A 143,686-nucleotide genomic window follows, 5' to 3' on the forward strand; every position below is an offset into this window, starting at 1 on the left:
ACCACATGCTCTCCCTGAGTGGCCATTTCTGCCTCTGTGAAAGGAGGCGAATGCTTCCAGCCCTGATGAGATGATGCCCGGGAAAGGGCCTTGTCAGCAGGGCAGCTCCGACAGTGTGCGGGAGGTGCCGTGCCAGATCCGCCACTGCCCGACGAGTCCTGGCACCTTTCCCGGCCTCAGTTTTCTCAAAGTGGAGCTGTAAGCCCTGACCTGATGATGCCATCACAGGCGAGATAAGAGTGGGAGGGGTTCTGATGGCTTAAGTTAGGGTTGGGTGCAAGGGAGCCGAGAACGTGCAAGGGACCCACGTTCTGCTATTAAGCGGGGGTGAGGGTCTCTTTGGCACTGTTCTGCCTTCAGACAGCCTTTTGCACGAAGAGGACAGTCTGGGCCCACCCAGGAGGAGCTGGCCGGGCCCCTGAGGAGTAGATGCCTGGTTGGGAAAATAACTTCCTATACCTGCACCCTAAAAGCGCAGGTGCCAGGGAGAGGCAGAGGGAGAGATGGGAGACTCCAAGTCGTGTGGATGTGCGGGGCTAATCTCCCAAAAAGGATTATATGAGTTACGTTTTATAAGGTGTCTGGGGCTTCCCTGGTGGTGCAGTGGTTAAGAATCCGCCTGCCAATGCAGAGGACACGGGTTCGAGCCCTGGTTTGGGAAGATCCCACATGCCGCGGAGCAACTAAGCCATGCGCCACAACTACTGAGCCTGCAATCCAGAGCCCACGAGCCACAACTACTGAGCTCACACACCACAGCTACCGAAGCCCGCGCGCCTAGAGCCCATGCTTCGCGACAAGAGAAGCCACCGCAATGAGAAGCCTGCGCACCACAACGAAGAGTAGCCCCCACTCACCGCAACTAGAGAAAGCCCGCGCTCACCAACGAAGAACCAACGCAGCCAAAACTAATTAAAAAGAAAGAAAGAAAGAAACCCACTGACCATTTCCCTTTATGTTGGGAGACTCATCTTCCCTCTTTCGCTTCCCAAGCCACACACCCGGAGGCCTGCAGGGGGCTGGAGTCTGGTGGGGCACTGCATCTCTGTTCACCTTCCTGGTGTCTGTGTATGGCTGGGATGTGGGGGTACCTGTACCTGCTGCAGCGCCTACAGGGTGGGGACGAGCCAGCTCTATAGGCTTCAAGCAGCTCATGCCCCATTCTGTCTTCGAAGCCCCTCACTGCCATGGGCATCAAAAGAAAGCACACACCCTTTGCCTTCCCCCTTCAAAGGCCTTCCTAGCTCATAGCTCATCTAGTCCCCCAGTACCCTTGGGAAGGCAGAGCAAGGATTAACGAGGGACCTGCCTGAGGCCACTCTGAATTCAGCATAAGCTGCGACTGGGATCCACGCTCCCTTGTCAAGCTCTGGTTTGCACAGGATGACTGCCTCCCTGTTGGTACAGCCACATCACTTGCCCTTCAAGAACTTAAGTCTGAGAGGACAAGCTAGTCCAGACTGAGAGGCACACACACACACACACACACACACACACCCCTTTACAAGATATGTAGCCACAGGAAAACCTAATAGGCCGGATGCTCGCTAGCATGATTGAGGATCCACAGAAAGGACCTTAGCGATCATCAGCTGCAACCCACTCACTGCAAATGGGGAAACTGAGGCTCAGAAAGGGACAGAGATTTGCTGCAGGTTACAGAGCTACATAGAGGCTAGAGCCCAGGTCTCTGGACTCCAGGTCCAGTACTCCTGCCACTGCCTGCACACCTAGCAAACAAGGCGAGGCAGGGAGAAGGAGCTCAGATAGCCTGGGGCCACAGGTGGGGTGCACCTCCACTTCAGTCTGGGAGTTTTATCCAAAGAGTGGACTTTCCTGAGTTCCTCTGGGAGGGGGAGGGGGGAAGGCAGGAAGTAGCTGCAACCTGTTCCTTCAGCACATGGGAGTAGCCACGGAGTCTGGGTGGCGGGGTCAGGGGGTGATGTTTTTTCTTTGCCCTCTGTGTGCCTTTGACTCTTATCACCGTGTCCTCTGAGTGGCAGAGGTCCAGGCCCAGCACCTTCCAGACCTGGGGAAAGGGTGAGGGTGGCAAGCACCCCCCTGCTGGGGCACTCCCGAGACAGCTGGGTGGAACTGATGACAGGGGCCCAGAGCAGCCAGGAGCCTCTCCCACGGGGGAGAGTTCATGGTCGGGTGGGGCTGCGGGCACCCAGTTGTTTTTTTCCCTGTGCTCCACCCCATGCATTCTTCCGAAGAGCAGGCTCAGTGGCCCTGCCCTCCAGGAGGCCTCGGGGCTCCCAGGTCTCTGCCCCTGAAAGTGGGGGTGGGCATGAAGGGCATGGAAGGTGCAGGGGAGAGGGGGCCTATGGACACCCCCGACTCCACCTGGGCGCCGGGCTTGCCTCGCACCGCAGGTTGGCGAGTGAGGGGGCGACCCTTTGGAGGTCACGGAGCCCGGCGTGGCTGGCACACTGTTAGGTGCAGGCCCCACGATGGGACCTGTGCCCTGCCTCGGCTCCTCCCCCGCCCGCCCCTCCCGGCCCCGCCCCGCGCGGGAGGGGTGGGCGGGGCCCGCGGGGAAGCGCGCCGACCTCCCAGCCAGGTGCAGCGCGGGCTGTCCCGTGGCGGACGCGGCCGGGAGGAGAGGTCGGGTCTCCTCCTGCCTGTGCTGCGTCCCTGCGCCTTCTCAGCCGGATGCCCGAGACACTCAGAACCCAGGTAACCGAGGGCGGGACACCGCTGCGGCACGCGTCCTCCCGCCTCCCTGTCCACGCGCACCCCGCCTCGGCGGCCGCCCCCCAGGCTCCCCGGAGCCCGCCGGCCGCTCCCCGGGCGGCTCTTGGAAAGTTTGCGCCCGGAATGCCGTGCACCGGACGGCGGCGAAATGCAGCCACTTTTGCCCTCGCGCCCTCCGCCCGGGAGCCAATGCGGTGGGGTGGCCGCTGCCGGTTCACGGGGTCTCCGCTGAGATCGGTTGGAAGTTTGCCTTCTCGCTTTTCCCATCCCTCACTCTTCTGAGCGTTTGCGTCCCTCCCCCGTGTCCCTCAGTTCCTTTAAAAATATGTATATATCCTTAGATGGGGACGGCAGAGTTGGCGATTTCTTAAGGGATGTTTACGTTTGTGCTTCCCGCCTCCTCCGGCCAACATGTACGATAGGAGACTGTACTGAGCCAGACAGGGTGCGGGTGAGGGGGCGGCCCTCTGCCGGGTGTGGGGTGGGGGCCGGGTGCCGTCTGGGCCCTGCTGAAGTGGGTGCCCAGCCACGGGGAGTTCTGGGCTTTTGTCTTGTCTCCCGCAGGTCACAGCCCAGCGGGGCATCCTCGGCTCCCCCCGCACTCCTCGAGATGAGCACTGGGGAGAGAGGGTAGGCAGAGGCAGGGATCTAGAGCGACCTCTATAACCCTTGACGATTTGAACAGAATGGGCTTCCTCTTGCCTTGGCTGCGAGGAGAGCTCAGCTGTGTGTGGGAAAGGGGATGAAAGATGGTCCTAACCACGCAGAAGCAGAGAGGACAGGTGGGGGAGATCAGAGCATCAGAGAAGAGCTAACAGCACTCACGTGGACACTTCCTTGATTTCATCCACACCCCCTCCCTAATTAACCGGTGAGGTAGTAGGTCTTAATCCATTGTCAGATGAGCAAAAAAGGAGGCTCCAAGAGGTTAAGTAACTTGCTGGAGAAAAGTGGTGGACCTGGACCACAAACCACAGTCAGATGGTTGGTTCTCCATTTTTCTGGGCCCCTGATCAGCAGGGGTTCATTTCTTCTCCCCCTCCCTTGAGTTTCTTCCCCTGAAAGGGGTAGGCCCAGAGAGTGCACCTCCAAGAAGAAATAAAATCTGGTCAGGAAGCTCCTCCAACAGAGGGCCGGCTCCTTGCTAAGCTAGGAGGTCTCCAGGAGGCGAGGACCTGTTTTGTTCACGGCTGTAACCATAGTACCTGGCACTCTCGGAAGGTGCCCCACAAGAATGGAATGAATTAACCTGAAATAGCAGAGCCTCTTTTCCAGCTGATGGATCTTTGCCCTTGGTGAACAGAAAGGGCATTCTGAAAAATCAGACCAGAAAGGTGCCCAATGCCATCACTGCGGGTCCTTGAAATCCTTACCCCACTTGGTTCTTTTAAGCCAGTGAGCACATCCATAATCCCATGTGCTTTTCCAGACAGCCAGGCTTTCACCTTACCCCCAATCTACTTCTTGTCAGGCTAGGAGAAGCAGCAGGAAGTGGGTTCCATGCCCAACTTGGCCCTGCTCTAGGTTGAAGGCAGAGGACCCTTGGCCCGTCTATACCAAAGTCTTACCCATCTCTCCAAGAAATCTTATTTGGAAACTCTAATCTTCATTGCCTCTTCCCTGATCCTTCCATGGGGCAACCATGGATTCAGGTTGGATCCATGGATTCAGGGAAGAGGACTTGCTTTTCTGAGCCTCAATTGCCTCATCTGTAAAATGGGGACAATAGAATCTGCATGGCTTTACATGAGAGTGTGTGGTCCAAAGCGCTCTACAAGCTGCAAAGCAGGCTGTGAGAGACGATTTTTCTTTCCTCACATGTTTGTTAGCCTGACCTCCCCAGGTGGGCTGTAAATTCCTTCTGGGAAGGGATCACACATCTTGGTATCCCTCTGAGAGCTCTCCTCATTGTGAGCACACAGTAGGTTCACAGGAATGGAAGAGGAATTGCTAAAATTGGTGAAAAATCCACCCCTGCCCCCATGTAAGGAGAGGGGATACTCTACATTACAGGGGAGGGTATAGGAGGGACGGGAGGGGTCTGAGATCCGGGACCAGGAACGAGGGGGAAGGCAGGGCGTAGCGGAGTTTCCATGGCAGTGCCCTGAAGACTTTTGAGACTCTGCCAGGAACCTTATAACCTTGGACTCCTTAGCAGATGTGGTGTCTGCTTTGGCCTGAGGACAGGCCAGGACACCCAGAGTTGACCAGTTCTGCTCCTTGGGGGAGACCACTGAGAACATAGCCGGGATTCAAGGCCCTGCACATCCCCACTCCCATCCCCCCGCCCACACACACACCACCTGTTCCTCCCCAGGGGTTTGTGCACACGTAGGGCCCACCCAGCTTCCTACTGCCTGTTCCAGGCTCTTAACAAGAACCCAGTGGAGTAAGACCTTCAGACACAGAATATCTCATCTGGAATAAGCCTTAGAGGTCATATCTCTACACCCCTTCCCTGCTTTACTTTCCATAGCACATGTCACCATCTAACATCCTGTTTATTAAGAATATTGAAGAATCTTGTTTCTTGGCTGTCTTCCCTGTTCGAGTATCAGCTCCATGAGGGCAGGGCTTTCGGTCTGTTTTATTGTGCTCTATTCCCAGGAGTCAGACCAGTGCCTGGTGTGCAGTGGGTGCTTAGTTAATATGCGTTGAGTAAATGAATACATCCAGGCCACACTTTCTCGTTGTACGGTTGGGGAGACTGAGGCCCAGAGACAGGAGTGACCTCTTGAAGACAGAGCTGGAGCTTTTCCTGATTGGACTTGAGTTAATTCTAAGCTGGGTCTCCCCCTGCACCAGGTTGCTAGGGGTGCTCAGGAGCTGCCTTGGAAAGAACCTTCAGACCAGGTGCCCCCAGTTGCTCAGAGGGGCAGCTCCTAGCTGAACAGATCACCATCCACATAGAGTGATTTGAGAGCGCAAAGGGGGGAGCGCTCCCGGTTAGACCCGCATCCCCAGAAGAAACCTCCTAATGCTGCTTTCCAAAGGTGGGTGGTGCCTCTATTAGTGGTGAAAACAGTGCCGTCTCCAGGCAGCCTTTTCAGATTCCCCAAGGGCACTGGACGACCCAGGCGGACAAGCCAAGTCCCTGGCAGCCCTGGGGAAAGAGGTGGAGCTTCAGATCTGCTGGGTCAAGGATAAAAACCAGTCTGAGAAGGCGCGACCAGATGTGTGGGCCAGGAAGAGCGAGGACATTATTCTGCCCAAGGCGTGGGAGAAGGTGGGGGGCTCTTAGGCCTCGCTTAGGAACCTGATGAGTGGTTGTCTGGAGGCCCCAAGAGCTTGAAATTCTGAGGCACTGTGTCAGGACAAGCAGGATGGAGAAGGTTGAGTGTGTATATGGGCGGGGGGATAGGGTAGAAGCTGGAACTATCTATGGGATAGAAAATATGGGAGACACATCCACGAACACCAAGCCGCTTCAGTCTCCCTCCCCACCCCATCATTCTGCTGGCCAGTGTTGTTTCTGTAAAGGACTTTTGTCTGTGTTCTAAGGGAGAACTCTAGGCCGTGTGGAATTGATTGGAGGAAAAGATACCTATGGCAAGAAGACCTCCCAAAGAGGCTATTGCAGGAACAAAGACAGGAGATGGGGTCCCTGGAGGTGTATTTCCTCCTGACACTCACTGGGAATGTAGACCCTTCCTAACTGCTTGGAGGAGCAGGGGTACATTTTTTTTTTAAATTTATGTATGTATGTATGGCTGCGTTGGGTCTTCGTTGCTGCGCGCGGGCTCTCTCTAGTTACGGCGAGCCGGGGCTGCTCTTTGTTGCTGTGTGCGGACTTCTCATCGCGGTGGCTTGTCTTTGTTGTGGAGCACGGGGTCTAGAGCGCAGGTTCAGTAGTTGTGGCGCACGGGCTTAGTTGCTCCACGGCATGTGGGATCTTCCCGGACCAGGGCTCAAACCCGTGTCCCCTGCATTGGCATGCGGATTCTTAACCACTGCACCACCAGGGAAGTCCCCTGAGTTACATTTTTAATAATAGTAATAAGCATGCAATAAATGCTAGTCGGATGCCAGGCACTGTTCTAAGCACTTTGCTTGTACTAGGTAGTCCTTACCACAGCCATGAGGTTGAAACCATATCATCTCCATTTTACAGATGAGGAAACTGAGCTTCAGAAAGGTGGCATAACTTTGCCCAAAATGACACTTGCAGGGAGAGGGGCACCAGAATTTGTCGGGCTCCAGACCCTGCAGCCTTAGCCTCCATGCTGTGCTGCCTCAGTCAGCCAAGTAGGCCACACAGACAGGACAAAGAGCCTGGAGGCCAGGGTGGTCGACACACACGTGGAGACAGGGGAAGCAGGTCCTGTGCAGGCCCCCACATTAGATGCATAGGGAACTTTGGCAATTTCCCTGCTATTGACCCCCAAATCTTCTCCCATTGGTATTGTGGTTTGCCAAATTAAGAGCTGAAATTGATGTTGGGAGAGAGACTCCAGAAGTTGGGCTTTGAAGGATGTGTAGGAGTTTTTACCAGCGTGTTGGGAAAACTGGGGAGGAAGGGAGGCAGGGCAGGTGGAGGGAACAATGATAATGCTTTGCCTGAAGAAATGAGTCCATAATAGTGACTCGTCCTGGGCTTCCCTGGTGGCGCAGTGGTTAAGAATCCACCTGCCAATGCAGGAGACATGGGTTCTATCTCTGGTCCGGGAAGATCCCACATGCCGCGGAGCAACCCAGCCTGTGCGCCACAACTACTGAGCCTGAGCTCTAGAGCCTGCGAGCCACAACTACTGAGCCTGCGTGCCACATCTATTGAAGCCTGCGTGCCTAGAGCCCGTGCTCCGCAACAAGAGAAGCCACCGCAATGAGAAGCCCACGCGCCACAACTAGAGAAAGCCCGCACGCAGCAACGAAGACCCAACACAGCCAAAAAAAAAAAAAAAAAGTGACTCGTCCTGTGTCTGAGGCCACTGTAGCTCCCCTCCCCCCATTCTTGTCCCCCAGCCACTCCTTATGGGCTCCCTTCCTGTGAAGAGGGGAGACCCTGACATGAGACATAGCTTATGCATTCCTGTCCCTTGCCTCCTTTATTACCACCATCACTACAAGTCTGGTGGCTTTCAGCGACAGTAGATGGAAAAGTACGCCTGTGGTGACATGACAGGAATCAGTCCTTCATAAATAATGGGGTTGCATTGTCAGTGCTAATGCCTGGACCTGTGCCCTAGTGTCTGGTCCACGGTGGGAGACATAGTGTTGGCTCCTGAGGGAAAAGGACAAGGGTGACTCTAGGTGTTATTCTGAAATTGTGCAGGATGTCAGCAAGGAGCCAACAGGTGTGAGAGATACAGTCATTTTTGGCAGCTAGGGAAAGACAGTGTTCCCCCAAAGCAGTGATCCTAGGTGTGATTTCTGCCTATGCTCTGTCCTCTCACCCAGGGTTTATCTTACAGAGTTGTCCTTTCTTCCGTCCTTGACACCAGGCTAGGATCACCCCCAGAGAGCTCTGTGGGGAACTTGCGTGATGAATTTTGCCTACGCCTCAAATGGGCGTCTTGCCGGGATACACTGGAGCCCCTTAAGACATTCTTCCTCTTTGATTATGTGGGAGCCCTGGGGTCAGGATGACTTTGGTGGGATGCATTTGGAGCCGGCCAGAGGCACAGAGCCCAGCCGTCACGGGGGTCTAGATCCCAGGGGCCTGAATTCGGCTACTCAGCCAGCTTGCCACTGGTCTTTGAGTCGGTCACTGGAGTCTGGGGAGCTGAAGGCCTGGGGTGGCAGGCGGGGAGCCCTGGATTCTAATTTTTTTTTATATATACATTTTTTTTTTTTTGTCGGCGCTGTGTGGCATTCGGGATCTTAGTTCCCCCACCAGGGATTGAATGCCGGCCCCCTGCAGCAGAAGCTCGGAGTCTTAACCACTGGACCGCCAGGGAAGTCCCCCTGGATTCTAATTCTGACACGATCTAACTCACAGTATGACTTTGGCCCTGTCCCTTCCTGGGCCCCAGTTTTCTCATCTGTAGAAGATCAGGACCAGATACTTCTTTGCTGCGGGGCTGTCCTGTGTTTTGTAGGACGTTCGGCAGCAGCCCTGGCCTCTACCCACTAGATGCCAGTAACACCACCTCTCACTTCTCTCGGCAAACAGCAGTGTCTCCAGACATTGCCCAACGACCGCGGTGGGCAGAACTGTCTCTGGTTGAGAACCACGGGGTTAGATGGTCTCTGAAGACCCTCCCACTGGTTACCCCCAGGACCAGGAAGACACTTTTCTCTTTCAGCCCCTGTTTTGGAGATGCTGACTGTGTGAGAACCAAGGAGCCTGTGCATGGGGTCTCCAAGGGCTTACGGGGTAGGATGTGAGCTATGAGAACAGGAAAGGCTCTGGGCCCACTGGGCCTCTTGCTGAGAGCCAAGGCCAAGGTCTTTTTGCCTCCCAGGCCTTGGGTTACATAAGAAGGTAGGGGGCGGGGGAAGCAGGCCTGTTGTTGGCCCAGGCGCTAAGGTCAGCAGCCTTCCAGCCAGTGACTAATCATCTCTACATGCCCTAAGGACTTAGCTGCTCCGTGGTCCCCTCTCCCACTGCCCTGGGAGGGGACACAGGAAGTGAATCAGCCCACCCACGGTGCAGAGGAAGGGGAAGGTGGAGCACAGCAGTGTTAGACCCAAGGGCCACACACTGTTACCCCAACCCATCCCTGGTTTTATTTGGTTTATTCCTCCCAAGTTAGTTGTTTATTAACCCGCCCGTGGAAGCCCCTTCTGACCTTGTTGCTTAATGGAAGGGTGAAGATTTATCTTCTCCAGGAATGGGAGGAGTTTGTCAATGAATCTTGGAAGTAAATCACTGTTCTGAGGACAACAGGCTCAGAAATTTGGGGAAGTGTTAACCCAAAATGATCGGTTTGGGTTATACTTTTTTTTTTTTTTTTTTTTTTTTTGCGGTACACGGGCCTCTCACTGCTGTGGCCTCTCCCGTTGCGGAGCACAGGCTCCGGACGCGCAGGCTCAGCGGCCATGGCTCACGGGCCCAGCCGCTCCGCGGCATGTGGGATCTTCCCGGACCGGGGCACGAACCCATGTCCCCTGCATCGGCAGGCGGACTCTCAACCACTGCGCCACCAGGGAAGTCCAACATGTGAGTTTTTGTGTCTGGCTTCTTTCACTTCACATGATGTTTCAAGGTTTATCAGTGTTGTGGTATACATCAGAATTTCCCTCCTTTTGAAGGCTGAATAATATTCCAGTTGTGGATAGCCCACATTTTGTTTATCCATCCATCTGTCGATGGACAAGGGTTGCTTCCACCTTTTGGCTGTTGTCAGTATTGCTGCTATGAACATGGCTGTACAAATGTCTGTTTGGGTCCCTGCTTTCAGTTCTTTGGGGTGTATTCCCAGAAGTGGAATTGCTGGATCCTATGGAAATTCTGTGTTTCATTTTTTGAGGAACCACCATACCGTTGAGGAATAGGTGTTGGAACTAGATCTGAAGGATGAACATGAGCTCTCCAGGCCTCTAGGTAGAGGAAGAGGGAGGAAAGGGGGAGGGGGAGGAGGGAGGGCAGGGGAGGAGAGAGCCTGGACTGCGGCAGGAGACAAGTGGCACAGTGGTGTTTGTGCTTGGGGCTGGAGATGGGGCCCTGGACGGGTAGAGTGCGAAGGGTCTTGGACCAGGCGAGGAACTTGGGCTCCATGCTGTAGGCAGAGAGAAGTACTGAAGGGGGTTTTAATCAGGAAGTGATACAGGCCTATTATCATCTTAGATGGACAGAGCTGGGAGTGATGTCACAGATGGTCTGGGAGGGAAAGAGGCTTAAGGCAAGAAGCAAGTGGGAGAAAACTGGGTAACACTGGAGCCTCGTGGTTGGGGCGGGTGGAGGGAGCAGGTCTGGAGGGTGGGTGCGCTGCACAGGGTGCCCAGGTTTGCGCTTTGGTGCTGGGTGAGTGGTGGTGAGGCTGCCGGTAAGCTTATAGGAGGAGCAGCCAGTTTGACAAGATGATGAGGGCATATCCACTGGCTTGAAGGGGCCGTGGAGCCACCCGGGTAGAGGCAGGATTTGAGGGCTGCGCAAAGCTGGGCGGAGCTAGGTGCTGTAGAATAGGGGGAGAAGCTGGTCCGGGGCAGGGAAAGGACCGCCATCGGATGACACAGAGGACCCAGCGGAGTTGGAGGCCAGGACACAGGGTGGCCTCTGCTCAGTACCGCTCGGTCCCTGCCTTGCGTATTTCATATCGATCCGCACATTTTCACTGCCAAGCTCGAGGCTCTGAGCTTGAGGCTGGGCACGGGAGGTGGAGATACAGAGATAAACCCAAGCCAGTGACTAATTCATTTATTCATCCCATAAAGCTTAGGAAATGGAACTTGGCCAATACCTTTGCACAGTTAAATATTGACACAATTGGGATAGGTGCTATGCAGGAGAAATGGAGCATGTTATGAAAGTGTGTCAGAGGACATGCTTAATCTAGGGCAGGGTTTCTCACATCGGCACTCTTGCCATTCTGCATCAGGTAACTCTTTGTCGTGGGGTCTGTCCTGTTTAGTAGCTTCCCTGGTCTCCACCCACGCGATGCCAGTAAGTAGCCACACACAACCCACCCCCAGTTGTCATCAACAAAAATGTCTCTAGACGTTGCCCAATGTCCCCTGGGGGGCAAAATCACCCTCAGTTGAGAGCCATTTGCCTGGGGGCCAGGAGAGACTTCTTTTTTTTTTTTTTTTTTTAGGAGAGACTTCTTGAGAGAATGATGGTAATCTGAGTTCTAGAATAAAGCAGGGGTGGGGAGTGGAGGGGCATATTCGGGACACAGGTAACTGTGTGCAGAGGTCCTGAGGTGGGAAGGAGTGAGGAGGCTGGGGGAGCCGATGAGGAAGGCTTCCATTAGGTGGGCACTGGTGGGGGCAGGGAAGAGCGGATGGATTCAGGGATACTCAGGAGGGAACACAGGCAAGGGAGCCTCCTGGGTATGGAGGATGAAAGTGGCTGGAAGCTGGCAAGTTACATCTTGGGCCTGTTGGGTGAGCGATACCTGGGGGTCCTCCAGGTGGGGCCCTGCGCTCAAAAGAGAGGTCCGGCTGGAGATGCACATTTGGGAATGACATGCGTGTAAATGATGAGCTTAGCCTTGGGTAGACCAGATGGCCCAGGGGGCGTGTGTGGACCAAGCAGAGAGGAGGGCCTAGAAGTGAGCTCCAGGGGTGCCAGCATTCAGAGACAGAGCGTTGGGAGGTGTCCCAGAGAGGGAGCAGGGAACCCGGGGAGCCCCGTGCTGGAGGAGCCCGAGGATGCTGAAGGATGGGGGCTGGCCCACGGTGAAGTCTCTGGAGCCTTCAGGTAAGAAGAGAACTGGGAAGTGGCCGCTGGATTTAGACTCCGGTGGCTGCCACGGGGGAGGTCAGCCTGGGGTCGCTGAGGAAGGGGCAGGAGGGGACGGAGGGGGCTGGTAGGCAGCTTTTCCAAACCTGTGTCAGCAGAAGGTGAGGAGAGAGCATGGAAATCAGAAGGGAAGTGAGTTAGGGAGGCTTTTGTTTTACTTGTTTAATCTTGCTTGTTTTGCCCCCACCCTCCTTTTTTTTTCTTAGAAAATAAAAGTACATGGTTCAGAATTCAAAAATTGTGAAGATTTCGCTGTGAAAAAGTCTCCACCCCCATCTCCCTTGGCCTCCCAGTGCCCTCCCCTCCTCAGAGGCAACTTTACCAGTTTCTTAACATATTCTTCCAGAGATATTTCATGCACAGATCAGTAAATGCATATGTGGTCTTTCGCTCCACATGGTAGCAACACTGTATGTATTCTTCTACCCCTGATTTGGTCTTTTTCCACTTAGCTCTCTTTTTTTTTTTAATTTATTTATTTTATTTATTATTTACTTTTGGCTGCGTTGGGTCCTCGTTGCAGGGCGTGAGCTTCTCATTGCGGTGGCTCCTCTTGTTGCACAGCATGGACTCTAGGCGCGCGGGCTTCAGTAGTTGCAGCACGAGGGCTCAGTAGTTGTGGCTCGCGGGCTCTAGAGCACAGGCTCAGCAGTTGTGGCGCACGGGCTTAGTTGCTCCGCGGCATATGTGGGGTCTTCCTGGACCAGGGCTCGAACCCGTGTCCCTTGCGTGGGCAGGCGGATTCTCAACCACTGCGCCACCAGGGAAGCCCCCACTTAGCTCTCTTGAGAAGCTTCCAGATCAGTACGTGGAGAGCTTCTTCATTCTCCTTTACAGCTATATGATGTTCCATGATATGGATGGCACATAATTTATTTAACAAATCCCCTGTTTGGGGACATCACAGTGTCTCACTGAATCTCCTTGTGCTTCAGTCATTTTGCAGTGTTGGTGGGTGCATGTGGGGAAACGTCTCAGAAATGGAATTGGTGAGTCGGATGGTTTGTATTTTGAAAGATATCAGCAGGTTGCTCTCCATAGAATTTATAAGAATGTACCCTCCTACCAGTAGTGTGCAAGGACGCTCATTTTTCTACACCCTCCGAAATAGAGTGTTACCAGCTTACTGATGTTTGCCAATCTGGAAGACAAAGATAGTTTTTTTGTTTTATTTATTTATTTATTTATTTATTTATTTATGGCTGCGTTGGGTCTTCGTTGCTGCGCGCAGGCTTTCTTTAGTTGCGGCGAGTGGGGGCTACTCCTGATTGCAGTGCACGGGCTTCTCATTGCAGTAGCTTCTCTTGTTGCGGAGCATGGGCTCTAGGCGTGCGGGCTTCAGTAGTTGCAGCACGAGGGCTCAGTAGTTGTGGCTCGTGGGCTCTAGAGCACAGGCTCAGTAGTTGCGGCGCACAGACCTAGTTGCTCCGTGGCATGTGGGATCTTCCCCAACCAGGAATCGAACCTGTGTCCCCTGCATCGGCAGGCGGATTCTTAACCACTGTGCCACCCAGGGAAGTCCCAAAGATAGTTTCTTGGTATAGTTTTAATTTGCATTTTTCTTGCTCTGAGTAAGGTTGAACATGTTTTCATAGATATAAGAGCCATGTGTATTTCCATTTCTGTGAAATGTCTATTCATATGTTTTGCCCATTTTCTATGAGGTTGTTGGCCCTTTTCTCATTGAATTAGAGGTGATCTTTGTGGATTAGGGGAAACTAGTCTTTTGTTGGGAATGTAATTTACAAGCATTCCCCCCCCCCCCCCCAGTTAATCAAGGAAGTTTCTTGTTTTGTTCTGTTTTTTTGCTGTTGCTGCTATGTTTTCAGAATTATGAACGCTGATGGGAGAGATTTGCTGGGGTGTGGGGGTCTCTGGCTCAGGGGTTCCTGAGGAAGCATTGGAGTGGGTTCCAGATTGAGACCAGGATGGGAAACACCTCTGCTGTGTAACAGGCAAGAAGGGCAGGTGGGAGGACGGTGCCGGTGCCAGGGCGTTGATGGCAGCGAGTTTCGAGAGCAAGGGCAGATAGCTGGGTTCGTCCAGGCATGGGATTGTGTTAACAAGTTATCAGAAATTTAGAGGGGAGGAGAACTACTGTATTAGCGAGAGAGTGATCAGATTAATGAACGCTGATACCAGAGCAAGATGAGGGGAAGTGAGTGGATGGGTGTTCTGTGTTTTCTTAGATAGGGTACTTGTCTGTTTGGCACGCAGTAATCACCAGGCCAGGCTAACGGCCAACGTGGTTACATTTCCCCTGAGATCAGACCCCATACTCTGAATCCCTTGCTTATCTCACTCTGTCACAAGCCAATATTTCCCCTGCCCTAAACCAATCCAGTGCCAGGTACCAGGCAACTAGGGACAGCCCCGATGCCTCAGAGGCCACTGGAACTGTTCAAACCAGCCAATCCCAAGCTGCTTTGCCATGCTTTTCCCATTGGAAACCCCAACAGAGGCTCTGGCCTTAGGCCTTCCCCTTGCTCCTGCTTCTGCCTCTTGACCAAAGCCTAGTGCTTTCCTTGTGGTCCCGTGTGCTGTGCTGTGTCCCCTTCTCTTGGGAAATGTAAGTAATACGTTCTTCTTTCAACGTCATTAGCCTCTCCATGTGCCATTCAGACACCTCCGTAAATTAAAATCCTATGGTACAGTTAAGACAAGAGAGACACTTGGACGGGACAGAGTGTGAGGGTGAGTAAACTGCGGGTCCCAGTGGGGCTCCAGAGCTGTCACCGTGTGAGTGGTTAAATAAGCAGGCTCTCAGGGTAGACTTCCTGGAGGAGGTGGCTGGAGATGAGGAGAGGCCTCGTGGTGGGAAGGGCAAGAGCACAGACTGGGAGGCGCAGGGAACTGTGTGTGGGGGGCCAGGGGGGCGGGCGGCCGGGGTGATCAGAATTGGGAGGCTGGAGGAAAATATACGTAGAGGAGGTGAACCTGACAGTGTACCGGGAAGGAGGGAGCCGTGGGGTCAGAGATGCAGGCTGGGTCCTGTGGGTGCTTCTTGAAGACAGTGTTTAAATTCCCAGTGTTAACTCCCTTTGTGAGTTCGGGGTGGGGCTGTGGAGCTGCAGATAATGAAGGACCTGGAAATGACATGGGTCTAACCCAGCTCTGGCTTTATTTATTTATTTTTTTTGCGGTATGCGGGCCTCTCACTGCTGTGGCCTCTCCCGTTGCGGAGCACAGGCTCCGGACGCGCAGGCTCAGCGGCCATGGCTCACGGGCCCAGCCGCTCCGCGGCATGTGGGATCTTCCCGGACTGGGGCACGAACCCATGTCCCCTGCATCGGCAGGCGGACGCTCAGCCACTGCGCCACCAGGGAAGCCCCCAGCTCTGGCTTTTTGATGTCACATTAAGGAAACCCTATCCCTGGATGAGCTCAGCTATCTGCCTTCACTCCCACAGCTTGCCCCCTCCCCACCCCCTGTCTGCCTGTGCCACCGCAGAGGTGTTCCCCTCCTGTCTCAAGTATCCCCACCATTTGGTGCTTTCTGCTCCCCCTGCCATGAAAGCTCCCTCCTCCCTCCGGGAGCCTCCCTCCTCCAGGATCAGATGCTCATCCCTGGCAGCTGGTTCTTCCAGTGGCATTGGATTTGAGAGAAGAATTCTTGAAGATCAAAAAGTCTTCAAAACATGGAGAATAGAGCAGTAATGGTAGAACGGTTGGTATTGGAGCTGGGGACCGTGGTCCACACTGCCTCAAATCACACAGAATCTGTGTGTGTGTGTGTATGTGTGTGTGTGTGTGTGTGTGTGTGTGTGTGCTGGGGGAGGATTTGACTATTCTAGTAATGCTGGTCTACCTCCCAGTCTTGTGTGCTCTAAGTCAATAAATCCACTGGAAATTCACAAACACGTGCACACTTGGCAATCACTCGTGCTACCTTGCGATTTTTCTTTTATTGTTGCCTCCGGAGTTGTTTACCTTTTTGAGAGTGGAATTTGTGGGGAAATAGCCTCACATTCAGCCAGTGTTTACCTAGTTCCCCTGAACTCTGAACTGGGCTGGGCGTTGTGGGTCTTGCAGGTTTGTTGCGTTTGTTCTGCTTCCCCGGCAAAGGCACGGTGTCCCCTTCTCCGATATGCTCTATCGCCCCAGATGCCAGTGCAGAGAATGAAGGGAAACCAGCTGGGCTGTGGTTGGCAGAGATGACTTCTAGAAGGAGGAAGAGCTCAAGCAGACAGTGGGTCTCCTCGAAGGGGAAGGAGGCAGCAGGAGCCCGGTGAGGCCAGGTGAGGCCAGGTGTCCCCGGGGAGGTTGAGCATCAGGCCCCCTGGGGTGCAGGAGGACGGGTGATGGCTGCCCTGAGGGCGACAGGTGAGCCCCTGGGAAGGGATGGGGCAGGAGACGGGACAGGAGACGGGACTGGGGGGGGGAGGAGGAGAGCCCCTTTGCGCTCTGTCAACAGTGTCGCCTCTCTGCCGGGAGGGGAGCCCTGGGGGGCTGCTGGCTGGCTGGAGTGTGACCTTGCACTTCTGTGAGGGGCAGTGAGGCTTTGAAAATGCTTCCAGCTGGGTGGTTGTTGTCCCCTCAAGCATTCTTCAGTGGCCCTCAGGGCAGGAAACAAGTGTTTCCCCAGATCAGGACCCAGTAATGCTTCTCGCTGGGGTCCTTTCTTGTGATGGGTGGAGCTGGGGAGCAGCCGCTTTGAGAAGGGTGCCAGCAGTGGGGGAGGGGGGGTGTCCAATTCTGAAATATGGGACGTCAGTGGTTTATTTCTTTGATGCTTTTGGTACACATCCTCTCTAGAACCTGACCGATGCTTTAAGAAAAGTTGTGATTTAAAAAAGCAATTGTGTGAAGGATGACGAAACATCTGGCTTAAGCAGGAGGCGGGGTGGGGCGGGGTGGGGCAGGGGGTGGGATTCGGAAGAAGGGAAAGTGGCTGTTGCCCTCCTGCCTCCCCACTCCTGGTCTGGTTTGGTTTAATCTTGACAGCCCTCCCAGGGACAGTTCCTCCAAGTCCAGCAGGCGCCCAGCTGCTAGAATGTTGCTTCTGCGTTATCCCTTAGCAAGGCTGGGGGCTTCTGGACTTACCCTAGGATCACCTTGCTGGGTGACCCTGAGCAGGCCTCCTAACATCTCTGGGCCCCGGTTTAACACCTGGCTTCTCTTTTGGAAGCATCAGTTTTGTCCTTTAGGTACCTTTTAGGCTCTTTCTAATGATCAAGTCTTTGCTTACCACCCTTCAGATTTCCATCAGGGCCTGAAGGAACATAAGGGGAGTCTGAGGAAGTGAAGTCCAGTGGTCAGGCTCTCACGGGCAGCAGGCCAAGGAGGGAGGGGAAGGGAAAGGGATGCAGCCTCTGCCCGGGCCTCCACCCCACCGACCTGGGTGTGCTGTGAATACCCCTCCTTGTTCGAAGGCCTCAGATTTGACTTTCAAAGGGAAAACACCTGTCCTGATAAAGTGGGCCTTGTTCCATGCAAGTCAGCTTTGTTTGGGCTCCCGGGGTCAGTTCGTGTGTCCCGCCGGTGTGAGGAGGACAGAGGCTGGGCACGGTCTCTGTGGGGCTAGATGATCCGTGCTTTGGGAGAGCCAAAGGGTTTCACACACTTGGTGGTGCCCAGCTGTGCCTTCACGCTGTTCCCCTAGCGCCTCCTGGTACTGGCAGGTATCACCACCTCCGCTTTCTCACACTGGGATGTGGAAACTGAGGCACAGAAGGTCATGCGGGGTCACCCGGGCCACCCAGGGCAGCTCAGTCAAACTTGACCAGGTCTTCTGACTCCTTGTCCAGTGCTCTCTTCCCACAAACTGTTTATGATGGACACTACACAGCTGGGTTCTCTGCCCCTTCGTTTCACCCCTCATGCTCGGATTTATCCCCCTGAAGTGCCAACTGCCACCAGTTAGCGTGGAAACGAATTCACTTTGTGCAGGAAGGAAGATCAGGGACTCGGCATGAAAAGTAAGAGGGAAAAAAATTCCTCCGATGAATTCCGCTACTCCCCATGACACCTCTCTTCTCCCCAAAGTATCAGCATGTTCCTCAGGCCCTTCCTTAAAGGGCCAAAGAAATGAATCTCTAATGGTAAAATTTCTAGCCTCACAGTATGGAGGTGGCCCTTGACTCAAACTGCAGAGGTGACCATTTTTCCACCTCCTCATGTAGATGCCAGTCCAGTCTGACATTCCTGGGCCAAGAAATAAAGGGACCTATCTCCAGGCGTGTTTCCACCTTCATGGTACTTCCTGCTTCCCAGTGCTCTGTGGGACACTGTGGGGACGTGATCGGGAGAGGTGTGGTTTTTTTGTGTTTTTTTTTTTGCGGTACGCTCAGCGGCCATGGCTCACGGGCGCAGCCGCTCCACGGCTTGTGGGATCTTCCCGGACCGGGGCACGAACCCATGTCCCCTGCATCGGCAGGCGGACTCTCAACCACTGCGCCACGAGGGAAGCCCGGAAGAGGTGTTTTAATCATGGAAATGATTTTTTCCTTTCTCACTTTTCATACAGAGGCCCAGCTTTCCATGCCTGGGCAGAGTGAATCACTGTCCACAGAAACCAGCGACAGTTGGGGCTTTGCGGGGCAGGAAGGGATGGCCAGGGATGGCTGCAGCCGGAGCCCGCACCCACTGTCGCCTGCTTGCTGATCCCACGCTGCTGCCTCTGCTGGGCCCTCTCGGGTTCTGGGCCGGCCTCCGGGCAGGGGTGCAAGCCAGCCTGGAGCCTCAGAGGTGGTCTGGCAGCAGAGGCTCAGGCAGGGCAGGGTTAACTGTTTACAGCTTCCCGAGCTCTGGCTGCTCCTTCTTGGGGGCTGATTTGAAGACACCTATTATTCCCGTTCTTCATGGGGTTTTGAATAATGCATTTTCCCTCAGCCCTTAAAAAAAAAAAGCCTGTGCTTAATAATACTAGAGTAATGACCTTGTGTCACACTTCAGCCACTGGGGCTCTTAATCCGCCGCTGCCTTTAAATATTGTGAATTGTGTTGCCTCTGACATTGGTGAGCATGAAGAATACCGTGCCGGCGAGGAGGAAGGAGGATCTGTTTTGCGGTCTGCCTTGTAGCCTGCGGCAGCCCAGCAAAAGAACATCCTCTGTCATAACAGTGTTGTACGGGCAGGTGACTTTCTGCGCGCCTGCTGTGCACCAGGGCCTTACACATGGGCTCTTGTTAATGCTTGAGACAGACCAATGGCGTAGTCACTCTGGGGATTATAAAAGCACCCACCTGGAGGCAGATTGTGGAAACTCAGTGGGGTGTAAAATGCCCATAAGGGTCTTGGAATAGACCAAGTGCTCAGAAAGAGGGATTTCCTATCAGTGCCATCGTCGCCATTTACAGAGGAGGGAAGTGAGGCCTAGAGAGGCCTCAGGACTCAAAGCCGGGTCCACCTGACTCCAGGGCCCAGACTCACTCATCACCGATGGGAATAATTCAGAGCTGCCCCCACCACCTGCCCTCGCGGCCCCCCCCATCTGAACTCCTCATTGGCTATGGGACCACTTGTAAGGTCATGTGGGCCCTGTGTCCTTCCCCTTCCCCCTCTGGGCCCCACGTCCTTCTCTGACCCCCAATATCCTCTAGTCTCCGCTGAAGGTCTGGGCACATGCCGGTCCCCTGCCAGGTCCATGTGACCTCCTTCCTCCTGCCAGTTCACACCTCCCTGGCTCCTTGGCTGCCCCGACCATCTCCCCCCCTTGCTTGTGGGGTGTGTTCTTTGGGTAATAATTACATGAAATGGCTCACTTGCCAGGTAGATCAGTAAATAACTCCCCCCAGTCCTAGTGGGTGAAGCTCAGAGTTAATGATTGCCAGGAAAGCTTCTCAGGATGCGGAGCATCTGAGGAGGTCACGCTGAGCTTGATGGCTGGGAGGAGGGGTGCACCCAGGGGCTCTTGTGCCCCCCTCCCTGTCCACTGCCATCCTCCCATCTCTTGTGTCTGAGTTCAGCACCAGCAGGCCTCCCTGTTCGCAGCCAGCCCACTTCCCCGCGCGGGGTCTTTGCTCTAAAGCTTGTCTCCTTTCCTCTCCTCTCTGCTGGAGCAAGTACTGCCCCTCATCTGGGGTCCACTCCTAGCGGTGCCTCCCCCCAGGGGCCTTCACTGACTGTCCTGACATCCTTGCTCTGGGCCCCTTCTCTGGGCTCCTCGGGGCCATCGGGCAGGTCTTTTCTGAGTGCTCTCCACCGTGTCAGGGGCAGTGATTGGTTCCGGGGACCCAGCAGCGGGCAAGGTGGGGTTGGACGTGCTCCTGGAGTACCCACACAGCTTGAGGGTGCGGCAGGGAGGCCCCGAGGACCTGGGGGCAGGGGGCAGGTGAGGGGCACTGGAGCCTGATGAAGTGGGGCTCGGGCAAGGATGAGGTGGAGCTTTCCAGGCAGACACGGAGTGAGGGCAAAGGCATCTCGAAGCCGAGGGAGCGGTGTGTACTAAGTACAAAGGCACGATCTGGTGGCTGGATGGCTGATGCTTCACCTGCGGATGTGTGGCGTTCCAGACACCTGGGAATCGCCCAGGTGGGTGTGTCCAGGAGGCTGGTGGTCCCTTGGAGAAGTCTGTTTCCCTCCCTCCTGTCGCTCCCTCATGGTTTCACTACTGGACATGTCTGGTTTCTCAGAAAGAAGGGATTCTCTGCACGGGTGGCCGTGCTTTCCTATACCCTGCTCACCAGGGACCTGGGGTTGCAGCACCTGCTTACCGAGCGATGTGGATTCGAACCTAAGCTCCTTCAGTGCACAGTGGATTCTGGGCCACGAGAAGGTGACCGATCCCAGGAGCTCAGGGCAGTTGCTTCCCCCCTGGGCCATGCACGGGAATCCCCACCGGCGCCTGATACTGGAGATGATTCCGGGGCTCTCGCACTGGGGATTCTGATTGAACAAGCACGAGGTGGACTCACTCAGTAGGTTCTGCGTTCACGGCCCCTGGGTTATTTGGATGCACAGTTGGGTTTGGGACTACTGCTACAGTGTTTTTCCAGGCTCCTGCCTCTATCCCTAACTTCACGCCGTCCCCAGAGTCAGCACCCCAGACCCCACCTGGACAGTTTCTGGGTGGGGAGCTCAGTGCCCATAGAGCAGCCCTTCCTCGTTGGGGGACAGTGTCTCTGTGGCTTGAGCTGACGCCTGCCTCCCAGAAGCTCCCATCTGGAGGGGCGGGGGTGTCTTGGTTCTGCATGGCCTCCTCCAGGCTTCCAGGGCTGCTTCCCCAGGATGTGGGAAGGCGTTCACCCTTGCCCGGGGCCCTCCCTGGGTCTCCCTGCCTTCCTTCCTCTGTGGTCTGGGCTCCTTCTCACAGGCTGACAGCCTTGTCTCAGACTTTAAGCTTCTGATCAGATTAGCAGCTTGGGAGGAGGAGGGTAGAGATAGGATCGTGCCTTCCCCAGCAGCCTGACATTTCCTGTTGGGGGGAGGGGAACGCCAACAGTCAGGGCCTGGTTCACCTTCCATCAACCTGGCAGGGACTCACCCTTTCCCAACCTTGGGGGAGGGAACTGCCTGCTGCACCCACCCTGGAGGCCAACAAGCTGTGTAGCCTGGGCACCCTGGTCCTGATTCTCCAGGGCTCAGTGGAGGACCAGCTCAGCTCTCGCCTTGGCCTAGAATCTTAGTGGCCTCACCCTGGCTGTGCTGTGGAGTCACCTGGGTCCTTAGCTCCCTGATCCTCAGAGGCCTCAGTTAACTGAGTAATGGGTCCAGGCATCCGTATGTTTTCAAACTCCCTAGGAAAATAGTACTTTATATTCTTTATCATATCACTTTTTGTAAGTGTTGAATATATTCCTGTTTAGTTTTCTATGTTGTTTTGTAGCCTTAGGAAGCGTTTCAAACCTATCTGAATGTATAAAATAAGAGTAAATGCCCTACATGGTGTGATGCTGCATTATATATAAAACTGTGTGCATATATTAAATTTTGTCTCTTGAAAAAAAACCCAAAAAACTCTCTGGGTAGTTTTAAGGGGCATCCAGAGCTGAGAACCACTGGGCTAGGTGCCCAGCACCCACCTGTCCAGCTCCTACAATGTGTGGAAATAGTTTCACTAGAGTAAAACAGCCAGGGCCGTCTTATTATGTATATCACCTAATACTAATGTACATCTTTGTATTTTTGTTGTTGTTGTTGTTGTTGGAAGATTTTTAATCACAGTTTCAATTTCATTACTTGTGATTGGTCTGTTCATGTTTTCTGTTTCTTCCTGGTTCAGTCTTGGAAGGTTATACCTTTCTTAGAATTTGTCCATTTCTTCCAGGTTGTCCATTTTATTGGCATAGAGTTGCTTGTAGTAGTCTCTTAGGATGCTTTGTATTTCTGCGGTTTCTGTTGTAACTTCTCCTTTTTCATTTCTAATTTTATTGATTTGAGTCCTCTCCCTCTTTTTCTTGATGAGTCTGGCTAGTGGTTTATCAATTTTGTTTATCTTCTTAAAGAACCAGCTTTTAGTTTTATTGATCTTTGCTATTGTTTTCTTTGTTTCTATTTCATTTATTTCTGCTCTGATCTTTATGATTTCTTTCCTTCTGCTAACTTTGGGTTTTGTTTGTTCTTTCTCTAGTTCCTTTAGGTGTAACGTTAGATTGTTTATTTGAGATTTTTCTTGTTTCTTGAGGTAGGCTTGTGTAGCTATAAACTTCCCTCTTAGAACTGCTTTTGCTGCATCCCATAGGTTTTGGATCGTCGTGTTTTCATTGTCATTTGTCTCTAGGTATTTTCTGATTTCCTCTTTGATTTCCTCAGTGATCTCTTGGTTATTTAGTAACGTATTGCTTAGCCTCCATGTGTTTGTGTTTTTTACGTTTTTTCCCCTGTAATTCATTTCTAATCTCGTAGCATTGTGGTCAGAAAAGATGCTTGATATGATTTCAGTTTTCTTAAATTTACTGAGGCTTGATTTGTGACCCAAGATGTGATCTATCCTGGAGAATGTTCCGTGCGCACTTGAGAAGAAAGTGTAATCTGCTGTTTTTGGATGGAATGTCCTATAAATATCAATTAAGTCCATCTCGTTTAATGTATCTTTTAAAGCTTGTATTTCCTTATTTATTTTCATTTTGGATGATCTGTCCATTGGTGTAAGTGAGGTGTTAAAGTCCCCCACTATTATTGTGTTACTGTCGATATCCTGTTTTATAGCTGTTAGTATTTGCCTTATGTATTGAGGTGCTCCTGTGTTGGGTGCATATATATTTATAATTGTTATATCTTCTTCTTGGATTGATCTCTTGATCATTATGTAGTGTCCTTCCTTGTCTCTTGTAACATTCTTTATTTTAAAGTCTCTTTTATCTGATATGAGTATTGCTACTCCAGCTTTCTTTTGATTGCCATTTGTATGGAATATCTTTTTCCATCCCCTCACTTTCAGTCTGTATGTGTCCCTAGGTCTGAAGTGGGTCTCTTGTTAACAGCATATATATGGGTCTTGTTTTTGTATCCATTCAGCAAGCCTGTGTCTTTTGGTTGGAGCATTTAATCCATTCACGTTTAAGGTAATTATTGATATATATGTTTCTATGACCATCTTCTTAATTGTTTTGGGTTTGTTTTTTTTTTGTTTTGTTTTTTTTGGTACGCGGGCCTCTCACTGTTGTGGCCTCTCCCGTTGTAGAGCACAGGCTCTGGGCGCGCAGGCTCAGCGGCCATGGCTCATGGGCCTAGCCGCTCTGCGGCATGTGGGATCTTCCCGGACCGGGGCACGATCCCGTGTCCCCTGCATTGGCAGGCAGATTCTCAACCACTGCGCCACCAGGGAAGCCCTTGAGTTTGTTTTTGTAGGTCCTTTTCTTCTCTTGTGTTTCCCACTTAGAGAAGTTCCTTTAGCATTTGTTGTAAAGCTGGTTTGGTGGTGCTGAATTCCCTTAGCTTTTGCTTGTCTGTAAAGCTTTTGATTTCTCCATCAAATCTGAATGAGATCCTTGCTGGGTAGAGTAATCTTGGTTGTAGGTTCTTCCCTTTCATCACTTTAGGTATATCATGCCACTCCCTTCTGGCTTGTAGAGTTTCTGTTGAGAAATCAGCTGTTAACCTTATGGGAGTTCCCTTGTATGTTATTTGTCATTTTTTCCTTGCTGCTTTCAATAATTTTTGTTTGTCTTTAATTTTTGCCAGTTTGATTACTACATGTCTCGGCGTGTTTCTCCTTGGGTTTATCCTGTATGGGACTCGCTGCTCGTCCTGGACTTGGGTGGCTATTTCCTTTCCCATGTTAGGGAAGTTTTTGACTATAATCTCTTGAAATATTTTCTTGGGTCCTTTCTCTCCTCTTCTCCTTCTGGGACCCCTATATTGTGAATGTTGTTGTGTTTAATGTTGTCCCAGAGGTCTCTTAGGCTGTCTTCATTTCTTTTCATTCTTTTTTCTATATTCTGTTCCGCAGCAGTGAATTCCACCATTCTGTCTTCCAGGTCACTTATCTGTTCTTCTGCCTCAGTTATTCTGCTATTGATTCCTTCTCGTGTAGTTTTCATTTCAGTTATTGTATTGTTCATCTCTGTTTGTTTGTTCTTTAATTCTTCCAGGTCTTTGTTAAACATTTCTTGCATCTTCCTGATCTTTGCCTCCATTCTTTTTCCGAGGTCCTGGATCATCTTCACTATCATTATTCTGAATTCTTTTTCTGGAAGGTTGCCTATCTCCACTTCATTTAGTTGTTTTTCTGGGGTTTTATCTTGTTCCTTCATCTGGTACATAGCCCTCTGCCTTTTCGTCTTGTCTGTTTTTCTGCGAATGTGGTTTTTGTTCCACAGGCTGCAGGATTGTAGTTCTTCTTGCTTCTGCTGTCTGCCCTCTGGTGGATGAGGCTCCGTCTTTGTATTTTATAAGAAGGTATTTAAAAATTTAAATCAGTAAAAGTAAGTATTTAATAATTTTAAAGACAAAAATTGTGTAACATTTTGGAACCTCAAGTAAATGTAAACTTATAAAAACAGACCTTGTAATTCTGGTCTATATTAGCAGATAAACAAAAATGAAGTATTCAAAACATTGAAATCTACACACTTCAAAAACATAAAATCTGGGGCTTCCCTGGTGGCGCAGTGGTTAAGAATCCGCCTGCCAGTGCAGGAGACATGGGTTCGAGCCCTGGTCTGGGAAGATCCCACATGCCGTGGAGCAACTAAGTCCGTGCACCACAACTACTGAGCCTGCGCTGTAGAGCCCCTGAGCCACAACTACTGAGCCCGTGTGCCTAGAGCCCGTGCTCCCAACAAGAGAAGCCACCACGATGGCTTGCACACCACAACGAAGAGTAGCCCCCACTCACCGCAACCAGAGAAAAGCCTGCGTGCAGCAATGGAGACCCAATGCAGCCAAAGATAAAAATAAATTTATAAAAAAAAAAGATCTTAAAAAAGGGTGGATATATGTATACGTATGACTGATTCACTTTGCTGTACAGCAAGAAACTAACACAACATTGTAAAGCAACTATACTCCAACTAACACAACATTGTAAAGCAACTATACTCCAACATAAAAACAAAACTAACCCCAAAGCATAAAATCTAGTCATGAAAAATGGAAGATGAATTATTTGATCCCTTTTAGAGGAGAATCTTAAAATCAAAGTTGGCAGTATGTCACAAGTATTTTTTCTCTGTAACATTTTCTAGAAAAATATTCCCCTGACGCTATCCTAGTTGGGGAATGGTAAGAAGATATATTTGTGAGATGTCTTCGAACATTTTCCACTGACAGGGCCTTTTGGCTTTTTTTTTCTGGGACTGCAGTCTTTTATTTATAAGGGGCCATAGTTTTTGTTTCTAAAGCATTTCTGGTTTGTCCTTAAGTTCTTTAGTTTTATCTTGTTCAGATGGAGATTCCGATGCAACACTTCCTGTGTCAGTTTCAAAACTGTCATGTTGATATTCCACAAGTTAGGAAAGTCTGTGAATAGAGTAATAGTTATTCTTGCAACAGCATTTTGCTTTGTCTACTGCTATGCAATGTCTGAAAAGGACTTAGAACATATTTCACATTTCAGCGTTTTTTTCTGGGTTTTTTTGGTTTTTTTTTTTTTTTACATTGTGATTGTCTTCTTTTAAGAACATACCAAAATTGAGAGATTAGTATAATCAATTTCCATGCCTGGCCTCAACAATTATCAACTCATGGCCAACCTTGTTTCACCTATACCCCTACCCATACACCCTGCTCCTGCCAGATTCTTTTGACGCCGATTCAAGACATCATCTCATCTCTTCTGTGACTGCTTCAGTATACATCTCTAACTGAAAAGGGCCCTTTAAAAAATGTAACCATTGGGGCTTCCCTGGTGGCGCAGTGGTTGAGAGTCCGCCTGCCGATGCAGGGGACACAGGTTCGTGCCCCGGTCTGGGAAGATCCCACATGCCACAGAGTGGCTGGGCCCGTGAGCCATGGCCGCTGAGCCTGCGCGTCCGGAGCCTGTGCTCCGCAACGGGAGAGGCCACAACAGTGAGAGGCCCACGTACTGCAAAAAAAAAAAAAACAAAAAAAGTGTAACCATCATCCTATTATTATATCTTACAAATTGATCATTTCTTGTTATCATAAAAAAATCCCGTGTTCAGATTTTCCCAGTTGTCTCATACATTTTTTTCAGTTGGTTTGAGATTTCAGATCTTAAAAATTCTGAAATACAGCAGACACTAACACAACACTGTAAAGCAATTATACTCCAATAAAGATGTTTTTAAAAAAATTCTGAAATCAAAATTTTAGACCAAGCGAAAGAGACCATTTTGGCATGGAAGTGCAGGATTCACCAACAGAGCCTGCAACCACTGGGTAGAAGTTTCTAGACAAGTAGGCCAGACCCTGTCTCTAGGTTTCAGAGTGCAGTGGACGGCAAAATCGTTCAGTCATTCAGTAAACATGTGTTCATTCCACAGTGACGCGGGGCCCAGTCCTGGGCTGGGCACCTCGGACAGAGCAGTGATCAAGACAGACTGGGCCAGTCTTGAGGGGAGCCAGAGCTCATTACACCGTGAGGTTTGCAAAGGGGATGATATAGACCCTTGCAGGTGGTACTGAGCGTAGCCTGGAGCAATGGGTAGAATTCCATCAAGAAGAGAGCGTGGAGGGAGCGGTGTCTCTCCCCCAGTAATCAGCAAGGGCAAAAGCATGGAAGTGTGAAAGCCCGGTGCGCGCCCGTACAGTGATGGGTGGTGGGCCTCGGGGGTGTCTCAAGGCTGGGGACGGGTGAGGCTACTGCGGGCTCGAGGATATGCCCTATTAGGAGCGGGGGCCTCTGGGGCCTTCCAGAAGGGACCCCACAGTTTTGTGGTAGGAACCTAAGGTGTGGACCGTGAGTCTGGGAGCCTTGCAGGAACTCTGAGGAGTTACTTGGAGTGTCTGGCCCTTCGCGGGGCGGGGCCTCAGCGAGACTGGAGCCCCTCCCCTGGGGGCGGCCAGTGTCTGCCTGGACCTCCACGTGCCTCCAGGGCGAGCACGGTGCCCTGCACGCAGAACGGGCTCACTGTGTGTCTACTACTCAGTAGATGATCTTCCGGCGCTCCCAGTGCAGGGCACCCTTGTCCCCTTTCCCCTTCACCATGGCCGGCACAGAGGGAGCCCCCTAAGGCCTTCGGCTTGGGGAAAGGCGGTGGCTTTTCCAAAACGTGTCAGATATCTGGCTTTGGAACCTGGGCCCCAGCGACCCTGAATGGGGGACTGCAAGGCCAGCGTTGCCCCAGGGCCAGCAGGCAGGCGAGGGGCGCGTGGAGGAAGGCTTGAGACGAGAGCTTCTCATGAGGAAATGCCAATATTTGCAACCCTGGGCTGGCTCGCATAGCTAGTTTATCCACGACTGGCCAACGGTTGGAGGACTCATTCATTTATTTCCTTTTAATAGCATTGGCGCTTTGGTAAAAAAAAAAAAAAAGAATGAATTAACAAATACATAAATAAATAGTAATGCACATGCTCATTGTGGGCAAACTCTAATGTTATAGGAAAGTAGAAGCGAGAGAATAAAGCAAATCCCAAGAGGTAAACCCTACCGTCTAGAGAGAACAACTGTGAACACTTTGTGGAATCCTTTCAAACACTTTTCTGTCCATAAATACAAGCACTTCAATGGAACACAGTTTTATACAGATGGCATTACAAGATTTATGCTGCTCCATAACCTGCTTTTTTCACTTAATAGCATGTCAGGACACCGTTTCCTGTCCATAACCACAGATCTGTAACATTTTTATAGCCCACAGTACAATTTTACATGGATGTACCAAACTTACCCAGACAGCTCTCTAGTGCCAGAAATTTGGATTGTTTCCAGTTTTTCTCTACAACGTGCTAAAGAGTATCATTCAGCTTTTTTTAGATGTGCATTAATTGCCTAGCAGTAAATATCTAGGATAGCTGGGATAGCTGGAACAAAGGAAAGATTCCTTTCACGCTGCACAGGAGGTCACCATGGCAACCCCACCCCAGTGTGGCAGCACCCATTAGCCTAAACTCCAGCCAGGGAGGTGGGTCAGAGACAATGGGAAACAATCCATTTTCAAGCAGAATTATAAGCCAACACAGAAGCAGCATGAAGGAGCATTAATGCAGAACTGAGATGGTTTAGGATGCAGTCGTGTTCTCTGGTAGACACCTTGGCTTTTCATTCTCACAAGAGCCATCAATGCTTTTATTATCCCCATTTAGCTGATAAGAGAAATTCAAGTTGAAGAGGTTAAGTAATCTGCCCGAGGGCACACAGTAAATGATGGAGCCAGGGTTGAAAGTGGCCTGCATCCACTCCTCATAATTCTCCTTACCTGACCTAGGGTCACCAGCCACCCTCTCTTCCCTTACCATCCCTGAGACTTCCAGTCCTGACTCCCCACCCCTCCAGTGTGTTCGTTCCCACCGCATCAGACGGGGTCTGCACTGAGCCTTCATCTGGACTCTTCCCAGGCTCCGCCCTGGCCACCTGCCACTCCACACCCTATGCCACCTCCACGCTGAACTATAGACAGCGCTTTCTTCCTCCATGCCTTGGCGTCTGCTACACCCTCAGCTTAGAATGCCCGCTCCTCCGTGGCTGCTGGGCTCCTGTTTATTCTTTTTCTTTTTTAATAAATTTATTTTTTATTTTTAATTTTGGCTGCATTGGGTCTTTGTTGCTGTGCACGGGCTTTCTCTAGTTGTGAGCGGGGGCTATTCTTGTTGCGGTGCACGGGCTTCTCATTGCGGTGGTTTCTCTTGTTGCAGAGCATGGGCTCTAGGCGCACAGGCTTCAGTAGTTGTGGCTCGCGAGCTCTAGAGCGCGGGCTCAGTAGTTGTGGTTCGCGGGCTCTAGAGTGCAGGCTCAGTAGTTGTGGCACGTGGGCTTAGTGGCTCCGTGGCATGTGGGATCTTCCCGGACCAGGGCTCGAACCTGTGTCCCCTACGTTGGCAGGCGGATTCTTAACCACTGCGCCACCAGGGAAGCCCTCCTGTTTGTTCTCCAAGGCTTAGCTCAAGCTTCGTTTCTTCAAGAGGTTTTTCCTGACTCCCTAATGTGACGTCTCTGCTCTGTGTTCCCCTGGAAGCATCTGGTTCTAACTACAGTTTGACCATCAGATGTACGTTGTGTCAGTTGTCAGTGTCGAGCTCCTAAAATGTGAGCTCTTAAGGGGTGGAATCATCATATTCGTTTCTCCAGCCCCACATCCTGCCATAGCCTTGGACACAGAGTGGGTATTCAGTAAATGTACGCTGAGTGAATGATTAAATAACCAAGCATCTTCCCGTTCACTTTCCATTTCTGCTTCCAGCCCCAGGGACTACTTTAACCCAAGCAGATTGGATGAGCGCCCTGCCCACCAGGAGCCGCTCCCTGCTTCCCCGCCTCTTGCCTGGCTGGTTCCCCAATATTGCCCGACAAGAGCTGGCCCCAAGCTCCGTCCTCCATAAGCCCCAGTCACCTCTTTTCCTACCCTTGCCTTGCCAGGGTAACTGAGGTACGGGGCGAATCCTTTATATCCCCGCCCCCGCCCCACCTCCCCATCCCAACTGTGTTAGTTTTGCCCCAGCAGTCCTAGGAACCCTTTTCTCATTCCTTGGGCTCCTCTGTCTGTGGCTCCTCTCCTTGAGAAACCTCAAGTGCTTTGCAAGTCACCTGTCTCTGCCTCCTAAATCGATACGTAGCCTCAACTTCTCCTCCAAAACGTGGTCACATTTTTAAATGGCAATCTGTGCGAATCCAACTTGACTGAAAACTGCCCTGGTCTTCCTCCCTCCCTTCATGGGTGTCACCATTTCCCAACCCTTGGGACATGACCCTCTGAGACCCCTGTGGTCAACTGAAACCTGACCCTTATCACTAGGTCTCCAAACTCAGAGCTCCTGGCCAGGCCTGGTTGGCACATGGGGGCTACCGAGAAGCTCAGAGGCTTCCCTCGCTTTCCCCACGGGACGGGACAGCCAGCTGCTGCCGTGGGCGAATTGGACCCAGGGCTGTAGATCTTTAGATTTGTCAAGAGAAACTGGAGTCCAGGTTTTTACATGAGGTCCCTTGATTTTTTAATATTGGCCTAGGTTTTTTTTTTCCTTAATAGACTTTTTTTTTTTTAAGTGCCGTTTTAGGTTTTTAGAAAAACTGTGCAGAAAGTAAAGGGTTCCCAGTGCCCCTTCCCTTCCCCCACAGTTTCTCCTATTATTAATATCTTGAGTTAGTGTGGTACATCTGTTACAAGTGATGAACCATATGGACACATGACTGTGAACTAATGTTAGGGTTCCCTCTTTGTGTTGTATAGTCTACGGGCCTTCACAAGTGCATACTGTCTTGTATCCGTCACAGCAGTGTCATGCCATTTAAGTCTGCTTTCCACACTCTCCTCCCACTATGCCCTTCCTTTGCATTGTCTCCACCCAGCCCGTACGCAGGTCTTCTCACCTCTCTGGACTCCTTGGAGCTCCCTATCCCTGGTCATGGACAGTTTCCTGTCCCTCTCACCTCTCCATCAGACTGTAAGTTCCCTGAGGCCCTCAGAGAAGGCTAAGAAGCCTAGAACGCTGAGTCTCCCCAGCGCCTGGGGCAGGGGCTTGAACGCTTTGGGGACTCACTATAGCCTGTGTCAATGCTTGCTTATGGGCCGGGTCTGGGGCTTCCAGGGAAAATGCTTTGGGTGCAGTTGACGACAGGGAGAGGGCAGGGGGCAAGCAACGGAGACCCAGGCAAATCTCGTTTCAGTGGCTGCACGGAGGGGAGGGAGAATAGATGTCCCAGTAAGTCCAGTTTTAGAAAGGGGAACGTTGAGGACAAGCACAGCTCTGGGTGGTGGGATGTTTGAATCCTTAGCAGGAGTGAGCGGAGGTCTCCAGGGAGCAGGGAAGGAGATGCCCCCAGAGAATTCCCCCCTGCTTCCCCCACCTGTCCCTTCCCCTCCCGCCCAAGCAGCTGCCTCCTGTGGGAAGATGGGTGAGCAAAGCAAGTATGGGAAAACAGATCAAAAACACCTCCCTAGTGAAGCTGACCTTCCCCCCACCCCTCGCCCCCAGCCCCGATGGCAACCCTGGGGTCCCTCCTACTGGCACCCACCCAACTCTGCCCCCAGTTAGGCAGAAGAGGACACACACCTCCCACTCCGCTGACGGAGCCCAAAGCAGTGACTTGCTGTTCCTGTAACATGCCTCTGGGCCTTTGCACGAGCTGTTCCTCCTGCCAGCTGTGCCCACTCCAAACTGACGGATCCTCTCTGACCTCTTACGCCCCAAACAAACGTCACCTCCTCCGTAAAGCTGACCCTAACCTTCTCCTCCCTCAAGCCTGACAGCACCCCACCCTCCCCCAGATGCTTCCACAGAACTGTTTCCATTATCCACGTAGCATCTAACCCACTGGGTCACTGGTTTGTGCGCCGCCCTTGTTGTGTGTGCGCCTCCCACAAGGCGCAGCTTGTGGTTACACCCTGCATCCCAGGTCTCAGTGGAGTTCCAGCACCTAGCAGCCTCATTTCATGGATAAATGGATGGACACATGAATGAATGGACCTCTTCTTTTGGTGTGCTTTTGGGCTGCGCCACGTGGCTTGCAGGATATTGTTTCCCCGACCAGGGATTGAACCCGGACACAGTGAAGACACCAAATCCTAACCTCTAGACTGCCAGGGAATTCCCAATGGACCACCTCAGAGTAGAACAGTCAACATGCTTCAACATGCTATTACTGGGTTTCTTCTTTTATATTAAAACAGATCCAGGCCCTGTCTTCAAGGAATCTAAATTGTGGCTGCCTAAACAACCACACCTAAAAGAGTCAGAGGGCTTCCCTGGTGGCGCAGTGGTTGAGAGTCCGCCTGCCGATGCAGGGGACACGGGTTCATGCCCCGGTCCAGGAAGATCCCACATGCCGCGGAGCGGCTGGGCCCGTGAGCCATGGCCGCTGAGCCTGCGCGTCCGGAGCCTGTGCTCCGCAACGGGAGAGGCCACAGCAGTGAGAGGCCCGCGTACCGCAAAAAAAAAGAATCAGAGAACAATATACAACCGGGTTAGTTATAATAATTACCAATTACTGAGGTGTCTGCTGCAGGCCTGGCTCCATGCAAAGAGCCCACACACGTTGCTTCCTTCACTCCTCCCGCAGCTCACGAGTCTGGGAGGGGACCCGCACGCTGAGGTTAGGAAACATGCCCCGGGGCGCCAGCTAGTGGACGGAGACGCTGGGACTGGAGCCCAGGTCTGCCTGAGCCCAGAGTCCGTGATTGCCACTCCCTCACTTCGTCTAGAGGTGCTCAGGGAAAGGAGCGAGAGGGGGTGGGCGGCGCGGTCTGGGGAAGGCTCCTTTCTGGAGGAGCCCTGCTGTGCGATGCTGGAGGCTCGGGGACGTGCCTGAAGCCTAGACAGTGTGGAAAGACCCCAGGAGTTTCAGGGCCTGGGGTCGGAGCGGCCCCGCCCCAGCCTGTGCTCACTCTAGGGGGCTCACAGAGGTAGCGGTACTAGCAGTGCCCTGCTGGGTCCCGGTGGCCTTCCCCCGCCGGGCCCTGGGGAGAGCCGGGTCTGCTTGAGCGGCACACTCCCTGCGCCCGTGGGGTGGGGCTGTGTACCCCCTCCGACGTGGGAGGCTGCAGAGCCGGCTCCTCTGGGGAGCACATCTCCTGAGGGGGTGCCCTGCCCAGCCCAGTTTCCGGGGTGGGGCGGCGGGGGCAGGAACAGCTTTCTGGAAAGAACACGGCCCTCATTCACTGACTGGTAGACACACCCAGAGGGTCCAACTGTTTCCCACGGCGTGGAGCCAGTCCTGGCCTGCGGAGGGAGGGGGCGGATCCTCTGAGGAGCTGGGGCGCAGCCTTCCAAACATCCATCAAGCTCAGGCCGGCCAGGGGGCTTGTTACAGTATATCAAGGGGGGCGGGCTTCCCTGGTGGCGCAGTGGTTGAGAGTCCGCCTGTCGATGCAGGGGACACGGGTTCGTGCCCCGGTCCGGGAAGATCCCACATGCCGCGGAGCGGCTGCGCCCGTGAGCCATGGCCGCTGAGCCTGCGCGTCTGGAGCCTGTGCTGTGCAACGGGAGAGGCCACAACAGTGAGAGGCCCCCGTACCGCAAAAAAAAAAAAAAAAGGGGGAGGCTCTTCTGGTCCAGCCGTTCTTCTGTCTAGATACCTGGCAGCCTTGGTCCCCCCTAAACTCCATGGACACGTCACAGTGTGTGTGACTCTAGATGAAAAAAAGCCATAGCTCCCCAAAATCAGTACAGGTGACCTGTGACATTAGAAACTGTTTTGACTGTGACCTTCAAGAAGAAATACCTTTGGGGCTGGGCTGGGCGGTGGAGAGAAGATATGAGGATGTGTTTGTCAAGGGCTACAAATTTTCAGTTATGCAAGATGAATAAATTCTGGATATCTACTGTGCAATACTGAGACTGTAGTTAACAATACAGTATTGTACACTTGAAATTTGCTAAGAGGGGAGATCTCTTAAGTGTTTACATCATAAAAAAATATATGGTAACTGTGAGGTGATGGATATGTTAATTAGCTTTATTGTGATTATTTCAGATGAATATGTAGAGCGAATCAAGTTCTACACCTTAAATATATATAATTTTTAATTGTTAATTATACCTCAATAAAGCTGGAAAAAATAATTAGAAAAAAAAAGAAATACCTTTTATGTTACAACCCAGTACACACATATGGTCATATGTAATACCACAAATATATGTAACATACATAACAGAAATATCACAAAATGATACTTACCTGTACTTATGTAATACGCTGATATTTTCTGTTCTTTTATTTTGCAAACTATTCTTTTTTTTTTTTTTTTTTTTTTTTTTGCGGTACGCGGGCCTCTCACTGTTGTGGCCTCTCCCGTTGTAGAGCACAGGCTCCAGACGTGAAGGCTCAGCGGCCGTGTGGTACACGGGCCCAGCCGCTCTGCGGCATGTGGGATCTTCCCAGACCGGGACACGAACCCGCGTCCCCTGCATTGGCAGGCAGACTCTCAACCCCTGCGCCACCAGGGAAGCCCCAAACTATTCTATTTTTAAATGCTAGTCATGATCCACGAAATTGATTTTATGATCTACTGACAGGTTGTGACCTTCAGTTTGGAAAACACTGCATTAACAGACCCAGTAATCGTGGTTTTAGTTACCAGCAAGCTCTCTGGAAGTTGTGTGTATTTTGCTGAGGTGGGCATGTGACCCTGGCTGTGGGCAGGCTGGAGTTCAGGTACAAGTCATCCAGCTAAGGAGAGACGCGCTCACTCTCCTGGGATTTGGTCCTTCTCTCCCTGTGGTGGGTTTCGGAACTGGCACTGGGACTGCTGGTCTTTCAAATCCTGTTGTCCATCTATGTATATGTTCCCACTGTTCATTACAGACCTCGTTTCATCCTGACCTTGCCAAGCCGACGTTGAGTGACCTCAGACAAGTCATTTCCTATCTGGGGTCTTTATCAACAGAATAGGATTAAGGGTAGTTGTACTAGTCTGTGCTTCTCAAAGAAGGAGGGATTTTGCAGCAGTAAGTTGTATATAATTCCTCTGTATGTATATGTGTGTGTATGCGTGCTATGGTCTGAATATTTACATCCCCCCAGAATTTATATGTTAGAATCCTAACGCTAGTGTGTTGGTATTAGGAGGTGGGGCATTTGGGAGGTAATTAGGCAGAGACTTCACGAATGGGTTTAGTGCCCTTATAAAAGAGGCCCAAGAGAGCCCCCTTGCCCCTTCTGCCATGTGAGGACACAGCATGAAGTTGGCAGTCTGCAACCTGGCAGAGGGCCTTCACCAGAGCCCAGCCATGCTGGTACACTGGTCTTGAACTTTCAGCCTCTAGAACTGTGAGGAATAAATATTCGTTGTTTATAAGCTACCCAGGTAATGGTATTTTGTTATAGCAACGTGTAGGGACGAAGACAATATGTACATTTATGATTTATACTTTTTCTGGAAGATTTGGAGAAAATAAAATTTTATATTAATACAAACATAGCTAGGTTATGGAGCAGACTATAAAACTCACAATGCTTTTTTAAAAATATACTTCTTTTTATTGCAGTAAAATATACACAAGATAAACTTTAACATTTTAACTTTTTTTGTTTGTTTTTTCTTTGTGGTGCGCGGGCCTCTCACTGTTGTGGCCTCTCCCGCTGCGGAGCACAGGCTCCGGACGCGCAGGCTCAGCGGCCATGGCTCACGGGCCCAGCCGCTCCACGGCATGTGGGATCTTCCCGGACCTGGGCACAAACCCGTGTCCCCTGCATGAGCAGGCGGACTCTCAACCACTGCGCCACCAGGGAAGCCCTTAACTATTTTTAAGTGTACAATTCAGTGACACAAAGTACATTCACAGTGTTGTGCAACCATCACCACTATCCATTTCCAGAACTTTTTCATCATCCCAAACAGAAACTCTTGTACCCATTAAACAATTCCTTCCTCCCCCTAGCCTCTGGCAACCACCATTCTACTTTCTCTCTCTATGGATTTGACTTTGTACCGGATATAAGTGAAATCATACAATATTTGTCCTTTGGTGTCTGGCTTATTTTACTTAGCATGGTTTCAAGGTTCATCCGTGTTGTAGCATGTGTCAGAATTTCACTCCATTCTGAGGCTGAATAATATTCTATTGTATGTATATACCACATCTTGCTTATCCATTCATCTGTTGATGGACACTTAGATCGTCTCTACCTTTTGACTGTTGTAACTAATGCTGCTGTGAACATGGGTGTACAAACATCTGTTTGGTCCCTGCTTTCTATTCTTTTGCATATATACTGAGGAGTGGAATTGCTGGATCATATGGTAATTCTCTGTTTAACCCGTTGAAGAACTACCATACTGTTTTCCACAGCAGTTACACCGTTTGATAATGCCATCAGCAATGCACTATGGTTCCAATTTCTCCATATCCTCATCCACACTTGTTCTTTTCTTTCTTTCTTTCTTTCTTTCTTTTCTGTAATAGCCAACCTAATGGGTGTGAAGTGGTATCTCATTGTGGTTTTGATTTGCATTTTCCTGATGACTAGTGGTGCCGAGCATCTTTTTGTGTACTTATTGGCCATTTGTATATTTTCTTTGGAGAAAGGTCTATTCAAGTCATTTTGAACTGGGTTGTTTGATTTTTGTTGTTGTTGAGCTGTAGGAGCTCTTTATATATTCTGGATATTAATCTCTTATCAGATATGTGGTTTGCAAATATTTTCTCCCACTCTGTGGGCTGTCTTATTACTTATTTTTATCTGTCAATATATTTTTTCTTTTTTTTAATTAGTTATCCATTTTGTACATATTAGTGTATACATGTCAATCCCAATCTCCCAATTCATCCCACCACCACCACCCCAACACTGCTTTGCCCCCTTGGTGTCCATAGATTTGTTCTCTACATCTGTGTCTCTATTTCTGCATTGCAAACCGGTTCATCTGTACCATTTTTCTAGATTCCACATTTATGTGTTAATAGATGATATTTGTTTTTCTCTCTCTTTTTTCTTTAATAGATGTTTATTGGAGTATAATTGCTTCACAATACTGTGTTAGTTTCTGTTACACAACAAAGTGAATCAGCCATATGCATACACATGTCCCCATATCCCCTCCCTCTTGCATGTCCCTCCCATTCTCCCTATCCCACCCCTCTAGGTCATCTCAAAGCACCGAGCTGGTCTCCCTGTGCTATGCGGCTGCTTCCCACCAGCCAACTATTTTACATTTGGTAGTGTATATATGTCGATGCTACTCTCACTTCGCCCCAGCTTCGCCCTCCCACCCCATGTCCTCAAGTCCATTCTCTGTGTCTACATCTTTATTCCTGCCCTGCAACTAGGTTCATGGGTACCATTTTTTTTTTAGATTCCATATGTATGTGTTAGCGTACGGTATTTGTTTTTCTCTTTCTGACCTACTTCACTCTGTATGAGAGTCTCTAGGTCCAACCACGTCTGTACCAATGACCCAGTTGCGTTCCTTTTCATGGCTGAGCAATATTCCATTGCATTTGTGTACCACATCTTCTTTATCCATTCGTCTGTCGATGGGCTCTTATTGGTTTCTTGATAGTGTCCTTTGATACTCAAGAGATCTTAATTTTCACGTCTGAAGGTGGCGTGGGGGCTGCTTCTAGGCTCTGCCTCCCACCCTCTTCCCCAAGGGCACGTTAGTCCTCTGTGGTATTGAGGACCTTTGGTGGTCCTCTGGTACAGGGATGGGATGGGAACTCTGCCCGGTCACCTCCTGGGCTCAGAGCTGTTTTCTGTTTACCATGAAGGACGTCTCGACAGGCCTGGAGGAGGCAGAGGGTCTGAAGTGTGACTCAGACCCCGAGCCTCACCAGCAGCTGCCCCTTAGCTAGCAGCCTCCGGCCACATCCACGAAGCTGGGGCCTTATCAGGACCAGTCAGCGTTCAGACAGCTCTGGGGCCCACCCAGCCTAGGACGGACTGATGAGTAGGGGCAAAAGGTGACTCTGGGCCTCTCTCCACTTACTCCCCACTGGTTTCTCACGGAACCTGAACTCCTGCTGGTAACCTCACTTCTTTGGGTCAAATGTATGACCTCTTGTCTGAAATGCCCTCGGTGACATCCACGCATCTGTTGGTAATTTGAACAAGAGCTTCCTGATCTCATGCTTGTGGGAGCTTCCTGATCTCATGCTTGTAGTTTTCTAAAAGCAAGCAATGGAGAGATTCCCTTCCAAACAGCATTCTTTGCCTTTGCTATGTATGCGCAGCAAGGAATTTTATGTTTTCCAACATAACATTTTTCAGAAAAGAGGGAGCTGGGTCCATCCAGAGTTCTTCCTGTTTAGGGTCACTCTGTTCCTGTATGTTGAACAATGGGCTGTATGGGCTGCTTGAAGGAAGTCACGGTCACCTGAAACTCTCGCCGTCAATGCTTGTTTGGGATCCTTTCAGAAGACACCTGACATACACCATCAATTTAAAAAGAGAGAAGGACAAAAAATGTAATACAGATTGAGATTTATTCCCAGGAATCTGGTCTTCCATTTGCAAGTACTGGTTTTGTTGTGAAGGAGCTTTTCATGATCTCTGTAAAAACCAGAGTAGTGGGTCTGGAGAGAGTAGCTATGCAGACTGACCCGAGCCAATCACTCGTTTACCCTCACTGTATTTCATCCATTACTACGTGCACATTTTTTTTTTTAAACATTAAAACAGCTCTGAAATCAGGATTCATTTCCAATCAGTGCTGTCTCATGATTATAATTGGCGACAATTTTTTTTCGGTCTTAGTGGTACACAAAGTGGTGGTGTGACTTCCAGCCGAGCACGTGTGAAGTTCCTGGAAATACCGTCTCAGGCACTATCAGTACTTCGAGGTCCATGAGGGCTAGAGGACCCCCAACCTGACCAGCAGGTGGCGCAGCACAGTGGGAGTCTCAGGCTGAGTCCCACCCCCTGCCCCTCCCCCCAAACAAATATTTTCCAGCAAGCGGGCACAAAAACATTAAGATGACCTGTTTTGTTGGCAGAAGTCCTTGCAACCTACCCTCTTAGGGGCTCTTAAGCACCTTTCTTGAAAGTTCGTGTGAGCTGATGTGACAGCTGTCTGGTGGCATGCGTCAGCTGAACTTCTTATGGGTTCAAGCCCAGAATCCTCCTGGTAAGGCTCATCTGGGCTCATTCAGAGGGGGAGCCGCTTTGGGGCGTCCTCTGCTCATGCAGGAGGGAGGGTGCCTGGGCAACACTTCTCATCAGTGTACATTTCTCTAATTCCACTCATTTCTCCAATGAGACAGCATCCATCTGGCTAATTAGTAAACCCTCTGGTGTTGATCCAAAATAACTCCAACTGAACCAAAGTTGTGGCCTCTGGAATGTGAACTTAAGGTTTGTGTTTCAAATGCTAATGAACCACCACCCCAGGGGTATGGGTTAAAACTAACATTTTCACATCACACTGTGTGAAGTGTTTGAAAGCAAATTGCCTACAGTGTCATAATAGCAAATGAATACTTGTGACTTGGGGTACATTTTTAGCAATAGCATTAAACACAGCTTCAAAAAGTGTAGCTTTCGAATAACTTAGATGGAAATGAGATTTTTTTTTTTTTGCTGTACTCGGGCCTCTCACTGTTGCGTCCTCTCCCGTTGCGGGGCAACAGGCTCCGGACGCGCAGGCTCAGCGGCCATAGCTCACGGGCGCAGCTGCTCGGGGCATGTGGGATCTTCCTGGACCAGGGCACGAACCCGTGTCCGCTGCATCGGCAGGCGGACTCTCAACCACTGCGCCACCAGGGAAGCCCGAGAATATTTTACTTAAACTGTGTTAGGTGACTCCAAAAAGTGGCTGTGTTATGAAGATACTGTTGTCAAAGATGCATGCAAAGATTGTGAACACACATTTCTATGAACTAGGAGTGGAAAAACAACATTTTAAAATTAATACTGGGATTTCCCTGGTGGTGCGGTGGTTAAGAATCTGCCTGCCAATGCGGAGGACACGGGTTCGAGCCCTGCTCCAGGAAGATCCCACGTGCCGCAGAGCAACTAAGCCCACGCGCCACAACTACTAAGCCTGTGCTCTAGAGCCCACGAGCCACAACTAGTGAGCCCACGAGCCACAACTACTGAACCTGCGAGCCACAACTACTGAAGCCCGCGCGCCTAGAACCCGAGCTCCGCAACAAGAGAAGCCACTGCAATGAGAAGCCCTCATACCACGGTGAAGAGTAACCCCCGCTCACCACAACTAGAAAAAGCCCGCGCACAGCAGAAGACCCAACGCAGCCAAAATAAATAAATTTATTAAAATAAATAAAATTAAATTAATACTATGTTGGATATGGTAAGGGATTCTAAATAGGTACGTCTAACTAAATTAATAAATTAATGTGATAAAGAGAGTGTGTACCATTTGCATCCCTAGAAGTTGTATATTTTTTTGGACCCTCTCATTGGGGAAACAGCCCATCAGTTTATATTCAGCCACCTAATATGTAAACATATTCATTCGGGAGGTGATAAGTTTTGCTGGCCATGTCCTTTAAGGCCTGGGATACACAGTGTGTAGGCTAAAGTTTACTGGGGGAGGATCCAGGAATATGGATAGAGCACTAGCCTGAAACAGATAAGAAGTCAGGTGCAAATTTCACCTCTTGTTAATTTCCCTTGGTTAAATCTGCCAGGACTAGCCTGAAACCTCCTGGTGGTGGTTTTGTTGTTGTGATTTGTCCTTTTTTTTTTTTTTTTTAGGGCTAAATCAGGAGAACTTGGCAGGTCCCTGAAAGTGTATAACAGCCCATTTTCCTTTTTTTTTTTTTTAAAGCTGCTTTAAAACATATTTTAAAGCTGTGAATCCTCTTTTAAATGAAATCCTATATGGAACACCAATATACTGTTGAAATATCAGCAAAGCTTCACATTGTGCATTTTTTAAAATATTTATTTATGTATTTGGCTGTGTTGGGTCTTAGTTGCGGCACGTGGGATCTTTTCATTGCAGCATGCGAACTCTTAGTTGTGGCATGTGGGACCTAGTTCCCTGACCAGGGATCGAAGCCGGGGCCCCTGCATTGGGAGCACGGAGTCTTAGCCACTGGACCACCAGGGAAGTCCCTCACACTGTGTTTTGATTTCAGAATTCTCTGAAGCCTTTTGTTTTATTCAGTCTTATTTCTAAGACCTCTGTGAAAAGAGACAACAAACCAAGCTGCAGTTTGAAATACTGGAAATTACACTCTGGTTTTTACAATGTTGGTGAAATTAAGAACTTTAGCTTGTGATGGCTAAAAAGACCAGTGAGTTCATTTTATGTGCAGTTAATCTGAAATGATTAACAATGGGCACAACATAGAAATCATCAGCTATGCTTTAGTCACTGCCCATGATTATCCATGGATGTTTCACAGTATTGACAAACATAAAAGTTTACATTTTACATGCAAAATAACAATGTATTAATGGGAGAGTCCTTATTTCTTTGAATGGTGGAAAAACACCACGCAAGAAATCTCCACCTGCTGAAACAGCAACGTCAAGTTTGGTCTTACCTGTGAGTTTTGTCTCAACCTGATTAATTGGCAAAGAGGGTCATCGTTCAGCATCTAGTTCATAAACATCATAGTGAACACTGTATTTTTCATCTTTTCTCAGTAGCAAAGAAAAATTAAGTCCTAGTGCTTTGTGCTAAGACTTAATTCCCCTTAATCAAAGTGACTTCTCTTAAAAGGAAACTTATGCCTCTTATATTTTCTTTCTCAAAGAGAGGACTTGTGTTATTATATTTTTACTATAATTAAGAAAAATTTCAACCAAGACATCTTCTGGTTGAAATAGGGGTGGAAGTAACCTTTCTGTTTCTCCTCGTTACTGGTACAACGTCCACCCCCACAAAAGTGGTCCCTGGAATGTAACTTAGGGTCCCACAGAATGCAGTCTCGAAGTCTCCAATCTCTTTACGTAGCCTGTAGTCCTCAGATCAAATAACACAACTCCAGAAGCATCCCCATCCCCACCCCAACCTCCCTCCGCAGACATCCACGCAAACCGGAAATCAAATGATAGCATCTTTGGCAAGCCCCCTAACTTTCCAACGCCTCGGTTTTCCTGCCTGCAAAATATAAAATCAGTTTCATATCTGAAAATGATTAACAATAGCAAGCGTTTGTTAGATCTTTACTTTATGGCAGGCCCTTCACTTAGGTTCTCTCTTTTAATCATAACCACCACCCTATGCAGAAAGTAACTGCTGTTATTTCCATTTCACAGATGGGGAAACTAAGGCACAAGGAGTTAAGTTCCTTGCCTGGAATTGCACAGGAAATGGCAAACCAGTCTTTAAACCCATGTGGCTTGAATCCAGCCCCGAGGCCCTTAACTGCTCTGCCTTAATTCCTGAGACGGAGTGGTGAAGGTGAAGGAGACCAGGTGGGCAGGCAAGGTGACCAGCACAGGCTTGGCACAGAGTGGGTGAGGGTTCCTGTCCTTCGAGGGTGACTTGTCTTGGTTAGTTGGGTGCATATCTGTCTCATCTTTTCCTTTATACACTTCTTGGGGACAAGGACTGTCTTTTCATCTTTTTAAAAATGTTTTCCTGTGCAACATAGGAATACAATGGTATGGAGGACACCTATTTTCCTCCATTCTGTGTGTCACTAACCTATGCAATTTTTATTTCAGTTAAATTCTCCTTTTCCCTCCAGCTGCTGCAGCTCACAGGGTGTAATCAGCTCTACATTGAGCCCTTAACCTTATTCGTCACATGATAAAAATGCCGGACACACTGGTTGAATGAAGTATGTGAATTGTATGCTGCTAAGTATTACCCTCCTTTTGTATGTTTTGTCGGGTCATCCTCCCTGGATGGTGTGTGCTGTGAGAGTAGGGACCATTTCTTTCCTTTTTCTTGCCCATGACATTGAAATCCAGGGAGAACCAGGGGACCAAGGTGGGCAAGTCTGTGGAAACCCAACCTTGGTCCCACTATTGCTAGAGGTTTTTCTGATGTGCCTGAGTCTCCCCTGGTACCAGACCGTTCCCTCTCATCCTGCCACCAGGTGAATTAGTGGTACATCTGGGAGTGAAAGTGTCTTGGTGATTTAGATCAGAAAACCAGGAGGACCAAGGCGTGCCAGGCCCACTTACATCAGTGTTGTTCATTTGTTTGCAAAGTATCAACTTTTATTTTTTAACCTGGGTAAAATGTACATGTGCTTTAAAAAATTATTTTCTATATTATTTTGCATTCAGAAATTTTTTTTACGTCTTTATTAGAGTATAATTGCTTTACAATGGCGTGTTAGTTTCTGCTTTATAACAAAGTGAATCAGTTATACATATACTTATGTTCCCATATCTCTTCCCTCTTGGGTCTCCCTCCCTCCCACCCTCCCTCTCCCACCCCTCTAGGTGGTCACAAAGCACCGAGCTGATCTCCCTGTGCTATGCGGCTGCTTCCCACTAGCTATCTATTTTACATTTGGTAGTGTATATATGTGCACGCCACTCTCTCACTTTGTCCCAGCTTACCCTTCCCCCTCCCCATATCCTCAAGTCCATTCTCTAGTAGGTCTGTGTCTTTATTCCTGTCTTACCCCTAGGTTCTTCATGACATTTTTTTTCCTTAAATTCCATATATATGTGTTAGCATACGGTATTTGTCTCTCTCTTTCTGACTTACTTCACTCTGTATGACAGACTCTAGGTCCATCCACCTCACTACAAATAGCTCAATTTCGTTTCTTTTTATGGCTGAGGAATATTCCATTGTATATATGTGCCACACCTTCTTTATCCATTCATCCGATGATGGACACTTAGGTTGTTTCCATCTCCGGGCTATTGTAAACAGAGCTGCAATGAACACATTCAGAACTATTTTTTAACTTTTTTTATTGTGGTAAAATATACACAACATAAAATTGATCATTTTTAAGTGCATTTTACGTTTACAGTAGTGAGCAACCATCACCACTACCCATTTCCAGAACTTTTTATCCTCCCAGACAGAAACTCTGTACCCCTTAAACAACAGCCCCCGTTCCTCCCTCCCTCGCCAGCCTCTATTCTGTCTCTTTGAACTTGCCTGTTCCAGGCCCCTCACATAACTGGAATCACACAATATTTGGCCTTTTGTGCCTGCCTTATTTCACCTGGCATAATGTTTTCAAGTTTCCATCCATGTTGTAGCGTGCACCAGAACTTATTCCTTTTGAAGACTGAGTAATATTCCATTGTATGTGTAGACTGCATTTTGCTTATTTGCTAGGTTACTGGATTCTTTTCTTGAGTGGTCATTAGTTTATAACAGTCTCCCAAACTCCCTTCCTCCCTGTCTTTAATCCCCTAGTGGGATTTCTAAACTATTTAATTTTCCTTCTCTATCCCTCTCATTTCCACCTTTTGACTATTATGAGTAATTGCTTACACCGGCAATTATTATGAATGATTGCTTATACCATAAAGATGCATATTTGCGATGAAACATAACTATATTATATTTTGCTACATAGTTCCAGATAATAATGCATAGGACCTAAAGAACTATAATAAAAAGCAAAAGTATAAACAAACCACAAAAACAAAAAAATCACTTTAAGTTCCAAGGATGCATCATTAAATAAGCATTTGCTGAAGGCCTGGGATGAGCCAGGCACACACCCTGCGTTTCCAACCATCTCAGGAGGGTCCTCCCCAGTTGGGGTGGATGGGGCTGCAGGGGAGACAAGGCCTAGGCGGGTAGCTTTGCCTGCAGGCAGATGTGGATGGCGCTGCAGGAGAGGTACAGGCAGGGGCCTTCGGAGGCAGGGGCAGAACCCGTCCGTGGGGCTCTGAGGAGGTGGCAGATCTGGGGAGTAGGTGAGGCACGGACTATGGTAAACTCCTAGCTCTGCTCGCTCTTTGCGGAACGCAGCTAGTATTTTTCAGTGTCTTGGGCCTGCCCTGAGGGCTTTGGGTTCCTCTAGTTTACATTACTCACAGCTTATTAAACAGTCTGAATCCTGCATTTAAGCAGCCCTGTTGCTCTGATTCAGAGTGCCTCGGATTTACCTGGTCTGGTCCTTTGGTGTGTCTTAGGGCAGCGACGCTCCAGTCAGCCTTGTGGAAGTGCTGCATCTCTTTGGGGGATCTGGAGCACAGCGCTTGATGGACTCGGACCCGGGATCACACTGTCTGTCCAGGTGTAGCACCTGATGCAGGGAGAGGGAGCAGCCCCAGCTCTCCCGGAGCTGTGTGACCTTGGGGAAGTTACTCCACCCCTCTGATCCTCTTGCGCAACATGAGGGCATTGGGTGACCTCTATGGCCCTTTCCAGCTGCTGTAATTTTATGATTGCCCTATTATGATTTAAGTACCTCCCTCTATCACTCTCGGAGTGAATGACTCAGCCGTCTGAGAGTTTCACTATTGTTTTTAAGGAAGCCTGGTTATTTTGCCATCACAAGCAAGGGTATGTCCCTTAGGGAAACAATCTGACAGTCTTGATCCAGCTGGAGTTAGGCTGACACTCACTGGAGTTCTTCACTCTGTATTCTTTCAGTGAAGCAGCTCGGACACCGGCTGGCCAGAGGCATCCGGAGCCATGTCAGAACTTTGAGCGAGGCCTGGTGACAGGGACCGGCTGTCACCCACCAGTCTTCCCAGCTCGGCTTCAAGATGCTGAGCTTGAAGCTCCCCAGGCTGTTCAGCATAGAACAGGTGCCCCAGGTACGTGCTGTTGTTCTGGTGGTTGAGTTCCAGGCTGGGACTAGGGCTTGGCCTCTGCAACATGGCGACTGCTATGTCTTCAACCAGTCTGCTCTGTGTATACCCACTCTCTTCAAGGAGCCCCTCCCAGACTCCCGTTGGGGAATTCGACCTCCTGTTTCCCTCACCTACACCAAACCTGGAAACGGAAGTGATCCTAAAACCCTTTAAGTTGTAGCCCTTCCCTGTGACATCTGTATTTTTTCCCGAAGCAGAGTCATTCTTGAGACTACTGATTCAAGCTACGGAGGTGAAGCTAGCAGCCCTTGTCTGAGTGACAATTTTTTAAGGACGCTCCTGTGGGTGCTTGAAAGCAGGCCAGGGGCAGGGTCACCTCAGAGTGTGGCTTTGTGGTTGTTCTCATCCTTTGCAGGAGGCCCAGGCCAGGTGTGTGTTGAGGCGATGAAGAGAGTTATTGATCCGCCTGTGCCTGGGTGTTCAAGGGCAGCTACCCCAAAACACCGGGGATGCATTGATAATCTGCGTTTTTCATAAGCCTTAAGGCAAGGTCATGCTGCTTGTGAGCTGCGCCAGTGGTGCACCTCCTCCTTCCCTTGCAAAGTAAACGTCATCTCATCACACCCTTGTTTCGGTGTTATGTTTCCTTCCTCTTTGAACAAGAATAACTGTTGTTTCATGGATGTTTCATCTGGAGGATGTCAGGGAGGGAGGGGAGATCTCCTTTCCACCCAGCCGACCGCCAAGCCCTTACGACTTTCCCCAGAAAAATAAATCCCAAATGATCTCAGCATCATGAATGGAAGGTTAAGAGGAGACAAACCACAAAACCCTCTTCCTGAAAGCCTGCGCGGCTAGGTGATGCCAGCAAGATGGCATCGGGGGAAAATCAGAAGGATGCGGAGCTGTTGAAGGGCAGAGATGAGGATGCGGCAGGTAACAGACACACTGGAAATGAGACCAGGTTCCCACAATGCTGTTGGGCAGGTGGCCCACCTCTGTTCTCACAAGGCTGTAGACATCTCTTCCTGGTGCACTGCCCCGGTTGGTCCTACTCACAGAGAACTAGTGGCTGTGATTAGCGGGGACACGGTGATCTTTTGATTCATTCACTCGTGACATTTTTATTGACTGCCTACTATGTGCAAGGTGTTACTCTGTGCGGGGCCCAGAGGAGAATCACATACAAATCCTGGCCTTAAGGGGCTCTGTGTTGGCTGGGAAGATTTAAAATTGTTCAGGAGCACTTCCGTTGCAAAGTGCATTAGGGTGTGTGCTCAGAGAGGGACAGATGGGTTCAGAAGAGGGATTGGTCACTTCCATCATGGGGGAGGAGGGAATCAGGGATGTCTCCACAAAGGGGGCGATCTGTAAGATTGGGTTTGAGGATGGGTAGAATTTGGGGGGCGGGGAGAGCACTCCAAGTGAAGAAATGGCATGAGTAAAGGCCTGGAGCTGGGAAATCAGGGGGCAGGTGTGGGAACTCTTGGGGCGGGGATTATGGGTATCTGCTCGGATATCTCCCTGGGAGTTTTGGTCAAGGTTGGGTTCAGAGACTGTGTCCAGGAAAGAAGTGAAGGAGAGAGAATGGTCTCACTGGGGACCTTGGGTAAACTGCTAGGATTCTGAATGTATGGGGGTTCTGAGGGTGAGGACCGGACCGCCCCTGAGGGCTGAAGATTAATGTGTCTTCTCTGTCCGGTTTTTCATAAATGATGGAGATGACAATTTTCTCTTTAGTAAAATGGCACCAGTCAGAGGCAGAGAACCAACGTCACACGTCACATCCGTTTACTTCAGAACCTTCCTTGGGCTCCTGGGTTTCCCAGCATCACGCCCAAGTTTCATGCGGCCACAGAGGAAACACAGTGGCTCTGCCTGCCCGGAGGGTAGTTTTATTTGAGGATTTAGTGGGGGAGGGGGAAAGGCATTTTTAAAATATTCAAACAGATGCAAACATATTAAGGAGTAAATGCATAATTTTCATGAGTATTTAAAATAGGAGACTTCATAGAAATATTAAGTTTACTTTCGGTGGGCTCTGTGGGTTCCAGTACTTGGTCTGCAGAATGACCTTGGGCAGAGTGCCCTTAGTCTCCCTACCTCAGTTTCTGCATCTGTAAAATGGGGTGGTGCTAGAATCTCTTCCTCGGGTAACGGTAAAGATTAAATGAGGTAACCTATGGGAAGTGCCTGGCATATGGTGAAGTCAGTAATGTTGGCCGTTATTATTATTATCAGCTCTCCTGTGCACTCCGCACTTGGAGGGGGTGGAGTGTGTTGGGAGGAGACGTTAAGCAGCCCCTCCCACAGACTCCCACCCCAGCTCCCCGCCTGGTATTTACAGGCCCAACCCCTACCCACCTCCCCCACTGGGTTTCATCTGTAAACCCTCTTCTCCAGCCACACTGGTGCTCTCTCTAGACTTCCCACCAGATTGGACATTCACTTCTCTTGACCTCTGTTTGAAGAAGGCTTACCTCCCTTGCCCCTCCATCCGCCTTTCTGGCCTCCTTCTCCGTGGAGCTGCAGGTGCCTTCTCCCTTCCCTTAGCCCCTTCAGCTGTTGGTTGGCACCTCTACAGGCTGCCCTATACGGCCACCTCTCCCTTCGTATATCAACCAGCTGTGTGGCCTGGGCCACTTCCCTTCCCTCTCTGAGCCTCCCCCATCAGAGGAGAGTGGGGCACCGCCTCTTGGCATCCTCAGGGTTCTAATTCTGGTGCATTCCTCCTAATGGACTACTCACAGGAAAGGACAGTTCTCCCTTCCCGTAGAAGGTAGGACTTGGGTACGTGCCTCACAATTTCAAGTTTCCCTGTGTCTAATAACAGACCTGGGTACATTAGGGAGTTGTGAAAGATGTGAACCAACAGCTCAAGGAATGGAATAAATATCTAGGTGTTGATTCCTACACAGACCCAACCTAGAGACAAACAGGGAAGTCTAGACAGCAAGTTAATATGGAACATGGCATGACACTTGGCCAGGAAACAAGAGTATTTTGTGTCAAATTGAGAATCTTTTGTTAACGGTAGCCTTGGCCCCCAGGCTACAGGTAAACTCACCGTATTGTCCTGGAAGCCTTAATTTAGGGCACAGGCAGGAAGATTCCAGAGGTGCTACAAAGCATTTCCCAGCCTGGCACTGGAGCTCTGCCGCTTACTGTGGGAATTTGGACAAGACGTGTAACCTCTCCAAGCCTCAGTTTCCTTATCTGTGAAATGGAGATAATATCTGTCTCACAGAGCTATTGTAAAGATCCAAGAAAAATGAAATGGAGTAGTGGGATAATTATGAAGGAACAGAAGCAGAGCCAGATCAGTGGCTGGGAGTGGTGTTGGCTAGGTGGGCTTGGGCACCTGAAACAGGAAGCCACCTCGATAGGCAACTGGTTTCTCCAGCCGAGAATTTCTCACAGTGGGCGCTTGGATCACCACCACGAGAATACCTGGGAGCTTACGAAAGGGAGTCATGATTGCAGGCTTTTTGTATTGTTATTGATTTTAATCCAAATGAATGCTTTCAACATTTCATCATTTAATACAATGTTAGCTCTTTCTGTGTGTATGGGTGTGTGTGTGTGTTTGTGTGTGTGTGTGTATAAATAACCTTTATCAGGTTAAGAATATTCCTTTCTATCCCTAGTTTCCTAGGATTTTTTTTTCCCCTCTAATCAGTAATAAATTCTTTTTTCTATCAGTATATCTTTTGAGATGGCCATATATGATTCATTTAAGTTATTAGCGTGGTGAATTACATTGATTGATTTACTAATGTTAAACCAACCTTGCATTTATTTATTTATTTTATTTATTCTTTTTATTTATTTATTTATTTTGGCCGCACCGCGCAGCATGCGGGATCTTAATTCCCTGACCAGGGATCAAACCTGTGCCCCCTGCAGTGGAAGTGTGGAGTCTTAACCACTGGACCGCCAGGGAAGTCCCCAACCTTGCATTTAAATATTACTTGGTCACGATGGAGTATCTTTTTAATCTAACGCTGAAATCAGCTGATAGTTTGTCTAGGATCCTTAAATCTATTTATTGAATTGGCCTGGAATTTTTCCTTCTTATACTGCCCTCCCCTGGATTGGGGATTAAGATGGTGCCAACCACATATGAGTTGGAGAGTGTTGCCTATTTATTCTATGGAAAATATATGTAATTTTTTTTTTGCGGTACGCGGGCCTCTCACTGTTGCGGCCTCTCCCGTTGCGGAGCACAGGCTCCGGACGCGCAGGCTCAGCGGCCATGGCTCACGGGCCCAGCCGCTCCGCGGCATGTGGGATCCTCCCGGATCGGGGCACGAACCTGTGTCCCCTGCATCAGCAGGCGGACTCTCAACCACTGCGCCACCAGGGAAGCCCGATATATGTAATATTTGTATAATATTAGAATTATACATTCCTGACAGCTTGGTAGAATTTACCTGGAAAATTGTCTGAGCAGGGCCACCATGTTGCCCACCCGAGGGAGCATCGTTTATCTCTTAGTCTACGTGAGTGACAGACCGTGGAATTGTGCGAGGAGCAACTCGATGCTACAGCTGCATTTTCTCTGTAGAAAGCTCTTTTTATAACAGTTTTGTTGAAATATAATTCACATACCATAAAATTCTCCCTTTATGAGTACATAGCTCAGTGGGTTTTAGTATGTTGACACACACAAAGTATGTTGTACAAAACCATCGCCAAATTGAATTTTGGAACGTCGTTAACACCGCAGAAAGAAACTCTGTACCAATTAGCAGACATTTCCCACTGCCCCCACTCGCAGGCCTATGGCAACCACTAATTTACTTTGTCTCTACGGATTTGCCTCCTCTGAATATTTCATATAGATGGGGTCATGCAGTAGGTGGCCTTTTGTGAATGCCTTCTTTCACTTAGCATAGTGTTCTCAAGGTTCATCTGTGCTGTAGCATGGATTAGTACTTCATTTGTTTTTATGGCTGAATAATATTCCATTTATGGATATACCAGTTTGTTTATTCATTCTTCAATTGATGGACGCTTAAGTTGTTTCCAATTTTTGGTTATTATGAGTAATGCTATGAACATTTGTGTACAAGTTTTTTGTTTTTTTTTTTTGCGGTTCGTGGGCCTCTCACTGTTGTGGCCTCTCCCGTTGCGGAGCACAGGCTCCGGATGTGCAGGCTCAGCGGCCATGGCTCATGGGCCCAGCCGCTCCGCAGCATGTGGGATCTTCCCAGACCGGGGCTCGAACCCGTGTCCCCTGCATCGGCAGGCGGACTCTCAACCACTGCTCCACCAGGGAAGCCCTGTGTACAAGTTTTTGTGTGGCCATATCCTCAATTCCCCTAGGTACACACCTAGGAGTGGAATTGCTGGGTCACATGGTAACTCTATGCTTAACTTTTATTTTTACTGTGGCAAAATATACTTAACATAAAATTTACCATCTTAACCATTTCAAAGTGCACAGTTCTGTGGTATTAATTACATTTATCTTGTTTGACAACCATCACCACCATTCATCTCCATTTTTTTATCTTGAAAAACTGAAACTCTGTACCCATTAAATAAGAACTCCCCATTTTCCCCTACCCCAGCTCTGACAACCACCATTAATACTTTTTGTCTTTATGATTTGACTACTTTAAGTACTTCATATAAGTGGAATTATATAATATTTGTCTTTTTGTGACTTTTGTTTATTTTACCTAGCATAATGTCTTCAAGGTTTATCCATATTATAGCATATACCAGAATTTCCTTCATTTTAAAGGCTGAATAATATTCCACTGTATGTACATACCACATTTTGCTTATCCATTCATCCATCAATAAGTACTAGGTTGCTTGTATGTTTTAGCTATTGTGAATAATGCTGACATGAACATAGGTGTAGAGATAGCCCTTCAAGACCCTGCTTTCAGTCCTTTTGGGTATGTACCCAGAAGTGGAATTGCTGGATCATTTGGCCATTAAAAAAAAATTGTTTTTTGAAGAACCACCCTGTTGCTTTCCACAGTGGCTGTACCATTTTACATTCCCACCAACAGTGCACAAGTGTTCCAGTTTCTCCACATCTTCACCAACACTTGCTGTTTTCTGTTTTGTTTTGTTTTTTTATAGCAGCCATCCTAATGGATATGAGGTGATATCTCATTGTAGTTTTGATTTGAATTTCCCTAAAGATTAGTTATGTTGAGCATCTTTTCATGTGCTTATTGGCCATTTGTATATCTTCTTCGGAGAAATGTCTACTCAAGTCTTTGGCCAATTTTTAAGTTGGGTCATTTGTCTTTTTGTTGTTGAGTGGTAAGTGTTCTTTATATATTTTTGATACAAGTCCCTTATCAGATACATGGTTTGAAAATGTTTTCTACCATTCTGTGTGTTGCATTTTCATGTTATTGATGGTATCCTTGGAAGCACAAAAGTTTTAAAATTTAATATTATCTATAATTTCTCTTTTGTTGCTTGTGCTTTTGATGTTATAGCAAAAAAACCTTTGGCTGATCCAAGGTCATGAAGATTTACTCGTATATTTTCTTCTAAGAGTTTTATCCCTAAAATTTAAGTCTATGATCCATTTTTTTTGCGTTAGTTATTGCATGTGATGTGAAATAGGGGTCCAACTTTATTCTTTTCTTTTTTTCATGTGGGTATCAAGCAGTCCCAGCACCATTTATTGGAAAGACTATTCATTATTGTTTCATTGAATTATCGTGACACCTTTATTGAAAATTGATTGACTATAAATGTGAGGGTTTATTTCTGGATTCTCAGTTCTATTCCATTGATCTGTTTGTCTCTTCTTATGTCAGTACCACCTTGTCTTGATTACTGTGCTTTGTAATGAGTTTTGAAATTGGGAAGTGTAAGTCCTTTAACCTTGATCTTCTTTTTCAAGATTGTTTGGCTGTTCAGGGTCCCTTGCATTTCCTTAAGAATTTTAAGATCTATTTGTCAATTTCTGCAAACAGACAGACCAACAAAAAAACCAGGCAGGATTTTGAGAGAGATTGTACTGAATCTGTTGATCAGTTTGGGGGGCATTACCATCTTAATTATATTAAGTAAATTAAACCCATGAATATGGGCTGTCTTTTCATTTGTCTAGTTATTCTTTAATTTCTTTCAGTGGTGTTTTGTAGTTTTCAGTATACAAGTCTTGCACCATTAAAATGATTTGTTGAATTTATTTCTAAGTATTTTATTGTTTTTGATACTGTTGTAAGTGGAATTGTTTTCTTAAATTCATTTCAGATCGTTATTGCTAGACTATAGAAAACTGAGTTTTGTATATTTATCTTATATCCTGCATGCTTGCTGAACTAATTTATTAGTTCTAATAGTATTTTAGTGGTTCCTTTAGGAATTCCTGTATGTAAGATCATGTCATCTGCAAATAGAGATAGTTTTGCTTCTTCCTTTTAATCTAGATGCTTTTTATTTCTTTTTCTTGTCCAGTTGACCTAGCTAGAATCTCCACTACAATGCTGCATAGAAGTGGTGAGAGCAGACATCCTGATCATAGGGGAAAAGCATTCCATTAAGTATGTTAGCTGTGGGTTTCTCGTAGGTGGCCTTTGTTGGTTTAAAGAAGTTCTATTACTATTTTGTTGAGTATTCTCTTATCATGAAAGGGTATTGGATCTTGTGACATGCTTTTTCTGTGTCTATTGACATGAATATGTCATTTTTGTTTTTCTGTTCTCTTCTTGGTTAATCTTGTCAGTTTGTCTTTTTTAAAAAAAAAATTGAAAAGAAGATGATTTGGGCTTTGTGGAGCCTCTCTATTATGTATTTTATATCTCTAATGTCTTTTTGTTATTTTTATTATTTTCTTTCTACCCTGGGTTTATTTTGCTGTTACTGCTCTAACTTCGTAAGTTAATCACTCTACCATTGTAATGTAAGCAATTAAATATATATATATTTCTCTCAAGTATTGCTTTAACTGCAGTCCGCATATGCAGTTCTAATTAATTTCTAACTTCCATTTTGATTTTTTATGCCACTTAACGATTGCTCAAGGTATCCATAATTGAAATGTGTTAAAAATCTTTCCTAATGGTGTCAGATTTGTGAATTACTCCTTGTAGGTAAGTCAATTTTTCCTTTATATATTTTGAGCCTGTGTTTTTTAGGTCCATCCAAGTTTGTAGTTGTATCTTTCCGGTGAAGTAAAGTTCTTATTATTTCTAAAAAGTGATTCTCTTGGGGCTTCCCTGGTGGCGCAGTGGTGGAGAGTCCGCCTGCCGATGCAGGGGACACGGGTTCGTGCCCCGGTCCGGGAAGATCCCACATGCCGCGGAGCGGCTGGGCCCGTGAGCCATGGCCGCTGAGCCTGTGCGTCCGGAGCCTGTGCTCCGCAATGGGAAAGGCCGCAACAGTGAGAGGCCCGCGTACCACACACAAAAAAATAAAAGTGATTCTCTTTATATCTAGTAATGCTTTTTGTCTTAGCATCTGTCTGATAGTCGTACAGTGACTCCGGTTTTGTTGTTTTCGTTATGTGTCTGGTTGATTTCTTTCCTTACTTTGACTTGTAATCTCTCCCAGTCCTGATATTTTAGTTGTGTCTCATGTAAATGGCACATAGTTGGATTTCATCTAGATTGACAATATTTGTCATTTAAAGGGACGGTTTAGTCTGTTGATATTTATGATGAGTATTGAAATATTTGCATTTATTTTGATCATCTTATGTGCTTTCTATTTGTCCTGTTTTCTCTGTTGCCCTTCCCTTCCTGCGCTCTTTGAATTGAGTTTTACATTCTTCTTTTCTTTTTCCTTTTGAACATGCTGTTTTCTCCTGCCCTTGTTTTATAATTAATATGCTAGAAATATTCTCTGAATTCATCAGCTTAATGGTTACTTCAGCTGTCTTTACATGAATAACTGTAGGAAGCAGGAAGGGCTAGGCTATGCTGAGTTTAAGCATTACCCCAGATAACTCAGTGACTTAACAGAGCAAAGGTTTATTTCACCCTCACATTACATAGCTAAGTGGTCAGTGAGGAATTGTGAAGGGCCCAGGCAGATGGAAGGTCTGCCACCTCATAGCTGCTCCATCTGGAACATGTGGCCTTCTAGGTCGCCACAGAAGGGGAAGAGAGAGAGGTGTCTTAGGTTGGGTTTCCCAGAAACAGGCTCTGAGACAAAGATATACATGCAAGAAGTTCATGAGAGAGCGTTCTCAGGAACACCTGTAAGGAAGTGGGGGAAGCAGGCTTGGATAGAAGGAGAAGTTGCATCAGAGGCCTCTGCTGACCACCCAGGGAGCTCTGGAGTGGGGTTGACCCTTCAGAGTTGTCCCCAATGAGAAAAGAAGGCCAGGACTTTGTATCCATCCTTACTGGGTATGTGCTGCCCCTGTACAGTGAGCATAATGTGGTCAAGGTAGCAGCCTTCGGCCAAAAGTGATTCCCAGAGAGGGATAGTGGCTCAGTTCTGAAAAGGGGAAGAGTTGCATCCCCAGTCCATCATGACGTCTCCTACAAGAAGGCATTGTTCTTCAACTGCCCTGGCCTGGAATTAACTTTAACCAGAAATAGTCAACGTGGCCCCAACCTAACGACAAGACAGTCTGAGAAATGTAAGAAAGCACATGTGATACTTGGTGAGCACCAACTGTCTCTACCATGCCTCACTTAACTTCTTGGATCTGAGGACTGGTGACTTGCAACAGTTCTAGACATTTACCAGTTAACTCTTCAAATATCACATCAGAACCATTATATTTTTTCCTTCTAGAGAAATATTCATTATGTCTCTTGTTTGCTTTTTCACATCTTCTGTCTCTTAATCTCTCTGGACCGCATCCTGGATACTTTCTTTGGATCTACTTTCAGTTGACTAATTTCCTTGTCAGCTTGGTCTAGTCTGCTATTTATCCTTTCAGTGACTTTTAATTTCAATTATTATTTTTTTTAATTTCTAAAAGTTATATTAGGTTCTTTTCAAATCTGCTTGCTTATTGTTCATATTTTTAAGCTCTTTCTTTAAACACATGGAACACAGTTATTTTACATTTCAGTATCTGTTCTTTGATCTCTCTTTCTGCTATCTCCTATGTTTTGCTGTTTCTCATTCATGGCATTTTGTTTCTGGGTGTGTGCATGCTTGTTTTTTTTGCTTTTATTTTTTTATTTTTTAACATCTTTATTGGAGTATAATGCATGCTTGTTTTAACGTAGAAATCCTTCAGAGAGGATTTGCATTTGTTTCGTTGCTTACCTGAGGGAACTACAAAACTTTGACCTCTCTCTATTTGTAACCACTTTAAATTTTCCACTTGAGAGTTCTTGGACCGCAGTGGTAGTGTGGATTTGGACCACAAACCCCTGTGAAGATGAACTGATGGTTCTGAATTCTTGAGAGAGATTTTTTTTTCAGGGAGACAACTTTTGTAATTGTATTGTTCTGTCTGGTAGGATTTATTTTACATTCACTTATTTTGAAAGTCCTGGCTTTATTGATGAGTTCTCCTATTAGATTCCCTGCCTTTGATGGGCCTTGGATTTCATCTCTCATTTGCAAATGCTGGCAGCAGAAACTCTGAGGGTGAAAGCAGCGTACCTCCCAGGGTTCCTGGTTTCCCTTTGTTTTGAGGGTTTTGTGACTTCCTTGCTTTTGTGCCATCTTGCTGATAGATTTATCCAGCGTAGAATGCAGGCTTCATCCAGCATTTTAATTGTTTTCATTGGAAGGATCCTTCATGACATCTAATCGACCATCATTCTGCCAGAACCAGATGTTCCCCAGCTATTCTTCCAGGTCCTTCCTGCATCACATGGGTCCAGTGATCCCTTCCTTCTGAAAACTTGCGTAACATCTAGTGTATCCATGAAATGTTTGTAGCAATCCTTGGTTCCACCAGGCTGGGTGCAGTGAAGCATCCTGGGCTTTTCCATCTAACAAACTAGGAGTTGCATTTTGGTTCTGCTATTTCTTATGAAATAGCAGATGAAGCTCCATCTCACCGAGCTTCAGTTTCCTTATCTGTAAAATGGGCTTGACAATCCCTACCTTTCAGTGCTCTCACGATGAGCAAATAAAATCGGGTCTGCCCCTGCCGTGGGCTGGATCTGAATCAGGAGAACAAATAGAGGCCACAGACCATATGCCTAAATATGTAAAAGTCACAAATGAAGCTCATAGTTATATAAATTCTACCTTGACAAATATTCCTTCATAATGACAAAAAACAATATGTCAAGCTCCGATTTTTGTATAGCTAACGCCAGCAAAATGTCAAAGACAGCAAACTTAATTATTATCGCACATGTTTGGATACAATGTTGATGGATTAGTGATGTTTAGATGGGCATAACATACATAATTCATACATTTACATGTTTATTCTATAAAATTTATTTTTCTTGCCTTCATTTCAGCAGAGTTTTGAGATGTTGTAATCAACATGATCACATAATTTGTGTTCTGTTAACAGTGATGTCAAAACAGACCATTATTCTTGAGTCACTGTAGTTCTTAGATTTTTTTTTTTAATTTTAATTAATTTCATTTGGGAGAAACTTCTGTTGAGTTTTTATTCAGTTCTGCTGAGGCAGAGCAACTGGAATTATCAAAAAATATTCTTAAAGCCACATTTAGAATCAGGAATGAGTATAAAATTTACATACCAAGTTCAGACATTGTAATGAGGTTTCGTATGATAGAATTAAGCGGGAAAATTATTAAATATTTTAATTTCATATGGCTCGCCATCTTTTATGTTGCTGTTTTCACTTTCTTAAAACACTATCTAGATCCATATAGTACTTACTTGATTTTTCTTTTTCCAAGAAAAAAATAGAAAGAAAACAAAATAGCATCTTGCTCAGTCAAAATTATACCTCAGTCTGCAATGGCCAGAAAAGTAATTTCTGTGGGAATCAGTTTCAGGATTGTTTGTATGTGAATCTTCTCTTTCACAGTCCACAGACATTTTTGTTTCCTTATTTGAATTTTATTTTATTGGAATATCATTTTTGTTGCATATTTCATGTGTGGCTTCTTTAGTTTAGAAAAGTCCTAGACATATTTAAAATAATAAATACGCATTTTTAATCCCTTTAAAAGTGAAATAGCCAAACTAGATTTTTTTTTTTGTAGGCTTTTGCTAACAACATCCCATAACATATATCTGTGGACAGCTCAGGTTCAAACCACAGATGGGATTTGCTCTGTATTTGAGGACCTTCTGTTGTTTCACTGATTTCTTTCAGTCATCTTGCATCTTGCCTAAATTTTACCTAAGTGTTTAATGATATTTATTTGGCATTCCCATTGCAAGAATAAGAGTAGTTTGTGGTCAAATTTGATATGTGTTTCAGGAAGATATCCCATATTGGGGAAGTTTCTGTGGATGTCATATATAATCTTTGAATTGTTCCAAAGGAAGGCATCAATTCTCCTAGTAAGAAATTGAAACCATGTGCTGCCATCTCCAGCTCTAAGAATGCTTTTGGATTTTTGGACAAATCCTGACCTTGTATTAGTTTTCTGTTGTTGCCATAATAAATTGTCACAAATCTGATGGCTTAAAAAAGAAGATAAATTGATTACCTTACAGTTCTGTAGGTTAGAAATCTCACATGGGTCTCACTAGGCTAAAATCAAAGTGTCGATGGAGGCTCTCTGGGGAGAACCTGTTGCCTTTTCCACCTTCTGGCAGCCACCTACAGTCCTTGGCTCCTGGCCCACTCCCTCCATCTGCAGAGCCAGCAATGTTGCATCTCTCGACCCTTCTTCACAGTCACATCCCCTTCTACCTCTCCCTTCCACTTTTAAAGGTTTTTTTAAAAAAATTTATTTATGTTATCTATTTATTTTTGGCTGCGTTGGGTCTTCGTTGCTGTGCGCGGGCTTTCTCTAGTTGCGGTGAGCGGGGGCTACTCTTCGTTGCGGTGCGCGGGCTTCTTATTGCGGTGGCTTCTCTTGTTGCGGAGCACGGGCTCTAGGCACGCCGGCTTCAGTAGCTGTGGCTCGCGGGCTCTAGAGTGCAGGCTTAGTAGTTGTGGCACACGGGCTTAGTTGCTCCGCGGCATGTGGGGTCTTCCCGGACCAGGGCTCGAACCTGTGTCCCCGCATTGGCAGATGGATTCTTAACCACTGCACCACCAGGGAAGTCCTCTCCCTTCCGCTTTTAAGAACCTCGTGATTACATTAGGCCTACCTGGATAATCAAGATAATCTCCCTATTTTAAGGTTAGCTGATTAGCAACTTTAATACCATCCCGTGACCTTAATTCCCCTTTGCCGTGTAACCTAACATATATACAGGTTCTGGCGATTAGGACATGGACATCCTTGAGAGGCAATTATTTTGCCTACCACAGACTCTCAAATCATGTTATCACAAGCTTGCCCATGGCAGATTTTTAAATCAATGCCTAAATTCTAAGATTCTTTTTCTAGTTCTTAAATCAAAGACTGTATTATTATAATAAAGTAAAACTGATGGAATGCTCCATTGTTTCAACTTCGTCACTTTCTTCTTCTGCAGATCAACACTGCGTATAATGTTCGTCATTCAGTGGGGCGTCTCACCCTGGTACACCTACCAGTACTGAGTAACATTTACTTTTTAAAAACATCCTATGTGTCTTTGTTTTTTTCACTTTATTGCCCATTAAAGTACTAATATCCTTCAGATCCTCCATCCTAGATACAGTGATCATTTGCTTCACTACTTTGTGTCCATCTTACATGTTCGGCCAGAAGAAGTTTACCATCATGTATAAATATTGTCCTGCATGTATGGAAAGCATCGTTATGCTTGACTGAATATTAGGCACTTATTTTTTAAAGAACATCACCCCAGTGTTCTAAATTGACCTTTATCTGTAATTGCTTAATACCAACAATGGCTGGCTATTAATTCCGCCAACTTACAGTTCTAGTAATTGCATGTGGCTTGTATACCAGTGATGTTTTATGTGTTTTAGATTGAGAACCTAAGTGTTCTCTTTTACCAGGACGAAGCATGGTCCGTCCTGCATGAGACAGTGGCTTGGTGTCCGACCCAGTGTCAGGCACGTGGCAGATACTCACTAAATGACTGGTTATACTCGATACAGCAATTTGTGGCCTGCTCTCTTCCTCCCCATTCTATCCATGCCTCTGCCTACCAGCACCTCACCAGACTCCTCGCTGGTCTCTCACTGTCCCCTCCCTTGCTTTTCACGCCTGTGTCTTTGGGTTCATCTTAACATACCTAAAGGGCACCTCCTCTTCTGTGATGAACTACAGATGCTGGACAGGGAAGTGACAGCACGATGCTGAGGCAGGAGCCTGGGCTGGGAAGCCGGAGATAGCTGCAGAATCAGCATGTCCTGGGAGTGTGTTGGAAATGAAGATTCACCCCAGCCCCACCGAACTGCAGTAAGATCCCTGGGTGATCTGCGGACACCTGCAGAAGAAAGTTGGAGAGGCACTGGCTTAGAGACTTTGTCCCCCAACCTCACCACTTGCACTTTGTATGAGCTCAAGCTGCTGTAAAAAGTACCACAGACGGGGTGGCTTAAACAACAGAAATTTATTTTCTCACAGTTCTGGAGGCTGGAAGTCCGAGATCAAGGTGCCGGCAGGGTTGGCTTCTTCTGAGGCTTCTCCTCAGCTTGCAGAGGGCCACCTTCTTGCTGTGTCCTCACATGGTCATCCCTCTGTGCACACACATCCCTGGTGTCTCCCTCTGTGTCCAAATTTCCTTTTCTCGTGAGGGACACCAGTTAGATTAGATTAACTGTCTTGTTTTGACTTAGTCACCTCTTTAAAGACTATCTCCAAATACAGTTATATTCAGAAGTGCTGGAGTTAGGGCTTCAACATATGAATTTTGTGGGAGATGCAATTCAGAACAATGACATCACTTTAAAGAAGAAGCAACTAAGGTTCAGAGAAGTGTGTGACGGTCCACAATGACACTGCAGGCTGAGAGGTGAGAGCTTCATCTCCGACAAGCCCTCTGGAGTGGCAGAGACCAGGACACGGAGTCTGATGTCTCAGCTTTGCTCCCACTGCTTCTGTGATCCTCGATAAATGCCTTAACATCCGCAGACCTTAGTTTCCTTTTCTGTGAAATGGGGACAGTAAAAGGCTGTCCCTCACGCGGCCGTGAGGATTCAGCGAGATCTAGACGGGAAATGCAGATTACCATGCCAAGGCCGGTGGCCTGCTGACCCCACTCTGACAGCCTCTGTGCTTTGCCTGCCATCAAAATCCTCTCTTATTTACTGCTAGCCAGAATGCCTGATTATTTTCCCCAGGTGATTTGCAGTGTAATAGCTGGAGAAACCAAGGGTTTAAAATGGTCACAGTGGAATTTCAGGCATCAGCTGGCAGGGGCACAGGGCTGTTCTTGAAAGCCGAGTTCCTGACAGGCAGTAAGAGAAAAACCCGCTGACGTGCTCTTGCCCTTCCACCTGGCTTCCTGGGGGTTCTCGCTCCTAAATTATAGGCCATGCGCAATTTGATTTCGTTTCATTCTAAATTGCCCAGCCTGCAACCTGGGAGGAAATCAATTCTGCTGTGCAAACATGCCAGCGCCTGCTAACTGTGGGCCGCTTACAAATGAGGCCCACCTACGGAGTATTAAGGCAATGACCACAGTTTGCCTTTGGGGGTCAAACTAGGCACGAACGCAAAATTGTTTTCAAGCGTTTTGCTGTTCAGATTTATGTAGCATGCATCCTGTAAGGATCTATTCTATGCAAAGTGCTTTGCTAAGGCTGGAGCCGGACAATGGAGAGAACGTGTCTCCCTTCCTGTGCTTGGAGGGGCTCAGAGGCAGAATCACTCTTCTGAGACAGAGGGGCTCCCTTTCTTTTATCCATCCTTTATCCATCTGTCATTTTTTTTTTTTTTTTTTTTTGGAGGTGCTGCTTAAAATCCTACCCCCATGTCTGGCGTCAGGATAGCTGGTCAGAGGGAAGCAGGTTCTTTTAATCTGCGCCCAACCCTGGCCTTGGTGGTAAGGCATTCTCCCCAGGTCTGGGGCTAGATTCTTCAGTGTGGTCAAGTTGTCTAGTTTGTGGACTTCCCAGCTCCTCTGTTCCCCTCTGGCTTTTGACTCTATCAGCATCCTCTCTTGCCTCCCAGAATGCAGGGTCCAAAGAGAGAAGGACAGTAGTCATATCCTGAGTCACTGTGGACAAAATGTGGGAGACTGCCCCCTGCTCTGAGTCCCGTCCATCCACCGTCCAGCTGTGGCTGTCACTGCATCTGAGCTGTCCTACAGCCCCTCCCTGCTTCCTCCCTGTGTGTCACCCTCACATGCCCAGGGCTCCGTAGGCCCCTTGTTGTAAGATCTCCTGCTATACGGGATCTGCTGAACTTATTCACATGAAGCAGTGAATAATTAATAACAATTGCTCCTTTCTGGAGTCCTTGCATTTTAACAAGAGGCCAGTGCTTTAATAAAAAAAAAAGAGGGCTTCCCTGGTGGTGCAGTGGTTGAGAATCCGCCTGCCAATGCAGGGGACACAGGTTCGAGCCCTGGTCCGGGAAGATCCCATATGCTGTGGAGCAGCTAAGCCCGTGCGCCACAACTACTGAGTCCGCGCGCCTAGAGCCCATGCTCCGCAATGAGAAGCCACCACAATGAGAAGCCCGCGCACTGCAACGAAGAGTAGCCCCCGCTCACCAAAACTAGAGAAAGCCCGCGCGCAGCAGCAAAGACCCAACACAGACAAAAATAAAATAAATAAATTTATTAAAAAAATGTTTTTTAAGGAAGAAAGCAATAAACATAACAGGTAGAATGATAGGCCTGTAGTTTCTGCTGGAGGGCCTTACGCGTGCCTGCCAAGCACGCGCCATCATCCTCGCTTGAATCAAAGGCTGAAGGCCATGAGCCCGTTTGCCGCCTTGTCAGCAACCCTGGTGGGTGGGCAGCTGCAAGCCGACATGCCTGCTGCCCATTAGAGAAGCTTGTCCACTGAAAACCGGGGATGTCAGCAGAAATGCACAGTGAATCAAAAACTGGAACAAATCGCTTTAATTAGCTAAAACCCAAACCTAATTCAAACAGTATTTCTTCACTGGACCATGAACCAACTTCATTCTCCCCCTGTCCCTAGTTGACTAGTTTCACCCAGAATTGAACCAAGATGGGAATGTGCTCACCGTCTGGTGAGCAAACGCCCCCCATTTCATAGGTGTGGACACTGAGCCCTGAGAGTTGTGGCCCAGCTCAAGGTCATAGGGCACCTAATGGGCCCAGATTTGACTCTTTACTCTGATACCCCCTTACTAATTTCTCCACTATTCCATGAGACCTGTTGACTCAGAACCTCAAGAGATAGTCCAAGTTATGCCATACATTGTGTATTCTTTTAAAAAAAATTGTTTTAAATTTTTGGCTGCGTTTGGTCTTTGTTGCTGTGCACGGGCTTTCTCTAGTTGTGTTCAGCAGGGGCTACTCTTCCTTGCGGTGCACAGGCTTCTCATTGCAGTGGCTTGTCTTTGTTGCGGAGCACAGGCTCTAGGCGTGCAGGCTTCAGTAGTTGTGGCTTGTGGGCTCAGTAGTCGTGGCTCACGGGCTCTAGAGCGCAGGCTCAGTAGTTGTGGCGCACAGGTTTAGTTGCTCTGCGGCATGGGGGATCTTCCCAGACCAGGGCTCGAACCCGTGTCCCCTGCATTGGCAGGCAGATTCTTAACCACTGTGCCACCAGGGAAGTCCCTACATTGTCTATTCTTGTGGTTTTTCTTTTGTTTTTGATTATTTATTTATTATTTTTTTAAACCATTTTTAAAAATTGAAGTATAGTTAATTTACAATGTTGTGTTAGTTTCAGGTGTATAGCAAAGTGATTCAGTTATTCTCATATATATTCTTTTTCGGATTCTTTTCCATTATAGGTCATTACAAATATTGTGTATTTTTGAATCAAGATCCTCTCTTAAATTAAGAAGTTGGTAACCCAAATGGGAAATGGGTGGTTAGGTAGGAATTCTCCCAGCCTTCCATTCCTCCCACAGCCCTAGAAAATCAGAGGGAAACCTTTAAAATTGACTGTGATTCAATTTACATTACGATTACTAATATTGTCATTGTCATTATTTGCCTCAGTTAATCTACTCATTTTTACTTACCTCTCAAAGTTATAACAACATTCAGCTAAGTCAGTGGTTCTTAACTGGGGGAGATTTTGCCCCCAGGGACATTGGCAATTTCGGGAGACATTTTTGGTTGTCACATTACTGCTAAACAATGCCTAGGACAGCTCCACCCCCAGCACAAAGAATTGTCTGGCCCCAAATGTCAACAGGGTCGAGATTGAGAAACCCTGATCTGATCAACACAAAAGGGGGAGAAAATCTCCTGCAAATCCTGCTAGTTCAACAAATAAAACTGTTTCCTTTTCCGTGTTTCTCCCAGTCTCCACCCCACTATGTGTACTTAAAATTTCTATAGTTCTATCATCATGGCAGGAATACAGTTGACATCCCACTTTTTTTCACTTAATATCGCATCCTGAGTTTTTGTCCCTCATGCCTCATCGTCTCCATAATTACCATTTTTAATGGATGTGATGCAGTCCTCCAAGCAGGTTGACATCCCCTTTTTTACCTGACCCGTCCAAGTTCTCATCCGGGATGGTTACTGAGAGCCTTGCCAGGTGGGCTGCGTGGGGTGGGGAGCTTGCGTGGGCCTGCTGTGGCCAGCCTTCTCCTCCGCCTGCAGCGCAGGGTGATGCCATCATAGTTTTCATCGTCAACAGGCCTTTATGAAGCACCTTGGTGAATATATCCTGGCCCCGGCGGGGAGGGCTCTTCCGCAGAGATCATCCCACCAGCCCCTGACATCCAAGGCTTGTTGGCTCGAACAGGCAGCATATATGTCAACCGACCACGAAGGCATCCGTAGACTGGGCTGTAGGCCCCCGGCAGAGGGTGCGAAAGCAGATTCTTAGGCAATATTCATGACAGGAGTAAGTGCATCTGGAATGCAAAGACAGGCTGGGTTCCCACAGGGAGTCAGGGCCTTGAATCCTCTCCTCCCCCTGACTGCAGGCTTCTGGAAGGACATGGGAGTTTAGAAGCGATGGGAGGGAGGCAGGAGCAGCTTGACAGGGGAAGGACTCGGGGTCAAGTGTTCCAGGCTCCAGTGTACAAGTGCACAGCCTGGGAGAAAGCTAGAGACTACCGGAGACGTTCCTCCTGAGACCTTCCCGCCACCCTTTCGTCTCACCTCGGCGCCCCTTTCTCTTCCCCCTGCAGGTGTTCCACGAGCAGGGCATCCTCTTCGGCTACCGACATCCACAGAGTTCCGCCACGGCCTGTCTCCTCAGCCTTTTCCAAATGACCAATGAGACCCTCAACATCTGGACGCACTTGCTGCCCTTCTGGTACCTCCCAGCCCCCTGGACCAGCTGCTCAGCTGCTCACTCAGAGCCTGGGGACTGGGGCTTCTTTAAACACAGCTGGGGTGGAGAGAGCTGAGATTCCGTGATGGGATTTGGGGGACTCCCCCGTGGTGCTGGGAGGCGTGGCGGTCTGCTGCTGGGGTGAGCTCGAGGACCCAGATTGTGGTAGGATTGGAGGGGCTCCTGGAAGCTCCCCGGTCTTTCCCTGCTCCCCTGCTTCGGGTCCTGACTTGAGAGGATTGTCTTATGCGGTCTTGGAGGCTTTCTGGGTCTTTTGGAAGCCCTGGCTAAAATTCCCTAGCTTCAGCAATCACTTAACCTCTCTGGGCTTCGCATTTTCCCACAAGCAGAGCAGGTTAGCCTGCGCCTTTCCTGGGGTTGCCCTGAGGATTAGGGGACGAGGCATTGGAAAAGGCATCGGGCACGGAGCTGTGGGTGCCTGGGACCACAGCAGCTGTGAGGTATTTGGTCAGGCAGCACTGAAACGGAGCCAGCCGAGAGGACGCTCCGGCACGTGCACACGCACAAATGGGAGCTGCCAGGAAGGTGAGGAGGGACCTGGCTGAGAAAGGTGGGGACCGAAGACCAGCTTCACATACCTGGTGCCTGTGCGTAGCGAGTGAAGGGTGGAGATGGGGTCATAGTATACAAGAGCTGGAAGGACCATGGGAGTCATGCGGGCCACCAGCCGACTCAGACCACCACTGGCTGACACAGATGCGGCCCAGAGAAAGGAGTGACTTGCTTACATCCCCTGGCAAGTTCTGGCACAGATTGGTCTCTGGACTCCCCTTCCCAATCATATTGAGAAGCCGAGAGAGTAGGAAGGACCCCAGGGTGTGCTGCAGGCAGAGAGAGGGGCCCGAGGACGGGGTCCTGCCTGGCCAGCAGTTAGAGACAGACCCAGGGCAAAATGCAGGGGAAGGCTGCTTGGTGGCAGAAACGTCGCCAGTGGAGAAGAGGGAGAGCTCAGGCTTGGGGTGGGATAGGACCACCTGTAAAGAAGCCCTAGCGCCTGCAGACTGGTCCGGGTGGCAGCAAGATCTGCTCACGGAGGCTGCTCGTTGTTTTAAATTTAAGTCAACTGGACGCACTTGCTGCCCTTCTGGTACCTCCCAGAAGGGTAAAAAGTCTAAATGATAATGAATTATAACATTGCAGAAGGGAGTAGAGTCGGCGTCTTCCCCCGGCCCCTCTGCGTCCTCTCTGGGGCCGCCGGGGTGACCTGCTGCTCGTGCATCCTCCCAGAACGCTTTTCTAGAGACTCGAGCATCTGTGACATGTGTGCACACCCAGCACCTGGTTCTCTCCTCCCTTGCTTTTCCCTCAGAGGTCTCTTGTCTGACCTTCACAGAAGCCCCTCTGGCTTTTGAGCGGTGTCCCATTTTCTGGATGAACCACAGGTGACTTAGGCTGTTTTGAAGTTTGTGCCAGCCTGACCATCCCTGTTTGCGGGGCTTGAGTTGCTGTGCGCAGATCCCGTTGTAGCTGTTGTACAGCTGAGACGTGCTGGCAGGGGCCGCCCCACTGGGCATGACGCCCCTGTACTGCCAGGCCCTGAGAGCGTAACACAGAGCAGCAAGGAGGGCTTGGGAGAGCCGGAGGAAGATGCCCCAGGGAAGTGGGCCTCGGGCGTAATCTCGAGATGATAAAAAGGTACATTCTGAAAAATAGCAGATAGCTTAAGCTTGATTTCTGCTGGGACAGGAGGGAAGAGATCACAAATGTCGCCAGAGAAGTTAGCGATGTTCTTGGGGTTCCTGCGTGAAAAGCTTTTCGTCCCTTCCCTGGGAGAGTTTGTGGGCAAGGGGCCTGGCTCTCTAGTAGAGGTTTGTGGAAGCGGGCAGCTCTCTAAGCAAGAACCCCACGCATGGGTTGTAGGTTAGGCAGATCTGACACAGAACTGTGCAGTGTCTCCATGTAGAGAAGGGTCTGGAGGCCTAGGCCTAGCCAAGACTCAGCCGTGGGACCAGGCCCCTCAGAAAAGAGATGGTGAGATTAGTGGAGGAATAGCATGGAAGAGGGGGGAGAAAATCGTCCTGTTGTCTTCCAGACCCCACAGAGGGGACTGCTCCTCTTTGAGGTGCCCTCCTGCAAGGGGAACTTGGACCAACCGCAGGGATGGCGACAAGGCCGAATTTGGATCCCATGAGGAATGGTTGAATGCACCGAGGTTTTTTAATGTGAAGCTCAGAGAGATGTGAGGGATCATGAAGACAGCCTTGAGATAGCTGATGGGTTTGTTTTCTGTTGCGCTGATGGGGAGACCTAGGGCTGATCCAATGGAGGGAGATTCCAGGGAGACAGATGGAGGCTCAATGAAACTTTGCAACACTCAGAGCTGCCTCAAGAGAGGGTGAGCTCCCCGTCCCTGGAAGCATGCAAGCTGAAGCTGGAGAGTCTCCTGGGCAAGATGCTGTAAAAGGGATCTGTCACCACACGCAGGGGGAGGGGACTGGACCATTGCCCATCCTGCATATTTCCAACCAAAAAGGACCCCACTCACCCTTCCTCGCTCATGGCATGTCACCAAAGCGAGACCATGTAGGAGCCGGTCATCCCAGGGAAATGGAAGGCAGCTTAGGTCGGCTGAGGACTGTAAGAAGGGCCCCTGTCTCGGAGGTTGAGGGTGTCCCCCTGTGTTCCAGGTTCTTCATGTGGAGGTTCGTGAGCACCCTGCGTGTGACGGACGTCCTGAATGACAGCTACTCCTGGCCTCTGCTCGTGTACATGGGCGCCAGCTGTGTGTACCCCCTCGCATCCAGCTGTGCACACACCTTCAGCTCCATGTCCAGGAACGCCCGGCACATCTGCTACTTCCTGGACTACGGCGCCGTCAACCTCTTCAGCCTGGGTACGTCAGGCCCTGCTCTTGTCTCCTCTCCCCTGGGACTGAACCCCCTGCATCTTCCCCTGGGAGCTGGGGTCACCGTGAGGCTCTGGTGGGCTTCCGGAAGAGTCACCGCAATGCCAGTGCCCCTGCCCAGGTGCCTGATGACTGTTTTATAAGAAACTTGTCCAAAGGCCTTCTGGCAAATATTTAACAACTGGCTCTCTGTGGACAAAAGTCCCGGTCCGTGGTGTTGGCAGGTTTGCTGTGGTGTAAATACTCCTGCCACGGCCAGCTTCAGGCCAACAACATCACTGAGCACAGGGCTGGGGAGAGATGCATGGTAGGTCCCCACTACGTAGCAGTTCCTCTGTACAGATACAGCGGGTGCATTGACTGAACAGTTGTTGCTCTTGTTAATATGATGGATAGCATTGTAAGTTTATGTCATTCAATTTTTTTTTTTTTTATAAATTTTATGTATGTATGTATGTATGTATGTATGTATGTATGTATTGGCTGCGTCAGGTCTTCCTTGCTGTGTGCAGGCTTTCTCTACTTGCGGCGAGCGGGGGTTACTCTTCGTTGTGGTGCACAGGCTTCTCATTGCAGTGGCTTCTTTTGCAGCGGAGCACGTGCTCCAGGCGTGCGGGCTTCAGTAGTTGTGGCACGCGGGCTCAGTAGTTGTGGCCCGTGGGCTCTAGAGCGCAGGCTCAGTAGTTGTGGCGCACGGGCTTAGTTGCTCTGCGGCATGTGGGATCTTCCCGGACCAGGGCTCGAACCCGTGTCCCCTGAATTGGCAGGCGGATTCTCAAGCGCTGCGCCATCAGGGAAGCCCTGTCATTCAATTTTTAATGATGGCTGTGTTTAACAACTGGCTTGCGAGTTCTCTGACACTAACAATCTGCTGTCACAGGCCAGGGTGAGCCAACTCCACTCATCAGTGCTGGTCTCTGTTGTGCCCCGCAGAGAAGGGGGTGGTCACAGACCCCATCGGTCTGGAGGCTTGTAGGGGTTAGAGCTGCAGGGATAGAGTGAGGGGAGGTGGTGGGTTGACACCCTCTCCTCCTGTCTCCTCTCCTCTCCCCCAGTTGTGGGCATCCCAGCTCTAGCCGCTTCCTCCCACCTGGTCCTGCTCCAGGTGTGAAAGCAAAGTCACCGTCTTCCCTTTGCCCAAGAGGGTGTGTGAGGAACCTACCTCCAACCTGTTCTCCCGCCCCTCTCCCTCTCTCTTCACTAGTAACACACACGTGCGTACATACACACCAACACACATACATAGACAAACACAGACACGCACGCACACACACACACACGAGTCTCTACGTGCTCACCAGTCCTCAGTGCTCTGCTGCCCAGTCCCCACTCTTCACTAAAACTCTGGTTGCCGAGGCCCCAGCCTCCTCCTGCCTCACAGGATCCACGCAGGCCCCGTGGGCTCTCTCTCCAGCCTTTGATGCAGGGGCACCCCCGTGCTCCTCAAACCTCCCCCGCTTCCTCTGGCCCCTGTTACATCACTCCCTCCTAGTTTTCCTCCCACCCATTCACACGCTCATCCTGCTTGGCCAGTTCCCCTTCCTCCGTCCCCCCATTGGTGCACAAGCTGGGAGTCCATTCTGGGGCCTCTGCTCTTCCATGGTCAGGCTCCCTGGGAGATCTCCTCTGCTCCCACACCATCCCCCAACACCTCTGGGGGACACTCCCAAACCCCATCTCTAGTAAACTGCTCACCCAAGCTCCACACCGCATCCAGTCTTGGAACAGAGACTGTCTACATCCTCCCCGCCCCCGCCCTTGCATCTACTCCCCTTCGAGTCAGAAATCTGTGAATGATCAAGTTCCCCCTGCCTCTCACTCGCCACCCACCCCGCTTCACCATCCTGTCTAATCGGTTGGCAAACTCGGTTGAGTCTCTCCTGCATACTTTTCAAATCGGCCGTGCCCCCGTCGGCTTGACTCCGTCCCTCACGCCTCTCCCCTGGGCTTCACCCAGCTGCCCTGCGGGCTTTCCTCCAGGCCTTCTGACCATGGCACTCCTCCCACTTAAACTTTTCCAGGCTCCCGGTTACCTGGGATGAAGTCCAAACTCCTTAACCTGGCAGCTTCCATCACCCTCGATCGCCTGCCCCAGACTCATTTATGATAAGGGCAAGCGTTTCGGAGGCATCACGGCAGGCTCCGTGCCGAGCCCCCGACCCACATCCCACATCACGAAGGGGTGGCCTAACGCGGGGCTTAGCGGCCTAACTGCACCCCCCCCAATACTTATATGCTCTTAGGCAAGATACAGTTGGCATAGTATGTTCCTCATGGGAGTGTTATAAAGATTAAATGGGTTTTGTAGGTGAAGCGTGTCGGACAGTGCCTGACACTTAGTAAGCAACAGAAGGTAGCGATTACCACGATTACCTAGTTAACCCTGACAGCAGGTCCCGGAGGTGGGGACCATCATTATACCCACGCTACAGGTGAGAACACTAAAGGGAAGTTCCCCGGGTCACGCAGCTTGTAAATGACAGAGCCAGGGCCTGGGAGCCTCAGGGCCCCTGCCTGTGGCTTCCTCCAAGTCCCCGGGCCTGGATCCACCTCCGTGGAGCTCTGTCTGATTCCTTCATTTCTGCTCCGCACTGGGAACAACTCCCTGAGGACAGCCATGCATCTTTCACATCTGGCTTTCCAGTCCGTAGCCCAGAGCCTGACATGGGGGTGTTCAGTAAACCTGGAAGGAAGGTCTAGTCAGTTGAGAGAGCCTGTGGGATCCACCTGGGACTCCCTTGTCTGCAGCCATCTCTCCTCCTCCCCGACCCCGTGGAAACCCTCAATCCCTGGAGGGTGGCGTTTGCTCAGCTTCCTCCCCGATGTCCAGCTGTTCCCCTCCCTCTTGGACCTCCCGCGCACTTGCACTAGGCTTTGACCATCTTAATCCCCTGCTCAAAAACGTTCGGTGGGCCCCCTATCGCCTGAAAGGGGAAGTTCACTTTCCTCAAGTCTGGCATCCCAAGGTGTCTCCTGGTCCTGCTCGCTGGAAAGCCGTCCCTGCCCTCAGGCACCCGTAAGAATCCCCCACCTTCCAAGGATGCTTCCAAGGTCAGCCGCTTGACTGCATGCGTGCCCATCCCGAATGTCCACCTCACCCTGGAACCCGCCTGGAGGCACTCACCAGTTTCCCTTTCCACTGCGCTTTTTGGCAGGGACTGAGTCTCCTTCGCTCTTATATCACCCATGGAGCTTGGCCCCAGCCAATATACCCAGAGAAGATGCATCCCGGTCCACATGGGAGCTTCCCCATGGTATCAGGCTGAGGCAAGAATCTGTCCCCCTGGAGGCAGTTCCAGCTGAAATCTCACAGGTAGCCTGCAGGAGTGGGGAGCATTGTACCAGGAGTAGTGATTCTTGGCCCTTTCTGCCTGTATGACCCTGGACACATCCCTGGGCTTCACTAGATTTCACCAGTCACGTGGGATCAAAGGAAGAGGTTGAACCTGCATGGCCTGAGGTTGAGGTCAGCCTTGAACTAGCATTCCAGGGTTCTTTGTTTTTGGATAACAGGTGTCCTTAGGCCTGATCTTAGGCTCTGGGCTGACAGACCTGCAGCTGCCTCTCTCAAAAGGGACCTCAGCAGGGGAGGGTGTCTGGAGAGGTCATCTGGTCCAGGCTCCTGGACACATCTGTCCCCTTTGAAAAGGACAGTGATCTCCCCTGTTCTTTCAAACAAAAGCTACAGCAGACAGGTCTCTAAAAGGTCCTTCAGTAACCCTTCTCTCACAGACTCCAAAACCTAAAATGAAACAAAATGCTGAGACTAGCATCTCACGCCCAGCCTCTCAGCTGGCCAGTCCCCCAGCCCGCTGATATGACACACCTCGCCTCAGCAAGGGCCCTCCCTCATCCCACCCCCCGCTCCCCTGCAGCCTTGATCGTTCCACAGGGGACACCCATATCATCAGGCAGGTGAGATGTGTACACTCAGAGCAAAGCTGAGCACACTGGGGTGTCATCGTGGGCCATAGTTAAAAGCAGGGACTGTTGCTGAACTGCCTGCGTTTGAAGCTTGGCTTTGCTGCTTTCTAGCTGTGTGCTCCTGGGAGGCTTACTAAACCTCTCTGTGCCTCCATTTCCTCATCTGTAAAATGAGGATAAGTGCAGGATTGATGTCAGAGGGGGGTTGTAAAGTTTATGTGAGTTAATGCATGTCAAGCCCTTGGAGCAGAACATTCTCATGCTGGGGGGGGTGATGCGTGATGGCATAAGCAAGGGCGGAGCAGCAGGACTGCTCATGGTCTGTGGGGATGATGGGGGGCTCAGCCAGATGTAGGGGCATTGGTCTTCCCAAGGAGTCCGGACAGTGCTGAGTCCTGGCTTATTGCCCAAGGCTGGTTTTTCTTCCCAGGCTCGGCCATTGCCTACTCTGCCTATGTGTTCCCGGACGCGCTGGTGAACACCGTCTTCCACGACTACTACGTGGCCCTGGCTGTGCTGAACACCATCATTAGCACCGGCCTCTCCTGCTATTCCAGGTACCCGGCTGCTCTGTCTCAGATGGGATGGGGTTGGGGGCGGCACAGAGCACGCAGCTCCCTGGACTGTTGGAGGGGACAGTGGAAAAGATGCTTGGGAACCTGGGACTCAGTTCCAGATGGACTTCCAGTGGCCGGGCAGGACCAGCTTCACAGGCACACGCCTGTGCAGGCGCTCAGGGCCCTGTGATCGACAAGGCTCCACACTTGGTTTAATTCCCTGCTGTTGTTGTTTCGAAACACTTAATGAGTTTTGAACAAGGGGGTCTCCCTACTTTCCTTCTGCCCTGGGCTCTACAAGTTATGTAGCTTGTCCTGTTGCTGAACAAGTCACTTACCCTCCTTGAACCTCAGTTTGCTCATCTATAAAATGGGGTCAAGGGAGTTCCCTGGCGGTCCAGTGGTTAGGACTTGGTGTTTTCACTGCTGTGGCCCAGGGTCAATCCCTGGTTGGGGAACTAAGATACAGGGTCAATCCCTGGTTGGGGAACTAAGATCCTGCAAGCTGCGTGGCATGGCCAAAAAAAAAAAAAAAAAAAAAAAAAAAGTGGGGTCAACACAGCTACCTTGTGAGACAGATGTAAGGATTATAGGTAATGTATCCAGAACACCTAACACAAGCCTGGCCCATAGGAGGTGCCCCATAAGTGGGCCATCTGCTAATAGGGACAGAGGGGGCCAGCTTCTTGATAGAGGCACACCTCGGAGATACTGCAGGTTCGGTTCCAGACAACCGCAGTAAAGCCAACATCACAATAAGGCAAGTCACACAAACTTTTTGGTTTCCCAGTGCATATAAAAGTTATATTTACACTACAGCCTATTACGTGTGCAATAGCATTATGTCTAAAGAAACAATGTGCACACCTTTATTAAAAAATACCTTATTGGGCTTCCCTGGTGGCACAGTGGTTGAGAGTCCGCCTGCCGATGCAGGGGACACGGGTTCGTGCCCCGGTCCGGGAAGATCCCACATGCCGCGGAGCGCCTGGGCCCGTGAGCCATGGCCACTGAGCCTGCGCGTCCGGAGCCCGTGCTCCGCAACGGGAGAGGCCACAACAGTGAGAGGCCCGTGTACCGCAAAAAAACAAAAAAATAAAAAACTTTATTGTTAAAAATCCTATCATCTGACTACACAGTGTTGCCACAAACCTTCAATTTGCAAAAACCACAATAAAGTGCAATAAAACAAGATATGCCTGTCTGTGTGGTGGGTGATAGATGATATTCAAATGTCCAACACGTCCCCAGGGGAAGACCGGTGGCCATGAGTCATGCCCAGCTCACTGGCTCTTATTCCTTCTATTTTTTTCCTTCCACTCAAGGAAGCTCATTGGAGTACGAGTACAAGAGGCATTTTTTAGGATAACTACTCTAGTTTATTCAGCTCTTGGTATAAAACTGAACTACCCAAAATTACTTGGGAAACCTCTGGAATGGTGGTGTTGGGGTAACATCCCTGTGTAGATGGTGCTGGGAGCTGGGGGCCTTTCATGGTGGGTTAGGAAGAGCGCCAAGGAAGGCTGGCGGTCACCCCTGGCCATCTGTCCCCCTACCCGCGACTCCACTGAGCCAGTCTGAGTCTTCCGAATAGACTGCTGCTGGCCTCATAGAATTCGTATTCCTGGCAGCCGCCACCTCTTCCCTCCCCAGGAGAAAACAGGGAGGGAGAGGTATGCTTCTGCAACTTCCCCGCAATGATTTTGGCTCCAGGTTTCTCTGGGTGACACTTTGGTTTTGTGGGATCCAGAGGTAGGCAAGTTCCCCAAACCTGACAGGTTGGTTTTCTTTAAAAACCAAAGGATAGAGTCTTAAACAGCATCGGGGATGCTTGTCCCAACTTGCCTTCCACTTACCTGTCCTGAGGCAGGTGGTGGGAAGCACAGAGCTGCTTGCCATGGGGGTGAGTCTCATTTCCAGGCTCAATGTCAAGACTGGGCTTTGTGTTGCTTCGTCCCTGGGGTGGGAGTGGGGGGTAAGCTCCCCCTTCCCTCTTCCTGGAAATCAGAACGCCCCTCCAGCTGTGAGGAGATAGGGTCTGCCCAGAGGGTAGAAAACTGAATCAGACATCATGGGGTTATTATTTCCTTCTCCCCCAATTCCTCAAGGGCTCTGGCGATTAAAAGCTCTTTCTGAAGCGCAACCTCTGTGCCAGGCCAGAGCTGTGAGGGCTGCCACGGGTGGGGGAGAGGAGGAGATCGGGTCCCCGCCTCGGGTGAGACAAGGCGTAACATACATAGAAAAGTAACACTGATGCTAAAAACAGCCCAAGAGAGATGAAGCGTGGCCTGGAGGCACAGTGTCTGGATGTGAGGGCTCACCGACAGGCCTGGGCCAAAGACACGCCTGGATCAGGTCCTTGGACGAGCCACTGTCCCGCCTGCTTAGCTTCTGCGGGGCTGTGTGGCTCTGCTGTTGCGAACTTAGGATCAGAGGGAGGCGAGCACTGCGGACGGGTGGGGCAGGTGGGCTCCGTGGGTGGAAGAAACAGTCCCGCCATTCATGATCCAGGACTGCTTTCCCATGAACTCCCAATGCCAATTCTTGGCACTTTTTTTTTTATCTTCCTGAATCCCCTATAAGCCATGAGGGTATACTGTTTTCTTCTAGCCAGGAGTCCTCCCTGATTGTTCGGGTACAATGAATGGGTCTTTTTTGGTTTCTTTTTAATTTATTAATTTTGGCTGCGTTGGATCTTCGTTGCTGCGCGCGGGCTTTCTCTAGTTGCGGTGAGCGGGGGCTGCTCTTTGTTGCGGTGCGCGGGCTTCTCATTGCGGTGGCTTCTCTTGTTGCGGAGCTCGGGCTCTAGGCATGCGGGCTTCAGTAGTTGTGGCTCGTGGGTTCAGTAGCTACAGCATGCGGGCCCTAGAGAGTGTGGACTTCAGTAGTTGTGGTGTGCAGGCTCCGTAGTTGTGGCTCACGGGCTCTAGAGCGCAGGCTCAGTAGTTGTGACGCACGGGCTTAGTTGCTCCGCGGCATGTGGGATCTTCCCGGACCAGGGCTCCAACCCGTGTGCCCTGCGTTGGCAGGCGGATTCTTAACCACTGCGCCACCGGGGAAGTCCCTGAATGGGTCTTTTGGATGTGACATGCCTGGCACCTTTAGACAAACTTGTTTGGCAGGGCACGTTGGCCAGGAATCTCTTGAATGTCCATTTGGGGCTTCTCCCTTGTCAATGAAATGGATTATTTCTGTTTATGGGGCACATCTGTGGCTGTTTCATCCATCCATCTACCTACCTATCCATCTTCCCACCCATCCATCCATCTACCCACCCACCCATCATCCATCCACCCGTTCATCATCCATCCACCTATTCATCCATCCATCCACCCTTCCATCCATCTACCCAGCCATCTATCCATCCACCCATCCACTTATTCAGTTTATCCACCCATCCACCCATCCATCCATCCATCTATCTACCCACCCATTCATGCATCGATCTACCCACCCAACCACCCATCCTTCCATCAATGCATCCAACTAACCACTCAACATTCCTTAAATGCCTGCCATGCTCCAAGTGTCATGTTAAGACCTAGGAAGACAGGGATGAGTGAGGCTCAGTCCTCGTCCTCAGAGAGTGCCCCATGCCGTATGAGAAGCAGACTGCAGACCCTCAAAAAGTCCAGATGGAGTCATCATTTCCTTTAAAGGCCAGAGGAAAAGGCTTTCAGTGTGTAGCATTACAGGGTATCACGTAAGCAAATAATGATAATACAAAATGCTTGGATTCCCAGGCTTCTGTGAAGTGGCCTTAGGAATGAGTGTTGAGGAAGGTCGAACACTTTAGCTGGAGAGGAGGGAAGGGCCTTTTGGACAGAGCCAACAGCCTGGACAAGGGCGAGGGCCTGGAGAGGATGGGATGGCATTGAGAGGCAACAAGGAGCTTCAGAGTTGCCAGAGCCTGTGGGGCTGGAAGCGGGGAGAGAAGCTAGAGGGGGGCTAGAGAGAGGCGGGGGAAATGGAAGCACCTCGTGTGTGCTACAGAGGACTGGCCCTGTCCTCGTGAAGGACAGTCAACTTCCTAGGAAGACAATTCTGTGGGCTCAGCTCCCGTGCCCTGCGGGGCTTAAGTGGGAGCTTGGGGGACAGAAAGGGAGAGAGGGGCAAATGCCACATGCTGAGAGTCAAGGATAGAGTGGGATGTCCCCCCGCGGGCCCGTCCGGCCTCCTTCGCGTCTTGTCCGCTCTCCTTTCCGTGTGTCCGTGGATCCCTGCTCTTACAAGGCCCGTCCCCTTTGTTTTCATTCTCTGTCTTTGTCTTCAGTGTCTGAGGAGTGAGGAAGGGGACTCGTGTGTGCGGAGAGGCTCTGGCCCTGATTAACTTCAAGAGAAGCAGGTGGAGGTGGGCGAGGGCCGTCTGGGGTCCCGATTTCACAGACTTGCTGTGCTGCCTCTGGCCAATCACGGCCTTTAAACAGGGGGCATCTAAGAAGATGTCCCCTGGGTTCCTTGTGGTGTGGGCATTCTATGATGCCCGCTTCAGCGCCTTTTCCAAGCTTTCTCTCCTTGCCTTCTTCCCTATCCCCCAAGCCCACGTCTGCCTCCCCTCTCCCGCTCTATCCGTCCGTGGTATGGCCGGGAGTGGCTGAGAACCACCTCCTCCCCTGAGCAGCAGACCGTGGAGCTCAGGAGTCATGCTTTAGTTATCCACATGCTTCCCAGAGTAGCATGGTCCTACTGGCGTTCATTCCCTTACGATACATGTCCATTAGGTAAAGTCCACCCAGGGAGACGTGGACTCCCCCAACTGGTCTCTCGATCCTTATCATGGAATTCAGTTCAAAGGAACACGTTCCAGAAAACCGCTTTCTTGTTCTGCAGCATTTGAAGGGGGCAATGACAGAACGGGTGACCTCTCTGTGGCTCTCAGAGCCAGGTGAGGGTGACAGAGACCCTGTCATACCCGGCCTGCTCATACCCGCCGACAGCCCGAAAGCCCAGGAAGGCACCACCCCTCTCTCAGGAATGTTAGTTACACAGTGTTTGCTGTTCACCACGAGTCACTGTACGCACTTTTCTGTTCATCCATTCAAAGCATCCAACCGTTGGACACATACTTGCTCGGTGAAATGCCTTGTGGTCGGTGCTGTGAGGGAGAGATGAATTTTCATCCTTGGTGGTTAGTGAGCTAGCTGTGCTGTGAGAGCCTTGCCGTGGCAGTGCTGTCGTGGCAGCTCAGAGAGGCATGGGGCAGGCCCGGAAGGGGGTTTGGAGGTCAGAGCTGGAGACAGGAGGCTTAGCAGACAGTGGTTCTCAGATACATCTGGAGGCCAGAGGGCTCAGTCAGATGACAGGGTGCTGCTAGGGCCAGGGGCCAGCAGGTGGAAATGTCCACATTCCTGCTATGTCACCCACACAACAACCAAACTACCGTAACACCCGCCCCCAACACACATACAGACACACCTCCGCAACAGTATGATGTTTCCAAAGGCCCACTTCTTTCAAGCGCGAGTTCCAGAATTCACCTGCAAATCTTTCCAGCTTTGTTGCAACAAGAATTTATCAGGTTTCAGAATAGACTGGTATTGTATCAACCCTCTCTTGCTGGAGGCTTCTCCCCAAATCCAGTGTTTCCTGCCCACCTGGTTCTAGGCAGAGGAGGCCTGGCTCCCTGACTCCCAGCTCTGGGGTGCAGGGGTTGCCTTACCAGGCGAGGCTTTGGAGACTTTGTGGTGTGGGGTGCTTTGGAGGATGCTGTGGCGACACCCTGTGGCCTGATTTGGAATTGCATCTTGGTAGTGGGAGCCGCACCCCCCCCCCCCCCACCGCCCCTCCGCCTCTGTGGCTGCTGGCCCTTCTGCCTCTTATTCTTTGTTGCTGTCTCTCGTCTGTTCTGCTTTTTCTCCTTTTTCCCTCTGTAGACTCGGCTTTGCAGCTGGAGAGGCTGGTTCGTTTGCCCTTGGGGAAGTACTTTATCAGGCCGGGCGAAATGTCTCAAGTTGCAGGAAATCCATGGTTTGGGGGATGGCCCTCGTCAGCCAGAGCCAGCCTTCTTCCCGTGTAAGTGGCCGCAGAAAGAGCGTGCTTTAATAGCGAGTCTCTTTGCACCCAGAGGTGATAGGCGGTGGCAGTGCATGGGGAGGGAGGGAGTGGGCTTGCCGTGGTTGGACAGGGTCTGCCAGCGTGGACTGAGAAGGCCATCGGGATGGGCCCTGGTTCCTGGGGCAGCGGGAGTGTGTTCCGATCGCCTCCTGGGGCAGAGGGGTGTCTGTAAGGTAAGGACAGAGGCTGGGTAGTGGTCAGATGCCTGCTCCGCCTGCACGAGGGGAGAGGGTGGGAAGCCAGCCGGATGGCCCTGGCTGTAAATCCTAGCTTTGCCTCTTATTAGCTCCTGTGATTTTAGGCAAATCACGCAGAACTCATCTGGTCCCTCCTGTTCCTATTTTCTGGTACGACGTAGCTACAGGATGGGGACAGGATGGCTCCTACAACACACGTTCTTTTTCAAAGCTGCCATTTCTTGAGTGTCACTCTGTGCTGTGCACAGCTGTAAGCTCCTTGCAAGCATCATTTTATCAAACCGGTGCAACAATCCCTTGCAGGGATTCTGTTGTTGTCCCTATGTTACACATGAGGATTTGGGGCACACAAGGGTTACATCACCTGCTGGATGACATGGTCGCAAAGGGCGGGGACAGGATCGGACTCAGGGTGTCTGCCAGATTGTGACCCTGTGCAGCCTCACCAATCCCGGGCTTTGTGGTTCCTTCCAAGGCTGGGGTCCTGCTCTGGGGGACGGTGAATTGAGGTCCCTTATTTCTCCCCATCCTTCTTGAACTTCTCTTCCATCTCTGCCCAGTGTCCACAGGGTCAGGAAAGAAGGAGGGACATGCCCATGGGCTGGAGCAGAGTTGGAGCTGATCTCTGGAGGTTATGGGGCTTCTCGGGGTCCACCGTGGCCGCCTCTTACGCAGAACAGGGATCCCCAGGCTGGGCTGCCCTGAGAGCTGGACGGCACACAGCAGCCTGGCGATGTCATGTCCTCAGACACGATTCTGAGCTGGACGCTGGGGATGGAGAGCTGAGCAGACCCAGCTCTGCCCTCGAGGAGAGTTCCCCGACAACTCAGGAGGCAGATGTGGGTGTCTCTGCCATTTTCCACACCAAAGGATGTGGGCAGTGGGGCTTGTAGTCAGGTGACTGCACTGGCTCGTAGGGGACGTGAATAACCTGGAGGGGGAGATGGGCCTGGGCTGCAGGGGCAGCAGTCTATGTTTGGTGGAGAAGGGGCAGGCCAGTGGGCTGGGACGGGGTATCTGGGGAGCAGAGGTGAAGAGCAGTGGTGGGACATAGACTCCATCCCCGCTGGAGAGTGCGATGAGGGGCAGAACTGTCCACTGGGGGCTGAGATGGCCCCAGCGCCTCCCTCATCTTACGGGCTGCACTAGAACAGCTACCCCACGAGCCTCGGCGCCCAGGTTCTGCACACCACCCTTGGGGGTCCTCTGGCTTCGCAGACCTGTGGGCACCAAGGGAGGATCCATCCCCCACAGTACGCTGTGCTGCTAAAGTGGGTACCAGCCCTGCCTCCCGGCCCAGCCTGGGTGTGTGAGCTCTCCCTCGCCCGAGCCCCAGTTCAGGGCTGTGGTTTCATGTGGAGCCTCTCTTTACCCCTCCCCTTCCAGTATCCAGCCTGCCATCTGTGCTGCCCGGCTCCGCACACCCTCAGCTGCTGCCCCCTCCTCAGGCTGGGCCCAAGCCAGCTGAGGCCCCATCGTGTTCCATCCAGGAGGAGCTGCCTGTCTTTGCCACAGTCAGCACCACTCATTTTAATGCTGGCTTCATCTGTCTTGGAACCGGAGGCAGGTGGGGGTGATGATGAAAGAGAGAAGGAAGGACCCTGCTTATTCAGTTTCCCCAGCCCAGTATCCCTGTGTGTGGTATTAAATATTCCAGAAATCTCTTAAGTAAGTAAACATCTAATTGTACCCAGGGCTTCTGCAGGGTAATCAGCTGGCGCCTCTGCCTAATTAAGCATCTCAACCTTCGCAGAGTTGCTCGCCCCAGGAGCCTCTCAGGATGCTGGGAGATGGTTGCCCCCTCCCTGCCCACCCTGAGCTCTTTCCACATCTGAGACTGAGCCGTTCCCATCAGGGTGGGAGAAGTGGAGAGAGCTGGGGGAGAAGCTGCTGGCCATAGGAGGAGCTTGTGCAAAAATGCTTGTCCTTCGTGGGTTACCCGCCCTTGGTTATTCTTAATGTGCATGTGTGTGTTATTTACTGAAACTCTTTTTTCATTCTCATTTCTCCCCCCTTTCCTTCCCTGATTTAGGTTTCTTGAGGTCCAGAAGCCCAGGCTCTGTAAGATGCTTCGTGTCCTGGCCTTCGCTTATCCCTACACCTGGGACTCCCTTCCCATCTTCTCCAGGGTAAGGGCCCGACTCCAACCCCTCTCTGCCTGTTGGCAGCGTCAGGGAATCAATTGTGTCCTGAGCTCTGAGGGTCAGAGCGCCATCCTGGTCACAGTGGGACACACAAGAGTAGAGTCCCAGGTGCTCCATTTTTTTTTAGTAAGTTTATTTTATTTATTTATTTTTGGCTGCATTGGGTCTTCCTTGCTGCGCGTGGGCTTTCTCTAGCTGTGGTGAGCGGGGGCTACTCTTCATTGCAGTACGCGGGCTTCTCTTTGCAGTGGCTTCTCTTGTTGCAGAGCATGGGCTCTAGGCTCACGGGCTTCAGTAGTTGTGGCACGCGGGCTTAGCAGTTGTAGCTAGCAGGCTCTAGAGCACAGGCTCAGTAGTTGTGGCGCACGGGCTTAGTTGCTCTGCAGCACATGGGATCTTCCCGGACCAGGGTTCGAACCCGTGTCCCCTGCATTGGCAGGCGGATTCTTAACCACTGCACCACCAGGGAAGCCCCCCCGCCCCAGATGCTCCTTTAATGGCACTTGCAGACTAGTTAAGAGACGACATGAACACAGAGGCCCTGATGAACATAGGAGATGCACCGGTGGCCAGTGCTGACTGGGGGCTCAGGAGCAATCGCAGAGGGCTGGGCAGGGGAAGCAGCCTGGGGTTCAGTAGAGTGACCAGGAGAGCGGGCTCTGGAGGCAAATCTGTAATATTTACTCACTGCAAGACATTGGACGAGTTATCTTCCACCTCTGTGTCTTGATTTCCCTCATCTGTAAAATGGCCTGGTAATAACACCTCCTTTTGTCAGGCTGTGGGGAGGATTATATGAGACAATGTGTAAAGTGCTAGCTGGTGGTGAGAGTCCAGTAAATGCAGTATTATATATTATCATCAATTAACATAGTAGTAGTAGTGAAGGAAAATGTATGAATGAAGGTCTTAAAGGATAGATGGGAATTAGATGGAGAACACAAAGGAAGAGGGTGTAGGAGGAAAGGCAAGAAGGGGGAAAGTTCAAATCCCAGTCCCACTGCTCACTGGCTGTGTGACCCTAGGCAATGAACAGAAGCTCTCTGAGCCTTGGTTTCCTCATCTTTATTTTTTTTTAATTTTTTATAAATTTATTTTATTTATTTATTTTTGGCTGTGTTGGGTCTTCGTTGCTGCACGTGGGCTTTCTCTAGTTGCAGCGAGCCAGGGCTGCTCTTTGTTGTGGTGCGCAGCCTTCTTATCGCAGTGGCTTCTCTTGCTGCAGAGCACGGGCTCTAGTCGCCCGGGCTTCAGTAGTTGTGGCACGCAGGCTCAGTAGTTGTGGCGCACGGGCTGAGTTGCTCCGCGGCATGTGGGATCTTCCCGGACCAGGGCTCGAACCCGTGTCCCCTGCATCGGCAGGCAGATTCTTAACCACTGCGCCACCAGGGAAGCCCTCCTCATCTTTAAATGAGGCTGACATCCTGTCCTTCACAGGGGGTAGAGGAGAATAATCAAATAAACAGAACTGATGGGCTCAGCAATGCCAAGCCCAGGCCCAGTGGGTGGAGTTCCCCTCCCAGAGGCAGCGTAAGGGTCTGCTGCCTGAGGCCAGGATGGCAGGGCCCAGGGATAAAGGAGAGGGGTCGAGCTGGCTTCATTAGCTGAGGCACTGAGCGTGTGCTCCTGCTGAGTTCGTATGGGCCTGGGGGGGACCCAGAGATGGGGATGCAGCCCATTTCCCTGAATCCTTCTTCGAGGACACAGACCACACACAGGAAACCAGAGCAAAGAACAAGCCGGTCCCACAAGGCCACCAAAGCATACAGCACAGGTGCTTGCTATTATGAGCGCTGGGTGCTCCTGGCACTGCACCAGCCAGTGGGCAGCGGGGGAGGGGAGGGCTTACCCTAAATGGCGATGTGGCTGAGCACACAGGTTCTGGAATCAGCCTGACTTCACTGTTAGTTAGTGGTTTGCAAGTCACCCTCCAGCCCAGTTGCCTCATCTGCAAAATGGGGAGAATAGTGTCTGCCTTGTGGTCATTGTTGAGGCTCTGATGAAGTGATGCACGTAAAAGGCCCGGCCTAGTGCCCTCCGTAGTGGTGGCTGCCGCCGCTATTTATAACAATCGTACAAAAACCGTACTGAACTCCACACCAGGGTAATGTCCATAATTAATAGTTTGTGATGATTCAGAAGGCCTTCCAAGGCCTTAAAGCCTTAATTAGGAGCATCAATTCAGGGGATCTGCTGGTTAGAAGTGAGTTCAAGTGTGAATAGGCCATTTTTTATGATACTTACGTTTTAGCCCCAGGAAAAAAGTAGCGATATATCTAACTGGATTTTTCTTTTCCTTTAATTTTGTCTTCACTTCTGTTGTTTTCCTTTTCTTCCTTCCTTTCTTTCTTTCCTTTTCCTTTTTTTTTTTTGGAATTAAATAATCCAAAGGCTCTCATGAGCATGTGGGGGATTAAACTACAGTTGCCTTGGGTCTCAGTTGATCACATTCAGAACAGGAAGCCTGCTCACACAGTCCCTGCGAGTTCCCTTTTCAAGCCACAGAACTGGAGAGGGAATGGCCTTGGCCCACAGAGTCCACACGTATGCGTGGGGATGTCTGCAGGCCTCCTCTCAAGACCTGACATACGTTCCTTCCTTCCTTCCTTCCTCTCTCTCTTTTTAAAAATTTTTACTTTATAATGAATATAGTTGATTAACAATGTTGTGTTAGTTTCAGGTATACAACAAAGTGATTCAGTGAGACATATACATGTATCTATTCTTTTTCAAGTTCTTTTCCCCTTTAGGTTATTATAGAATATTGAGTTCCCTGTGCTATATAGTATGTCCTTGTTGGTTATCTATTTTAAGACCTGACGTTTCTTTAAATACCTGCAGCTATTCCTCTTCCCTGGGGAGAGTGCACAGAACGAAGCCACCTTGTACCATCAGAAGCACATGGCCGTGACCCTCCTGGCCTCTTTTCTCTACTCCGCGCATCTGCCGGAGCGCCTGGCTCCTGGGCGCTTCGACTACATCGGTGAGTGCCTGGTGGCCCCGATGCCCCTTGCCCTCCTGTCCAGGGAGGGTTCCCAATCCCTGACACCAGTGCACATAGTTGCCAAGAGAGGCCAGGGCAGGGAGAGAAGCAATTCTTCAGGAAGTTCTCCAGGCACAGACCAAGGTTAGTGAAATTGTAAGGTGACAGAGGCCAGGATGTACATAGCCAGTGGATGACCAGGGAGGATGGCGGAGGATGGAGAGGAGGTGGATCTAGGATTCTAAAGCATTTCCAGCAGGTATGGGGACAGGAGAGTCCCATTATTACCTAGAATGTGAAATCCCGTTATTAAATGAACACGTAAGGCAGCCGTAAAGAGGAAGAGGAAAGACAGAGTACAGCTGTCTCTGAGAGTACCAGCTGGCAGGGGGCTGTGCTGAGGAGAGGAAAGTGTCTTTGTCTCATTCAGGTGGGTACGATGGGGCCAGGAATTGTGGTAGAGCAGTGGTTCTCAGGTATGGCCCCTGGACCAGCAGTCTCAGCATCACCTGGGAACATGCAGATTCTCGGTTCCCAGCCCCCAGACATCCCGTGTCTCAGAAGCTGTGTGATTCTCCAGGTGAGCCTGAGCTCACTCAAGTTAGAGAAGCCGTGTGGTGGAGAGGAGGTGTTGGAACCACAGGGGTTTACACCTGCTGGCAGGGTTCCTTCCTCTCTGTCTAGGGAAGTGGGTGGCACTGCGGAACGTGTCTCCTCCACCCTGGCTCTGGGACTGGCTGGAGGAGGGACCCTTGGGCCACTTCTGGTGAGGCTGATGAGTCCTGGGATGAGAGCTCCTTAGATAAGCTATCAATACCATGGGGATTCAGATCCTCACTCCCAGGTGGCGGGCAGGATCCTCGGTTCTCCCCAAGCCCATTTTGTCCATGGGTTTCCACCTTCTGCCCAAGACACATGGCCAGAGTTTTCTTTGTTTGCGCTGATTAGAGTTTCATCTCCTTTACTTCTTCTCTCCTGCCAGAAGGGATTACAAGGAGCAAAATACTTAGAGGGCAGATTTCAAAAAAGGAGGGAGATGAGAGGGCCAGGGGATTGGAACCTGCCTAAGGAACCTGCCCAGCACGTCCACCGCCCCAGCTCCAGCCAGATGAAACAGAGGTGGCAGTGTACGAAGTCTGGGTGGGGGGGCCTTGTTTTGCTAGCTCTGGCTTCTTCATAACATTTTATTGACTCACCTCTATCCTGTCCTCTTGGGCCTAGAGCAGAAAGACACTCCTATGGGGGGAAATTGGCCAGACGGGCAGTTAGTAACAGATCTTTAACAAAGGGTTTGGAAAGTTCTCCGTCCCTAAATAACAGTCAGTCAGATGCCGGGCTCCCTCTCCAACGCCCACAGGAAGTTCCTCCCTATTCCTGCCAGGAGGGATTGTTGAAATCACTCTTCCTGCTGCAGGCACATTTCACATCTGTTCAGTGCTCGCGGCTCTTCTGTCTTTTGATCTCCTGCCCTAACAGAGACAGGTTTGTGCCTCAGTTGGTGAGCACAGCTGATCACCCCCTTCTGCTTGGCCCCGTGTCCTTAGAGTACACGGCTCTCGCTGGATAAGGAACCACTTCGTTGCCTCACACACAGATTTGGAAATTGGATACAGCCCAGTAGTATGGCTTGAGTGAGGCAGGGGGGGCCCCTCCAGACACACTTCCTCCCTAGGGGATGCAGGCTGGAGTGCTGGCAGCTCCCTGCCCTAAGGAACTCATTGGCCACCTACTCAACTCTCCTACATCCTCATTCCTGACTCTGTTCTTGTTCAGTTGGGCAGATGGCCAGGCTGGTTCCTTCTGTGGACACATTTATTGAATACTTACTCTGGGTTAAGTCCTGGGGGTACAACACTGAATTCTTTTTTTTTTTTTTTTTTAACTGAAGGAGAATCTTTAACTCTTGTGTCGTATTAGCTAGGGCTGCCATAACAAAGAACCACAGACTGGGTGGCTGAAACAACAGCAATTTATTTTCCCATAATTCTGGAGGTTAGAAGTCTGAGATCAAGGGGACGGCAGGGTTGGTTTCTTCCAAGTCCTCTCTCCTTGGCTTGCCCATGGCCATCTCCATTTCTCTTCACATGGTCTCTCCTCTGTGTACGTGCATGTCTGCATCCTAATATCCCCTTCTTAGAAGGACACCAATCAGAGTGGGTCCCACGCTAGTGACCTCATTTTAACTTAATTGTCTCTTAAAGACCTTATGTCCAGATATGATCACATTCTAAGGTACTGGGGGTTGGGACTCTCAACATATGAATTTGGGAGGGGGAGATACAACTCAGCCCGTGAAACATGGTTTCTGCAGGCTGTCCCCCAAAGCAATCCCCAGCCCTGGGCAATGGACTCCTTTTCTCACCAATCACCAAGTCAGCACATCCCTGCTCACTCCAACCACCCTGCACTGGACTCCCACCCTCTGGGGAATGCATACATGGTGACTGGGGTCCTGTAAGTTATCGGAGAGGAAGAGCCCCTGGTTGTGTCTGGGATTAAGCGGCAGTGGGGAGAGGAGCACCTCATAAGAGGCCAACAGAAAATTTGGCTGGCTTCTCCTTTGGGATTGAAGTCAGAATCTGAGCTGATCAGTGACAGCTCTCAAGAGGTAACCTTTGGCAGAACTTTTTCATGTGAAAAACAGGACTGGTGGATAAGTTGTTTTAAAAATGGATTTGGTTTGCTCTGATGGCCCTTTTATTTTTCTCATATTACATTTTAAAAATAAATTTTTAAAGTACATATTATATATTACATAATACCCTAATTTCAAGTATATGATTCAATGATTTTTTAGTAAATTTACCACATTGTACAACCGTCACCCTATAGGAGTTTTAGAACATTTTCATCACCCCAGTAAGATCCTCTGTGCCCATGTACTGTTAATCCCAACTCCCACCCCTGCCTGAAGCAACCACTCCTCTATTTTCTGTCTCTGTGGATTTCCCTTTTCTGGACATTTGATATAAATGGAATCATACAATTTATGGTCTCTGGTATCTGGCTTCTTTCACACCACATAGTGTTTTTAGCATACATGCCATAGCATGTATCAATCCATTCCTATTTTATTGCTGATCTTGGTGGTCTTTTGTGTGTTTGCTATAGGTCATAGTCACCAGCTGTTTCATGTGTGTGTGATCCTAGCCACACACATGCAGATGGAAGCCATCCTTCTGGACAAGACTCTAAGGAAGGAATGGCTCCTGGTCCACTCCAGGCCCCTGTTGTTCTCTCAGATAGCCGGAGCCATACTTCTGTGCCTCATCTTCAGCCTCAGCAACATAATTTATTTCTCAGCTGCTCTGTATCGGATTCCTGAGCCAGAATTACATAAAAAAGAAACATAATTCAGACCATAAGCTTTTTGTGCCAAGTGTCAACATTAAGCTACAACTTCCTAACCACCATAAGCCAGTGTCAAGGTACCAGTTTATAGTGGCCTAAAATATTTATAATGGTTGGTGTCTTGGCATTTTTGAATGGATTCATGTCAATAAGGTATTGACATGGGGACATTTCTCTAGACGTGCATTGGTTCCGAATGTGTGGTTTTAAAAGGGGAACGTGGGTTCAAGTAAGTCCTTATTCAGGCCAATCATTAATATTTCATTTAGTTTTTAATTTATTTAAAGTGAGTTCTCCAATCCTATTTAAACAGTTGGATTAAGCATACCTCCCTTGTAGCTCTACTATTAAATAGTTGGATTAAGCTTTACTACCCTTGTAGTATTACTCTTGCAGAATGCAACGTGCTTCATCTGATGAGTTTCATGTCACAAAGCCTCTCCCAAGAGCTCCCACAGTGGGAAGAGAATGAGCTGGAAAGGTCAGTAGGGGAACCCGAGAAAGAGTAAGTTGGGTCTGTGGGAGCCCTGGGGGCTGGGAAGGCAATTCCAGAATGAAGAAACCTGGCTTGGGGAGCGGTCTTCTTCCTTTCCCCACCTAGTGAAGGGAATGAACAGAAAGAGAGTCCTCTTTTCCTACAGGTACATTCTTTTTCACAATGCAAGGTTCCCACGTCATGATAGATTTGGATTTTCTTACAAGTCCACAGCCTGTGGCTAAGTGTTATGTGTTCTGTTTTGCTCTGTTTTCTTGTCACCAGTTTGATGCTGCCAAGTATTACGGAGCACAGGAAAAATGTGTTGCCCAGTGGGCATTGGCTGAGTCAATCCCAGTTGGTTGTGCTTGTCTGTCACCTTTTAAGCCAATGACATCACGATATTTGGGGAGGTTATACAGTTGATGTTGCTTCAGCATTTCATATATGCTGCTGGGTTTCGTGTTCACGTGCAGAGGATGCTAAAGACCTTGCCGAAGGGATGGAAACACTCGGTGAGCTTGTGACAGATGTAGATTCCCCAGGCAAATCAGGAGATGCTGCTTTGCTGGTTTAAAATGTTGGTTTCCTGGAGACAATCTACACTGGAGAAAGTCCCCCAGGTGATTCTGAGTCAGGAGGGCCATGGGCCGAACTTGCAGAAATGCTGATGTCACAAACTCTAGAAGGTACTGAGCCTATCAGCTTTGTTTTGATTGGTCTAACTTTTAGCAACCCACCACGTAAGAATGTGTCCCCTGCTTTCTACTCTGTGGAGTATTACAAAACACTGAGTATTTTCTCACCTGTTGCATCACTAATTAAAGTTCACCGTTTCATGATGTTTTCGGAGAGTACAGAAATGCTGACACAAAACAGTTTTTAACAGAAGCCCATCACCCCCTGTTTGCACTTGTCTGATGACTTAAGGGGCCATCCATCACAATGCGGGATCCTCTTTCGCTGACTCAGGAGCACCCCCATATCTTAGTGTACTGCCTCTATGGTTTACTGGCGCAGACACTCGAATGGCCTTATGAATAGATCATCGTCCAATCTTCTGAGGACAAGTAACAATTTACATTGGATGCGAGTGGTCAAGAAATATGATTTCATTCGTTTGATTATCTGTTTACTTCCTCTGGGGAAGGCAGACTGATAAAATTATATGGGCTGGTAAATTTGGGGTACATTCATTGCCAGCTACATGACAAAATTTGTTTTTTTGGCAAGAGGCTGACATTGTTAGTGGAATCTTACTCCAGCAGGGTCTGTTGTCTTCCGTTTCATGTTATTGTAACTTCAGTCTTATGGTGAACAAAGGTACAAAGTTTAAATACTCCATTCTAGTAGTGCCAAAGGCATGAAGGCTTTTAAATTCTCTTGTTTATAGAGAGTAAAATAAGGTTCTTCATTTAGCTCAGAAGTAGTTGAAAGATAACGGGTGACTAATTTGAAGGACTTTTAGATTATTTAATTTAATCTTTGGTTACGTTGCTTTTTCAGCGTGCCTAATGATGAAAATGAAATGTTAAATCAACAAAATAAGACCAGGTGTTTCATAACGTTTTTATAAGTTTGGTAAACTTAGTCCCATTGTATACTTTTGGACAGTGTTACAAACTGCTGTCTCCAAAGGCAGCGGGGGAGCGACGGGGGAGAGAATTCCTAAAGAGATGTATTTCTTCCCCCTCCTCCTGCTTGAGAAACACTACTATAAAATTTGCCAGTCATTTTTGTTGTGATAAAACTCAGATATGTTTGAATGAGGCCATTTTGTCAATTGCCCCAGAGTTTCATTTTCCTTTGCTGAGTTCTTAGAAAGGAACTCTCCCTCTTCTTTCTAAGGACATGAATTTGTCATTGTTGATTAGAATTAGAAGTGGGATGTTTAGAAGCCTTTTGAGTACAAAGTGATTTAAATATTTGGTCTGCTGCAATCTTTCTCAAAGTGTTTTTTGTGGAAGGAACTCAGCTCCCAGGAGATGTTCTGAGGAAGGTAGGGTGGGGAAGAATGATGCTGTTTTCGGATGCATTGGAGAAAACTTTCCTTTGGATCTGCTGTGTCCCACATTTGTTGTGGGCATGGTACCCTTTTTATATGAAACAGCTATTAACACTGTATAACAACACTTTATAACATATTGTTGAATGCCAGCCTCTGATTTTCCAGTCGACAATCCATTATGGATGAAAAGGCAGAGACCTATGTCCAAACTCAGAGATGTTCTTCCAACTTATACTAATGTCTGGTTTTCTTAAACTGTGTGGAAGAAAAAATAAAATAAAATGTATTTATTATAGGAAAGTCCTTCCGTTTCTCACTTGTCTTGGTTATATTTCACCTACCCCACTGCAAACATGTTCATTCATCATGAGAAATAGATTCCTGTACGTGTGTTTTGTTAAAAGTCATTCAGTGAACATTTATTTAGTGCTTGGTATATATAGAACAAACACCGTCCTAGGAGTTGGGGATACAGAAGAGAACAAAACCCAAACCATCCTTCCCTCATGGAGCTGATGTTCTACGTCAGTCCCGCACACCTAGAGCCTGTGCTCCGCAACAAAAGAAGCCCACACACCGCAAGGAAGAGTAGCCCCCGCTGGCTGCAACTAGAGAAAGCCCCGTGCAGCAACAAAGAACCAACACAGCCAAAAATAAATAAATAAATAAATATATAAAAGAAAAGAAGCCTGGTGAGGGACTAGGGAGGGGTGGGGTGGGGCAGCTGAGATAGGATGGGCACTCTGATAAACTGGTATTTGAGGAGAGACTTGATGGGTGAAGGAGCCAGCCTGTGGGGGAGAGTATTTCAGGTCCAGGTAGCTGTAAGTGCAAAGGCCCTAAGGCCATAGGCGTTTGTCTTATTGGAAGGATAGAAATCAGGCCACTCATTCCTGAAATGTATAGCTCCAGAAGACATCGGCATGACTCAGAGAATTATGAAATTTCTCCTGAATGTTCCTCCCGGGAGATTGCCCAAGGGGTTTTCCTATGGCCCCTTGGTATTTGTATGAATTCTTCAACTCTGTAATAAACGTACTTCAGCAAATGGTTGTCACACACATTCTCTCCGTGTTGAGAAACGGGTTTCTAAAACTGGCTTACGTGTTGTCTCCTCCAGAGCATGGAACCGCGAGCCTCAAAGAAAATTTAATCTAGCCTTTAAAAAATGTGTGTGATGATGTAACATGCACATGCGCAGGGCGCAGATGCACAGGGCGCAGATGCACAGATGTAGAAGCCTCACGGAGGGTGCTGGGGGTGGGCGTGGTCCTGGAGTTTTGAATTTTTATCAGAAGCCCCAGGTGATTTTTAATACCGTAAGGGAGTTGAAGAAGCACTGATATAGTCCAACCATTCTCTCTCTCTCTCTTTTTTTTTTTTGGGACATAATTTCATAGTGAGAGAAGTGTTGCTAAATAGTACAAAGAATTCCCAGGTACTTTTCACCCTTCCCCTTTTCGATATTTATATTACTCTCGAACAGTGAGAAACCTGGTTCCCATTATCCACAATGTATTTACTTATTTGCTCAATCCTGGAATGTACAGAATGTCCTTTCAGAACTACTAATCCATGTCTTCAAAAAGGCCAACTAAGTAGAATTCAATATATGTTTCAAGTTTTTTTTGTCTTGAGCCTGAGGGCATATACTTAGTCTAAATAGTCTAAATACCTTGGGTAATTGATAGCTCCCCTTCTGCGTCTGTTATTCATTTGAAGTTCTGTTCAGATCTTTTGTGGTTTTTTGTATCAGTTGTACACCCTCCCCCAAGCTTGTTATTTTACTGCTTTGTTGTTGTTGCTTGAGCTTGTAAGGCATTAACATCCAATCATTCATTTTACAGATGGCCTGGGGAGAGAGTCACATGGCCTGGGGATGTGAGATTATGTTGCCAAAGCCACTGAAGCCTTGGGTGTGCTGAGTGTGTTGGATGCTCACAGGCATCCTGTCTCCAGCTTACCACCTTTCCTCAAACACTCTGGGCTTTGGTAATTTCTGGTGCTTGCTGGTTATTAGGTTCCCACAGCTGGATGTGTTTAGCTGGGAGATTGGGTTAATTATGGTTTCAAATCTCTGTAGTATCAACCCCTCTTCAGTGATTTGCGTAAGATCCTCCCAGTACAGTTTCTTATAAAGTTAAACTTACGATGACTGCAAGACCAGCAATCCCACCCAAGAGAAATGAAAATATCTATGTCTACATAGATAACTTTACGCAAATAATTATACCAGTTTCATTCATCATCGCCAAAAAGTGGAAACGGCTTAAATGTTCATCAACTAGTGAACGGGTAGATTGTCATACAATGGAATACTAATCAGCAAAGAAAAGGGAAAAAATTATTGACAGGTGCAAAACATGGATAGAATCTCAAAAGCATTATGCTGAGTTAAGAAAGAGACATTCTGGAAAAGACAGAAATCTAAGGAAAGAAATCAGAAAAGTGGTTGCCAAGGGCCGGGGATAGGGGAAGGTTATTGCGAAGGGTCAGCACAAGGAATTTTCAGTGTGATGGGAATATTATACATTTGATTATAGCAGTGGTTACAGGATGGTGTATGTTTGTCAAATATATACATGGGACAAATAAAAAGGGTGAATTTTATTGCATGTAAATTATACCGCAATAAACCTGATCTTTAAAAAAGACTCCCAGTTGTACTCTCTACCCCTCTTCTACCCTCACCCTGGTCTGGATCTCTAATTCTAGGGGAAAATGCAAATCTTTTACCAGCTGTGGGGAGTGCTTGACCATTTTTGAACAGAGAAAATGATATAATGAATTGGCATTAAAAATTAAGTCAGTGAGCTTTAATAAGGATATAGATGAGTGAGAAAGAAGAAACTGGCCAAAAGAAAAGCTGGGGGTGGTGTATTGTAACTGGGCCCTCCATTGGGGTGTTCTGTGAAGGGATGGGTTCATTCATTCCTTCAAACATGTATGGAACGTCTTCATTGCTGGGCACGGGGGATGCAACAGCGCCATCTATTGAGGATGTGGGGATAAGCTGGTAGAGGAGACTAATAAGCAGCGATTGAAAATTGGGATGCGAGCTCCGAAGCAAATCAACAGGTGCAGTGACTGGAGGAGTGCAGCGCACTGTGGATAGAGAACAGGGGTCCAGCATCCAGAGCAGGGTCGTTGGCAGAAGATCTGCTGAGAACTGAGGGTAAGGAGGCATTGTCAGAGGAAGGGAGGGAGGAGAGCTTAACAGCAGAGGGAATGGTGTGTGAGCCCAGTGTGTTCAGGGCACTGAAGGTCATCATGGCTGGAGGGACGCAAGGGGAAATGATAGGTGATGAGCTTGGAGAGGAAGAGCCCCAGGGCCTGTTGAGGGTCTCCAGCAATGGGAACTACTGTAGTATTACAAGCAGGGGAATGATATGATCAGATCTGTGATTTAGTGGTGAGCTGGTTGCAAAATGGAACCAGGATTGGAAGATGGCAGCAGGGAAGCCTGTTAGGATACTGTTGCAGTCATCCAGACAAGAGATGGTAGTGGCCGAGGAGACAGAGAGGAGGGGTTTGAAAGTTATTTAGTTGGTAGAATTGTCAGGATTTGGTGACTGAACGTTGGAACAGAAGGAGAGGCAGAATGCAAAGATGGTACCTTGTGGTGGGTGGATAGATGGTGATGCCATCCACTGAGGGAGAATAGGTACAGGGGAAGAGATCAGGATGTGTTAGGTGTGAGGTGCCTGTGGGGCACCCGGGTGGAGAATTCAGTAGGCTGTTGGACATATGACTCTGGAGCTCAGAAGAGCAAATGTGAGGTCATAGGAATGGTTGGGAGTGCCTGCAGAGAGGGCACAGCTAGTGACCACCAGGTGAAAACCCTAAGCCACAGTATTTAAGGGAGAAAAAAGAACTCACAGATGAGGCTGAGAAAGAGGGGTTAGAAAGCTAGGAGGTAAAACAAAGGCACAGGAAGAGAGGAATGGGAAATTTTTTTAGTGTGTTAAGAGGTCAAGTAAGATAAGGGTGGGGAAGGATCAAATAGATTTAGCATCCATGAGGTGGTGTTCTTGGTGAGAAGATTTCCAGTGGAAAGACTGAGGCCAAAGCCAGGCTGCAGTGTAATTAAGAGGTAAGTGGCCAGCAGCCCAGCCCAATTCCTAAATAATACAGACCTCTCATTTGACAACAAATGAAGTTCTAATGGTTCAAAGACTTAAACATAAAAAACAAAGCAATAAAAGCACTAGGAAAAATAAAAGATTAAAAAAATTTGTCTTGGAGTGGGGAAGACTTTTTTCTAGTGTGGCACAAAACAGAAGCCCCAAAAGAAAAGGCTGATAAATTTGGCTACCTTAAGTTTTTTCTTAAGCTGTCACAAAACAACATAAACTAATTAAAATAAAAACCAAGTAATGAACTATACAAATCTTTGAACTCAGATTTTGGATGAGGACCAATTTTCTTAATATGTGAAGAGCTTTTACAAATCAATAAGAAAAACCCAATAGAACAAGAAGGCAAAGGATATGAACGTAGTTCTCAAAGAAGGAAACACAAATGGCTATTGAACATAGGCACAGACACCCAACCTCATTCATCATAAGAGAAGAGAAATTTAAATTGGTGACTTTTTTTCATCTATTAGATCAACAGTCACAGAAAAGTTTGGTAACACTTTGCTATCTGAGAATTGTGGAGAAACAGGTGGTCTCATACATGGCTGGTGGGATTGTGCCTTTGGACAACCTTTATGGAGGACAATTTGGCAATACCTGTGAAATATTACATACACATATACTCTTTAACACAGCCATTCTGTGTAAAATGATGAATTTCCAGGTTTATTCACTGTATGTTTGTAACAGCAGAGACTGGAACCATCTTTATGTGGAACATTATGGGCCGAGGATATTAATTATGTGTATCCTTACTGGTGTCTGGTCCTATAGGAAGTTGAGGAGATGGGACTACAATTCCATGAGAGCACAGATGTAGATGCATATTTGATAGTCATTGGTTTAGGCGCAAAGGTCGAAGTGAGATAGAATCAGTTCATCTTAGAAAAGACTGGTGGTTCTGGAAAGAGCTGGAGGTTTCAGAGAGGGAGATCCCAGGAAGGTTGAGGAAGAGACAGAAAGGAAGCCAAGGTATTGTGATGCTCTGGAAGCCAGAGAGGGAGTCTGAGACTCTGCGCAGGGTACAGCCCAAGGATAGGACACTCCTGGGCCGGAACGACACTGCTGACTTATGAATCAACCCTGGATTTGCCCTTCCACTGGACTTCTTGTGCTGTGGGAGAAGAAACTCTCAGTGTCCTCCTCAGAAAATTCAAGAGGTTGTATTTTCTAATATTTGAGCTCCGCTTCCCCCTCCAGCCCTGAAGCCCAGACACGCAGACAGCCTTTGACCTTTCTGCGTCGGTCGCCTAGGAGACGAGCGCCTCTCCGGGAGACGCAGGCGCTTCCTGAGGCCACGCCCCTTTCCCGCAGGCGGGCGCTGATTGGCCCGTTTGAAATGCGCCGGGCGCGAGCTCACCTGGTCCCGGAGCTGCTTCTCCAGGCTTTTCTGAGCGCCACGCCTGAGCTGCCGAGCCCCGGTGCCCGCGGCCGGTCCCTGCGGCCCGCCGTCCTCGCCAGCCCGCCCGACCGAGTCCGGCGTCCCGCTTGCACGTCTGGGCAGCGCGGAGCCTGCTGCCATGAAGCCAGCGTGAGTACCGGGCCGCGGAGCCGGGGCCGGCGTCTCCTGCCGCCGCAGCAGGCCCCGGGACACGCCGTCGGTACCGAGCCCCGCGTTTTCCGGGCCGCGGCCCGCAAAGTGGGAGGGACCCCCTATCAGGACCGCCCAGGGGGAGCCCGGGCGCGGAGACCCCGTCCGCGTCGACCCCGTCCGGCTCCCCGCCGCCCGGAGTCGGGCGCCCGGCTCGCCGCCCTCGCTTCACTCGGCCAGGAAATGTCGGCCCCAAGTTGGGAGGAGGGGGAAGTTTGGGCGGCAACCCCAGTTCGGGTTAGCCAGGTCGCCCTCCACCTGGCTCCGGGACCGCCGCCTCAACCCTTTCTTAAGTTTCCCTTTCCATCCCCTGCCGCCCGCACCCACGGGTTGCATTTTGCGGAGTTAGTGCGGGCTGGGGGTCGTCTCATGGGTGCGCCGAGTGTTGTGTCCTGGGGTTGGGGTTGGGTAGGTGGTCTCAGCCCCCGGAGAGCCCCGGCGTCCGAGCGCACTGCGTGATTTTCTTAGCCTAGCGCGGTAGCCTGAGGGCCGCGACCACCCCCGGGTGAAGGCCAGTTATTTTGCTCTGTTCTTGGGTCTCAGACAACCCCGCCGCCGACACAAAAACCGACGCCCACATTCCTCACGGAGTCGGTGACGTTTGCAGCTCAGCCTAATTCCTTGATTGCTGCTGGGTAACGAAATACTTGTGCAAAGAAGAGGGCTGCCTTTATAATTAGCACCATCACGTAGCTAGTCGTTTGCAAAGGCAACTTGTTTTCTTAAGAGGCTAAAGCCGAAATCGTTGGGGAAAAATGTTGAGTTTAAGTAAACCTACCGTAATATTTTGCACTTAAAACACGACTTTGCTTGTTTCATCTGGGAAGGGGTTGAAGTATTTTAATAACCTAAAATCCAAGCCAGTAATTTCACTTAGTGTTAAATGTTTTTCTAGTCTATAGATAAATGGGGGAAAGGGGAGAGTGGCATGCTAGAGAAATGGTGAATAAAGCAAAATATCTTTTTCTACTGTCCCTACTTAAGAGAGCACGAAATTGCAGTTTGGGGACCACATTTTGTTTGAGGACAAAGGATAATAGTTTTGAGAATTCAGTAATCCCTTGTTGCTTGAAAGTAAAGACAAATCTTGATGAAAGCACGGATTCCTCCATCTGCATTTTTATAATTTATTGAAGTTAATCACTTGTCAGTCTGCCTTGGCAGTGGGCTGTTGGCACGGCGTGTGTGCTTATGTACCTACGTAGATGACTTTCGAGATAAGTGTGGTCAACTATCTGTAGATTTTTCAAATTTGTAGTGTCTGTAAAATTGTTGCTCAAGAGAATAAGCTATTTTACATAAAGAACTATAAATAGATATTAAAAAACAGAATCCAACTAGGTAAATTTTAAAGATCTTACCGGCTTTTTTCAATGATTCATGAATCAGGCAGCATCCTATCTAGCACACAGAAAGGTGCTCCTAAGAGCTGTACAAAATGGAATTTTTTTTATAGGCAGAGGGGGATGGAACAAGGGAATTATACTAGCAATGAGTGGATTGTCTGTGGCAAGGTGAACATCATTTAGTGGATGGCAGGGGTCTATCAGGCAGATTACCTCACTAGCGCTGACCAGGTGATTCCAGATTGACTGGTTTAAGATTCTGCTCCTGGGAGAGGTTGGAACTATAAGTTAGGTAAGAAGACTCAGTTTGGTGATGTGGGGCTTAGCACAGGTGACCCCATTTGGGGCCTGTTATCTCTATTTTTTAGTAGCAAAAATGTCTCCTAAGCCAAATTTTAATTACTTTTGGGTTATCCATGCCACAAACACTCTTCTACTAAGGAAATTTATTCTTATTCATGTTATTTGGGATATAGTGTTGTGGAACTGCTAAAGAATAATTTTATAAACCCTAGGAAGGTCATCTCTGTATGAATTACAGGTGAAGTTTTTATACGTTAGTGTTGAACTGAAATGTTTTTGTATCTATGACCAGGAGAACTAAGACACCCAGGAAACCACCAGTGAAAAAAGGATCCCAAACGAGTCTTAAAGACCCTGTTGGGGTAAGGTCTCCCTGTGAATTTGTGTGTGTCTTCTTTCTTCAGTCCTTTTATGTCTTATGCTTATGCTTGGAAGGGATGGAGACGTGGAAGTGGAGTCAAAGAACATTTAGCTGAAAGGATGATACTAAATTACTTAGGCTGGCTCCAGCTTTGAAACTTTGTTTCTATGTAGGATACATCAGCCCAGTAAAATGAAGTGTTTGGTTGTCAGTTGCATACTTCCTATAACTAATTATATTTGAAAAGTTAGATAATGAAAAAATATTCTTCAGCTATCTTGGAGAATTCTTCATGCAGGCTTGGGAACTTGCTTTTAAAAGCAAATGGCAAAAGAAAGGTGGTTTGCTCTGGGGTTTTTAAATCTTCCCTTCATCGGCACTGGAATGTATCTCTTGATTTGAGTTGTGGGAACCAGATGCTTTGCATGTAGTGCTGAAGTTTTTCCCCAACCCTATCACTGATTAAGAAGACCATATTTCGGGCTTCCCTGGTGGCACAGTGGTTAAGAATCCGCCTGCCAATTCAGGGGACACGGGTTCGAGCCCCGGTCTGGGAAGATCCTACATTATGCGGAGCAACTAAGCCCGTGCGGCACAACTACTGAAGCCTGCACACCTAGAGCCCGTGCTCTGCAACAAGAGAAGCCACTGCAGTGAGAAGCCCGTGCACCACAATGAAGAGTAGCCCCCACTTGCTGCAACTAGAGAAAGCCTGCGCCGCAGCCAAAAATTAAATAAATAAAATTAAATTTTAAAAAAAGACCATATTTCAGATCGCGCACCTTAGTGTATTAAGTGTTAAGCTGGCAAGTTTTAATTGACATCCAATTCCAGACAATCCTAACAGCTTTTCAAATAATTCTCATTGTTTTGATATCATGTGCATTTAAAATTCATATCTAAAATATCTGTTTGCATTCGACAGTTAGCAAATTGGGTAGCAGGGTAGCAGATCTTGGCTTTCAACTTAAGTATATATACTTAAGTTTAGAGACCAAGTGTTTGAATGAATGAATGAATGAAAAGTCAGGTAAAACGTCAACCTTTGTTCTTTAAGCACTTTGGTGTATTTTCAGGTGTACTGCAGGGTACGCCCACTGAGCCTCCCAGAGCAAGAGTGTTGCATAGAGGTGATCAGTAATACAACAGTTCAACTTCATCCTCCTGAGGGTTATAGGCTCAACCGAAATGGAGACTATAAGGAGGTAATTCCTATTGGAAGCAGCTGTTTTTAATTGAGAGGTTCTTTCCTAAATGACTTTTCCATGTTTTCCATTTAACAACATTCATGTGTTTCCACTTTATTGAAAGACTTATTTACTTCACTCTAACCACCATATCAAAAGTGTCTTTAATTTCTGGGCTGTACAGACACACCTTTGGTATACTGGAGTTAGAATATTGCTTTTAGATGATTAATTTCTTGTATTGGATAATTATTGCTTTTTAGAGCATATATTAGGAACAGTTTAATGTGGAATGATATCTGATTGTGCTAGGCAGTTACATGTATATATATAGTTTCATGTGTGGGATTGAAATAACATTTAATAGGCATTGTATACTTGATGGTTTTTGTTTTTGGTTTTTTTTGCGGTACGCGGGCCTCTCACTGTTGTGCCCTCTCCTGTTGCGGAGCACAGGCTCCGGACGCACAGGCTCAGCGGCCATGGCTCCTGGGCCCAGCCGCTCTGTGGCATGTGGGATCTTCGCGGACCGGGGCACGAACCCGCGTCCCCTGCCTTGGCAGGCGGACTCTCAACCGCTGCGCCACCAGGGAAGCCCCGGCATTGTATACTTGTATCGCTCTCTTATGAAGTGTTTTTATTTTTAGTAAAATGTTAAACAAAGAGAGTTCAGTTCAGTTCGACAAACATGTGCTAAGCTGGAGCATAGAAGGAGACTTTAAAAACTGAGTAAGACACGGTGCTTGCCTTTTTGGAGCTTACAGCTTAGTTGGGAGCACAGATGCTAAGCAAGTGACCCTCATTGGTAAGACAGAGGTGTGTTTAAAGAAATGGACTCTGGGAATGCAGAAAAAAGTATTAATTCAGGGTGTCATCTCTTTCAAGCTGCCTTCACTCTTTCGTGTACGCTACTCGAGGGAGATTGCTAGTCAAAAGCCCACCAGTGGCCTCTTTGCTGCTAGATGTGATGGACACCTCTTTGTCTTCATTATGATCTATTTCTCAGCAGCACTGTCCTGTCTTCCGCTCCAATTCTCCATGTTCTGTCTTTCACTGGCCACTGTCTGCAGGCTTCGCCTCCTTTTCCAACCTCTAAATACCAGGTTGGGCTATACCCAGGGCTCTCTTCCCTATCTATACTTTTCCATGGCTTTACATGTTGATGATATGGTAATAATTTTGGAATTTTTATCTCCAGACTAAATCTTTTCTCTAACTCTCAACTTGAACGTCCACTGCTTGGATGTCACACAGGCATGTCCAAAAGAACTCTTTTGAGTTTTTTCCCCTCTAGATCACTTCCTCCCTTGTTTTTTCTTGTCAGTAAATAGCACCTCCACCATCTATTTGCTCAAACCAGACACCCTGTCCCTACCTTTCTCTTGTCCCCCCTCATATCCCATTCAGTAGTAGATCCTTTCAGTTCTGCTCCAGTGTGTATCTGGAAACTGTCCTTTCAGTTCTATCTCCCCTGCCACTACCCTCGTCTGAGGCCTGTTATTAATTACGGAGACAAGTGCTTCTCAAACTGTGGTGAAGAAGCAGCTTTTTTATTTTCAGTGCATGGTGACTGATACTTTTGTGCAGCTTTGCCACAAGAAACTGTTAGACAACTGTTAGGCAAAGTTAGACAGCAGAGGACTGGTTTATAATCTGTTCAGAGATAAGCCCCACTGATCACATGCTGGGATGTTGCAGCTGTGTGAAATGGCTACAGAGGTTCTAAGCATTTACCCTCCATCTCTGTAATTACCTCCCCCTGGACTGGAGACAGACAGCTCTCAGAGGGGCATTGGCCTGCCTGCTGACCACACTTTGAGTAACATTAACAAGACTATGCTGAAGCCAGCTGGACCACCTGCTTCCACTCTGAATCTTCTCTAATCCATTGCCACAGAGCAGCCAGTCATCTTTTAAAGCAGAAATCAGACCTCACATTTTCCTTTTTCTTTTTTTAACTGAAGTACCATTAATTTACAATGCTGTATTAGCTTCTGGTATACAGCAAAGTGATTCAGTTATACGTATATGTATATATTCTTTTTCATATCTTTTCCATTATGGTTTACTACAAGATATTGAATACACTTGCCTGTGTTATACAGTAGGATGTTGTTTATCTATTTTATGTATAGCAGTTTGTATCTGCTAATCCCAATCCTAATTTATGCCCCCCTTCCGGCCACCATTTTCCTGTTTAAAACCTTCTAAGGAATAAAGTTTTTAAATGGGCACAATCCTGCTTAATCTTCCTGCTAGCTCTCTCTCCACCTCACCTCTTAGTACTCATACAATCCTAAATTGCTTCGATAAGCCAGAATCTTGCCTCAGGGCTTTTGCCTTAGCTCTTAGCGGGATGGCTCCTCATCCTTAGGTTTTAGCTTAAATCACTTCCTCCGAGAGTGTGTCCAGATTACCCCCATAAGCAGTAGCACCCCTCCCACTTCTCTCGTGGTCTGTACTCTCTATACTTCCTTGACAGCACTTACCCCAACCTGTAGATTTATTTACTTGTTTATTGTCTCTCCCCTGATGTAATATACACGTCTAGGGGATATGTACCTTATCTGTCCTGTTTGCCAAACACTCAGTAGATACGGATTAAGGATGAAGGAATGGTCTGGGAAGGCTTCATGGAGGAGTAGGCCTTTGAGAATGTAAAATAGTTGAGAACTGACTTATTGAATTTTACTTCTTTATTAGAGTTAATTTCATGTATGTATAAATAGTACTAAAAGTTTGGTGGGGATTAAAAGTTCTCAGTGCTTTTTGACAGAAGGCAACACTGGATAATGGAAGAAGTGTTGGAATGGAAATGGCTTTGACACTAATTAGCTTCATGAGCTTGGGCAAGTTCGTTCTTGCCTCAGTTTTCTTCACCTGGAAGAGGGTGGGGATTGTTCATGAAGACTTGGAGGTCATTGACCTGTCAGCACTAACCTGTATGTATCTTTTCAGTTCTAAGATTCTTTGTTCTATCTGTGAACTCTAAAGCTGTTTTGCAGGATTGGAATAAAAACTTCTACAAAGGTGAGAGTTAGCTTAGCTGAAGTAGGTGTGTGATCTTTAACAAGTTATAAAATGAGCCATAATAATTGATAGTACCTACATCAGAGGTTGTAAAAATGATGATTCACTAATATGCTAAGGCAGTGCTTGAAGGGACATGGTTAGTGTTAAGTGCAAGTTGTTGTTGTTATGATGGTGATGATGTATTTGAGTCCTAATCTATACGTGTCTCCTTTTGGGGGACAAAACTGCTAATTTTAAAAACATAAGGGTCATAATATTGATATGTGAGCAGGTTGAATTTAAGATAAAACGTTATTAAACGGGAAAGGGGCCACGTGACAAAGGCTATAATCCATAATAAATTCTAGTGAATACTCATGCACCAAATAATAGCATTGACATTCATGGAGCAAAAATTGCAAGAAATTCAGGAAGCCTACAGGGAACAATTGCAATGTCTACAAACTAATAAAGCGAGAAAATAACAAAAATAGAAAGAATAGAACTCCAGTCCCTGGATAATTAGGGCATTTTAATTTACCTTGAAATATATACCCTAGTCCCCAGTCTTATTTTCCAAGTAGGAGTTTGGTAATATTTCTGATAATATAGATATGCTTTATAATAATAGTCATATTTTGAAAGATTTGATAATTGAAGTATTATTTCTTTTGTAAAGGTCACAGTTTATTTAAAATTTATTTCATAGAAGAACTCAGATGAGGGACTTCTCTGGTGATCCAGTGGTTGAGACTCCATGCTTCCACTCCAGTGCACCAGGGTTATATCCCTGGTCAGGGAACTAGTATCCTGCATGCCTTGTGGCACAGCGAAGAACAAACAAACAAAACTCAGATGAGATTATATTGACAGTTATTTTCTAGTTTAAAAAAAGCAGTACAGGGCTTCCCTGGTGGCGCAGTGGTTGAGGGTCAGCCTGCCGATGCAGGGGACACGGGTTCGTGCCCCGGTCCGGGAAGATCCCGTATGCCGCGGAGCGGCTGGGCCCGGGAGCCATGGCCGCTGAGCCTGCGCGTCCGGAGCCTGTGCTCCGCAACGGGAGAAGCCACAACAGTGAGAGGCCCGCGTACCGCAAAAAAAAAAAAAAAAAAAAAAAAAAAAAGCTGTACTGGGCTTCCCTGGTGGCGCAGTGGTTGAGAGTCCGCCTAACAATGCAGGGGATACGGGTTCGTGCTCCAGTCCGGGAGGATCCCACATGCTTGCGTAGCGGCTGGGCCCGTGAGCCATGGCTGCTGAGCCTGCGCGTCCGGAGCCTGTGCTCCGCAACAGGAGAGGCCACAACAGTGAGAGGCCCGCGGACCACAAAAAAAAAAAAGGGGGGGCAGTACATCAAAACTCTTGGTTTTATACTGCTATGCCATTTTAAATGACACCTTTATAAAGAAAAATAGATAGCAGTAAAATAGTATATGAAGTAATGCTTGAGGATTTTCACACTGAATCGTTGTAATACCTTTTGAACTCCTTTGTCACTTAATTAAAACAAAATCAGCCTTAGTCTATGAGGCATTAGTAGACAAGACTTTTCTGCAGTCTCTTCAGTAGTTATAACTAAATATTTACCAGTTTATAATTGGTATAATTTAAGTATGTCATGAATTTTTTTAAAGATTCCAAGTTTAAAGACTATTGGTATTTTTTTTTCATGTCTAGATCTAATTGTTCATAAGGAAACATCTGAATATGTTTAAACAGATATATTTCTAGCCTAGCTATAGTGGAATTCCGTTTATGTGCTTTTTATGTTTTTTCTTCTCCACAGACTCAGTATTCATTTAAACAAGTATTTGGCACTCATACCACCCAAAAGGAGCTCTTTGATGTTGTGGCTAATCCCTTGGTAGATGACGTCATTCACGGCAAAAATGGTATGATTCTTGGAGTTTTGTTGAATTTTTCTTTTTCTCCCTCTCTGATAAAACTTTTTTGATGCTTAGATACTTGGTTTATGTTCAGCCTTGAACCCATTTAATTTGCCAGAGTAGTGTTAAACCTGCTTTTTTGAGCAGTTATTTTAATTTTTTTAATTTGCTTATTTTTTCAAATTTAATTTTTATTTTGCATTGGAGTATAGTTGATTTACAGTGTTGTGTTAGTTTCAGGTATACAGCTAAGTGACTCAGTTATATATATATCCATTCTTTTTCAGATTCTTTTCCCATATAGGTTATGACAGAATATTGAGTAGATTTCCCTGTGCTATACAGTAGGTCCTTGTTGATTATCTATTTTAAATATAGTAGTGTGTATATGTCAATCCCAAACTCCCAATTTATCCCTCCCCTTTGGTAACCATAAGTTTGTTTTAGTCTGTGAGTCTGTTTTGTAAATAAGTTCATTTGTATCATTTTTTAAGTTTTTACATTCTGCATATAAGCAATATCATATGATACTTGTCTTTTTCTGTCTGACTTATTTCACTTAGTATGATAATCTCCAGGTCCATCCATGTTACTGCAAATGGCATTATTTCATTCTTTTTAATGGCTGAGTAATATTCCATTTTATATATGTATCACATCTTCTTTATCCATTCACCTGTCGATGGACATTTAGGTTGCTTCCATGTCTTGGCTATTATAAACAGCGCTGCAATGAACATTGGGGTGCATGTATCCTTTTGAACCATGGTATTCTCTGGATATATGTCCAGGCCTGGGATTGCTGCATTCTATGGTAGCTCTATTTTTAGTTTTTTAAGGAACCGCCATACTGTTCTCCATAGTGGCTATACCAATTTACATTCCCACCAACAGGGTAGGAGGGTTCCCTTTTCTCCACACCCTCTCCAGCATTTGTTATTTGTAGACTTTTTGATCATGGCAATTCTGACTTGTGTGAAGCGATATCTCATTGTAGTTTTGATTTGCATTTCTCTAATACTAAGCAATGTTGATCATCTTTTCATGTGCCTCTTGGCCATCTGTATGTCTTCTTTGGAGAAATGTCTGTTTAGGTCTTCTGCCCATTTTTTGATTGGGTTTTTTTTGTGTGTGTGTGATGCTGCGTGAGCTGTTTGTATATTTTGGAAATTAATCCCTTGTTGGTCGCATCATTTGCAAATATTTTCTGCCATTCTGTGGGTTGTCTTTTCATTTTGATTATGGTTTCCTTTTCTATGCAAAAGCTTTACAGTATAATTAGGTCCCATTTGTTTACTTTTGTTTTGGTGGTGAGAGTGGGCATCCTTGTCTTTTTCCATATTTTAGCGGGAAGTCTTTCAGCTTTTCACCATTGAATATTATATTGGTTGTGGGTTTGTCATAAATAGCTTTTATGTTGAGATATGTTCCCTCTCTATCCAGTTTCATAAAGGTTTTTATCATGAGTGAATGTTGAATTTTGTCAAATGCTTTTTCTCCATCTATTGATGATCACGAGGTTTTTTTCCTTCTGTTGATGTGGTGTATCTCATTTAGTGATTTATGTATGTTGGCTCAATCTTGGAACCCTGGGATGAATCCAGCGTGGTCATGGTGTGTGACCTTTTTTATGTGTTGTTGGATTCGGTTTGCTAGTATTTTGTTGAGAATTTTTGTGTCTATATTTATCAAAGATACTGGCCTGTAATTTTTTCTGTGTTACCCTTGTCAAGTTTTGGTATCAGGGTGATAGTGGCCTTGTAGAATGAATTTGGGAGTGTTCCTTCCTCTGCAATTTTTTGGAATAGTTTCAGAAGGATAGGTGTTAACTCTTCTCTAAATGTGTGATAGAATTTGCCTGTGAAGCCTTCTGGTCCTGGACTTTTGTTGGCTGGGAGGTTTTTTTTTTTGCGGTATGTGGGCCTCTCACTGTCGTGGCCTCTCTCGTTGCGGAGCACAGGCTCCGGACACGCAGGCTCAGCGGCCAGGGCTCACGGGCCCAGCCGCTCTGCGGCATGTGGGATCTTCCCGGACTGGGGCATGAACCCGTGTCCCCTGCATCGGCAGGCGGACTTCTCAACCACTGCGCCACCAGGGAAACCCTGCTGGGAGGTTTTAATCACAGTTTCCGTTTCAGTACTTATGATCGGTCCTTTCATATTTTCTATTTCTTCCTGGTTGAGTCTTGGGAGCTTGTACCTTTCTAAGAATTTGTCCATTTCTTCTAGGTTATCCATTTTATTGGCATACACTTGCTTGTAGTAGTCTCTTATGATCCCTTGTATTTCTGTGGTGTCTGTTGTAACTTCTCTGTTTTCACTTCTGATTTTCTTGATTTGAGCCCTCCCTTTTTTTTCTTGATGTGTCTGGCTAAAGATTTATCAGTCTCGTTTACCTTTTCAAAGAACCAGCTTTTAGTTTCATTGCTCTTTTCTGTTGTTTTCTTCATCTCTATTTCATTTATTTCTGTTCCGATCTTTATGATTTCTTTCCTTCTACTCACTTTGGGTTTTGTTTATTCTTTTTTCTTTAGTTGCTTTAGGTGTAAGGTTAAGTTGTTTGAGATTTTTCTTGTTTCCTGAGGTAAGATTTTAATTGCTATAAACTTCCCTGCTAGAACTGCTTTTCCTGCATCACATAGGTTTTTGATTGTCATGTTTTTGTTGCCATTTGTCTCTAGGTATTTTTTTTATTTCTTCAGTGATCCATTGGTTGTTTAGTAACATATTGTTTAGCTTCCACTTATTTGGGTTTTTTGGACAGTTTTTCTTCTTGTGATTTCAAATCTCTTAGCGTTGTGGTCAGAAAAGATGTTTGATATGATTTCAGTTTTCTTAAATTTACTGAGGCTTGTTTTGTCGTCCAGCATGTTGTCAGTCCTGGAGAATGTTCCATGTGCACCTGAGAAGAATGTGTATTCTGGTTTTGGATGGAATGTTTTATAAATATCAATTAAGTCCATCTGGCTTAATGTGTCATTTATGGCCCGTGTTTCGTTATTGATTTTCTGTCTGGATGATCTGTCCATTGATGTAAGTGGGCGTTAAAGTCTCCCTATTGTGTTACTGTTGATTTCTCCTTTCATGGCTGTTAGCATTTGCCTTATATATTGAGGTGTTGAGCAGTTAATTTTAAGTGTTTTCTAATACAAAAAATATTATACGTGGAGGACTTTTAAGATATAGCTAATTAATATATAACTGTGACTTGTTACATTGTAGGTCTCCTTTTTACATATGGTGTGACGGGAAGTGGAAAAACTCACACTATGACTGGTTCTCCAGGGGAAGGAGGACTGCTTCCTCGCTGTTTGGACATGCTCTTTAACAGTATAGGGTCGTTTCAAGCTAAACGATACGTAAGTTTAATTTTTTGTGTGTTGTGACTCACTAGAGGGCATAGCTGCCAAAATACCTGTGAATACAGTAGTATTAAGGGAGAACTAAGGCATTGGATACCTTTTGAAACTTTAAATATGTTTAAGTATTGTTTTTTATTTCTTAAGTATATTTCTTACTATTTAAGTCAAAGTCTAAAAATTATGGTCTGATTTTTGCCCCCCTTTAAGGTTTTTAAATCTAATGATAGGAATAGTATGGATATACAGTGTGAAGTTGATGCTTTATTAGAACGGCAGAAAAGAGAAGCCACGCCCAATCCAAAGACCCCCTCTAGCAAGTAAGTAATTAAATTTGTAACACTGGCCTCATGGGAACCCTGTCAAGTGCTTTCCTCAGGCATAGGGAATGGTGAACAGAAGTGGAGAAGTTGGTCTGACCATTGACTTCAGTGAGGTCAAAGTTGAGGGATGTTCTTAAGTAAGTTTATTTGCCCAGATGTTCTGTTTGGTTCTGAGCACACTGCCCTTGAATCACTGTTTAGGGAAGGTGCCACTCTTCGTGAGAAAGGATGTAAAAGCCTGTATTGTGTATCTGGGGAGATATGGGAGAACTGTTGGTCCAACCATGAGTATGAATGAAGTTGCTCTGTGCATTCCTGCTTGTAATGGAGGTCATTTATTTACTCACAGTGTGTAAGATGAGACTTTGGGGCTTTTTCTTTCTTTTTTCAGACGACAAGTAGATCCAGAGTTTGCAGATATGATAAATGTACAAGAATTTTGCAAAGCAGAAGAGGTTGATGAAGATAGTGTCTACGGTGTATTTGTCTCTTATATTGAAATATATAATAATTACATATATGACCTATTGGAAGAGGTGCCGTTTGATCCCATAAAGCCTAAGTAAGTAGTGGAGAGAGTCCCTTAGCTGCTTAACCTTGGTGAAGTCACTTCACATCAGTGAGGTTTAGTTTCCTCAGCTATAAATGGGGATAAAGCTTACTTTTGTTTTCAAAATGAAATATAACTCGTATGTCATGCAGTTGGTGCTTGGTGAATAGTTCTGTATATTAACTAGATATGTAGCTGTATTAGGAAAACCACTGGGTTAAGGCATCTAAGGAGAATATTCACCTTAGACTTTACTTTTGAAAAACTCTTGGCCCTGGGCTGTATTTTTTTTTTTTTTAACATCTTTATTGGAGTATAATTGTTTTACACTGTTGTGTTAGTTTCTGCTGTATAATGAAGTGAATCAGCTATATGTATACATATGTCCCCATATCCCCTCCCTCTTGCGTCTCCCTCCCACCCTCCCTATTCCACCCCTCTAGGTGGTCACAAAGCACCCAGCTGATCTCCCGGTGCTATGCAGCTGCTTCCCACTAGCTATTTTACATTTGGTATTGTATACATGTCAGTGCAACTCTCTTACTTCATCCCATCTTACACTTCCCCCTCCCCATGTCCTCAAGTCCATTCTCTACGTCTGCGTCTTTATTCCTGTCCTGCCCCTAGGTTCTTCAGAACCTTTTTTTTTTTTTTTTTAGATTCCATATATATGTGTTAGCATACAGTATTTGTTTTTCTCTTTCTGACTTCACTTTGTATGACAGACTCTATGTCCATTCACCTCACTACAAATAACTCAACTTCATTTCTTTTTATGGTTGAGTAATATTCTACTGTATATATGTGGGCCCTGGGCTGTATTTTGACAAGGACCTTAATTGTATAAAGAAGTGTCCCTGTTGATGTGCCCTGGGGCTACCTTTAAGAACCTGACACTTAATGTTGGGAGTTTGTAGTCTCTAATCTGTGTTCTGGTGATCCCCACAGAATGGAGCCTAAAGCTGTTGTCTGCACAACTAATAGTCACAGACCTTCCATCACTGACCAATAAGAAGTGACATCTGTATTGTCATTCCACCAGAGTTAAAAGACTATTACTTAGATTTCCTTGGGTCTTGCCCTGCTGAGACTGAAGAGCAATTACAATCTGGCCTCACAAACTACATTTGTGCCAGAGCTGACTCTGGTATCTTGTTCCTTGATGGTTTTGTTCTTAAGCTAAATGCTTATCTTCAATGCTGTCTTTGTCAGGGCCTCTCAAGACAAATAATATGAAGACCTGTGTTGTATTACTTAACTTTTGTGTATATGACTCAGTGAATATTAGTGGAGGAACAGCTAGATTTGGAAAACCATTAGACTGAGAACAGGTGTCTGTATACCCACTTTTATTTATTTATTATTATTATTTTTTTGCTGTACGTGGGCCTCTCAGTGTTGTGGCCTCTCCCGTTGCGGAGCACAGGCTCCGGACGCGCAGGCTCAGCGGCCCTGGCTCGCGGGCCCAGCCGCTCCGCGGCATGTGGGATCTTCCCAGACCGGGGCAAGAACCTGTGTCCCCTGCATCGGCAGGCGGACTCTCAACCACTGCGCCACCAGGGAAGCCCCCCCACTTTTATTTATATTAAACAATTTATAGACTAATTACTTTCCCATTTGTTTCAAAGTATCAGTTGTATGTACCCATTTTCCTAAACTTTTGTGATGTCATTCACTGCTACCAATCACTTTCATGTCTGCACATGTGCCAAGTTTCTGTTTGATTTGTTCCAAATGAGATTGTTTTCTAAGAAGCCTCTCTTGGTTTTGTTATGTAAGTGAAGACTGACAAATGTGACTATGCCTTGTAACCTTTCGGGTAACTCCTTGAATGAACTCACAGGGTGCTTACTTGGCAGTGAATTCAGATTTTATTTGTTAGGGTGGTGATTAACCTGCTTTTTTGAGCTGGTTTAAGGTTTAGTTTTTAATACAATGAAGAAATATTAGAAGCAGAGGATTTTTAAGATACGACTCATCGTGACTGTCAGATACTCTGGACTGAACGTGTTGCTGTGAGATGGCTGCTATAGAAACAGTAACTTCTACCTTATTCCTTTGGTAGGTGGAATAGTTGCAGCGCGCCCATGAGGAACACAGATTTTGTGTATGTGATGGTGCTCTTTTCTTAAGGAGAAGGGTGCAGTTATACTAGTGGTTGGCATCTGTGGCATGTTTGCATGTAGGTGGTTTTTCATTGGTACTGGGCCGGCTGCTACTTCTAAGCCCCTCCTTGGTCCCTGAGAATTCTGCCATTTGCTGAATAATGGTGGCTGGTAAATGTTTCTACCCCCACCGTTCACAAGACTGAGGCCAAACAGGCAGCACCTTTCCCATCCTCATCCTACCTTAGACTAAAACTTGACCAGCCACTTTGAAAGGATTGCCACTCCTGGTATATACCAAACTCCTTCTGAATTTGTTTTTTGTTGACACTGAAGTCAGAACCAGCTCTATCTGTTGATCTTTTAAAATTAAGAAAATGCTAGATTTTGATGCTTAACCTGTGCATGTGATGGTGCTATACTACTACTTTGATCTCTAATTGTTTAGTAAGTGTTGTTTCATGTGCTTTGTTAGAACAAATTAGAGCAAAGCTTTTAAAACAAAATAGATTCCTGTTATCCTGTTATGTAACTAATCTTTTTACTATATATCCTTATTCTTATCCAAGTGTAATATGCTTCTGCAGTCTTGCTTAGGCTTATTCCCGTTATAAGAATGGATGTCATGTTGCCTGACATTTTAGTCCTTAAGTTGCAATATCAGTATCTCATAATATAGGAAACTAATGTTTTTTCTTTCTCATAGACCTCCACAATCTAAGTTGCTTCGCGAAGATAAGAACCATAACATGTATGTTGCAGGATGTACAGAAGTAGAAGTGAAATCTACTGAGGAGGCTTTTGAAGTTTTCTGGAGAGGTTAGAAGCAGAGCTAGAATTACAGATATATACAGTGATAAATATAATCCTGAAAGCTGCTACTCTAATTTGACAATACTTTTTGGTTTGGTAGAAAGTATGTACACTGAAATGACTCAGAGATTTGATCAATGATTTCTCTGTCACTGTAGGCCAGAAAAAGCGACGAATTGCTAACACACATTTGAATCGTGAGTCCAGCCGTTCCCATAGCGTGTTCAACATTAAATTAGTTCAGGCTCCCTTGGATGCGGATGGAGACAATGTCTTACAGGTAAAGATTTAACGTGTGGAGTGTGTTCTTGTTCTGAATCCTTAATTTTGGGAATCAGGTAAATCATGGAGGTTTCATTACACTGAATATTGCTCTAGAATTAATACATGTGTAGGTGATGACATTTAAAAAAATGTTCCATTAATTAGATAGTATAGTTTTGGGAAACTAGCTATTAAATCTTAGAACCTGGAATTTTGTTGTGAAAAAGGTTTACAAATCTTTTTAAATATCTAATAGAGGAGATAAAACAATGAATCATAACATGTATTTTATTTTATCTCTGAAGACTCATTTTGTATGTAGAACTTCAGTTAATGGTGTTTAAATGTCAGCAGTTAACTCTCCAGGCTCGGTAGAGTTCAGGAGTGGCCAATTCTAGATTGTTCTTCTCTCGGCTGATAGGCCAGTAGGGCCCCCCATCTGCTGATCACTCTTTACTGCTGGGCCTGTCATGGTACAAGGCTTATATCAATTAGTAACAGCATTTGAGCCTGAACATATAAATCATTTAATAACTTTAAGCTATTAAAATGTAATTCCATTCAAAACATATCGTGAAATTGTGGTATATCACGAAGGTTTTCAGATGGCAGGAGTAGATGGTTCAGCATGGTACTAAAGACCACCAGGATTTGAATTCTGATTCCCAGGCATTTACTAGCTTGTCTCACCTAATTGTAATAAACTCCTTGTAATGCTGTGAGGGTTAAAGGAGGTGAGGCATGTAAAGTTTTATAGTCCATTGCCTGGCTTACAGTCAGCACTTGATAAATGTTAGCTAGAAAATCCTTTTAAGTCAAGTCTCTATGCACTTGCTTTCCATTGAATCACATCTAATGTTATAGTATCAGTTATGTATCTCTTGACTTTCATTTCTTATAAGTTATTAGAGTATTATGAAATTATTAGACTGTAAAATTATCAAATATCTCATTATACAAATATTTAGCCTTGCTGTAGACTCACTGTTTAGCAGACATTTATTGAGCTCCTGCTGAGTGCTAGGCACTGTGCAGGGTGCTGGAGATGAAGTGGTTAAAAGGTAGAATTCCTGTTCTTGTGGAGCTCACAGTATAACGTAGAAGACCAGACAATGGGCAAGTAATGTCTTGAGGATATTTATCATATGCTTTTAGCAAACTCTTCCCCCAAAACATGTATCCTTCACCCCTACTATACATTTTGTATTGTGCAAACATTGTATTCATAAGACTTAATTTGATTTGAATATATTTAAAGAACATTGTAAACCAGTTATAACTTATGTTACTGGCATTATAATCTTCCCTTCAGGAAAAAGAACAAATCACTATTAGCCAGTTGTCCTTGGTAGATCTTGCTGGAAGTGAAAGAACTAACCGGACAAAAGCAGAAGGGAACAGGTTACGTGAAGCTGGTGAGCAAAACATAGCACTTACTTATTGCTACAACTTTCAGAAACTTGCCATGCCCGTTTATCGCCACTTATTGATAGGTGGTTTATGCATAACTGTCTTCAATTTGACTAAAAATGTAGAGGCTAAGTGACCAGTGCTTTTTCTTTAGTTATGCTGGTTTGGTATTGATCTGTTACAACACGTTGATTTCTTTAAGAATGAGGAAAAGTGAGTAAAATAAATATAAAATAGGTTATACTCATATTGAAAGTGTCTATTATATCTATGGCTGGCGTGTCAGTACTGGGTCCATGAAATTAAGTGATTGAATAGTTACTCCAACATTCAAAGTGGTAAAAATCGGCTTCTGGAGATAGGAAAAATCTTTGAATACAAGAGCCTTTGAATACAAAAGCCAGTTGAGAGGAAATCTGTGTGCGTGTTTTTCTCTTTTAATCTTTCACTTAGTACAGCCATTCATGTTATGTTTTATGTTAATAACATTTATGGAGTACCTACTGTGTTACAGGAGTTGAACACAGATATAAAGGATGACACCCTGCCCTAGAGAGCCCATCTAGTACATGAGAGTGTCTCAGTAGAGTATGAAGGAGGTGAGCACGAGGTGCTGTGGGAGTACAGAGCAGGACTGCTCCATCCATTCTGGGGCTGTGTGTGAGAGAGGGGGGCTTTGGGGAAGAATGTGTGGAGTTGACACTTAAATTGAGGCGTGAGCTCTCTGAAGAAGGACAGAATTAAAGGCATCATTCCTGAGAACATGGCAGGGTCAAGGTAGCTGGAGTGTAGGGTGTGGGTTGGTGAGCCGTCACCACTGAGGCAGAAGGGCAAGGCAAAGTCATTAGGACCCTTGACTATCATATTAGAAAGTCTGAATTTTTTCTTGAAGGAATAATGGTGACTACCAATTATTAAGGGACTAGTGTGTTTCATAGTATCTACTATACGTGGGCTTGATTTCTTGATTGTGACTTTTCAGGATTGTATCGTACCCAGTTTTCAGATTGGAAGAGGTTAAGTAATTTTCCCAAGGTTAGAGCCTGGTTCAGACCCAGGTTGGTTGAACTTTCAAAACTTGTTATCTTTCTGCTGTTACACAGTCAATGAAGGATTAGTTTTAGAAAGACCATTTCCCCAGTGTAGCAGATTAATTTACCAGAGGCAAGTCTAGAGAGATGAAAAGCAGTCAGGAGCCTTTTGCATAATTCAGATGAGCAATCGTGTCATCTGGAGGCAAAGGTCAGCCAAAACTAAGAGCTGGTTCAGAAGTAGGCCCATCTGGATGTGGAGAGGAAGGAAGAGAAGAGGGTAAATCAAGGAAGATCTTGATTGAGGAGAAGTAGCCTGAGGTGCAGGTATGGGCAGTTAAGAGTTTTGTGTTAGATATATCAATTTATTCAAGTGTAGGTGCCTAGTAATTGGATGCAGAGAGGTACATGGATTTGGAAGAGAGATTTGACTTGAGGTTTATAGGTTTAGGTTTTGCCAATAATATGGAATGACTAAACACACACACACACACACACACACACACACACACACACACACACACACACACACACACACACACACACACACACACACACACACACACACACACACACACACACACACACACACACACACACACACACACTCTTTATATACGTCTTTATAAGAAGACAGAGCATCCGGAATCCAGATCACAAGAGGAAGGATTAACCTTGATGGGAAAAGAGGATTAGCTGGATTGGGAGGAAAGTAGAAACCTGAGGGTTCTGATGCTTTGGGGGGAAAAACAGAAAGCACTATCAGTGTTGATAAGGATGGGGAATAGGTGTGACATGGTTAGGGAGTGAGAGCTAGAAGAGGAGGATATTGTGCCTGGGGCACAGTTTAGCTTCAGGTTTCTAGAGGTGCTGCAGTTCTGAGTGACAACGTTCAGGGTGTGGTTACAGTGGTAAAGAGAGAAAGGTCTACTGGACTTGAGGAGGCTGGGGCCCTCCGATGGCAGGTCAGAGTGACCTTCCTCTTAGATCCTGAAGTTGACCCAGGAGCTGGCATGTATGGGGAACATTTATTTGAAGGCAGCAGTAAGGAACTGAGAAAATGTTGCTGGCCTCCCTCTACTCACCATCCTTATAAAATGTCAGGCTTTAGAAAACAAACAACTTTTATTCACAAGACTACAGGGCTGCAGGGGAAGCACCACCCTTCTGGGAAATAAAAGTAAGGTTGCAGGGCTTTGCCATGGGATGGGGTAAAGCTTGTGGACACCACTCAGAATGATATTTTAGAATGTGTAACATAAAATACAGGACTAAAAAGGAAACCAATTAGACTGAAATGTGTTTTTTAAAGTATTCTTAAAACCTTGTCATATAGTAATTTATGTGCTTTATTAAAAGCCTTAAATAAAATCCCATCAGCATGTCTAATAACTGCATAATTTCAGAGTATCTTGAGATCAACAATAAACCATAGTGTTATAAAAGTACCTGTGACTTCTACTGATTAAAACTCACAGGTGGTACTACTACCACCACTGTAGGTTTCTGGCCTACATTCAAATGAAAGAAATGGCTAAATTTCAGAGATCAGTAGAAATAGATGTAATTTATTTCCTATCCATGCATGCAGACTCCCTGGAGTGTACCCATGGACAACACGGACCCCAGGTTAGGAACCCCTGGCATTAGGGAAAGGGGTGAATGGATCATTCTGTGAGAGGCCTGAGCATGAGGGAAGTCTGTTAACAGGAATATCGATTTTGCAGACACAATGGAAGAAAAGGAGGAAGGGCAGTGGGAGTTGGGGTCAAGAAAAATAAAGCATGCATCATGGAATATCACGGAGGTGCAGATGAGCTCTGTGGGCTTTTCTGTCATTTATTTTTGGATGTGTTGGGTCTTCATTGCTGCGCGCGGGTTTTCTCTAGTTGCGGCTCGTGGGCTCTAGAGCGCAGGCTCAGTAGTTGTGGCGCGTGGGCTTAGTTGCTCCACGGCATGTGGGATCTTCCCGGACCAGGGCTCGAACCTGTGTCCCCTGCATTGGCAGAGGGATTCTTAACCACTGCACCACCAGGGAAGCCCAAGCTCTGTGTTTTGAGAGGCAGCTAAGAATGAAAGCATGATGGAGTCAGCTGACCTTAAGGTTTCAGGATGAAAAAAATTCTCAGGTACTTCTGGGGTCTATGCAGGTGAGGTCTCCTTTATTGTTGGCTTGATAGATCTGTCAGACTTGCCTTGACTGAGAAATTCAAACGAGTGGCCAGGACTAACAAGTATGCTGCCTAAGAAACCCTTGTTTAGATATTGAGGGAACAGATTTAGTTGGCTCTTAAGATACTTGACTGGTAGAGACAGGAGCTCCTCCTGGTGCAGGGGAGACTTCAGTGTCCGGATGGAGCCAACTGTAGCCTGAAATGGTCATGCTTTAGAGAAAAGATTTTATTATGAGGATATTAAACATCTGTATCTAATATACTCTTTCACATCACAGTATTTAAGATTTGGAAGAAACTTTATGGGTCATGAAGCATAATGCTGCATTCAGTGGAGAGTCTTTATGATAGAGTCCCTGAAGGACGGTACTCACCCTCTCCCGCAACACTGCCAGATATGGACAGCTCTTTAAGCTGAGCCACTAAAATCTGTCATTTGTAATTTCCATCTTATAGTTCTATGAAGTAGGGATTTCATAGGCAAACAGACCACACTCTAGCTACTCAATTGTTGTCTTCAAATGTCTTCTGTGTACATTTTTCTGTCAGGTAACATTAATCAGTCACTAATGACGCTAAGAACGTGTATGGAGGTCCTGAGAGAGAATCAAACGTATGGAACTAACAAGGTAAGCAGCAGCCTTTGGACATTTGTATAGTTTTGTTTGTGTGCATTTTCTGCCTTATGTATTTGGATTTGAATATATTTATAGATGGTTCCATATCGAGATTCAAAGTTAACCCATCTGTTCAAGAACTACTTTGATGGGGAAGGGAAAGTACGTCTGATCGTGTGTGTGAATCCAAAGGCCGAAGATTATGAAGAAAGCTTGGTAATTTTAATGCCTTTATAAAGTCTGACTTTCTATAAAGAAAACAACCATTTGGATGTGAAGAATAACATTTTGAACATTTTTTAAACTGATACAGAACCATTAGTTACAGAAGTGAACTAATGATCAATCTATTACCGTTTCATTTACTGATTTCTTTAGAAAGACTTGGATATGCTTATTTGTTTAAAAAAACAAACCCCATTTATTTTGTATCTTAGCAAGTCATGAGATTTGCAGAAGTGACCCAAGAAGTTGAAGTAGCAAGACCAACAGACAAGGCAATAAGTGGTTTAACGCCGGGAAGGCGATACAGAAACCAGGCCCGGGGAGGTCCTGTTGGAGATGGTATGAGCCGCTGTTATGTCATCTGCCCACTGATGAGTCTGCCTGTCTCTCTCTTTTTAAAAAAATCTGTTTCACATAAGAAAACTGTTTACTTCCTTTCCCCTCAAAAAGCAAGTGCAAAAAAAAATCTGAACCGAAGTATAAGTGACATTTCTTTTATTATATACCTTTTTTTTCCATTTTTTCCTTCTTTATTATAACATTTTTAAGGACGTATTATGACAGCCCAACAAGGTACAATGTTGACTGGGGATCTTATCACAGTGTTAAAACTTGTTTGAGTAACTTTTTTTCCTGTGTAACTAACTTTTTATTTTTAATAACTCAATACAGAACTGCTGGTTTCAGAAGTGGTTTTGCAGAGTTTTCCACCTTTGCCATCCTGCGAAATTTTGGATATCAATGACGAGCAGACTCTTCCCAGGCTGATTGAAGCACTAGAGAAACGACATCACCTACGACAAATGATGATTGATGAGTTTCACAAACAGTGTAAGTGCAAAACTGCAGTCATTTTAACACCAGAAATTTGCAGGGAATTAAGTTCTTTGTTCGGATAGAATCTTCAAGGAAGGGTTATTTTGTCTCTGAACTTAGTAGTCCCCAAGGCATCATTTTATATTCCAAGGAAGTAAAACAAAAGAGAAAAGTGGGTATGAATTTCTCCCTTTCAAAAATCAACAGTGATGATCAAAGGGATAAGTTACTTTTTAGTTCCTACTAGTTACTTATTTGCAAGGCATTTAACATGTATTACATTATAATAACTATCTTTGAGAAAATCACCTAATCCTTTATTTCTAGTTTCCATCCGCAAAATGGGGATTGCCATTGCTCCTACCTCAGAGGGTGCTGTAAGGATAAATGAGATAATGTATGAAAATCATGTAGGACAGGAACAGCTTGGTACATAGTAAGTGCTCAGTGAATGTACTTACACTTATCATCTTCATAAGAAAAATGTGAGATAAGTGGTATTTAAATCCCCATTTTGAAATGAGGAAATGTGCTCAGAAAAAATAACTTGCCCACATCACATAAAAGTTGATTTCATTGGTTATTTCTGAATCGGAGTAAACTTGACCTGCATGCTCTTGTTTCAGCTATTACTTTTAAAGCTTTGTTGCAAGAATTTGACAATGCTGTTTTAAATAAAGAAAACTACATTCAAGGAAAACTAAGTGAAAAACAAAAGGTGATCTCAGGACAGAAATCGGAAATTGAACGACTGGAAAAGAAAAACAAAACTTTAGAATACAAGGTTGGCTTTGGTACTATAATGGATGTACATTTAGCACTGGGCTCTGACGTAGCCGTTTTTCTATACTGGCCTGCAGCTGCTGCTTACTGGGAGTTATCATTTGGTTATTTACTAATCTTCATCCCATCCCCAAAAAGAGGAAATATGAGTGAAAAGCATAAAAGGGGTAATACACTCTTTAATTTTATGAAATAGACTTTAGCAATCGAAGAGAATGTTCTACGGTTTAGCTTTGATTATAGCTTGCTTTTTGATTTACTACTGTGTAATGTTTGTTCTCTCATTTACTGAGGATCACTTAGGGGGTACACATTCATTCTAGAGAGAAGCTAATCTCAACCAATATATTCTGAAAGCAGCCTAAAAATTAAATTGTAAGCCTTAATTTTCAGGAAAAGTAATTTCCACATGAAATCAGTTATAACTTCATCTTTCAGTGAGGAACTTGTTTAAAAGTTCTCATTTCTAGGAATGGAGGTGGGAATCCAGATGAAGTTTTAGAAGAAAATGCTTTCTCCATGATTTTTCTTTCCATAACTATGCTTGCATAAGAAGATTATGAGAGAGATTATTTTAAAGCTACTTGAAATGTTTACATACCAAATGCTGAACATAATGGTCTACTTTCCCAGGTTGAGATTTTAGAGAAAACGACGACTATCTATGAAGAAGATAAGCGCAACCTGCAACAGGAGCTGGAAACCCAGAATCAGAAACTTCAGCAACAGTTCTCTGACAAGCGCAGACTAGAAGCCAGGCTGCAAGGCATGGTGACAGAAACAACCATGAAGTGGGAGAAAGAATGTGTGAGTGTCATTCATACAGTGCTCATGTCAGGGATGATTCATCTCTAATGGTAGCCTTCTGAATCACTTGTACTTGGGGTAGGGTTTTAGTGGTGGTGGCCACAGCAGCCCCTATTCAGTTCCTCTTCCTTCCTCTGCCCTTACAAGTCACAACAAATTAATAAGCATTATGAAGAACTGGAGAACTGTCATCTTGAGGAAGTAAACTAGTGCACTTGTTTGCTATAACTGAATCAGAATATCTATCGCCATACATAACCTTCAGGAGCGTCGAGTGGCAGCCAAACAGCTGGAGATGCAAAATAAACTCTGGGTGAAAGATGAAAAACTGAAGCAACTGAAGGCTATCGTTATTGAACCCAAAACTGAACGGCCAGAGAGACCCTCTCGGGAGCGCGATCGAGAAAAAGCTACTCGAAGATCTGTTTCTCCATCACCAGTACCGGTAAGTTATTTGTAGTTGTGTAGTAACTTGGTAGTACTAGAGAAGGTTTGTTCAGATTAGGTGACTATTTCTGTGAGAATCAATTTTTTGTTTTATATTATTGCATTTCTCAAATTTCTATTTATAAATATTTTCAAATTTAGTATAAACACAAATTTAGTATAAAAACTAGTAATTTAGTACAAAAATTATGTCTGCCTGTGCTAATATTAAAGTAATGAATTGTTTCCCTCTTTCAAGTCTTGCTCATTAATTTCTCTTCAATTTTTTTAGCCTTCTAGTAACTGTATTGCTCAGATTTCCAACGGCCAGCAACTCATGAGCCAGCCACAGCTACATAGGTGCTCTAACTCTTGCAGCAGCATTTCTGTAGCTTCCTGTATTTCGGAATGGGAGCAGAAAATTCCTTCGTACAACACACCTCTCAATGTCACATCTATTGCAAGGCGTAGGCAGCAGGAGCCAGGACAAAGTAAAACTTGTATCGTGTCAGACAGAAGGCGAGGGATGTACTGGACTGAAGGCAGGGAGGTGGTTCCTTCACTCAGAAATGAGATAGAAATAGAAGAGGATCACTGCAGCAGGGTTAGTGCCAGTATTATTTTAAAGCATTGTAGCAATATATTTTAATCTTCTGTGTTTTTTTTAACTAACTTGGTTCAGAAAGTTCAATGGAAAGATGGGTGAGTGCTAATATAAACAAGGTCTAATTTTTCTGTTAGTTTGGAAGATCAAATCACCCTGAAATTGAGGCCTAGCTCTTCATCTGAAAAGGCCTAAGCTAAACCCATTTGGCACAGAAATACTGCCTCCTGCTCAGTGAAAGCCGGTCCGTGGGGCACATCACAGAGTCACCTGTGCTTTTCAGCTGCGTAAACTGATGAGCATCCAGAGTCAGTGACTGAGTGTCTTAGAGCACATCTTTCTGATTTGGGTTTCTCTTCCCCAATCTTCCCCAAATTAGACTTTTTGCTGTTTTCGAACTTTTCACTTTTAAAATTGCTTTCCCAGACTTTTATTTTGAAAAATAGATTTGTAAATATTTTTTTTCTTGAACCTTTGACAGTAAGCCATAGGCTTCGTGTCCTACATAACCACAATCTTCATCACACCTAAGACAGCGTTAACCCTGAAAAGTACCTTCTAACTTACAGTTCATGTTTACATTTCCCCAGTTGTCCCAATAATGGCTTTTCTTTTTTCAAACCTTGGTCCTATCAAGGTGAATACATTATATGTGGTTATTATCTCTCTTTAATCTCTTTCAATATAAAATAATCCCTCCTCCCCTTTTTTGATTTTCATGACATTGACTATTTTTTGAAGAGCCCAGGCCAGCTGTTTTATAACTGCTGAAGGAAGGTTTCCATCTCCAATACATTGCTTTTAATCTCAAGGCCTTCATTTCAATTTACAAGGGCTCTGCCTCATTCAAGGGTGTTTAAACAAATTCACGTCTATATTTTCTTCTTAAAGATTAAGGTAAAGTTTTCCTTTGAATCTGAGTAAGTGGACAAAGTTAATATTGTGAATTTACATTTAGTAAAATTTTAATATATCTCTTTAAGAATTTTTCTTCTAAACAACTTAATCTTACAGTAAATATTTGCTTTAGATTTTCTTGTATAATTTAGGGTGCAGAAAATTTCATTCAGGTGGCCTGCATTCTTGATTATTAAGGGATGATGATGAATTACAAGGTATTTACCAAGGCAACGGATAATTCTAAAGTCGCTTAAGTTCTTTACTTTGCAGATTTTGCTTTAAACCTTTTTAGGGAGCAAATCATGGTGGCTGGTCTTTCTGATCAACTCTAATAAATCCCCCTTATTTCATGCAAGTCTACAGACTGAAAACTCTTCAAGGCCTGCTTATGCCTGGTCAACATTATCTAATTTGGCTATGAGACATTTAAGAGGATTTACTAGAGGTCCTTTAACTTCATTTGAAATCAAAATCTCTTTAGAAGTGCAGCAGAGAAAAGTTTAGGCTAGTATCTATGCATCTAGGTTTGTTGGTCAAAAATTAGATCAGGCGGACTGAATTTATAATATTTCATTGAGGAAAAAATTTAAAATATCATTCACCTCATAAACGATAGTAGAATGTAAGGACTGTCATCTTTCCAAAGCTTGTTTCAGAATGTATTTATTGCTAAGTGTGTTTGAGAAATCTGTCACCTTTGCTAAATGGTAGGACATGAGAGCCACATTCTTCCTTTTCAACATTAAGCTATTTTAAGAATGGGAAGTTTCCTGCTTGTTGTGAGGTTTGGGCAACCAGAGTGGCAAACTCTATTGCCCATGTTTTCGTATCATGATTTGTCACTAGTGCTTCATTTGTTTCTTGTACAGGGAAAAACACTTAAGTTCTCCCGCATACGCATTTTAAATTAGATGTTCATACTTGACCAGCTTTGAAGGATTTGGGCTGTGGTAGACTGCTGCATTTCCTTTCAGTTTTGTAAACAGAAAGATGTTTGCAAAGTTACAAAGAAACTATTAACTATGTTCTGTGATTTTTTTTTCCCCCTTAGGCTGAATGTGCTAAATTTAACTGTCCTAAAGTTATATAACATTTTACTGGAAGCATCTAGTTTTTTATTGTATGATAGAGGCTGATTTGACAGTATATTCTTTATCTAGTTCTTGGAACCTTTATGAAACGTTTGGGGGAAAAAAGTTGGTATGTTTTAGCCATTATTGCTTTTGAACTTTTCAAAAAGTTCTGTTTTGAGATTTTTAATAGTACTCAGAAGTATTTTATTTACATTCTTTTAATCATTTTATACACATTCTTTTAATCATTTTATACACAAGGTTCTCACTATACCTTATGTCCCTTTAGCATTCTGTAGTCTACAGCTCCATCAGCTTTGGGGAGGGTCCTGGTTTGCAATAGGAGTATTTTCTCTTTTGTTTAGAGGCTTATGATATATTTAGGGCTTCTGCTGGTCTTTCTGAAGCTTTTAACATAGTCATGGACCTAACAGATTACCCCACAATAGCAGGCACAAATACTGGTTTTTGATTAAGAATGCAAAGTGAATTACTTGTCCTGAATACCACCTATGCAGGAAAGACTAGCGGCATTACCAGAACTTTTCCTTCCATTCTTTGTTGAAAGGGAAGCTCCCTAGTAGAATATATAATACATATACACAAGCTGGTGTTAAAAGATGTTCGTTGGTTTTGTTTAAATACAAAGAGAACATTTAAATTGTTTGAGTAACGTTTAGCTTTTGAAAAGGTTCATGCATTTGTTTTGATATTGTCACCAACTAATGTAGCCCAAACTGCTGCACTTCTAATAGCACCCTTAAGTTAATTCTGGGTTATGCTTGTTTCTTGATTCCTCTTTCAACCTGATCAGAATGTAGCACCAGTTCGTCTGCGACACAGACGATCACGCTCTGCGGGAGACAGATGGGTAGCTCATAAGCCTGCCTCTAACCTGCAAACTGAGACAGTCATGCAGCCACAGGTCCCTCACGCCATCACTGTATCTGTTGCAAATGAAAAGGCACTAGCTAAGTGTGAGAAGTACATGCTGACCCACCAGGAACTAGCCTCCGATGGGGAGATTGAAACTAAGCTAATTAAGGTAAAACACTTACACAAGAAAAGGAAATATTAAAAAGCTTAACAAAAAACCATTTACTCTTCCTCTGTGTCAACAGGAACTTAAATGGGTATTTGATAAAACCTCTGTTTGTTAGAAAACTAAAGTAACTACTTAGATTACGAATCTGCTGAATTGGAACTAAATCTGCGACTTTCTGTCAAATGAGGCTTAGAGTCTCAGGTTTGTTAGAGGAGCTCCAGATGTATTATGTACTTTTAATTAATATGTGTTTTGTTTTAACCCCTACTTAAGAAGTAAACCAAACAAAGAACTCTTACCTTTGACTGTACTGTCACTTGAGGGAATTCCCTGGCAGTCCTTGGTTAGGACTCAGCGCTTTCACAGCCGAGGGCCCGAGTTCGATCCCTGGACCAGGAACTAAGATCCCACAAGCTGTACAGTGCGGCAAAACAAAAACAAAAACAACTGTACTGTTATTTGAATATGAGAGGAGGGCTACATCCAGAGAAGAAAGTATATCGCCTTCTAACATTTAGAAATTTCTGACAGATTTCTTGATCTCTAGTGTAGTTTTTAACTTATAGGTTGAATAAAAAAGGAATGTTATTTTCTGCAATTAAGAATGCTACTAATTATATTACATTGGACTTCTTTTGTTTAGTGAGAGATATGTACACAAATCTTTAAAGTATTTTAACGGTACAGACCCAGCAGTCCAAGCACCATCTGGTTTTGTGGATGGGAGTTTCCATAAAACAGTAGAGTCTTAAATTTAATTTGAAATATATATGTATGTGTACCCTTTGGATGTATAAAGTGTAATGGTGACCTTTTCTCTTGGCTGTAGGGTGATGTTTATAGAACAAGGGGTGGTGGACAATCCGTGCAGTTTACTGAAATTGAGACTTTGAAACAAGAGTCACCGACTGGGTGAGTGAGCGTCAGCTCCTTTCTTTAGAGGCTGCCACTGTCTCAGCTGCTCATTCCTGAGGAACAGACTAGCCGCAAAATGTGTCAGTTCTCTGAAGGAGTATATATGGTGTTTCCCTATTTCTAATATATTTCCTATTCTCAGATACAAAAAATAACTGTTGCATTGTGTTTTCCCTTTTTCTGTAGTCGAAAACGAAGATCTTCCACAATAGCACCTGCCCAACCAGATGGAACAGAGTCTGAATGGACCGACGTAGAAACAAGGGTAGGAGTAAACAGTATTTGCTAGGGATGTCATATTTTGAGGCCTACAGCTGTAGCTTTTCATGCTCTTTGAAACAAACAACTAAGGTCTGATCCCACATGGCCAGTGCAGCCTGTAGGCCTGTCCCCAGCACATCTGAGAAGGTATTTGTATTTCTGCTCTGGTTTTACTGGAGCTCTTCAGCTCAAAGCCCGTTTTTAGTGTAGAGGGATAGGGCCCAAGAATCAAGTCAGAGAGCATCGCCCTAGAATAACAAGAATGCCCATCAAACTGATGGGAATCTTCTCAGGAGAAGAGCTTCCCTGTGGAACTGTTTGTTACTCTGGGAAGGTGGGGGTCAGCTGGCCAAGCTCTAGCCTTTGCCACTTTCTTCTTCCTGATAGAAAATGAGATTTACCTGGATGACCTCTAAACACCCTCCCACCTCACAATTTTTGTGGCTCATCAAATAAATTTCAAGTACCTGATTGGTATTTTAACATACGTATCTGTGCTGGACTAGAAAGCAGTGTTGGATTTCACCTTGGTTGAATCAATAGACTGCAGAGAGGAGCTGATCTTTCCTCTCTGGTTTTTCTCTCAGTGTTCTGTGGCTGTAGAGATGAGAGCAGGGTCTCAGCTGGGGCCTGGGTACCAGCACCACGCACAACCCAAGTGAGTACTGAGGGGCCTGGGTATCAGCACTACGCACACCCAAGTGAGTACTGACCACGTGCAGCCTTTCTCTGTGTCTTCCCTCCCCACCACCCCTTCTCCCTACCAACCACTTTTTTTTTTTTTTTTTAGAGGACCTATGGTTTTTGTTTGCCCATTGGAATATCTGGGCCCTACTGGCAGACTACGCTAGGCAGTAGCAGTGCTGAGAACCCGGGGGCGGGGGGTGCTGAATAAGAGCAATTAGAGCTGTAAGAACATTCGCTCTTGTTCCTATTTTTGCCTGTGCTCATCAAATTTTCAAAGGCTGAACTGAGATCCACCTATAAGGAGGGGAGGCTGGAGTCAGGGATGGCAGCTCCTCCTGTAATTCATTCTTTCCTAATTCCCCTCTTATTACAGCAAAAAGTGTTCGCTAAAATAAAACGGAATGGCAGAATTTATGGCCCCTTTTTCTCCCCATATTAATCAAACCTGCTGCTTTTCAAATATCTACCTATACAGGTCCATGTGTCCATTTTTGACACACGTATTCCTTAGGCAGTTTGGAAAATCAGTGCAACAGGATAAAGATGGAAAGTTCTGTTTTTTAAATTTAATACTAGATAAGCATATTTTATAAGTTATTTGCTTTCTTAGAAGGACTTTTAACTCTTCCCATGATAAAACAGGAATTCTCTCAAAGCCCTCCTAGAGATTCATTGCAAAATTCAGCACTAAATGCTGGTTTTCATTTTTAGGCGCAAGAAGCCATGAATTGACAGTCCCAATAACAAAAGAACATTTTCATTTGTGTTGGTGATTTCTCCAAAGCAATGCCAGAAGGAGTCTTCTGAACGAATCATCTCATAGAACTCCAGCTTTGTTGAATACCACAGATCTCAGATATGTCATCATACACTGGCCTACATAAAGATTCCCCTATGGCTCCAAAGATATCTAGGATTCTACAAACTTTTTATATTATACACCTTGCCATATTTAATATTAATAACAGAGAAAGACACCTTTCTCATGCTGTATGAACTTTTTTATAATGCTATTTTTTGTATATTTCTTGTATACTTATAAACTAATTCATGCATGTATTTGTCTTGGCTGATTAAGAAAGAATATATCTAGATCACGCTTTGCTTTTTATTGTGACTTTTCTACTTCCTGTCTGAATATTTAAGGGTTTATAAACAAAACAAATGCTGCTATTGATTAGCTGCAAGAATGCACTTTAGACATATATTTGACAATTCAAACTTTCAAAATAAAGATGTCAGAGACTGGCCAATACTAAAACCATTTTAGGAAGGTGTTCTGAATTTTGTATATATGTACTTTCTGCCATTTAGATATACCAAAAGAACTGAAATAAAAAGCACTAAAATACAAGGTTGTGTGATAGTAATTTAACACTTAGTCCCAGAACCTAGCATTGTGCCTTGCTGGCACGTTTGTGGGATGAATTAAAAGAAAGCACTAGAAATTTCCCTCACCACGTTGAGGATACTTGTTTCAGCATGCAAAGGAACAGCTTCAAAAGGGGCTATTTCCTCTGTTGAAAACCAGGAATATTCTCCCAGCCCACTGGGTGTACTGCAGCCCCTGGGCAATCCTTTACACACCGATTGTGTTTGATTTGGAATCTTCCTTTTCCTTCATTCAACTTAGGCTTTCAAGACCAGCACTCAGTCTCCAGGTATGAAAATTTTAAATTATTGACATTATACCCAACTCACATGCATAGATATAAAGTAGAGGAGCAAGTGATGGCAGCATCATGGCAGTGTGAGTTGCAAATAAAAGGGGAAAAAAAGGAACAACTAATGGGTCATTCATAACTGAACAAAAGTATCTCTGTACATTACACCAGAACATCCAAAAGATTTCTACTGATAAGCGCTTCGGAATGGATGGAGCTTGGAGAGGGCTGCAGATCCAAGGGAGCTGCTCAGCCCCACTCGCTGTGGGCGCGGTGGGAAGCTAGACTGGGGGTGCAGCACTGGGTGGACAGGAGGTCCAGCCAGCCCGACAGAGAACCTGGCAGAGAACTGTGGGGAGCAGGACGGAGACCAGTTTGGAGGCAGAAAATGAGCAGGAGCACACTGGGCGTCCACTGCCGGGGACAGCAGCCACCTCCCTCACAGAGGTCTCTAAGGGACTGCCTGGCTGGTCACAGCTGGAGGAACCTCTTTCTCTCCAGCAGCACGATTTCCTCAGGAGCGACCTCCCTGACTAGTGGAAGTGGAAAGAGGGAGACAAGAACAAAGGGCACTGGAGTATCTCACTCCCTGCCGTCTGTCGGCCTCATATTTCGGCAGGAGGTCCATGCGTGGCCCTCTGGGGGCTCCCCGCAGTGGAGGATCTCCCTGCCAGGCTGTGGGCAACCACAGGTGCTGAGCCCACACTTGCCCACTCTGCTGCCAGCTTTTTCACAGGCACTCCCTAGCACAGCCCCAGAGCCAGCTCAGGTAGAGAAACCGAAAACTTGAGCTATGGTGCCACCTTCTGGAGAATAAAAGCAAGGTTTCTAATTGCCAGTGTTGAACAAAGTAAGCAACTAATAAAAGAAAAAATGTGTGCTACTTCAAACTTAATGGCAGGGGCACATTTTACCAAGCACTATGAAAAATCACAGTGATATGGTATCACAATGAGAAAAACAATAATTCTCCAGCAACTGAACCCAAAGACACAGAATACTGTGATCTGATAAAGAATTAAAAACAGGTCCTGCACCAGCGGGAGGGAGCTGTGAAGGAGGAAAAGTGTCCACACACTAGGAAGCCCCTTCGCGGGCGGAGACTGCGGGTGGAGGAGTGGGGGAGCTTCGGAGCCGCGGAGGAGAGCACAGCAACAGGGGTGCGGAGAGCAAAGCGACAGATTCCAGCACAGAGGATCGGGGCCGACCGGCAGGCACTCACCAGCCGAGAGGCTTGTCTGCTCGCCCGACGGGGCGGGCGGGGCTGGGAGCTGAGGCTCCGGCTTCTGTTGGAGCGCCGGGAGAGGACTGAGGTTGGCAGCGTGAACACAGCCTGCAGGGCGTTAGTGCACCGCGGCTAGCCAGGAGGGAGTCCGGAGAAAAGTCTGGACCTGCTGAAGAGGCAAGAGAGTTTTTCTTCCCTCTTTGTTTCCTGGTGCACCAGGAGAGGGGATTAAGAGCGCTGCTTAAGAGAGCTCCAGAGACAGGCGCGAGCCGCGGCTAAGAGCGCGGACCCCAGAGACAGACATGAGACGCTAAGGCCGGTGCTGCCGCCACCAAGAAGCCTGTGTGCGAACACAGGTCACTATACACATCCCCTTTCGGGGAGTCTGTGCAGCCCGCCACTGCCAGGGTCCCGGGATCCAGGGACAACTTCCCCGGGAGAGCGCACGGTGTGCCTCGGGCTGGTGCAACATCACGCTGGCCTCGCAGTGACCCTCCCTACACCCCCGCCCCCCGCCCCCGCCCCCGGCCTGAGTGAGCCAGAGCCTCCGAATCAGCGGCTCCTTTAACCCCGTCCTGTCTGAGCAAAGAACAGACGCCCTCCGGCAACCTACACGCACAGGCGGGGCCAAATCCAAAGCTGAGCCCCTGGGAGCTGTGAGAACAAAGAAGAGAAAGGGAAATCTCTCCCAGCAGCCTCAGAAGCAGCGGATTAAAGCTCCATCAACTTGATGTACCCTGCATCTGTGGAGTACTCGAATAGACAACGAATCATCCCAAATTGAGGAGCGGTGTGGATGAAAGGCTCTTGGTGCTGCAGCCAGGAGTTAGTGCTATGCCTCTGAGGTGGGAGAGCCAACTTCAGGACACTGGTCCACAAGAGGCCTCCCAGCTGCACATAATATCAAACGGCGAAAATCTCCCAGAGATCTCCATCTCAACGCCAGCACCCAGCTTCACTCAACGACCAGCAAGCTACAGTGCTGGACATCCTATGCCAAACAACTAGCAAGACAGGAACACGACCCCACCCATTAGAAGAGAGGCTGCCCAAAATCATAGTAAGTCTACAGACACCCCAAAACACACCACAAGACGTGGACCTGCCCACCAGAAAGACAAGATCCAGCCTCATCCACCAGAACACAGGCACTAGTACCCTCCACCAGGAAGCCTACACAACCCACTGAACCAACCTTAGCCACTGGAGACAGACACAAAAAACAACAGGAACTATGAACCTTCAGTCTACAAAAAGGAGACCCCAAACACAGTAAGTTAAGCAAAATGAGAAGACAGAAAAACACACAGCAGATGAAGGAGCAAGATAAAAACCCACCAGACATAACAAATGAAGAGGAAATAGGGAGTCTACCTGAAAAAGAATTCAGAATAATGATAGTAAAGATGATCCAAAATCTTGGAAATAGAATAGACAAAATGCAAGAATCAGTTAACAAGGACCTAGAAGAACTAAAGATGAAACAAACAATGATGAACAACACAATAAATGAAATGAAAAATACTCCAGATGGGATCAATAGCAGAATAACTGAGGCAGAAGAACGGATAAGTGACCTGGAAGATAAAATAGTGGAAATAACTACTGCAGAGCAGAATAAAGAAAAAAGAATGAAAAGAACTGAGGACAGTCTCAGAGACCTCTGGGACAACATTAAACGCACCAACATTCGAATTATAGGGGTTCCAGAAGAAGAAGAGAAAAAGAAAGGGACTGAGAAAATATTTGAAGAGATTATAGTTGAAAACTTCCCTAATATGGGAAAGGAAATAGTTAATCAAGTCCAGGAAGCACAGAGAGTCCCATACTTGATAAATCCAAGGAGAAATACGCCAAGACACATATTAATCAAACTGTCAAAAATTAAATACAAAGAAAACATATTAAAAAGCAGCAAGGGAAAAACAACAAATAACACATAAGAGAATCCCCATAAGGTTAACAGCTGATCTCTCAGCAGAAACTCTGCAAGCCAGAAGGGACTGGCAGGACATACTGAAAGTGTTGAAGGAGAAAAACGTGCAGCCAAGATTACTCTACCCAGCAAGGATCTCATTCAGATTTGATGGAGAAATTAAAACCTTTACAGACAAGCAAAAGCTGACAGAGTTCAGCACCACCAAACCAGCTTTACAACAACTGCTAAAGGAACTTCTCTAGGCAAGAAACACAAAAGAAGGAAAAGACCTACAATAACGAACCCAAAACAATTAAGAAAATGGGAATGGGAACACACATATCGATAATTACCTTAAATGTAAATGGACTAAATGCTCCCACCAAAAGACACAGATTGGCTGAATGGATTCAAAAACAAGACACATATATTTGCTGTCTACAAGAGACCCACTTCAGACCTAGAGACACATACAGACTGAAAGTAAGGGGATGGAAAAAGGTATTTCATGCAAATGGAAACCAAAAGAAAGCTGGAGTAGCAATTCTCATATTAGACAAAATAGACTTTAAAAACAAAGACTATTAGAAGAGACAAAGAAGGACACTACATAATGATCAAGGGATCGATCCAAGAAGAAGATATAACAATTGTAAATATTTATGCACCCAACATAGGAGCACCTCAATACATAAGGCAAATACTGACAGCCATAAAAGGGGAAACCGACAGTAACACATTCATAGTAGGGGACTTTAAAACCCCACTTTCACCAATGGACAGATCATCCAAAATGAATATAAAGAAGGAAATACAAGCTTTAAAAGATACATTAAACGAGATGGACTTAATTGATATTTATAGGACATTCCATCCAAAAACAACAGAATACACATTTTTCTTTAGTGCTCATGGAACATTCTCCAGGATAGATCATATCTTGGGTCACAAATCAAGCCTCGGTAAATTTAAGAAAATTGAAATTGTATCAAGTATCTTTTCCGAACACAATGCTATGAGACTAGATATCAATTACAGGAAAAGATCTGTAAAATATACAAACACATGGAGGCTAAACAATACTTAATAACGAAGTGATCACTGAAGAAATCAAAGAGGAAATCAAAAAATACCTAGAAACAAATGACAATGGAGACAAGACAACTCAAAATCTATGGGATGCAGCAAAAGCAGTTCTAAGAGGGAAGTTTATAGCAATACAATCCTACTTTAAAAAACAGGAAACATCTCGAATAAACAACCTAACCTTGCACCTAAAGCAATTAGAGAAAGAAGAACAAAAAAACCCCAAAGTTAGCAGAAGGAAAGAAATCATAAAAATCAGATCAGAAATAAATGAAAAAGAAATGAAGGAAACGATAGCAAAAATCAATAAAACTAAAAGCTGGTTCTTTGAAAGGATAAACAAAATTGATAAACCATTAGCCAGACTCATCAAGAAAAAAAGAGAGAAGACTCAAATCAATAGAATTAGAAATGAAAAAGGAAAAGTAACAAGTGACACTGCAGAAATACAAAAGATCATGAGAGATTACTACAAGCAACTTTATGCCAATCAAATGGACAACCTGGAAGAAATGGACAAATTCTTAGAAAGGCACAACCTGCCAAGACTGAATCAGGAAGAAATAGAAAATATGAACAGACCAATCACAAGCACTGAAATTGAAACTGTGATTAAAAATCTTCGAACAAGCAAAAGCCCAGGACCAGATGCCTTCACAGGCGAATTCTATCAAACATTTAGAGAAGAGCTATCACCTATCCTTCTCAAACTCTTCCAAAATATAGCAGAGGGAGGAACACTCCCCAACTCATTCTACGAGGCCACCATCAGGCTGATACCAAAACCAGACAAGGATGTCACAAAGAAAGAAAACTACAGGCCAATATCACTGATGAACATAGATGCAAAAATCCTCAACAAAATACTAGCAAACAGAATCCAACAGCACATTAAAAGGATCATACACCATGATCAAGTGGGGTTTATCCCAGGAATGCAAGGATTCTTCAATATACGCAAATCAATCAACGTGATACACCATATTAACAAATTGAAGGAGAAAAACCATATGATCATCTCAATAGATGCAGAGAAAGCTTTTGACAAAATTCAACACCTATTTATGAAAAAAACCCTGCAGAAAGTAGGCATAGAGGGAACTTTCCTCAACATAATAAAAGCCATATATGACAAACCCACAGCCAACATCGTCCTCAATGGCGAAAAATTGAAAGCATTTCCACTAAAATCAGGAACAAGACAAAGTTGCCCACTCTCACCACTCTTATTCAACATAGTTTTGGAAGTTTTAGCCACAGCAATCAGAGAAGAAAAGGAAATAAAAGGACTCCAAATCGGAAAAGAAGAAGTAAAGCTGTCACTCTTTGCAGATGACACGATACTATACATAGAGAATCCTAAAGATGCTACCAGAAAACTACTAGAACTAATCAATGAATTTGGTAAAGTAGCAGGATACAAAATTAATGCACAGAAATCTCTGGCATTCCTATACACTAAGGATGAAAAATCTGAAAGTGAAATCAAGAAAACACTCCCATTTACCATTGCAACAAAAAGAATAAAATATCTAGGAATAAACCTACCTAAGGAGACAAAAGACCTGTATGCAAAAATTATAAGACACTGATGAAAGAAATTAAAGATGATACAAATAGATGGAGAGATATACCATGTTCTTGGATTGGAAGAATCAACATTGTGAATGTGACTCTACTACCCAAAGCAATCTACAGATTCAATGCAATCCCTATCAAACTACCACTGGCATTTTTCACAGAACTAGAACAAAAAATTTCACAATTTGTATGGAAACACAAAAGACCCCGAATAGCCAAAGCAATCTTGAGAACGAAAAACGGAGCTGGAGGAATCAGGCTTCCTGACTTCAGACTATACTACAAAGCTACAGTAATCAAGACAGTATGGTACTGGCACGAAAACAGAAATATAGATCAATGGAACAGGATAGAAAGCCCAGAGATAAACCCACGCACATATGGCCACCTTATCTTTGATAAAGGAGGCAGGAATGTACAGTGGAGAAAGGACAGCCTCTTCAATAAGTGGTGCTGGGAAAACTGGACAGCTACATGTAAAAGTATGAGAATAGATCACTCCCTAACACCATACACAAAAATAAGCTCAAAATGGATTAAAGACCTAAATGTAAGGCCAGAAACTATCAAACTCTTAGAGGAAAACATAGGCAGGACACTCTATGACATAAATCACAGCAAGATCCTTTTTGACCCACCTCCTAGAGAAATGGAAATAAAAACAAAAGTAAACAAATGGGACCTAATGAAACTTAAAAGCTTTTGCGCAGCAAAGGAAACCATAAAGAAGACCAAAAGACAACCCTCAGAATGGGAGAAAATATTTGCAAATGAAGCAACTGACAAAGGATTAATCTCCAAATTTACAAGCAGCTCATGCAGCTCAATAACAAAAAAACAACCCAGTCCAAAAATGGGCAGAAGACCTAAATAGATATTTCTCCAAAGAAGATATACAGACTGCCAACAAACACATGAAAGAATGCTCAACATCATTAATCATTAGAGAAATGCAAATCAAAACTACAATGAGATATCATCTCACACCAGTCAGAATGGCTATCATCAAAAAATCTAGAAACAATAAATGCTGGAGAGGGTGTGGAGAAAAGGGAACCCTCTTACACTGTTGGTGGGAATGTAAATTGATACAGCCACTGTGGAGAACAGTATGGAGGTTCCTTAAAAAACTACAAATAGAACTACCATATGACCCAGCAATCCCACTACTGGGCATATACCCTGAGAAAACCATAATTCAAAAAGAGTCATGTACCAAAATGTTCATTGCAGCTCTATTTACAATAGCCCGGAGATGGAAACAACCTAAGTGTCCATCATCGGATGAATGGATAAAGAAGATGTGGCACATATATACAATGGAATATTACTCAGCCATAAAAAGAAACGAAATTGAGCTATTTGTAATGAGGTGGATAGACCTAGAGTCTGTCATACAGAGTGAAGTAAGTCAGAAAGAGAAAGACAAATACCGTATGCTAACACATATATATGGAATTTAAGAGAAAAAAATGTCATGAAAAACCTAGGGGTGAAACAGGAATAAAGACACAGACTTACTAGAGAATGGACTTGAGGCTATGGGGAGGGGGAAGGGTAAACGGTGACAAAGCGAGAGAGAGGCATGGACATGTGTACACTACCAAACGTAAGGTAGATAGCTAGTGGGAAGCAGCCGCATAGCACAGGGAGATCAGCTCGGTGCTCTGTGACCACCTGGAGGGGTGGGATAGGGAGGGTGGGAGGGAGGGAGACGCAAGAGGGAAGAGATATGGGAACATATGTATATATATAACTGATTCATTTTGTTGTAAAAAAAAATGTTTAATTAATGATTAAATAAACTGATTAATTAATGAATAAATGAAGAGCTAAAAAAAGAATTAAAAACAGCTGTGATGAAGGATTTATTTGCTGAGCTACAAGAAAACTCAGGCAATTCAAGAATATAGAAATAAATTTACTGAATGTAAGGTGCTGTTTACCAAATATACTGAAATTTTTAAAAAGAACCAGACAAATTCTGGAGCTGAAGAATTCAATGAATGACATCAAGAATGTATAGAAAGCTTAGGAAATAAGGCAGTGAGATCTGGGAAAGAATCTGCAACCCGGAGGGTAGAAATTTAGAAATGACTCAGGAGGAGAGAGAACTAAGATTTTTAAAAAGTGAAGAAAACCTACGAGAACTCTCATATATGACGACAAAATAAATATAAGAATAATGGTCTACCAGAAGGAGCAGAGAGGGAGAGGGGAGCAGAGTGTGTATTTAAAAAAATAATAGCTGAGAATCTCCCAAGCCTGGGGAGGGAAAGGGATATAAAAGTCCAATAAGCTAACAGAACACCCTATTATCTCAATGCAAAAAGACCTCCAAAACACACTATAATGAAACTGTGAAAAATCAAAGAAAAAAAGAAAAAATCTTAAAGGCATCCAGGGGTTAAAAAAAAAGTAACCTACAAAGGAATCCCCACAAGGCTATCAGTGGATTTCCCAGCAGAAATTCTATAGGCCAGGAGAGAGTGGAATGACATATTCAAAGTGTTGAAGATAAATACGGCCAGCCAAGAATACTTTATCCAGCGAAGTTGACCTTCAGCTATGAAGGAGAAGTAAAGGCTTTCCCAGACAAACAAAACCTGCCATGCAGGAAATGGTGAAAGGAGTTCTTCAGCTGAAACAGAATGATGCTAATTAGTGACATAAAAAACAATGAAAGTACACATAAAAAGAGGTAAAATTCGGACATCAAAAGTATAAAAGGGGAGGAGTAAAAAGGGTTGAATCTTTATAGGCGAATGACAACAAGGTGCTATCAACAGCATGAAAAGGACTATTTTACCTATGAGATATATTATAAGCCACAAGGTAACCACAAAACAAAAATCTAGAGGCGTGAAACATTTAAAAAAAAAAAAAGGGAGTGGGGGGAAGACTGAGCAAATCACTAAGGAAAACCACCACTTTACAAAAGTAGAAAGAAACAAAAAAAAAAGAAAGGAGACAGAAAGGAGTGATATCAATAATCACTCCAAATATATATCACTTATATGCAGAATCTAAAAAAAAAAAAAAAGGATACAAATGAACCTATTCACAAAACAGAAACAGACTAAGAAAATAAACTTCTGGTTACCAAAAGGGTGGGAAAAGTGGGCAGTCTGGGATTGATGCATTCATGCTGCTATATTTAAAATATTTAAAATGAAAAGACAACCCACAGAATGGGGTTTGTAAATGATGCTACCGACAAGGGATTAATCTCCAAAATATACAAACAGCTCATGCAACTCAATATCAAAAACAAACAAACAAAACAAAACAACCCAATCAAAAACAACCCAGATCTAAATAGACATTTCTCCAAAGAAGACATACAGATGGTCAAAAAGCACATGAAAAGATGCTCAACATCACTAATTATTATCAGAGAAATGCAAATTAAAGCTACGAGACATCACCTCACATTGGTCAGAATAGCCATCATCAAAAAATCTATAAACAATATATGCTGGAGAGGGTGTAGAGAAAAGGGGACCCTCCTACACTGTTGGTGGAAATGTAACCTGGTACAGCCACTATGGAGAACAGTATGGAGGTTCCTTAAAAAAATAAAAATAGAACTACTGTATGACCCAGCAATCCCATGCCCAGACACCTACCCAAAGAAAACCATAATTTGAAAACATACATGCACCCCAATGTTCATTGTAGCACTATTTACAATAGCCAGGATATGGAAGAAACCTAAATATCCATCAAGAGAGGAATGGATAAAGAAGATGTGTACAGGGCTTCCCTTGTGGCGCAGTGGTTGGGAGTCCGCCTGCTGATGCAGGGGACGCGGGTTCGTGCCCCAGTCCGGGGAGATTCCACATGCCACAGAGCGGCTGGGCCCGTGAGCCATGGCCGCTGAGCCTGCGTGTCTGGAGCCTGTGCTCCGCAACGGGAGAGGCCACAACAGTGAAAGGCCCGTATACCGCAAAAAAAGAGATGTGTACATATATACGATGGAATACTACTCAGCCATAGAAAAGAACAAAATAATGCCATCTGCAGCAACATGGATGGACATAGAGATTGTCATACTGAGTAAAGTAAGTCAGACAGAAAGGGACTTCCCTGGTGGTCCACTGGGTAAGACTACGAGCTCCCAACGCAGGGGGCCCAGGTTTGATCCCTGGTCAGGGAACTAGATCTCTCATGTGTCGCAACTAAGAGTTCGCATGCCACAACTAAGAGACCACATGCTGCAACTAAGACCCAGTGCAGCCTAAATAAATAAATATTTTTTAAAAACCCAGAAAGACAAATATCAGATGATATCTCTTATATGCAGAATCTAAAAAAAAAAAAAATGATACAGATGAACCTTATTTACAAAACAGAAAGACTCCCAAACTCAGAAAACAAATTTATGGTTACCAAAGGGGAGGGATAAATTGGGAGTTTGAGATTGACATATACACACTACTATATTTAAAATAGATAACAACAAGGACCTATTGTATAGCACAGGGAACTCTGCTCAATATTCTGTAATAACCTAAATGGGAAAAGAATTTGAAAAAGAATAGATACATGTATATGTATAACTGAACTACTTTGCTGTACATCTGAAACTAACACGACATTCTTTTTTTTTTGCGGTATGTGGGCCCCTCACTGTTGTGGTCTCTCCCATTGCGGAGCACAGGTTCCGGATGCACAGGCTCAGCGGCCATGGCTCACGGGCCCAGCCGCTCCGCAGCACGTGGGATCCTCCCGGACCGGGTCACGAACCCGTGTCCCCTGCATCGGCAGGCGGAACTCTCAACCACTGTGCCACCAGGGAAGCCCCTAACACGACATTCTTAATCAACTACACTCCAATATAGAATATAAATTAAAAAAGACTAAATCAGGAAGAAATAGAAAATATGAACAGACCAATAATAGCCAACTAGATGAAGTCTGTAATCATAAACTTCCCAACAGAGAAATCCCCAGGACCAGATGGCTACACTGGCGAATTCTACCAAACATTCAAAGAATAATCAACATCAGTCCTTCCCAAACTCTTACAAAAATTTGAGAAGGTAATACTTCCAAACTGATTCTACTGATATGAGGCCAGCATTACCCTGAAGCCAAAGCCAGATAAGGACACCACAAGAAATGAAAACGATAGATCAATACCCCTGATGAATATAGGAACAAAAAGTCTCAACAAAGTATTAGCAAACTGAATTCAAGAACTCTTAAGGATTGTACACCATGACCAGGTGGGTTTTATGCTTTGTATGCAAGGATAGTTCAACATATGCAAATCAATAACACAATACATATTCATAAAATGAAAGATAAAAGTCACGTGATCATCTCAATAGATGTAGAAAAACCATTTGACAAAATACAACATCCTTTCATGATAAAAACCTTTAGCAGATTGGGTATAGAAGGAACATACCTAAACATGAAAAAGGTCATGTATAACAAATGCAAACCTAACATTATACTCAACGGAGAAAGATTGAAAGCTTTTCTTCTAAGATCAGGAAGAAGACAAGGATGTCCACTCTCACCATTCTTATTCAATATAGTATTGGAAGCCCTAGGTAGTGTAACTAGGCAAGGTGAAGAAATAAAAGGCATCCAAATTGGGGAAGAATAAGTTACTCTTCCTGTATATAGAAATGAAGGTGATATGATCCTGTATAAAGATAATCCCAAAGACTCTACTAAATAACTGTTGGAACTAATCAGTGATGTCAGTAAAGTTGCAGGATACAACATCAACATACAGAAATTAGTTGGATTTCTACACACTAAGGAGAAAACATATGAAAAAGAAATGAAACTATCCCATTTGCAATAGCATCGAAACAATAACATACTTAGGAGTAATTTTCTTTTGTTTTTCTTTTTTTAACATCTTTATTGGAGTATAATTGCTTTACAATGGTGTTAGTTTCTGCTTTATAACGAAGTGAATCAGTTATACATATACATATGTTCCCATATCTCTTCCCTCTTGCGTCTCCCTCCCTCCCATCCTCCCTATCCCACCCCTCTAGGTGGTCACAAAGCACCGAGCTGATCTCCCTGTGCTGTGCGGCTGCTTCCCACTAGCTATCTATCTTATGTTTGGTAGTGTATATATGTCCATGCCTCTCTCTCGCTTTGTCACAGCTCACCCTTCCCCCTCCCCATATCCTCAAGTCCGTTCTCCAGTAGGTCTGTGTCTTTATTCCTGTCTTATCCCCAGGCACTTCATGACATTTTTTTCTCTTAAATTACATATATATGTGTTAGCATATGGTATTTGTCTCTCTCTTTCTGACTTACTTCACTCTGTATGACAGACTCTAGGTCCATCCACCTCATTACAAATAGCTCAATTTCCTTTCTTTTTATGGCTGAGTAATATTCCATTGTATATATGTGCCACATCTTCTTCATCCATTCATCCGATGATGGACACTTAGGTTGTTTCCATCTCCGGGCTATTGTAAACAGAGCTGCAATGAACATTTTGGTACATGACTCTTTGAATTATGGTTTTCTCAGGGTATATGCCCAGTAGTGGGATTGCTGGGTCATATGGTAGTTCTATTTGTAGTTTTTTAAGGAACCTCCATACTGTTCTCCCTAGTGGCTGTACCAATTCACATTCCCACCAGCAGTGCAAGAGTGTTTCCTTTTCCCCACACTCTTTCCAGCATTTATTCTTTCTAGATTTTTTGATGATGGACATTCTGACTGGTGTGAGATGATATCTCATTGTAGTTTTGATTTGCATTTCTCTAATGATTAAAGATGTTGAGCATTCTTTCATGTGTTTGTTGGCAGTCTGTATATCTTCTTTGAAGAAATATCTATTTAGGTCTTCTGCTCATTTTTGGACTGGGTTGTTTTTTTGTTATTGAGCTGCATGAGCTGCTTGTAAATTTTGGATATTAATCCTTTGTCAGTTGCTTCATTTGCAAATATTTTCTCCCCTTCTGAGGGTTGTCTTTTGGTCTTGTTTATGGTTTCCTTTGCTGTGCACAAGCTTTGAAGCTTCATTAGGTCCCATTTGTTTATTTTTGTTTTGATTTCCATTTCTCTAGGAGGTGGGTCAAAAAGGATCTTGCTGTGATTTATGTCATACAGTGTTCTGCCTATGTTTTCCTCTAAGAGTTTGATAGTTTCTGGCTTTATATTTAGGTCTTTAATCCAGTTTGAGCTTATTTTTTGTGTATGGTGTTAGCGAGTGATCTAATCTCATACTTTTACATGTAGCTGTCCAGTTTTCCCAGCACCACTTATTGAAGAGGCTGTCCTTTCTCCACTGTACATTCCTGCCTCCTTTATCAAAGATAAGGTGGCCATATGTGCGTGGGTTTATCTCTGGGCTTTCTATCCTGTTCCATTGATCTATATTTCTGTTTTCGTGCCAGTACCATACTGTCTTGATTGCTGTAGCTTTGTAGTATAGTCTGAAGTCAGGAAGCCTGATTCCTCCAGCTCCGTTTTTCGTTCTCAAGATTGCTTTAGCTATTCGGGGTCTTTTGTGTTTCCATACAAATTGTGAAATTTTTTGTTCTAGTTCTGTGAAAAATGCCAGTGGTAGTTTGATAGGGATTGCATTGAATCTGTAGATTGCTTTGGGTAGTAGAGTCATGTTCACAATATTGATTCTTCCAATCCAAGAACATGGTATATCTCTCCATCTATTTGTATCATCTTTAATTTCTTTCATCAGTGTCTTATAATTTTCTGCATACAGGTCTTTTGTCTCCTTAGGTAGGTTTATTCCTAGATATTTTATTCTTTTTGTTGCAATGGTAAATGGGAGTGTTTTCTTGATTTCACTTTCACAGTTTTCATCCTTAGTGTATAGGAATGCCAGAGATTTCTGTGCATTAATTTTGTATCCTGCTACTTTACCAAATTCATTGATTAGCTCTAGTAGTTTTCTGGTAGCATCTTTGGATTCTCTATGTATAGTATCACGTCATTTGCAAACAGTGAAAGCTTTACTTTTTCTTTTCCGATTTGGATTCCTTTTATTTCCTTTTCATCTCTGATTGCTGTGGCTAAACTTCCAAAACTATGTTGAATAAGAGTGGTGAGAGTGGGCAACCTTGTCTTGTTCCTGATCTTAGTGGAAACGGTTTCAGTTTTTCACCATTGAGGATGATGATGGCTGTGGCGTTGTCATATATGGCCTTTATTATGTTGAGGAAAGTTCCCTCTATGCCTACTTTCTGCAGGGTTTTTATCATAAATAGGTGTTGAATTTTGTCGAAAGTTTTCTCTGCATCTATTGACATGACCATGGTTTTTCTCCTTCAATTTGTTAATATGATGTATCACATTGATTGATTTGCATATATTGAAGAATCCTTGCATTCCTGGAATAAACCCCAGTTGATCATGGTGTATGATCCTCTTAATGTGCTGCTGGATTCTGTTTCCTAGTATTTTGTTGAGGATTTTTGCATTTATGTTCATCAGTGATATTGGCCTGTAGTTTTCTTTCTTTGTGACATCCTTGTCTGGTTTTGGTATCAGGGTGATGGTGGCCTCATAGAATGAATTTGGGAGTGTTCCTCCCTCTATTATATTTTGGAAGAGTTCCAGAAGGATAGGTGTTAGCTCTTCTCTAAATGTTTGATAGAATTCGCCTGTGAAGCCATCTGGTCCTGGACTTTTGTTTGTTGGAAGAATTTTAATCACGTTTCAATTTCAGTGCTTGTGATTGGTCTGTTCATATTTTCTATTTCTTCCTGATTCAGTCTTGGCACATTGTGCATTTCTAAGAATTTGTCCATTTCTTCCAGGTTGTCCATTTGATTGGCATAAAGTTGCTTGTAGTAATCTCTCATGATCTTTTGTATTTCTGCAGTGTCACTTGTTACTTCTCCTTTTCATTTCTAATTCTATTGATTTGAGTCTTCTCCCTTTTTTTCTTGATGAGTCTGGCTAATGGTTTATCAATTTTCTTTATCTTCTCAAAGAACCAGGTTTTAGTTTTATTGATCTTTGCTATCGTTTCCTTCATTTCTTTTTCATTTATATCTGATCTGATCTTTATGATTTCTTTCGTTCTGCTAACTTTGGGGTTTTTTTGTTCTTCTTTCTATAATTGCTTTAGGTGCAAGATTAGGTTGTTTATTCGAGATGTTTCCAGTTTCTTAAGGTAGGATTGTATTGCTATAAACTTCCCCTTAGAACTGCTTTTGTCATCCCATAGGTTTTGGGTTGTCGTGTCTCCATTGTCATTTGTTTCTAGGTACTTTTAATTTCCTCTTTGATTTCTTCAGTGATCACTTCATTATTAAATAGTGTAGCCTCCATGTCTTTACATTTTTTACAGATCTTTTCCTGTACTTGATATCTAGTCTCATAGTGTTGTGGTCAGAAAAGATACTTGATACAATTTCAATTTTCTTAAATTTACCGAGGCTTGATTTGTGACCCAAGATATGATCTATCCTGAAGAATGTTCCATGAGCACTTGAGTAAAATGTGTATTCTGTTGTTTTTGGATGGAATGTCCTAGAAATATTAAGTCCATCGTGTTTAATGTACCATTTAAAGCCTGTGTTTCCTTATTTATTTTCATTTTGGATGATCTGTCCATTGGTGAAAGTGGGGTGTTAAAATCCCCTACTATGAATGTGTTATTGTCGATTTCCCATTTTATGGCTGTTAGTATTTGCTTTATGTATTGAGGTGCTCCTATGATGGGTGCATAAATATTTACAATTTTTTATCTTCTTCTTGGATCAATCACTTGATCATTATGTAGTGTCCTTCTTTGTCTCTTCTAATAGTCTTTATTTTAAAGTCTATTTTGTCTGATATGAGAATTGCTACTCCAGCTTTCTTTTGGTTTCCATTTGCATGGAATATATTTTTCCATCCCCTCACTTTCAGTCTGTATGTGTCTCTAGGTCTGAAGTGGGTCTCTTGTAGACAGCATATATATGGGTCTTGTTTTTGTATCCATTCAGCCAGTCTGTGTCTTTTGGTGGGAGCATTTAGTCCATTTACATTTCAGGTAATTATCGATATGTATGTTCCTATTCCCATTTTCTTAATTGTTTTGGGTTTGTTATTGTAGGTCTTTTCCTTCTCTTGTGTTTCCTGCCTAGAGATCCTTTAGCATTTGCTGTAAAGCTGGTTTGGTGGTGCTGAGCTCTCTCAGCTTTTGCTTGTCTGTAAAGGTTTTAATTTCACCCTCAAATATGAATGAGATCCTTGCTGGGTAGAGTAATCTTGGTTGTAGGTTTTTCTCCTTCATCACTTTCAGTATGTCCTGCCAGTCCCTTCTGGCTTGCAGAGTTTCTGCTGAAAGATTAGCTGTTAACCTTATGGAGAGTCCCTTGTGTGTTACTTGTTGTTTTTCCCTTGCTGCCTTTAATATGTTTCCTTTGTATTTATTTTTGACAGTTTGATTAATATGTGTCTTGTCGTGTTTCTCCATGGATTTGTCCTGTATGGGACTCTCTGTGCTTCCTGGACTTGATTAACTATTTTGTTTCCCACATTAGGGAAGTTTTCAACTATAATCTCTTCAAATATTTTCTCAGTCCCTTTTTCTCTTCTTCTTCTGGAACTCCTATAATTCGAATGTTGGTGCGTTTAATGTTGTCCCAGAGGTCTCTGAGACTGTCCTCAGTTCTTTTCATTCTTTTTTCTTTATTCTGCTCTGCAGTAGTTATTTCCACTACTTTATCTTCCAGGTCACTTATCCGTTCTTCTGCCTCAGGTATTCTGCTATTGATCCCTTCTAGAGTATTTTTAATTTCACTTATTGTGTTGTTCATCGTTGCTTGTTTCATCTTTAGTTCTTCTAGGTCCTTGTTAAATGTTTCTTGCATTTTGTATATTCTATTTCCAAGATTTTGGATCATGTTTACTCTCATTATTCTGAATTCTTTTTCAGGTAGACTGCCTATTTCCTCTTCATTTGTTATGTCTGGTGGGTTTTTATCTTGCTCCTTCATCTGCTGTGTGTTTTTCTGTCTTCTCATTTTGCTTATCTTACTGTGTTTGGGGTCTCTTTTTTGCAGGCTGCAGGTTCATAGTTCCCATTGTTTTTGCTGTCTGTCCCCAGTGGCTAAAGTTGGTTCAGTGGGTTGTGTAGGCTTCCTGGTGGAGGGGACTAGTGCCTGTGTTCTGGTGGATGAGGCTGGATCTTGTCTTTCTGGTGGGCAGGTCCACGTCTGGTGGTGTGTTTTGGGGTGTCTGTGGACTTATGATTTTAGGCAGCCTCTCTGCTAATGGGTGGGGTCGTGTTCCTGTCTTGCTAGTTGTTTGGCATAGGGTTGTCCAGCTCTGTAGCTTGCTGGTCGTTGAGTGAAGCTGGGTGTTGGTGTTGAGATGGAGATCTCTGGGAGATTTTTGCCGTTTGATATTACGTGGAGCTGGGAGGTCTCTTGTGGTCCAGTGTCCTGAAGCTGGCTCTCCCACCTCAGAGGCACAGCACTGACTCCTGGCTGCAGCACCAAGAGCCTTTCATCCACACGGCTCAGAATAAAAGGGAGAAAAAGTAGAAAGAAAAAAAGAAAGAGGATAAAAAAAAGATAAAATAAAATAAAGTTATTAAAATAAAAAATAATTATTAAGAAAAAAAAATTTTTTTTAAGTAAAACAAGACAAAACAAAAAACGGACGGATAGAACCCTAGGGCAAATGGTGGAAGCAAAGCTATACAGACAAAATCTCCCACAGAAGCATACACATACACACTCACAAAAAGA

The 143,686-nt window shown here is 45.9% G+C and overlaps 2 protein-coding genes and 1 long non-coding RNA gene across 4 annotated transcripts in view; 2 read left to right on the forward strand and 1 right to left on the reverse strand.

The window, feature by feature from the left end:
* The first annotated feature begins 16,099 nt into the window (after positions 1-16,099).
* PAQR5 (progestin and adipoQ receptor family member 5) lies at positions 16,100-87,511 on the forward strand. 2 transcript variants are annotated; one of them, XM_082838572.1, is made up of 8 exons: positions 16,100-16,280; positions 45,427-45,593; positions 64,797-64,924; positions 67,591-67,796; positions 72,163-72,289; positions 80,573-80,669; positions 83,526-83,667; positions 86,779-87,511. In XM_082838572.1, exons 2-8 carry the CDS (start codon positions 45,543-45,545, stop codon positions 87,018-87,020), a joined length of 993 nt encoding a protein of 330 aa, XP_082694698.1. In that variant the 5' UTR covers positions 16,100-16,280; positions 45,427-45,542; the 3' UTR covers positions 87,021-87,511. The 2 variants fall into 2 exon arrangements, with proteins under 2 accessions (XP_082694698.1, XP_082694699.1); XM_082838573.1 differs by lacking the exons at positions 16,100-16,280; positions 45,427-45,593; positions 64,797-64,924 and adding an exon at positions 66,033-66,050.
* A 15,506-nt stretch (positions 87,512-103,017) lies between these two features.
* Positions 103,018-124,485, forward strand: KIF23 (kinesin family member 23; the record flags this gene model as incomplete). The annotated part of the gene is given in 18 exon segments (XM_082838313.1): positions 103,018-103,302; positions 103,306-103,329; positions 106,892-107,001; positions 107,396-107,566; positions 110,366-110,478; positions 110,631-110,752; positions 112,049-112,151; positions 115,901-115,980; positions 116,065-116,184; positions 116,406-116,532; positions 116,866-117,024; positions 117,636-117,793; positions 118,426-118,599; positions 118,865-119,044; positions 119,318-119,629; positions 123,477-123,559; positions 123,749-123,827; positions 124,411-124,485. Coding segments are annotated over 18 exon segments (2,289 nt in total). The 5' UTR covers positions 103,018-103,203.
* The window catches only part of LOC309961474, a 54,399-nt gene continuing 27,613 nt past the window's right edge, over positions 116,901-143,686 (reverse strand). The window contains exons 2-3 of the long non-coding RNA XR_014326186.1: positions 122,947-123,061; positions 116,901-116,987 (exon numbers count right to left, since the gene is read on the reverse strand). This is a non-coding gene — a long non-coding RNA (uncharacterized lncRNA). The remainder of the gene's footprint in view (positions 116,988-122,946; positions 123,062-143,686) is intronic.

This window comes from Leucopleurus acutus (genome assembly GCF_964270905.1).
Source record: "Leucopleurus acutus genome assembly, chromosome: 1".
Classification (NCBI taxonomy): Eukaryota; Metazoa; Chordata; class Mammalia; order Artiodactyla; family Delphinidae; genus Leucopleurus; species Leucopleurus acutus.

Coding starts and splice junctions, on each gene's coding strand:
- PAQR5 (XM_082838572.1), top strand. CDS start 45,543: ATGCTGAGCTTGAAGCTCCCCAGGCTGTTCAGCATAGAACAGGTGCCC. Junction 64,925..67,590: donor ACGCACTTGCTGCCCTTCTG/GTACCTCCCAGC, acceptor CCTGTGTTCCAG/GTTCTTCATGTGGAGGTTCG. Junction 83,668..86,778: donor TGGGCGCTTCGACTACATCG/GTGAGTGCCTGG, acceptor TGTTTGCTATAG/GTCATAGTCACCAGCTGTTT.